Source organism: Mobula hypostoma, chromosome 8, assembly GCF_963921235.1.
Source record: "Mobula hypostoma chromosome 8, sMobHyp1.1, whole genome shotgun sequence".
NCBI lineage: Eukaryota > Metazoa > Chordata > Chondrichthyes > Myliobatiformes > Myliobatidae > Mobula > Mobula hypostoma.
Window position 1 is genome coordinate 3333263 of NC_086104.1, and position 139242 is coordinate 3472504.

Genomic DNA, 139242 nt, shown 5'->3' on the forward strand with positions numbered 1-139242 from the left:
CCCAGAAACCATCCCTGAGGCACACCACTGGTCACCGACCTCCATGCAGAATATGACCCATCTACAATCACACTTTGCCTTCTGTGGGCCAGCCAGTTCTGGATCCACAAAGCAATGTCCCCTTGGATCTCATGCCTCCTTACTTTCTTAATAAGCTTGGCATGGGGTACCTTATCAAATGCCTTGCTGAAATCCATATACACTACATCTACTGCTCTTCCTTCATCAATGTGTTTAGTCACATCCTCAAAAAATTCAATCAGGCTGGTAAGGCACGACCTGCCCTTGACAAAGCCATGCTGACTGTTCCTAATCATATTCATTCAGACAGTCAGTGGGTGCCGTCCCGAATCCGGGGTTGGTGGCTATGCACCTGCATCTTCTTCGATCTTGTGACAGCACCGAGTACAGCCTCTCCTCCAGTTTGTTCTTGCTGGCTGCCTAGCCACTGCCCGCCGCTATCCCCACCAAACTCGAGCCCGAGGCCGTATCGGCCTCCAGCTGTGGCCACTTCTTCGAGCTTGGCCATTCCTTAGGCGGAGGCCTTGGGTAGGTCCAGGCACACGGTGCATTGCCCAAGTTCATCATGTCTCTTCTAACTAAGTGCATAGCATACAATTCGTAGATACGTGGTGAGGTTTTAATCTCTTCCACGGAAGATGGCCGTTGGCTCACAAGGAGCTCATCCACCCTTTGTCGGTCTTGTTTTTTTCAGTCCTGCTGGGTGTCCTCACACCCTCCTCACCAGACTAAGTCCAGTCGGGGACCTGGCCCACATCGCTGACCACTCGACCAAGGCGCCCGTCCTAATCATATTATACCTCTCCAAATGTTAATCCTGCCTCTCAGGGTCTCTTTCAACTTACCAACTGCTGAAGTAAGAAGTTTTCTAAGATGTTGAAGTTTTGTGAGATGTTGGTGAGGCCTAATTATTTTCCTCACATCCATATACCAATCTAAATGTCTCTTAAAAATACCTAATGCCTCTGTCTGTATCACCACTCTAGGCAGTGCATTCCACATCCCATTCCCATTCTGATATGTCTATCCACGGCCTCCTCTACTGTAAAGATGAAGCCACACTCAGGTTGGAGGAACAACACCTTATATTCCGTCTGGGTAGCCTCCAACCTGATGGCATGAACATCAACTTCTCTAACTTCCGCTAATGCCCCACCTCCCCCTCGTACCCCATCCGTTATTTATTTATGTACACACATTCTTTCGCTCACTCCCCTTTTTCTCCCTCTGTCCCTCTGACTATACCCCTTGCCCATCCTCTGGGTTCCCCCCCAACCCCTGTTTTTCTCCCCGGACCTCCTGTCCAATGATCCTCTCATATCCCTTTTGCCAATCACCTGTCCAGCTCTTGGCTCCATCCCTCCCCCTCCTGTCTTCTCCTATCATTTTGGATCTCCCCCTCCCCCTCCCACTTTCAAATCTCTTACTAACTCTCCCTTCCGTTAGTCCTGACGAAGGGTCTCGGCCCGAAAGTCAACTGTACCTCTTCCTAGAGATGCTGCCTGGCCTGCTGCGATCACCAGCAACTTTGATGAGTGTTGCTTGAATTTCCAGCATCTGCAGAATTCCTGTTGTTTCTTGTTGTTTGTCTACAATCGCCAAGATCCTTTTCCATAGTGAATACTGAAGCAAAGTACTCATTAAGAACCTCTGCTATCTTCTCCGGTTCCATACACACTTTTCCACTGTCACACTTGATTGGTCCTATCCTCTCACGTCTTATCCTCCTGCTCTTCACATACTCATAGAATGCCTTGGGATTTTCCTTAATCCTGTCCGCCAAGGCCTTCTCAAGGCCCGTTCTGGCTCTCCTAATTTCTTTCTTGAGCTCCCTTCTGCTAACCTTATAATCTTCTAGCTCTCTATCATTACCTAGTTTTTTGAACTTTTTGTAGTCTCTTCTTTTCTTCATTTGTAGACCATGGTTCCTGTACCCTACCATCCTTTTCCCTGTCTCAATGGAATGTACCTGTGCAGAACTCCACGCAAATATTCCCTGAACATTTGCCACATTTCTTCCAAACATTTCCCTGAGAAAATCTGTTTCCAATTTATGCTTCCAAGTTCCTGCCTGATAGCCTCATATTTCCCCTTACTCAATTAAACACTTTCCTAACTTGTCTGTTCCTATCCCTCTCCAATGCTATGGTAAAGGAGATAAGAGTTGTGATCACGATCTCCAAAATGCTCTCCCACTGAGAGACCTTACACCTGACCAGGTTCATTTCCCAATATCAGATGAAGTACAGCCTCTCCTCTTGTCGGCTTATCTACATATTGTGTCAAGAAACCTTCTTGAGCACACCTAACAGACTCCACTCCAGCTAAACCTTTCACTCCAGAGACATGCCAATCGTTACTTGGGAAATTAAAATCTCCCACCATGACAACCCTGTTATTATTACACCTTTCCAGAATCTGCCTCCCTATGTACTCCTCGATGTCCCTGTTACTATTGGGTGGTCAATAAAAAACATCCAGTAGAGTTACTGACCCCTTCCCATTCCTAACTTCCACCCACAGAGACTCTGTAGATAATCTCTCCATAACTTCCTCCTTTTCTGCAGCCGTGACACTCTCTCTGATAAACAGCGCCATGCCCCCACCTCTTTTGCCTCCCTCCCTGACCTTCCTGAAACATCTAAATGCTGACATTCAAAGTAATCATTCCTGCCCCTGAGCCATCCAAGTCTCTTATAGAATAGTTGCTCCCCTAGTGGGCTCAATCATGAACTGTTCTAAAAAGCCACCTTGTAGATATTCTATAAATTCCCTGTTTTGGAATCCAGCACCAAATTGAGTTTCCTAATCTACGTGCACGTTGAAATATCTCCTGATGATTGTAACATTGCCATTTGGCATGCAGTTTACTACTCTTTGGGGGTCTGTATACAACTCCCATCAGGCTCTTTTTACCCCTGCAGTTCCTTGCTCTAACCACAATGATTTAATACCCCCCAACCCTATCTCACCTCTTTCTAATGATTTGATTTCATTTTTTCATCAATAGAGCAACGCTGCCCCCTCTGCCTTTCTGCCTGTCCTTTCAATAAAATGTGTTTCTTTAGACATTAAGCTTATCCTTTTCAGTGGCTATTTTACAACTTAACGAGCTGTGATCAGTGGTCCCTGAAAGCGGATGTACAGGAAATGGAGGAGATGCTGGTGAAGGGAAGCAGGTGGTCTCCTACCGAAAGGTCAGTTTTATGGCCAAACTCATTACCCAACACTATGTCCATAGGGCCCCTGCTCTATCACTTCGCATCAACCAGCAAAGCTGTAATAATCTCACCTGCTCCAGTGAAGACTGGAGTTTTCAATTTCTCTGATGTCCTCTCCTTCCTACCTATATTCCACAACTTAAAAGTCCCATTTCCAAACTGTGTCTTTCAGAGATTCTACATCTCTTCCTTCTAACTCCCCCTGAAGAATTCCCTGTCCATTCTGAGGGGAGAAATTAGGAGGTGAAGTGAGGTGTCATTTTACCCTGCTTGCTTCAAAATCAGTCTCTCTGTCCACTGAGACTCAGTACTCCAATGATTTAAGCAGTTATTTCATTCTCCCAGTCTCTTTCCCTCTTGCTACAATAACTGTGTCACTATGTATTGTTAGGTAAATCTGCATGTCCAGGTCACTAAGGCTTTCCACTCTTTTGTCAATTTCATATGTGTTCTCAAAGTCAAAGTGGAGTTTATTGTCATATGCACAAGTCCATGTATGCGCAGATGAAATGAAAAATGAATTCTAATTACAATGATGTCATTGCACAATGTAATTTGAGGCAATTAGATGTGTTTTTGAGGGGTGGAGAAGCAATTTATGTTTTTCTTTGAATGATTTCATGGTTTTCTTTGCTTCATGATTATCTGGAAAAGACCAATATCAGAGTTGAAAACTGCAAGCATATTTTCATAATAAAAGGAATTTCTGAACCTTTGATATTACCAACATTCAACAACTGAATCATTAAGAGGAAGTAGCTACTTATAAACATGGTGGTGCCAGACTTTAACTGGAATTATGGACCTGTATACCAAGATTCCTTTGTTCTCCTGCACTCCTCAGTGCCCTACTGTTCACTGTGTAAGACCTAACCTGGATGGTCCTACCAAAGTGCATCAGCTCAGTGCACCTGGTGCAGATGTGTTTATGTAGGAGACGGGTGATCTCCCAGACTTCCCACATGCCTCACACAGAACAAGACACTGGCCCTGGAGCTATTTACCACAACACTACTGTACCCAAATAGATAAGGATGAACAAATATAACAGAAAGAGGAAAAAGCTACCAAATACTTAACCTCGACCAGCCTCCACATTATCTTAAGTTGGTGGGACCGAAAGATCATTTGGAGACATGAGGGCACGTGGTGGTTCCTCTCTGTTCTGGTGGTCAAGGTGAGAATAGAATGTATTCATATCTGGCATTATTTCCAATTGTGGAGACATGTGATGATCATTTTACTTTCACTCACAAATCAGTACAGCGCACAATTCAATTCAATATAAACAGAGCAAAGGGGAATAGTGAGGTTGTGTTCATGAACCATTCAGAAATCTGATGATGGGATGAACATAAACACTCCACACGAAGACGGTTTCCAGATTCCAGATGGATTCAGGTCACTGGAGCTGTGAGCAGCCGAGGGAACTCCTCTGTCACTCAGACAACCTCTTCCATCAGCATATTACAGATCTTCCCTGAAAGTGATGATAATGATGTTGACATCAATTTGGAGAAGCTGTGTGAGTTAGCGCAGTAAAAGAGGAAGTACTCACAGGTTTAGCAATGTCTGAACTGAATCATTGTCAGCCAAGATTTCAAAGTTCAAGGTAAATTGATTGTCAAAGTACAATATGTGTCACCACATTTAGGTGTAGGAGCAGGTGTATCACTTGTCTTGCTTTCAGAGATAAGTGCCAGGAGGGAGATCAATGGTGAAGGATGAGTGGACAATGGAGTCACATAGTGAGCAATCCTTATAAAAAACAGAGATTGTGAGTGTTTTGGAAGGAAAGATGTATTTAGGTAGGACCCCTTTGTAAATGGTAGAAGTTATTGGGAACGGTGAGCTGGATACCGAGGTTTGTGAGGTGGTGGGTAAGGGGAAGAGGAATCCTATCCCTGTATGGCAGTGGGAGAATGGGGTGAGGGCAGATATGCAGGAAATAGAGGAGATGCAGGTGAGGACAACATCGATGAAAGAGGAATATAAACCCTGTTCTTTCAAAAAGGAGTAAATCTGAGGTGTTCAACAATGAGAAATCTCATTCTGAGCACAGATACAGTGGAGTCAGAGGAAATGAGAGAAGGGAATTGTATTTTTACAAGTGACAGGGTGGGTGGAAGCAAAGACAAGATAGCTGTGAGAGTCAGGAGGTTTATAAAAGATATCAGCAAATGGTCAGTATCCAGAGATGGAGACAGAGAAATGGAGGACGGGTACTCCACATACGGCCTCACTAGAATTATATAAAGCTGCAACATAAATTCCTGATCCTTGACCTCAGTTCCTTGACCAATAATGGCAAGCATGTCATATGCCTTCCATTCGAAGCTTCCTGAAATTGGGTGCACAGGTTGCGGCAAAGACAGTATTTTCCAGCATTATCCTGGTTTCCTTTTTAAACAAAGGAACTACATTAGCTACTTGCCAGTTGTCCAGGGCCTCACCAGCGGCTGCAGAGGGCAGAAAGATACTGGTTGAGGTCCCAACAATCGCATCTCTTGCCTCCCTCAAAAACCTATCCTATCATGTCCTGGGGACTTATGGTTCTTTAGGAGACATCTTCATCATGTCAGATTATTCCACACTGATCTCGGTTTCCTCTATGTCTTTTTCCTTGATTAATATTCACTTAACTTACTCACTTAAAACTTCACCAACATCCTCTGACTCCATGAATGTGCTCCCTCTATGCTTGAGTGGTCCTATCTGTTCTTTAGTTGATATATGTATTGAGTGCCTTGGGATTCTCTTTCAACCTGCTTGCCATGACTCTTTATGTCCCCTCCTGGCTTTCCGAATTTCCTTCTTCAATTCGTGTCACAGTTCTTTCAGGCTCTGTTTGAATTTCATTTCCTAAACCCTATGTATGCTTTCATTTTCTCAACTGAATTCAGCATTCAGCACCATAATTCCATCCAGGCTCAACAGGAAGCTCAGAGACCTTGGCCGTGACCCTGCCTTCTGCAGCTGGATCCTGAACTTCCTGTCAGACTGTCGGCAGGTGGTAAGAGTGAGCTCCACCTCCACCCCTCTGACTCTCAACACAGGAGCCCCTCAGGGCTGTGTACTAAGTCCCCTCCTTTACTCCCTGTATACTCATGACTGTGTCACCACACACAGTTCTAATCTGCTAATTAAATTTGCTTACGACGCTATATTGATTGGCCTAATTTTGAACAATAATAATGTGGCCTACAGAGAAGAAGTCACCTCTCTGACACAGTGGTGTCAAGAAAACAACCTCTCCCTCAATGTCGCAAAAACAAAGAAGCTGGTTGTGGACTAATGGAGACAGGCTAACCCCTATTGACATCAATGGATCTTGGGTCAAGAGTTTAAGTTCCTCGGCATCCACATCATCGAGGACCTCATGTTGTCTGTACACCCCAGCTGTGTGGTGAAAAATGCACAACAGTGCCTCTTTCATTTCAGACAGTTGAGGAAGTTTGCTATTGGTCCCCAGATCCTAAGAACTTTCTACGGGGGCACAATTGAGAGCATCTTGACTGGCTGCATCACTGCCTGGTATGGGAACTGTACCTCCCTTAACTGCAGGATACTGCAGAGAGTGGTGCGGACAGCCCAGTGCATCTGTAGTTGTAAACTTCCCATGATTCAGGACATTTATAAAGTCGGGTGTGAACAAAGGGCCTGAAGGATCATTGGGGACCCGAGTCACCCCAAGCACAAGCTATTCCAGTGGCTACCATCTGGGAAATGGTACCACAGCATAAAAGCCAAGACCAATAGGCTTGGGACAGCTTCTTCTACCGGGCCTTCAGACTCATTAACTCACGCTGATTTGAGTGTATTTTTCTATGTTATATTGACTGTTCTATTTATTTTAAATTACTATGATTGCACATTGTACATTTAGATGGCGACATAATGTAAAGATTTTTACTCCTCATGTATGTGAAAGATGTAAGTGATGAAGTCAATTCAATTCAAAATTCACCAGCTCACTCATCATGCAAGGGTTCATGACCTTGCCAACCTTGCTCTTCCTTATGACTGGAATATAGCTGTCCTGTACACAGTGCAATTGGTCTTTAAACCCTCCACATGTCAGATAACGACTCGCCCAAAACAGCTGTTCCTGCTTAATACCATCATAATTTGCCCTTCTCCATTCTAATGCCCTCCCACAAGTTCCAGCTTATCCTTATCTGTAGCTGTTATAAGCCTTAATGAGCTGTGATCAGTAGTCCCTGAGAGCAGATATGCAGGAAATGCTGGGGAAGCAGGTAGTCTCCCTTTGAAAGTCAGTTATATGGCCAAACTCAATCCGAAACACCATGGTCCCTCCTGTATCATTTACCATCAACACCTGCCAAGGTGTAGTAATCTCACCTGCTCCAGTGATGCCTGGGGTTTGCAATTTCTCTAATGTCCCTCTCCTTCCTACCTTATTTCACAACTTAAAAGCTCCATCTCCTAACTGTCTTTCAGAGATTCTACATCTCAGTAAGGGAAGGATTGGAATGGAAGGTTGATGTCAGGGAAAGTACTGAAAGGCAAAATTAAAATAACAGGTCTGATGGGTTGGTTAGTTTGAAGTGTGTATATTTCAGTGCGTGGAGTATTATGAACTTAGAGGTAGTGATGATGAACTTAGAGCATGGATTGGTGCATGGAACTGTGACATTGTGGCCATTACTGAAACTTGGTGGAAAGAGGGGCAGAATTGAATACTTAATGTACTAGATTTTCAAAGTTCTAGAAAAGATCGAGGATGAGGTAAAGGAGTGGGGGATAGGGGAGCTGCACTACTAATCAGGGACCAGACTTGTGGGCTTCAGACACTGAATCCATTTGGGTAGAACTCAGGAATAGGAAGGGTGCAATTACACCGATGGGATTGTGCTCCAGACCCCCTAACAGCCACCTGGATACCGAGGAACCGAAATGTAATCCAATTAAAAAATGTGTACAAATAATATGATTGTTGTCATGGGGATTTCAGCTTTCCTAATATAAAACGGGACCTTCTTAATGCAAGGGATTTAGGTGGGGCAGAATTTGTTAAATGCATCAGGAAAGTTTTGCAAATCAAGATGTGGATGGTCGAATGAGAGGAGGGGCCGTACTGGACCTGGAGTTGGGTAATGAGCCTGGACACGTGACTGATCTTTCAATGGGTGAGCAGTTAGAGAATAGTGACGACAACACCTAAACTTTCAGGATAGTGAAAGATAAGGATGGGTGGTCCATGTGGGGGAGTTTTAAAATGGAGTACGGCAAATTACAAGAGCATTAGGCAGGAACTAAGAAGCATTAATTGGGAATCCTTTTCTTTGGCATGTCCACATCAGACATGTGGAGAGTGTTTAAAGATCAATTGCAGAGAGTACAGGAAAAGTATGCTTCTGTTAGAAGGAAGGATGGGGATAGAAAGATAAGAGAACTTTGGAGTCCAGAGGGGTGTTAAATTTAGTCAAGAAGAAAAAGGAAAAGTATGTAAAGTTTCAGAAGTTAGGATCAAATTAAGCAAATGAAGAGTATAAAGAAGTCAGAAAGGACCTAACCAAGGGAATCAGGAAGATCAAGAGGGACCACGAAAAGTCTTTGGCAAGTAGGGTTAAGGTGAGTCCCATTATATACATATATTTAGAGCAAGAGGATAACTAGGGAAAGGGTGGGACCAGTCAAGGATAAAGGGGAGAACATTTGTTTGGATGCAGAGAATGTGAGTGAGATACTTAATGAGTACTTTGCTTCAGTATTTACCAAGGTAAAGGATATGGAGGACCAGGAAACCAGTGTTGAGTGTATCAATAAGTTAGGCATTTACAAGTCAAGGAGGAGGAAGTGCTGAGCTTCCTGATGAGTATTAATGTGGATAAATCCCCAAGGCCTGATGGGATTTACCCCAGGTTATTGAAGGAGTCAAAAGATGAGATTGCTGTGTCCTTGACCAGTATCTTCATGTCCTCTCCAGCCACAGGACAGGTTCCGGAGGACTGAAGCGCAGCTAATGTTGCACCACTATTTAAGAAGAGAACAAGGGAAAATGTGGGGAACTATAGGCCGGCGAGTCTTACATCAATTGTAGGGAAGTTGATGGAGTTTTTTGAAAAGGTGACAAAAAAGATTGATGAGGGTAGGGCAGTGAATGTTGTCTACATGAATTTTAATAAGGTGTCATGGGATATTAATCCAGAAGATTAAAATGCATGACGTCCGTGGCAAATTGGCTGTTCGGATTCAGAACTGGCTTGTGCATGCAAAACAGAGAGCAGTAGTTGATGGGATCTGGGTTGGGACCGCTGCTGTTTGTGATGTATATAAGTGACCTGGATGAAAGTGTAGATGGGTGGGTTAGTAAGTTTGTGGATGATATCAAGATTGGTGGAGTTGTGGATTGTGTGAAAGTCCGGCAAAGAATACCGTTCAATATAGATCACCTGCCGATATGGGCAGAGAAATGGCAGAAGGAGTTTAACACAGAGATATGTGAGGTGTTGCACCTTAGTAGGGCAAATGCAAAGAGACAGCACGCAGGAGACAGGAAGTATCTGTTTGCCGGTGTGAGGGGATCCTGGAGTGCCCCTATTAACTGTTTGGAGAAAGACATTTATCATTGATGGTTTGTTTGGAAAGGAGAGAGAGACAGTTATTTACCACCGATATGTTGCTTTTTGAAAAGAGAGAGAGAGAGAGAGAGAGAGACGAAGATTAACAGTTGGACTGTCACTTTAAGGCATTGGAAGTAATTTTGGATTTTACTGAGTTTGGAGTTGGCGACAGCACCGAGCAGCTCGTAAGTTGCTATGGTGACTGAAGGTGGTGGATACTCGATGTTATGATTTTCAGCTGGTTGTTGATGTTACTTCCAAGGACTTGTTGCCTGCTTGTCCACTCCTTCACAGACGAAGGAGGGAGGGACTCTTTGAATGACAGGTGATGCTCAGCCTGGTGAAATAAATGGGAGGTCAGATGACACAGACCTCAGGACATATGATCTGGAAACTGAATGAGCATTGTTGTGCCCGCAGGAAAAGTGGGTTTTGGAGGATCGATCAGGCGGATCGATCCTACTTGCTATTCCATCGGTGAAGAAGGGGTTGACTGATGGGGAGTTGTCTATGTGTCCACCCTCGCCTGGGTGATAGCTCCACCACAGAAGACCGGTCCCCCTGGTTAAAGTCACAGTCGGTGACTTGTAAAGGATTTCGGAGGACGACGAAAAGATCGACAGCATCAGCTCACCTGAAGACTCAACTCACTCTCTCTCTCTCTCTCTCTCTCTCTCTCTCTCTCTGCCTCTCTCTCTCTCCATCACTACTCAACTAAATACCATGAACTGAACTGAACTGAACTTTACTCAACATCGTAAGTCTGTATCTTTTTACTCCTAGACTTAAAGAAGCTTGGTTTTTCATACATATATATTCCACACTTACTTTTATATATAATCATTGCTAACCTGTTTGATTTATCTACATTTATATTACTGTATTGCGTAGTTACTAATAAATATTAGTAGTTTATAGCAATTCGAGACTCCAAAGTGGTTTCTATTTCTGCTGGTTCTTTATCCCCGTCATGGGGTACGTGACATTAATTCGGGCCTGCGTCCGCGATATGAACAAATTGGTCGGGAGACTGGTTTGAATTGATTGGGGGGAAATCCCTTTTGATTTGGACTTTTGATTTGGTTGTGTGGAAAAACAGCAGAAATGGATGTTAGAGACTTTCTGAAATCACCAGACCTGGTGACTTTGAAGTTTGCTAAAAAGTATGAGTTACGTGACTTTGCTAAAGAATTGAGAATTGAGGTCAAGAAGGGTGTGAGTAAGGTAGAAATTCAAAGGAAAATAGTTGAATATTATATAGATAAGGGAACATTTGAAGAGGAGGCATTAGATTTGTTCATGGAAGGTGAACCTACTGAAGATGAGCTTCAGCTTCTGTTGGAAATAGTAAACAGGGAGCATGAACTGAAATTAAAACAGCTCGAGAGAGAGGCCAGAGAGGCAGAAAGACAGAGACAGCTTGAGAGGGAGAAATGGCAACGTGAAGGTCAAATGTCAGAAAGGCAGAGACAGTTTAAAAGGGAGAGGTTGCAGCAAAGAGGTTTAGAGTCGGCCTTTGATGATTCTTACAGCTCAGAAGGGCTAGTTTTGTGTGATGAATTTAAAAGTGGTGTCCTGATGAGGTAAGGGCACACCCAGTGGCAGAGGATGCCCCTACTCTGAGGGGGTCTGTTGAGAAGGCAGACGAAGACGTTTTAACCCACGAGGTTGAGTTTACTCCAGAAAGGAGTTGGCCAGAGAATAGCTGGGAGGTTCGAGATGACCTTGAATTGGAAACTGGGACAAGTGATGACAGCCCGGAAGAGGCAGTTGTCCCAATTGAATATGTTCAGGTTGTTGAAGTACCTGTGGACTCACAGGATTCTGAACATGATGTTGAAACTTAGTTAAGGTCTGAGGTGCCTGATTTGGTTGGAAGGGAATGCAGTCCTCTTGTGTCAGATGATCTTGGTTCAGTGAGTAAGGGGTTAACCTTGGTACCAGTGGAATGTGAGGATTCTCAGTCATTTGTGGTAGACCATGTTTTAAAAGCTGGTGAGGTCAATGTTGCTGGAAGTAATGGGAAAAGTGCTGTTCCTGGACTTTTGGATAAAGTGCTGGAAAAGGTTGGATTGGTTGCGTGACCTTTGACCCTGCTTGCAGGACAAAGGCCTGGTGAGACAGGATGCGCTAGTTTGTTGGATTTTGTTTGGACATGTGGAAGTGAGCACCTGCAAGGTCATGCTGTTATTCAGAGTGATATCATGGAGAGGAGGAAAAATTGTTGTGGTTTTGGAGTGGAAATTGCCATGGATACAAGTTGAAGTATAGGTCGTAATGAGATGGGTAGTTTGTTTGGCCTCTTTCATATTCTGATCAGCCTGATGATGGTACTGAGCTTAATAAACAATGGAGGCATGTTGACAGCTCTCCAAGATAAGAGTGTTTCAGCAATTCAGCTAATGAGCAAAGTTGCTATTGAGACCTGCAATAGCAAGACCAGAGGTTTAAATTATGATGTGTCACAGACTTTTCTACCTTTTATATTTCAGCAGGACTTAGAGGGTAGTACAGTTGATAAGGCTAAGGTGTATAAGAAAGGTTTATCTTTATTGAGGAAGGATTTTACAGAGGAACAGAAGCGAGATTCTGAAATGGTGGCTTTAAGGGAGATGACTCTCACAGGAAAGGAAGTTCAGAGAGAGTCAGTGGAATGTTACCTTAAAGATGGGGTGTTGATGAGGAGGTGGAAACCAGCCACAGTGCCAGCAAGTCATGTGGTGGTTTTGAAAGGTTACAGGGCTGAAATTTTAAACATGGCTTACAGTATGCCTTTAGGTGGATACCATTGTGTGAGAAATGAGGAAAATGGGAATGAGGGGGTTCCTCTCTTCTTATTTATTGTTGGAGATTCAATTCAGAAGGCAGTGAAGGGTAATTTGTTGGAACCTGTGTTCAGTTACAGGCCAAAACGACCTTTGACCCTACTCAGAGAACTTTGGAAGGGATATAGTAAGCTTTGTGACTTTGCTAAGGAAAGTTTACAAAATGGTCAAATCAAAATAAGACACTTGTTTACTGGAATTGCAGCTGTGAGAATTATTGAAGTACAAAATGGAATCGTGAAATCTGATAATGGAATGGAAAAACATGTTTTCCCACTGAATCTAGACACACCAAAATGTCAGAATTCCATTGTTTTGAAAAATATTACTGATAAGGTCCACCAGTTGGACCCAAAGCCAAAAAAACAAGTAAAAGGGCTAATTGGTGTTTTGAAATGGGGCACAGGTGCAGTGAATGACATCATTATGAATTTAGTCGAGCTTATGAAATGGTATCTTCACAGAGTGAACTTTGAGAAAAGTAAAATGGTTGAACAAGGAATTAGAAACAAGAAAGAACAAAGAAAGAGAATGGATGACTGGATTGATAGAGTGGGGAAGGCTAAATACCTTATTAAGATTGACTTGTTAAAAGGATACCGGGGTGTTCCTTTAACAGAGAGGGTTAAAGAGATATCAACATTTGTGACACAATCTAGACTGTATGAATAGAATGGTTTACACTTTGGGATGAAGAATGCTCTAGAAACGTTTCAAAGAATAATCCATTCTGTGACTGGAGGGTTAGGAAGCACAGGAGTTCATATCAATGACTTAGTGGTCTGGAATGACACGTGGGAAGAGCATATTGCAGCTGTGGGAAAACGGTTTGACAGACCTTCCAAGGCCACTCTTACGGTGAACCTTGCTAAAAGTGAATCTGGCCATGCCACAGTCCCATGTCTGGGTTATGTGGTGGGCCAAGGCCAACTGGCTCCTGTACAGGCCAAGGTTCAAGCTATTGCTGAAGTTCCTGTTCTAACCGACAAAAAAGCTTTAAGAAGGTTTTTAGGAATGGTTGGGTATTATAGAAAATCCTGTAAGAACTTTGCTGACATCGCCCTCCCTCTAACAAAACTGGGGAAGAGTGAAAGATTTGAATGGAGTGACCTTTGCCAGGAGGCATTTGACCGTCTGGAAACCATCCTGTGTTGTCATCCTGTGCTCAAAGCACCGGATTTTTCAAAGCCATTTTCTATAACGACCGGTGTTAGTGATGAAGCTGCTGGGGCAGTACTGTTACAGAAGGGAGTGGATAACATTGAACATCCAGTAGCTTATTTCTCAAAGAAATTTAATGTACACCCGAAAAATTATTCAACTGTTGAAAAGGAGTTATTGGCACTTATTCTGGCTTTACAACATTTTGAGGCCTATGATCAGAGACCTCAAAACCTTTCTGTTACTCAGAGACCACTTGGGTTTACATGGGTTATAACCCTTTGATGTTTCTAACTAAGATGAAGGATAAGAATAGAAGGTTGTCAAATTGGAGTCCGATATTGCAGGAAGGCGACTTAAAAAAATCAAACACGTGAAAGGTACTAACAATGTTATAGCTGATTAGTTATCCAGATGTTAAGTTGAAAACTGTAACCATTTTTGCTTTGTCATCTGATGTTTTTTCCCTGTATTGTTTAAAACCCTGTGATGGACATTTAAAAAAAAATTGTCTTTGACAATTTTTTTTTCCCTGAGGAAGGGGAGTGTGAGGGGATCCAGGAGTGCCCCTATTAACTGTTTGAAGAGAGACAGAGAGAGACATTTATCATTGATGGTTTGTTTGGAAAGGAGAGAGAGACAGAGTTATTTACCAGAGTTGCTTTTTGAAAAGAGAGAGAGAGAGAGAGAGAGAGAGAGAGACGAAGATTAACGGTTGGACTGTCACTTTAAGGCATTGGAAGTAATTTTGGATTTTACTGAGTTTGGAGTTGGCGACAGCACCGAGCAGCTCGTAAGTTGCTATGGTGACCGAAGGTGGTGGACACTCGATGTTATGATTTTCAGCTGGTTGTTGATGTTACTTCCAAGGACCCGTTGCCTGCTTGTCCACTCCTTCACAGTCAAAGGAAGGAGGGACTCTTTGAATGACAGGTGATGCTCAGCCTGGTGAAATAAATGAGAGGTCAGATGATACAGACCTCAGACACATGATCTGGACACTGAATGAGCATTGTTGTGCCCGCAGGAAAAGTGGGTTTTGGAGGATTGATCAGGCGGATCGATTCCAACTTGCTATTCCATCGGTGAAGAAGGGGTTGATTGATGGGGAGTTGTCTATGTGTCCACCCTCGCCTGGGTGATAGCTCCACCAAAGGAAAACTGGTCCCCCAGTTAAAGTCACAGTCGGTGATTTCAGAGGACGACGAGAAGATCGACTGCATCAGCTCACCTGAAGACTTAGCTCCCTCTCTCTCTCTCTCTCCATCACTACTCAACTAAATACCATGAACAGAACTGAACTGAACTTTACTCAATATCGTAAGACTGTATTTTTTTATCCCTAGACTTAAAGAAGCTTGGTTTTTCATACATATATATTCCACACTTACTTTTATATATAATCATTGCTAACCTGTTTGATTTATCTACATTTATATTACTGTATTGCGTAGTTACTAATAAATATTAGTAGTTTATAGCAATACGAGACTCCAAAGTGGGTTCTATTTCTGCTGGTTCGTTATTCCCGTCACGGGGTACGTGACAGCCAGGGTTGAAATGTCTATTACAAGAGGGTATGCATTGAAGGTGAGATGAGGTAGGTTCAAGGGGGATGTGAGGGGTCAGTTTTTTACTCAGAGAGTGGTGGGTGTCTGGAATACTCTGCCTGATATAGTGGTAGAGGCAAATACATTACAAGATGTTTAGGTAGACACATGGATGTAAAGAAGATAGGGGGATATGGACAGTGTATAGGCAGGAGGGGTTAGTGCTTGCGTCTTGTTGATTTGCTCTGTGGCTGGTTCGGCACAACACGGTGAGCTGAATGGACTGATCCTGTGCTGTACTATTCTATCTTCTAACTTTCCCACTACTGATTTGAGGCTCAGCAGCCTCACTAATTCTTAGAGCCTTTCTTAAAAAGCAGAACAATGAGTAGCTCTCAGCCGTCCCTCATTCTGTTGACAAGACATGGAATGACCACATTTTGCAGGAGAGTTCTGCATCTTCTGAACACCATGGCTGGTCAGCTGGACTGACAGAATCTTGTGCTCAGTCAAGCTAAGAGAAGAAATGAAGATCTGTCAACAACATTGAGTGTTACGTACAAGTTTTATAACAGATATTGGATTCAGACTTTAATTATCTACATTGGAGATACATGACTGCAGATGCTGGAATGTCGAGCAACAAACGATCTGGGAGGAACTCAGTGGGTCGAGCAGCATCTGTGGAGGGTGGAGGGGAGACAGAATTGTTCTTGTTCACAATTGTTGCTTCCCCACCAGTTGTTAGAAGATTGAGGAGATAATGATGAACCAACATGCTGGTGGAACTGGAGTCCTACAGAGACCAAGCTGGGTATGACCATAAGACCATAAGGCATAAGAGCAGGGAAAGGCCATTCAGCCCATCAAGTCTGCTCTGCTATTCAATCATGACTGACTCTTTTTATCCCCTCCTCAGCTCCACTCCCTGGACTCCACTGGACAGGGTGAGTGTGCTGTGGATAGTAGCAGACTGCTGCATAACACTGAGTACAGAGATGCCCTGACATCAGTGTAAATGGCACCTGACAGTCATCCACTCAACCGAGCTTCAGGCCTTTGGTTTGAGGGGAACTGCAGGCTTCAGACTGCAAAATTATACCATGTGGAAATAAGAGCGTGGTCAAGCAAGAGGAAAGCAAATGAGAAAATGGTGGCTTTGTGGTAAAATAGGGAAATAAAAAAAGGGGAAGACAGCTTTGCAGATATATACATAGTGATGACCTTCTGTGCAAGTCATGGACTCACAGTAAAGCACACTGTTATGGGACTGGCCATTCGGCCCATCTTGTCCATTCTGATAATTTTTGCCTATTTACACCAATCACTCTTGCATGCATTGAGCCCCTATCAGCACCTTTCCTATCCATGCACCTGTCCAAATGTCTTAGATGTTGTAATTGCTCCTGCCCCGACCTCCTCCCATGGCATCTCAGTCAAGTACATATACACAACCAAATAAAACAATGTTCCTCTGGACCATGGTGCACCCACAAAACATATATCTCACACAGCACATAAATCAAATTATTACCATCAATATTAGATTAGATTATGAGAACACTCAATCCTCTTTTATTGTCATTTAGAAATGCATACATGCATAAAGAAATGATACAATGTTTCTCCGGAGTGATATCACAGAAAACAGAACAGACCAAAGACTAACACTGACAGAACCACATAATTATAACATATAGTTACAGCAGTGCAAAGCAATACCATAATTTGATGAAGAACAGACCATGGGCACGGTAAAAATAGTCTCAAAGTCCCGAGTCGATCGACTCCCGAGTCCCCGATAGCAGGCGGCAAATGGAAAAACTCCCTGCCATAAACCTCCAGGCACCGACAACTTGCTGATACCTCGGAAGCAGCCAACCACAGCCGACACTGAGTCCATCCGTCCGAAAACTCCGAGCTTCCGATCAGCCTCTCCGATACAGACTCCCGAGCGCCATCCTCTGCCGAGCGCCTTCGACTTTGTTCCGGCCGCTGAAACACACCAAGCTGAAGATTTCGGGGCCTTCAACTCCGGAGATTCTGGTTACCACACAGTAGCAGTGGCAGCGAAGCAGGCATAGAAACATAGAAAATAGGTGCAGGAGTAGGCCATTCGGCCCTTCAAGCCTGCACCGCCATTTATTATGATCATGGCTGATCATCCAACTCAGAACCCTGCACCAGCCTTCCCTCCATACTCCCCGATCCCTTTAGCCACAGGGGCCATATCTAACTCCCTCTTAAATATAGCCAATGAACTGGCCTCAACTGTTTCCTGTGGCAGAGAATTCCATAGACTCACCACTCTCTGTGTGAAGAAGTTTTTCCTAATCTCGGTCCTAAAAGGCTTCCCCTTTATCCTCAAACTGTGACCCCTTGTTCTGGACTTCCCCAACATCGGGAACAATCTTCCTGCATCTAGCCTGTCCAATCCCTTTAGGATTTTATACGTTTCAATCAGATCCCCCCTCGATCTTCTAAATTCCGAGTACAAGCCCAGTTCATCCAGTCTTTCTTCATATGAAAGTCCTGCCATCCCAGGAATTAAATCTGGTGAACCTTCTTTATACTCCCTCTCTGGCAAGGATGTCTTTCCTCAGATTAGGGGACCAAAACTGCACACAATACTCCAGGTGTGGTCTCACCAAGGCCTTGTACAACTGCAGTAGTACCTCCCTGCTCCTGTACTCGAATCCTCTCGCTATAAATGCCAGCATACCATTCGCCTTTTTCACCGCCTGCTGTACCTGCATGCCCACTTTCAATGACTGGTGTATAATGACACCCAGGTCTCGTTGCACCTCCCCTTTTCCTAATCGGCCACCATTCAGATAATAATCTGTTTTCCTATTTTTGCCACCAAAGTGGATAACTTCACATTTATCCACATTAAATTGCATCTGCCATGAATTTGCCCACTCACCCAACCTATTCAATTCACCCTGCATCCTCTTAGCATCCTCCTCACAGCTAACACTACCGCCCAGCTTCGTGTCATCCGCAAACTTGGAGATGCTGCATTTAATTCCCTCATCCAAGTCATTAATATATATTGTAAACAACTGGGGTCCCAGCACTAAGCCTTGCGGTACCCCACTAGTCACTGCCTGCCATTCTGAAAAGGTCCCGTTTATTCCCACTCTTTGCTTCCTGTCTGCTAACCAATTCTCTATCCACATCAATACCTTACCCCCAATACCGTGTGCTTTAAGTTTGCACACTAATCTCCTGTGTGGGACCTTGTCAAAAGCCTTTTGAAAATCCAAATATACCACATCCACTGGTTCTCCCCTATCCACTCTACTAGTTACATCCTCAAAAAATTCTATGAGGTTCGTCAGACATGATTTTCTTTTCACAAATCCATGCTGACTTTGTCCGATGATTTCACCGCTTTCCAAATGTGCTGTTATCACATCTTTGATAACTGACTCCAGCAGTTTCCCCACCACCGACGTTAGGCTAACCAGTCTATAATTCCCTGGTTTCTCTCTCCCTCCTTTTTTAAAAAGTGGGGTTACATTAGCCACCTTCCAATCCTCAGGAACTAGTCCAGAATCTAACGAGTTTTGAAAGATTATCACTAATGCATCCACTATTTCTTGGGCTACTTCCTTAAGCACTCTGGGATGCAGACCATCTGGCCCTGGGGATTTATCTGCCTTTAATCCCTTCAATTTACCCAACACCACTTCCCTACTAACATGTATTTCGCTCAGTTCCTCCATCTCACTGGACCCTCTGTCCCCTACTATTTCTGGAAGATTATTTATGTCCTCCTTAGTGAAGACAGAACCAAAGTAATTATTCAATTGGTCTGCCATGTCCTTGCTCCCCATAATCAATTCACCTGTTTCTGTCTGTAGGGGACCTAGATTTGTCTTTACCAGTCTTTTCCTTTTTACATATCTATAAAAACTTTTACAGTCAGTTTTTATGTTCCCTGCCAGTTTTCTCTCATAATCTTTTTTCCCCTTCCTAATTAAGCCCTTTGTCGTCCTCTGCTGAACTCTGAATTTCTCCCAGTCCTCAGGTGAGCCAGTTTTTCTGGCTAATTTGTATGCTTCTTCTTTGGAATTGATACTATCCCTAATTTCTCTTGTCAGCCACGGGTGCACTACCTTCCTTGATTTATTTCTTTGCCAAACTGGGATGAACAATTGTTGTAGTTCATCCATGCAATCTTTAAATGCTTGCCATTGCATATCCACCGTCAATCCTTTAAGTGTCATTTGTCAGTCTATTTTAGCTAATTCACGACTCATACCTTCAAAGTTACCCCTCTTTAAGTTCAGAACCTTAGTTTCTGAATTAACTATGTCACTCTCCACCTTAATGAAGAATTCCACCATATTATGGTCACTCTTACCCAAGGGGCCTCTCACGACAAGATTGCTAATTAACCCTTCCTCATTGCTCAAAACCCAGTCTGGAATAGCCTGCTCTCTAGTTGGTTCCTCGACATGTTGGTCCAAAAAACCATCCCGCATACATTCCAAGAAATCCTCTTCCTCAGCACCTTTACCAATTTGGTTCACCCAATCTACATGTAGATTGAAGTCACCCATTATAACTGCTGTTCCTTTATTGCACACATTTCTAATTTCCTGTTTAATACCATCTCCGACCTCACTCCTACTGTTAGGTGGCCTGTACACAACTCCCACCAGCGTTTTCTGCCCCTTAGTGTTATGCAGCTCTACCCATATCGATTCCACATCTTCCCGGCTTATGTCCTTCCTTTCTATTGCGTTAATCTCATCTTTAACCAGCAACGCCACCCCACCTCCTTTGCTTTCCTGTCTATCCCTCCTGAATATTGAATAGCCCTGAACGTTGAGCTCCCATCCTTGGTCACCCTGGAGCCATGTCTCTGTGATCCCAACTATATCATAATCATTAATAACAATCCGCACTTTCAATTCATCCACCTTGTTACAAATGCTCCTTGCATTGACACACAAAGCCTTCAGGCGCTCTTTTACAACTCTCTTAGCCCTTATACAATTATGTTGAAAAGTGGCCCTTTTTGATGCTTGCCCTGGATTTGTTGGCCTGCCACTTTTACTTTTCACCTTACTACTTTTTGCTTCTACCCTCACTTTACACCCCTCTGTCTCTCTGCACTGGTTTCCATCCCCCTGTTGTGAACTAACCTCCTCTCGCCTAGCCTCTTTAATTTGATTCCCACCCCCCAACCATTCTAGTTTAAAGTCACCTCAGTAGCCCTCGCTAATCTCCCTGCCAGGATATTGGTCCCCCTAGGATTCAAGTGTAACCCGTCCTTTTTGTACAGGTCACGCCTGCGCCAAGAGGTCCCCATGATCCAAAAACTTGAATCCCTGCCTCCTGCTCCAATCCCTCAGCCACGCATTTATCCTCCACCTCATCGCATTCCTACTCTCACTGTCGCGTGGCACAGGCAGTAATCCCGAGATTACTACCTTTGCAGTCCTTTTTCTCAACTCCCTTCCTAGCTCCCTATATTCTCCTTTCAGGACCTCTTCCCTTTCCCTACCTATGTCATTGGTACCTATATGTACCACAACTTCTGGCTCCTCACCCTCCCACTTCAGGATATCTTGAACACGATCATGAGCATTTCAGAGGTTTTCCAGATGTTCCTCCGTGCTCTCATGTCTGTCTCCATCAAATCAGAATTGTGTATGGTCCCGACTTGAGATAACAGATAGCATCACCGAAGTGGCCATGCGTGCTGCCGTCGTGCCGCCATCTTCTCCCCCCTCCCGGATGTATTGATGTATTATTACATCAATAAAATTTAATTCAAAATGCATGTAGTGCATGGTGTGAGTTTCTGGGAAAAATGAAGAAGCTGCAGGATAGATGTACTCCAAAAACTAAAGAAAAACTCAAATGGCAAAATTGTACAACCATGGTTGACAGGTGAAATAAAAACTAATGTAAAAACAAAAGAGAGAGCAAAAATTACTGGGAAGATTGAGGATTGGGAAGCTTTTAAAAACCTGCAGAATACAACTAAAAATCCTTAAGAGGAAAAAGATGAAGTATGAAAGCAAGCTAGCAAACAATATCAACATGAATTGGAAAAGCTTTTTCAAGTATATAAAATATAAAAGAGAAATGAGAGTGGATATAGGACCGCTAGAAAATGAGGTCAGAGAAATAATAACAGGGGACAAGGAGATGGCAGATGAACTAAATGAGTATTTTGCATCAGTCTTCACTATGGATGACACGAGCAGTGTACCAGATGTTGTAGTGTGTGAAGGAAGAGAAGTGGGTGCAGTTACTGTTACAAATGAGAAGGTGCACAAAAAGCTGAAAGATCTAAAGGTACATACGTCACCTGGACCAGATAAACTGCACCCTAGCGCACTGAGAAAGGTTGTGGTGGAGATTGTGGTGGTATTAGAAATCATTGCACACTGGTGTGGTTCCACTCTTAAGAAAGGGGGAAAAGAGCAGAAAGGAAATTATAGACCAGTTAGCCTGAACTCATTGATTGGGAAGATGTTAGAGTCAATTGTTAAGGGTGAAGTTATGGAGTTCTTACTGACACAGGACAAGATAGGACAAAGAAAGCATGGTTTCCTTAAGGGAAAATCATGCCTGATGAACATGTTAGAATTCTTTGAGAAGACTTCAAGTAGGATGGATAAAGGGGATGCAGTGGATGTTGTATATTTGGACTTACAGAAGGCCTTTGACAAGGTGCCACACATGAGGCTGCACACCAAGTTAAGAGCCCGTGGTATTAGAGGAAAGTTACTGGCATGTTAAGAACGTTGGCTGATTGGTAGGATGCAGTGAGTAGGAATAAAATGAACATCGACTTCTCTAACTTCCGCTAGGCCCCTCCTCCTCCTCATACCCCATCTGTTACTTATTTTTATGCACACATTCTTTCTCTCACTCTCCTTTTTCTCCCTCTGTCCCTCTGGATATACCTCTTGCCCATCCTCTGGGTCCCCCCCCGCCTTGTCTTTCTTCCCGGATCTCCTGTCCCATGATCCTCTCGTATCCCCTTTTGCCAATTACCTGTCCAGCTCTTGGCTCCATCCCTCCCTCTCCTGTCTTCTCCTATCATTTTGGATCTCCCCCTCCCCCTCCAACTTTCAAATCCCTTACTCACTCTTCCTTCAGTTAGTCCTGACGAAGGGTCTCGGCCCGAAACGTCCACTGTACCTCTTCCTAGAGATGCTGCCTGGCCTGCTGCGTTCACCAGCAACTTTGATGTGTGTTGCTTGAATTTCCAGCATCTGCAGAATTCCTGTTGTTTAGGAATAAAATGATCCTTTTCTTGTTGGCTGGCAGTGACTAGTGGTGTTCCGCAGGGGTCGGTGTTGGGACCACTTCTTTTAATGCTGTATATCAATAATTTAAATGACGGAATAGATGGCTTACTTGCCAGGTTTATGTTTTATATGAAGATTGGTGGAGGGCAGGTGCTATTGAGGAAACAGGTAGACTGCAGAAGAACTTAGACAAATTAATACAATGGGTAAGAGAGTGGCAAATAAGATACAATATTAGGAGATGTTAGGTCATGCACTCTGCGCAGGCTATAAATGTGTAGATGATTTTCTAAACGGAGAGAAAATCCAAAAATCTGAGATGCAAAGGAACTTGGGAGTCTTAGTGCAGAACACTCTAAAGGTTAACTTGCAGTTTGAGTCTGTGGAGAGGAAGGCAAATACCATGTTAGCATTCATTTCAAGAGGTCTAGAATACAAGGACAGTGAAGTGATGCTGAGGATTTATAAGGCGCTGGTGAGGCCTCATCTTGAGAATTGTAAATACCTTTGGGGCTCCTCAACTACGGAAATAATCACAGCCAGTGGGATGAGTTACAGAGCAATAGAGGTGTGGTGCAGTTAAAACAGAAAGCAACAAATACTGGACTGAAACTGTTATATTTGAATGCACGCAGCATAAGAAATAAAATGAACAATCTTGAAACTCAGCTACAGACTGGCAAGTGTAACGTTGTGGCCATCTCTGAAACTTGGCTGAAGGATGGTTGCCATTGGAAGTGGATGTCCAAGGATATACAGTGTATCGGAAAGATAGGTTAGTAGGCAGAGGGGATGGTTTGGCCCTGTGTATAAGAAATAATATTAAATCATTAGAAATGGATGACATAGGATCTAAAAGTGCAGAGTCTCTATCGGTTGAGTTAAGAAATGGCAAGGGTAAAAGGAACCTAATGGCAGTTGTATACAGGCCTCCAAACAGCGGCCAGGATGTGGATTACAAATTACAGTAGCAGATAGAAAAGGCGTGTCAGAAAGGCAATGTCATGTTAATTGTTGGGGATTTTATCACGAAAGTGGATTGGGAAAACCAGGTCAGTACTGGACCTCAAGAGAGAGAACTTAATAGAATGTCTAATGGATGGCTTTTTAGAACAGCTTGTTGCTGAGCCCTCTTGGGGATCAGCTGTGCTGGATTGGGTGTTGTGCAATGATCTGCTGGTGATAAGGGAGCTTAAGGTTAAGGAACCCTTATTAAACAGTGATCACAACATGATCGGGTTCACTTTGAAATTTGAGAAGGAGAAACTAAGTTCCAATTTGTCGGTAGGTTTCAGTGGAATAAAGGAAATTACAATGGCATGAGAGGGGAACTGGCCAAGGTTGACTGGAAGAGGACACTAGCAGGAAGAACAGCAGAGGAGCAATGGCTGGAGTTTCAGCGAAGAATGAGGGAAGTGCAAGACAGATATATTCCAAATAAGAAGAAATTTTCAAATGGAACAAGGACACTACTGTGGCTGACAAGTGAAGTCAGAGCCAGAGTAAAATCAAAAGAGAGGACATACAAGGAAGCCAAAGCTAGTGGGAAGATAGAGGATTGGGAAGCTTTTAAAAACTTGCAGAAGGAAACTAAGAAGGTGATTAGGAAGGAAAAGATGGATTATGAAAGGAAGCTGGCGACTAATATCAAAGAAGATACTTAAAGTTTCTTCAAGTAAATAAAGGACCAATACAAAATGATACTGGAGATGTTGTAACGAGAGATGCAGAGATGGCAGAGGAACAGGATGTGTATTTTGCATCAGTCTTCACATTGGAAGACATTTGCAGTAAACCAGACATTCAACAGTGTCAAGGAAGTGAACTATGTGCAGTGAAAAATATGACTGAGAAGGTGCTCAGGAAGCTTAATGATCTGAGAGTGGATAAATCTCCTGGCTGATCCAATTCTTCTGGTCATCCCCACCCCTGTGCCTTCTTCCCATACCCTTTGATGCCCTGGCTAATCAAGAACCTATCTATCTCTGCCATCAATGCCCCCAGTGACTTGGACTCCACAGCCGCTTGTGGCGACCGTTATGAACCCATAGGTTTTGTTTACAGTGGACTGTCACTTTAAAAGAGCACTTCAGTGAGGCAGGACTATGAGGTTGTTCACTGACTAACTTGCAGCTTGTTTACCTTTAAAACAAGGACAGACAGTCACAGTCAGAAGAGAGAGAGAAGAGCGAACCTGGAAAAGAGTAGCAGCTCCAGCTTGTCAAAGCTGGGGATTTGGAACTCTGCTGCACCCACAAGGGCGGGTTGATCATCGATCCAGTGCACATCGAATGTGTGGCTGTCACTCCATATAATCCATAGGAGTGGATTAAGGAATGTCCTGTGGGACCACTCGAAGTTAACCCTTGCCTGGGTATGTTATGTGGTAACCCCTTGAAGGCGACATCCCTGTGACAGCTCACTCTGGTGGTAATTTGTATGTGGATTTGGAACGGCTCGATGGAGGATCTTCAACAACTGATATTTATTAATCACCATTGTGAAACCTGTGGAATTCGACGTAACTGCCTTCTCTCTACATTTACCCTGGATTACAAAAATCTCTCTTTTACCATTTATTCTGTGGATGAACTGAACTTTCCTACTTTACCATCTCAAGACTTTAAGCCTTGTTCCCCCGAGCTCAATAGTTTGGGAGTTATATTTACACAGACAAACACATAACACTGTTAACTTTTGTTTATCTTGTTTAAGTTGCTATATTATAAGTAGATACTAATAAATAGTGGTTTTAACATCAAAACCAGTCTCCAGTGTGAACTCTATTGCTGTTGGTTTGTTTCTAAAATGTTACAGTTCGTAACAAAATTGGGGCCCGCGTCCAGGATATGAACAAATTTGGGGGCTTATTGATTGATTAATTTTCGATTTGATTGGGGAATTCCTTTTTGATTTACTTGTATGTGGAAATCAGCAGTAATGGATATTGAGGTATTTCTGGAAGTGCCAGACCCTGGGAGATTAGGGGACGCCAGAAAAGATGAATTGTTGGCTATTGCAAAAATGCTGAGACTTGTTTTGATAAAACGGTCTATGAGAAAGCCAGAGATTCAGAGGAAGGTAGCTGAGTACTATATTCCTTTGAGGAAATTTGATGCTGAGGTATTAGAACTGTTGCCTGAAAGTAAGCCAGTTGCCCCCTGAGCTCCAGTTATGGCTGGACCAATTAAGGTTCGACCGAGAGAGACTTAGATTAGAAGCTGCGGAAAAAGACAAACAGAGGGAAGAAGGAAAAAAAGGCATTTTGAAGCTGAGGAGGCAGGAGAACAAAGGAGGTTTGACTTAGAGAAGTTAGATAAGCTCGAGCAAAGGGGTCTAGTTTTTGACGCTGCTGAGAAGTTTGTGGCCAGTCGGGAAGTTAAATTGGTCCCTCCATTTAATGAAGCTGAGGTTGATAAATACCTCCAGCATTATGAGAAGGTGCTTTAATTGGTCGGATCAACGCTGTCAAGATGATGATTTTACCTAAGTTTCTATATTTATTTCAAGCATTGCCTATCTTTATTTCGAAATCCTTTTTTGATAATGTTGATTCAAAAATTTCTTCATATATATGGCAGAATAAAAATCCTCGACTAGGTAAAAGATACATAAAAAAGCCCAAAAAGGAGGATGGTTTAGCATTGCTGAACTTTAGGTTTTATTATTGGGCAATTAATATTCGTTACTTAAAATTTTGGACATGGAATTGGGATACAGTTTCAAGTCTACAATGGGTTAATCTTGAATGTAAATCCATTTCAGAGTTTTCATTAGGTTCTATTTTAGGGTCTCCACTTCCTTCTGATTTTTCTAAAGTGAACAAACATGGATAACCCAATAGTTAAATATACTCTTCAAATATGGTTTCAGTTTCGAAAATTTTTTGGATTGAATCAATTTATTTTAACAAGCCCTATTCTACTTAATTTTCTTTTTCAACCCTCTTTTTTGGATCAAGCCTATCTAGTCTGGAAAAATAAAGGTATAATATGTTTTTCTGATTTACTTTTAGATAATTGTTTCATGTCTTTTGAACCACTATCTAATAAATATAATTTACCTAGATCCCATTTCTTTAGATACTTACAGATTAGAAACTTTTTAAATACTGTTCTTACTACCTTTCTGATTTCATACTCATTGGATATAATGGAAAGAATTTTAGACTTAAATCCTTTTCAGAAAGGTTCAATAGCAATTATTTATAATATGATTATGAAAATAAATCCAGATGTATCAAATTCAATCAAGAATGATTGGGAAAGGGAACTTAAGCTTACTTTACCTATTGAGAAATGGGAAAAAATTCTTCAATTAGTTAATTCTTCTTCTATACGCGCTAAACACGCGTTGATACTTAAAGTAGTACACAGAGCTCATATAAATTAGCTCGCTATTACTCTCATATAAATCCTATATGTGACAGATGTCATTCTGAGACAGCTTTGTTAACTCACATGTTTTGGTCATGCCCTTTGCTGAAGAAATACTGGGACGATATCTTTGATATATCAACTGTTTTGAATATTGATTTACAACCCCATCCTATTACTGCTATCTTTGGTTTACCAGTGATAGAACAACATCATCTGACTCCCTCAGCTTGTCGGATGATTGCTTTTGTTACACTAATGGCTAGAAGATCCATACTACTGAATTGGAAAGAGATTAATCCTCCTCCTACATTTCAATGGTATTCGCAAACGATGGCTTGTTTAAACTTAGAAAAAATTAGAAGCGTTATTTATGACCCTTCTATTAAATTTGAAGAGATTTGGAGACCATTTATTCAGTACTTTCATATGATGTAATTTGACCCTTTCCAATTCTACTTTGTTATTCTATATACGGGGAGAGGAGCGGAGTTAACAACACTAATGGTCTTATCTGAGGTATCATAATAACCCATTCTTTTTCTTCTTGTTAGTTTAACATAGAAACATAGAAACATAGAAAATAGGTGCAGGAGTAGGCCATTCGGCCCTTCGAGCCTGCACCGCCATTTATTATGATCATGGCTGATCATCCAACTCAGAACCCAGCCTTCCCTCCATACCCCCTGACCCCTGTAGCCACAAGGGCCATATCTAACTTCCTTTTAAACATAGCTAATGAACTGGCCTCAACAGTTTGCTGTGGCAGAGAATTCCACAGATTCACCACTCTCTGTGTGAAGAAGTTTTTCCTAACCTCGGTCCTAAAAGGCTTCCCCTCTATCCTCAAACTGTGACCCCTCGTTCTAGACCTCCCCAACATCGGGAACAATCTTCCCGCATCTAGCCTGTCCAATCCCTTTAGGATCTTATACGTTTCAATCAGATCCCCCCTCAATCTTCTAAATTCCAACGAGTACAAGCCCAGTTCATCCAGTCTTTCTTCATATGAAAGACCTGCCATCCCAGGAATCAATCTGGTGAACCTTCTTTGTACTCCCTCTATGGCAAAGATGTCTTTCCTCAGATTAGGGGACCAAAACTGCAAGTTTTTCTTTATTTGGTTTAGATTTTTTCTTTTTTTGGAGGAAATTTTTTCCTCTTTTTTCATGATATTTTTCCCATTTTATCATATATTTCCCTATATTAGAGCAGTACTTTCTGAGATTTTGGGAGGCTCATGAATTATTTGTCAATTGAGGTTATATTTGTATTTTTTCAATTATGTAATCCCAATTTCTCTGTATCTATTTTTCTGTAATGTATATGATGCTGAAAATAATAAAAAGATTGAAAAGAGAAGGTGGCTGAGAGTCAAAAGTGGCCGAAAGAAAGCTGGTCTTTTTTGTTACAGAATCTACTCAGGGGTAAGGCTCAACAAGCTGACTCAGCTTTGTCAATTGGAGATGCAGCTAATTACGAGACAGTGAAACAGGCTGTGCTTAAAGCCTATGAATTCGTTCCAGAAGCCTACAGGCAAAGGTTTAGAAATTTGAGGAAATCTGTGAATCAGACTTATGTGGAATTTGTTTGTGACAAGTTTGTGTGTTTTGACCGATGGTGCACATCTAAGAATATGGCTGATGATTTAGACAACTTGAAAGAGTTGGTTTTAATTGAAGAATTTAAAAGATGTGTCCCTGATGACATAAAGACATATTTAGATGAAAATGATGCTGCCACTTTGCAGGAGTCTGCTAAATTAGCAGATGAGTATGCTTTAGCCCACGAGGTTAAGTTTACTCCAAGTAAGAGCTTCCAAAAGAGTAGCAGGGATAACCAGAGTAAACCAGAACTTAAATCTGGGACTAATGACAAAAGTAAGGATGAAGGGAAGCGAGTGAAGGAGAAATATTCTGGTCTTACTTGTTACTATTGTAGAAAAGCTGGTCATGTTATGGCTAATTGTTCCATCCTGAAGAAGAAGAAGGAAAAGGAGGCAGTCCTAAATGCTTGTATTCAGAGTTGTGAAACACCTATAAACCTCCAGGGTTCTGCAAATTCTGATGAGGCTCAGTTAAGTAGTGAGAGGTCTGACCGAGTTAGGAAAGAATTTGATCATTTTATGTCAGATGGGTTTGTGACAGTAAAGAAAGGGTCAACCCTGGTACCAGAGAAAATTGTTCAAGATACTGGCTTCTCGGTCACTTATATTGGATAGTGTTCTAAAGTTTGGTGATGAGACTGACACTAGTGAGGTAAATCTTATTAAAAGCATTGGGAGTGACGTTGTTCTTGTACCTCTGCACAAAGTAACTTTACAGTCAGGGTTGCTTTTTGGACCTGTTAAGATAGGACTATGCTCCAGTTTACCGGTGGAAGATGTTACTTTGCTGTTAGGGAATGACCTGGCAGATGGTAAAGATGCCACTGCAGTGCAGCTGACAACTAAGCCAACCACTGATGACCCACAGATGGATTCTAACATTTACCCCTCCTGCACAGTAACTCAAAGTATGGCTAAGAAGTCAGTCAATGCAGATAGTTCTGTGCAGCATGATTCTGCTACCCATGACAGCCAAAATCGGGATTCAGGTGGTGACGACCTGTGAGAGACTTTGTGATGAGAAAGATCAGGAGGAGGGAGTTTATAACAGAACAGAATTGAGACCCTGAGATTGAAGCTTTAAAAGAACAAACTCTCTCAGATGATGAGATTAAGAAAGTGCCAGTAGGGTATTACATGAAGGATGGAGTATTAATGAGGAAGTGGAGACTACCTGTTGTAGTTGTAGTTCCTAAAGTTTAGAGGAACCGAATTTTAACTTCGGCCCACAGTATGCCCTTAGGTGGCCATCTTGGTGTGAATAAAGCTGTAAACAAGATTATGAAAGAATTTTACTGGCCTAATTAGAGGAAAAATGTTGTGACGTTTTGCAGTGCTTGTCACACTTGTCAAGTTGTGGGTAAACCGAATCAGGTTACTCCAGTGGCCCCACACCAGCCTATACCTGCATTCGGTGAACCTTTTTCTAAAGTTATTGTGGATTGTGTTGGCCCATTGCTGAAGGCTAAAGCTGGCCATCAGTATTTGATAGCTATCATGTGTACTGCATCCAGATTCCCGGAAGCCATACCTCTCAGAAATTTCAAAGCTGAAACTGTGTCAAGCGCTCTCATCAAATGTTTTACTAATTTTACATAGAACCATAGAAACTACAGCACAGAAAGAGGCCTCTTGGCCCTTCTTGGCTGTGCTGAACCATTTTCTGCCTAGTCCCACTGACCTGCACACTGACCATATCCCTCCATACATCTCCCATCCATGTATCTGTCCAATTTATTCTTAAATGTTAAAAAAGAACCCGCATTTACCACCTCATCTGGCAGCTCATTCCATGCCCCCACCACTCTCTGTGTGAAGAAGCCCTCCCTAATGTTCTCTTTAAACTTTTCTCCCCTCACCCTTAACCCATGTCCTCTGGTTTTTTTCTCCCCTTGCCTCAGTGGAAAAAGCCTGCTTGCATTCACTCTATCTATACCCATCATAATTTGATATACCGCTATCAAATCTCCCCTCATTCTTCTATGCTCCAGGGAATAAAGTCCTAACCTATTCAACCTTTCTCTGTAACTGAGTTTCTCAAGTCCCGGCAACAACCTTGTAAACCTTCTCTGGACTCTTTCAACCTTATTTATATCCTTCCTGTAATTTGGTGACCAAAACTGAACACAATACTCCAGATTCGGCCTCACCAATGCCTTATACAACCTCATCATAACATTCCAGCTCTTATACTCAATACTTTGATTAATAAAGGCCAATGTACCAAAAGCTCTCTTTCCGACCCTATCTACCTCTGGTGCCACTTTTAGGGAATTTTGTATCTGTATTCCCAGATCCCTCTGTTCCACTGCACTCCTCAGTTCCTTACCATTAACCCTGTATGTTCTACGTTGGTTTGTCCTTCCAACGTGCAATACCTCACACTTGTCTGTATTAAACTCCATCTGCCATTTTTCAGCCCATTTTTCCAGCTGGTCCAAGTCCCTTTGCAGGCTCCGAAAACCTTCTTCACTGTCTACTATACCTCCAATCTTTGTATCACCAGCAAATTTGCTGATCCAATTTACTACATTATCATCCAGATCATTGATATAGATGACAAATAAGAATGGACCCAGCACTGATCCCTGTGGCACACCACTAGTCACAGGCCTCCACTCGGAGAAGCAATTCTCTACTACCATTCTTTGGCTTCTTCCATTGAGCCAATGTCTAATCCAATTTACCACCTCTCCATGTATACCTAGTGACTGAATTTTCCTAACTAACCTCCCATGCGGGACCTTGTCCAAGGCCTTACTGAAGTCCATGTAGACGATATCCACTGCCTTCCCTTCATCCACTTTCCTGGTAACCTCCTCGAAAAACTCCAATAGATTGGGCAAACATGACCTACCACGCACAAAGCCATGTTGACTCTTCCTAATAAGTCCCTGTCTATCGAAATGCTTGTGGATTCTGTCTCTTAGTGCTCCCTCCAATAACTTACCTACTACCGACGTTAAATTTACCGGCCTATAATTTCCCGGATTACTTTTCGATCCTTTTTTAAACAATGGAACAACATCAGCTGCTCTCCAATCCTCCGGCACCTCACCTGTAGACAGCGACATTTTAAATATTTCTGTCAGGGCTCCTGCAATTTCAACACTAGTCTCCTTCAAGGTCCGAGGGAACACCCTGTCAGGTCCCAGGGATTTATCCACTTTAATTTTCCTCAAGACAGCAAGGACCTCCTCCTTTTCAATCTGTACACTTTCCATGATCTCACTACTTGTTTCCCTTAATTCCATAGACTTCATGCCATTTTCCTTAGTTAATACAGGCGCAAAAATCCTATTTAAGATCTCCCCCATTTCCTTTGGTTCCGCACATAGCCGACCACTCTGATCTTCAAGAGGACCAATTTTATCCCTTACAATCCTTTTGCTCTTAATATACCCGTAAAAACTCTTTGGATTATCCTTCACATTGACTGCCAAGGCAACCTCATGTCTTCTTTTAGCTCTCTTGATTTCTTTCTTAAGTATTTTCTTGCACTTCTTGTACTTCTCAAGCACCTTATTTACTCCCTATTTCCTATACATGTCATACAACTCCCCCTTCTTCTTTATTAGAGCTGCAATATCCCTTGAGAACCAAGGTTCCTTATTCCTATTCACTTTGCCTTTAATCCTGACAGGAACATACAAACTCTGCACTCTCAAAATTTCTCCTTTGAAGGCTTCCCACCTACTGATCACATCCTTGCCAGAGAACAACCTGTCCCAATCGACGCTTTTTAGATCCTTTCTCATTTCCTCAAATTTGGCCTTCTTCCAGTTCAGAACCTCAACCCTAGGACCAGATCTATCCTTGTCCATGATCAAGTTGAAACTAATGGTGTTATGATCACTGGAACCAAAGTGCTCCCTTACACAAACTTCTGTCACTGATTGGGAGTCCCAATCAATATATGGAATATTAAAATCCCCTACCACCACAACTTTATGTTTCCTGCAGGATTATTTCAGCAGGTATTTTGTGAACTGGGAGAGGAGTAAATTACATCATCTGCATACTATCTGGAACTACAAGGGGCTTTAGAAAGATTTCATTCTACCCTCAAAACAATGATTAAGACATACTGTTTTGAAAAGGAAAAAGACTGGGATGAAGGTGTCCATTTGCTTTTGTTCGCAGCAAGAGAATCGGTACAGGAATCACTGGGCTTTAGCCCCTTTCAACTGGTATTTCGTTATAGAGTAAGGGGACCTTTGACCTTGTTAAAGGAACAGTGGATAGATGGGGATGTACATGTTAACTTGTTAGACTATGTTTTGAAGTTCAAAAATAAACTACGCTAAGCCTGTAGTATAGCGAGACAAAACTTAAAGAATTCTCAAAAGAAAACGAGGCACTGGTTTGATAAAAAAGCCTGTCTGAGAAAATTTCAAGTAGGAGATAAGGTTTTAACTCTGTTACCTACAAGTTCAGGCGAGATTTTTAGGTCCTTATGTGATTGAATCTCAGGTTTCTGAGGGGATCCAGGAGTGCCCCTATTAACTGTTTGAAGAGAGAGAGAGAGAGAGAGATGAAGATCAATGGTTGGACTGTGACTTTAAGGCATTAGAAGCAACTTTGGATTTCTACTGAGTTGGGTTTGGAGACAGCACCGAGCATCTCATAAGTTGCTATGGTGACCGAAGGCAGTGTTATTTAATGGACACTCAATGTTATGATTTTTAGCAGGTTGTTGATATTTCTTCAAGGACTTGTTGCCTGCTTGTGCATTTCCTTTATAGACAAAGGAAGGAGGGACTCTTTGAATGATAGGTGATGCTCAGCCTGGTGAAATACATAGGAGGTCAGATGATACAGACCTCAGACACATGATCTGGACACTGAATGAGCATTGTTGTGCCCGCAGAGAAAGTGGGTTTTGGAGCACTGATCAGGCGGATCGATCCAAAGTGCTATTCCAGTGGTGAAGAAGGGGTTGACTGGTGGGGAGTTGTCTATGTGTCCACCCTTGCTGGGGTGATAGCTCCACCACAGGAAAACCGGTCCCCCTGGTTAAAGACACAGTCGGTGAGTTGTAAAGGATTTCGGAGGACGACGAGAAGATCGACGGCATCAGCTCACCTGAAGACTCAACTCTCTCTCTCTCTCCATCACTACTCAACTCAATACCACGAACTGAACTGAACTTTACTCAACATCGTAAGACTGTATCTTTTTACCCCTAGACTTAAAGAAGCTTGGTTTTTCATACATATATATTTCACACTTACTTTTATATATAATCATTGCTAACCTGTGTGATTTATTTACATTGATATTACTGTATTGTGTAGTTACTAACAAATATTAGTAGTTTATAGCAATACTGGACTCCAAAGTGTTTTCTATTTCTGCTGGTTTCTTTATCCCGTCACGGGGTACGTGACAGGTTAATGATGTGAATTTCATAATAAAAACACCTGATTGTAAACAAAAAACACAGCTTTATCATATCAATATGATGAAGCCTTATTATGAGAAAATGACCTTCGGTGAGACACATCCAGCAGCTGTGGTGGCTGTTGACAGCCGCAGTGAGACTGAATACACTGGGAATGAAATAAATGACTCGTCTGAGACTGCTCGTAAGCCAAACATGGTCCCAGCTAGGTTAGTGAACTCGGTTGTTTTACAAAATATTGATAACAAGTTGGCACACCTACAACCAACCACAACAAAGACAACAAATGAAAGAATTAATTTTGAAGTTTAAAAATTTATTTCCTGATGTTCTGAATCGAACCACAGTCACGTCACATGATGTGGATGTTGGGGATGCCAAACCGATTAAGCAACACCCCTATCGTATGAATGTGGAAAAATCCAGACCTCAGTGTGAACTCTATTGCTGTTGGTTTGTTTCTAAAACGTTTCAGTTCGTAACAAAATAAATTCCACAGATTTACCACCCTCTGACTAAAGTAATTTCTCCACATTTCTGTCCTAAATAGAAACATAGAAAACCTAAAGCACAATACAGGCCCTTTCGCTGACAAAACTGTGCCGAACATGTTCTTACCTTAGAAATTACCTAGGGTCACCCATAGCCCTCTATTTTTCTGAGCTCCAAATACCTGTCCAGGAGTCTCTTAAAAGACCCGAGACATTTCTTATATCCTGAAGTCGTGCCCTCTTGTCCTAGAATCCCCTACCATGGGAAATAACTTTCCCATATCTAAACATTTCAGGCCTTTTAACATTTGGAATGTTTCTATGAGATCCCCCCTCATTCTCCTGAACTCCAGGGAATACAGTCCAAGAGCTGCCAGATGTTCCTCATACGGTAACTCTTTCATTCCTGGAATTATTCTCGTGAATCTTCTCTGAACCCTCTCCAATATCAGCATATCCTTTCCAAAAAAAAGGAGCCCAAAACTGCACACAGTACTCCAAGTGTGGTCCCATAAGTAGCTTATAGAGCCTCAGCATCACATCTCTGCTCTTGCATTCTATACAGTATCTCTAAAAGTGAATGCCAACATTGCATTCGCTTTCTTCGCCATAGACTCAACCTGGAGGTTAATAACCTTCAGGGTATCCTGCACAAGGACTCCAAAGTCCCTTTGCATCTCTGCATTTGGAATTCTCTCTCCATCTAAATAATAGTCTGCCTGTTTATTTCTTCCATCAAAGTGCATGACCGTACACTTTCCAACATTGTATTTCATTTACCACTTCTTTACCCATTTCGATAAACTATCTAAGTCTCTCTGTAGGCTCTCTGTTTCCTCAAAACTACCCGCTCCTCCGTCTATCTTTGTATAATTGACAAATTTAGCCACAAATCCATGAATCCCATAGTCCAAATCATTGACATGCATCATAAACAGCAGCGGTCCCAACACCGACCCTTGTGGAACTCCTGTGATAACCAGCAGCCAGCCAGAATAGGACCCTTTTATTCCCACTCTCTGCCTTCTGCCAATCAACCAATGCTCCACCCATACTAGTAACTTCACTGTAATTCCATGGGCTCTTATCTTGCTAAACAGCCTCCTGTGCGGCACCTTGTCAAAGGCCTTCTGAAAATCTAAGTACACCACATCCACTGCATCTCCTTTGTCTACCCTGCTTGTAATTTCCTCAAAAAATGCAGTAGGTTAGTCAGGCAGGATCTTCCTTTCAGAAAACCATGCTGACTTTGGCATATCTTCTCAAGTGCCTCCAGGTACTCCATAATCTCATCCCTAACAATCGATTCCAGCAACTTTCCAACCACTGATGTCAGGCTAACAGGTCTATAGTTTCCTTTCTCCTGCCTCCCACCCTTCTTAAATAACGGAGTAACATTTGCAATTTTCCAGTCATCCGGTACAATATCAGAATCTATTGATTCTTGAAAGATCATTGTTAATACTTCCGCAATCTCTCCAGCTACTTCCTTCAGAACCCGAGGGTGCATTCCATCAGGTCCAGGACATTTATCCATCCTCAGACCATTAAGCTTCCTGAGCACCTTCTCAGTCGTAATTTTCACTGCACATACTTCACTTCCCTGACACTCTTGAATGTCTGGTATACTGCAGATGTCTTCCACTGTGAAGACTGATGCAAAATACGCATTCAGTTCCTCTGCCAGCATAATTTTCTATTGGTCCTATATCTACACTCAATTCTCTTTTACCCTTTATATACTTAAAAAAGCTTTTAGTATCTTCTTTGATATTAGTCACCAGCTTCCTTTCATAATACATCTTTTTAGTTTCCTTCTGCAAGTTGTTAAAAGCTTCCCAATCCTCTATCTTCTCACTAGCTTTGGCTTTCTGGTATACCCTCTCTTCCGCTTTTACTTTGGCTCTGACTGCACATGTCAGCCACAGTAGTGTCCTTCTTCCCTTTGAAAATTTCTTCTTATTTGAAATATATCTGTCTTGCACTTCCCTCATTTTTCGCTGAAACTCCAGCCATTGCTTCTCTGCTGTTCTTCCTGCAAATGTCCCTTCCAGTCAACCTCGGCCAGTTCCTCTCTCATGTCATCATAATTTCCTTTATTCCACTGAAATAACGACACATTCGAATTTAGTTTCTCCTTCTCAAATTTTAAAGTGAACCTGATCACGTTGAGATCACTGTTCAATAAGGGTTCCTTAACCTTAAGCTCTCTTATCAACTCCAGATCATTGCACAACATCCAAACCAGCAGAGATGATCCCCTAGTGGGCTCAACAACAAGCTGTTCTAAAAAGGAATCACTTAGACATTCTACAAATTCTCTCTCTGGCGGTCCAGTATTGGCCTGGTTTTTCCAATCCACTTTCATGTTAAAATCCCCAACGATTATCATGACATTGCCTTTCTGACACGCCTTTTCTATCTCCTGCTGTAATTTGTAATCCACATCCCGGCTGCTGTTTGCAGGCCTGAATAAAATTGCCATTAGGGTCCTTTTACCCTTGCTATTTCTTAACTCAACCCGTAGAGACTCTACACCTTCCGATCCCATGTCATCCCTTTCTAATGAAAGAAGAGAGAGAAATTGCCTTTAAACTCAAGACAGTTTGCTGTTGATGTTTCTGTAGCAGGCAATTTCTTTTTTACGAGTCCGAGTTGCTAGTTTGACGCTCAACCCAGCACGAATGGAAAGCGTGCACGGGAGCCGGCTGGATTCGAACTCGGGACCTTCTGCCCCAAAGTCCTGTGCAGATGCCACTGCGCCACTAGCCCACATCCCTTTCTAATGATTTAATATTATTTCTTATACTCAAGGCCACATCACTCCCTCTGCCTACTAACATCTTTCCGATACACCATATATCCTTGGACATTCACTCCTAATGATAGCCATCCTTTAGCCAAGTTTCAAAGATTACCACAGCGTCATATTTGCCAATCTGTAGCTGAATTTCAAGATCATCCGTTTTATTTCTTCTGCTGCGTGCATTCAAATTAACACTTCCAGTCCTGTATTTGTTGCTTGCTGTTGTAAATCGTCCCACTGGCTGTGATTATGCCTCATCTCCTGCCTGTCCTTCCTATCATCTCTGTTGCACACTACCTTTGATTTATTTCTATTTTCCCCTTCCTCAGCCCTATCACACAGGTTCCCACTCTTTGCCAAATTAGTCTAAACCCTCCCTAACAGCTCTATGAAACTGCATGCTGAGATATTGGACCCCTTTGGGTTCAGGTGCAACCCATCCTTTTCACACAGGTCATACCTCCCCCAAACAAGGCCCCAATGATCCAGGAACACAAAGCCCTTCCCCCTACTCCACTCCCTCAGCCATGTATTAATATGCTATTCTTGCACTCTCTAGCATGTGGCACAGGCAGATATCCTGAGATTACTACTCTGGAGGTCCGGCTTTTCAGCTTCCTACCCTGAATTTTCTCTTCAGGACCTCCTCCCTTCTTCTACCTATGTCATTGGTACCGATGTGTACCAAGGCTTCTGGCTAGTCACCCTCTCCCCTCAGAATACTCCACACCCAATCCCGTGCCCTGGCATCTGGGAGGCTACACACCGTGCAGGTATCTCTATCAGGCTGACAGAACCTCCTGTCTGTTCCACTCACTGTTGAATTCCCTATGACTACCGCATTCCTCATCTTCCTCTTTCCCTTCTGCACCATGGAGCCAGGCTCAGTGCAGAGACCCGATTATCGTTGTTGTCTTCATTCAGGTCACCACATTCCGCTCAAAAGCATCCAAAATGAGATAACGATTACTGAGGGGGATGGCCACAGGGGTGCTCTCTACTATCTGAGCTCTTCCCTTCCCTTCCCTGACAGCCACTCTTCAACTTCAGACAGAATCACTCAACTTCAGTCACACCTTAACCTCAGGCAGAACCACTTTTACAGTGGCCTTTCTGTTTGAGCCTGCCTTCCTTCCTTCCCTGCAAAACAAGTTTTAAGCTCTGCTCGGTTCTTTCCTCTGTGGCAAAAACAGTTGGGTAATAAAAGCAACCTTTCTCGGAAATAAGTCACTCGGACTGTGAAGTCTTATACCATAGGAAAGGCGAGTAAGAGGAACTACACCCTCTCTGCTTCCTCTTTCTGTGCCGAAAATTACTACTGCAAGAAGCAAGTCCAGAGAGCTGAGCACATTGTTACAATAACTTTCTGTACGTCCTGAAAACAGGGTAAACCCAACTCTGTTGAGATGAGAAACAAAAGCCTTCCTGCAGTGATTATTTTCCTGTGTGTATCTGTGGGTAAGTTACAGTGTGTTTCTGTGGGTATGTACCTGTGTGATACTGTGGGTGCGTACCCATGAGTTTCTGTGGGTACGTACCTGTGTGCATCTGTGGGTATGTACCTGTGTGTTTCCGTGGGTATGTACCTGTGTGATACTGTGGGTGCGTACCCATGTGTTTCTGTGGGTGTGTACCGGTGTGTTTCTGTGGGTGTGTACCGGTGTGTTTCTGTGTGTACGTATCTGTGTGTTTCTGTGGGTGTGTATCTGTGTGTTTCTGTGGGTATGTATCTGTGTATTTCTGTGGCTACTGTGGTGAGGGTTGCATACTGTGACGCTCTGGAGGGGATGTGGTCAACAGCCACCTGCATCTCTAATGACCTGTACTGTTTATTGTTCTTGTGTTAAAATGCTTTTGTGGGAATATGGTGGGAAATTTCAGTTCATTTATTGTTACATTTTAGCTTGGGTTATGCAGTTAAAGGTGCTGAGGAAGAGGATTTCTTGGAATGTATGCGGGATGGTTTTTTGAACCAACATGTCGAGGAACCAACTAGAGAGCAGGCTATTCTGGACTGGGTTTTGAGCAATGAGGAAGGGTTAATTAGCAATCTTGTCGTGAGAGGCCCCTTGGGTAAGAGTGACCATAATATGGTGGAATTCTTCAATAAGATGGAGAGTGACATAGTTAATTCAGAAACAAAGGTTCTGAACTTAAAGAGGGGTAACTTTGAAGGTATGAGACGTGAATTAGCTAAGATAGACTGGCAAATGACACTTAAAGGATTGACGGTGGATATGCAATGGCAAGCATTTAAAGATTGCATGGATGAACTACAACAATTGTTCATCCCAGTTTGGCAAAGAAATAAATCAAGGAAGGTAGTGCACCCGTGGCTGACAAGAGAAATTAGGGATAGTATCAATTCCAAAGGAGAAGCATACAAATTAGCCAGAGAAAGTGGCTCACCTGAGGACTGGGAGAAATTCAGAGTTCAGCAGAGGAGGACAAAGGGCTTAATTAGGAAGGGGAAAAAAGATTATGAGAGAAAACTGGCAGGGAAGATAAAAACTGACTGTAAAAGCTTTTATAGATATGTAAAAAGGAAAAGACTGGTAAAGACAAATGTAGGTCCCCTACAGACAGAAACAGGTAAATTGATTATGGGGAGCAAGGACATGGCAGACCAATTGAATAATTACTTTGGTTCTGTCTTCACTAAGGAGGACATACATAATCTTCCGGAAATAGTAGGGGACAGAGGGTCCAGTGAGATGGAGGAACTGAGCGAAATACTTGTTAGTAGGGAAGTGGTGTTAGGTAATTTGAAGGGATTGAAGGCAGATAAATCCCCAGGGCCAGATGGTCTGCATCCCAGAATGCTTAAGGAAGTAGCCCAAGAAATAGTGGATGCATTAGTGATAATTTTTCAAAACTCGTTAGATTCTGGACTAGTTTCTGAGGATTGGAGGCTGGCTAATGTAACCCCACTTTTTAAAAAAGGAGGGAGAGAGAGAGCGGGGAATTATAGACCGGTTAGCCTAACGTCGGTGGTGGGGAAACTGCTGGAGTCAGTTATCAAAGATGTGATAACAGCACATTTGGAAAGCGGTGAAATGATCGGACAAAGTCAGCATGGATTTGTGAAAGGAAAATCATGTCTGACGAATCTCATAGAATTTTTTGAGGATATAACCAGTAGAGTGGATAGGGGAGAACCAGTGGATGTGGTATATTTGGATTTTCAAAAGGCTTTTGACAAGGTCCCACACAGGAGATTAGTGTGCAAACTTAAAGCACACGGTATTGTGGGTAAGGTATTGATGTGGATGGGAAATTGGTTAGCAGTTAGGAAGCAAAAAGTGGGAATAAACGGGACCTTTTCAGAATGGCAGGCGGTGACTAGTGGGGTACCGCAAGGCTCAGTGCTGGGACCCCAGTTGTTTACAATATATATTAATGACTTGGATGAGGGAATTAAATGCAGCATCTCCAAGTTTGCGGATGACACGAAGCTGGGTGGCAGTGTTAGCTGTGAGGTGGATGCTAAGAGGATGTAGGGTGACTTGGATAGGTTGGGTGAGTGGACAAATTCATGGCAGATGCAATTTAATGTGGATAAATGTGAAGTTATCCACTTTGGTGGCAAAAATAGGAAAACAGATTATTATCTGAATGGTGGCCGATTAGGAAAAGGGGAGGTGCAACGAGACCTGGGTGTCATTATACACCAGTCATTGAAAGCGGGCATGCAGGTACAGCAGGCAGTGAAAAAGGCGAATGGTGTGCTGGCATTTATAGCGAGAGGATTTGAGTACAGGAGCAGGGAGGTACTACTGCAGTTGTACAAGGCCTTGGTGAGACCACACCTGGAATATTGTGTGCAGTTTTGGTCCTCTAATCTGAGGAAAGACATCCTTGCCATAGAGGGAGTACAAAGAAGGTTCACCAGATTGATTCCTGGGATGGCAGGACTTTCATATGAAGAAAGACTGGATGAACTGGGCTTGTACTCGTTGGAATTTAGAAGATTGAGGGGGGATCTGATTGAAACGTATAAAATCCTAAAGGGATTGGACAGGCTAGATGCAGGAAGATTGTTCCCGATGTTGGGGAAGTCCAGAACAAGGGGTCACAGTTTGAGGATAAAGGGGAAGCCTTTTAGGACCGAGATTAGGAAAAACTTCTTCACACAGAGAGTGGTGAATCTGTGGAATTCTCTGCCACAGGAAACAGTTGAGGCCAGTTCATTGGCTATATTTAAGAGGGAGTTAGATATGGCCCTTGTGGCTACGGGGATCAGGGGGTATGGAGGGAAGGCTGGGGCGGGGTTCTGAGTTGGATGATCAGCCATGATCATAATAAATGGTGGTGCAGGCTCAAAGGGCCGAATGGCCTACTCCTGCACCTATTTTCTATGTTTCTATGTTACTTGCTTGTGTATTTGTGGGTCACTGTAGCTGTAATCGGGGTGTGTGATGGTCACCTCCCCCGTCGGTGTGAGACTGGTTGGGTTCACTCTGCGGGTCAGTGCCCAGTCCGTTTTGTGTTTATCACAATATAATGTTTGTTGAGTTCAATGAGCTTCGTCGTCTGTCGCTGTGGACTGAATACTCGCCTCATTGGTGTCAGGGGTATTTCTTTTGCTACTTCTTTACACATTCCCCTAAACTCTCTACTCTTTATAAAACTGAACAAAACTTTCAGTATCCTGCTCTATATTATTGGCTAGTTTGCCCTCATATTTCATCTTTTCCTTTCTTATAGCTTTTTAAATTGCCTTTTGTTGGATTTTTAAAAATTCCCAATCATCCAACTTCTCACTCACTTTTGCTACTTATATGCCTTTTCCTTGGCTTTTATGCAGCTCTTAACTTCCTTTGTCAGTGACAGTTGCCTACCCCTGCCATTTAGAACTTCTTCCTCTGTGGGACATATCTACGCTGCGCCTTGTGAACCATTCCCAAACACTCAGCCATCTCTGCTCTGCTGTCGTTCCCACCAGTATCCTCCTCCAATCCACCTAGGCAAGCTGCTCTCTCATGCCTCTGAAATTCCCTTTATTCCATTGCAATACTGACACATCTGACTAATGCTTCTCCTTCAGAATTTCCTGTATGAATTCAATCAAATTGTGATCACTGCCTCCTAAGTGTTCCTTCACTTTATGCTCTCTAATAAAATCTTAATTAAAACACAACACACAATCTAAGATAGCCTTTCCTCGTGTGGGCTCAAGCAGAAGCTGCTCTAAAAATCCGTCTCATAGGTATTCAACAAATTCCCTCTCTTGCGATCTAACATCCACCTAATTTTCCCAATCCCCCTGCATATTGAAGTTCCCCATTACAATTCTGTCATTACCCTTTTCACATGCCCTGTCCAGCTCCCTCTGCAATCTCAACCCCACACCTTGGCTCCTATTTGGAGGCCTATATGCGATCCCCATAATGTTTTTTTTACCATTGCCGTTTCCTAATTCCACCCACAATGATTCAACATTCTCTGACCCTATGTCACCTGTTTCTAAAGATGTAATTTCTCTTACCACCAGATCCACAACACTGGCTATATCTTCCTGCCTGTCTTTTCAATACAAAGCATATCCTTTGATATTAAACCCCCAACAATTACCTTCTTTCAGGCATGACTCATTACAGTGATGTATCTCCAATTGTGTCACGTTCATCCCTTTTATTCAGAATGCTATGTGTGTTTAAATACAGCACCTTCAGTCCTGCATTCTTCACCCTTTTGAGATTTGCCTCTTGGTACAATTTAACCATTTGCACTGTTTACATTTACAGTATACCCAATCATTTATACCTGCTGCAAAGTCCATTGGTTGTGATATTTCAAGGATGGCTGCATACCAAAATGCTCTACTCTCTCTGCACCCATGATTTTGTGGCTCAGCACAGCTCAAACACCATCTATATATATTGGCCTGGTTAATATTTTTACTGCTGTGCTGTGAGGTATTTCATATTAATAAGTTTTCTGTAAAAGTAGTGTGTCCAGCTGGTATAATGCTTTGGTTTTGGCTAAAAGTGAGGGGCAATGTTGGTCAACTTAGGAATGTTGTGTCAGCCAATCAGGATGGTGGGATTCGGAGAGTGTTCTAGAGAGAGCTGGGCAGAGAGAGATTTGTGACGGACACTGGTGGGGATCCTGGTCTTTTGGCGGGAGCTGTGGTAGAGAGAAGGTCGGGAGAGATGCCCAGAAGATTTGATCCAACGGGAGACGCCATTGCAAGGAGTGCTTTGTGGAATGAAAGAGGTCAATATGGGAAGATCTAACTGTGACTGGTGATGAGAATTCAGTGCCGTGAGTAATGGTTATACCCAGTTTTTGGACAATATGAGTTGCAATAGTCATGTGCACATTTAGACTGTTCTAGTTGTAATGAGCCCTTTTATTTTTATATTTTCTTTACTTCCTTTAATAACTGTTTTCTAAATATAGTTAAATATATTTTCTTTATAATTTTATGCTGGTGTATGATTTGTCATTTCGTGGCAACCAGTAACTCTGTATGGGCAGTACTAGCATTTGCTCAGATCAAGGTTTGGTTAATCGAAACATCTCAACTTTCTTGTTTGGTTGAACCCCAAATCATACCAACCCTCAGCAGATATTGTTTATGAAAGGTATCCTTCTGACCGTAGAGTCACTAGGCTATTAGCAGAGTTAGCTATTGAGTCAAGTTTGCATATGAGTCCAGTGAGTGGGTTACCCTTGTGGGGACTTCTTCTGAGTATCTCTTAATGCTATGTGAATGCTTTTTAAGAAGTCAGAGGTATCAAAGGTTTCAAACGTTTTAAAGGTACATTTAATGTCAGAGAAATGTATACGATATACATACTGAAATGTTTGTTCTTCACAACCATCACAAGAATGAACGACAGTTAAATGTTAGAACCCCAAAGTCTCCCCCAGCTCCTCTCCCTCCCGCGCATAAGCAGCAGCAAGCAACAATCCCCTCTCCCCCCACTGGCAAAAAAAAGCATCGACACCCGCTACCGAGCACTCAAGCGTGAACAAAGCAACAGTAAACACACAGACTTGCAGTACTCCAAAGACTACATTTTTCACCTGGCATTCGATATACCACAGGCTCCCTCTCTCCCTAATAAGGGAGAGAGAGATGTCTTCATTTCACAGCGATAGGGGAGACATAACAAACAACTCACTGGTTTATGATGTTAAAAATCCATTGCGTCGCTTTTTTCGAGCTCTGTGCCCATAGATCTCGGATAGATAGCCATAGATCTCACGACTCCCCCAATGGCACACAGATCTCCTGCTGTGACACCGACCTTTGATCTGCCCGTCTCCAGAGCCCCGAGATCCTAGGCCTCCAAAGGCAAGCTGAACTCTTAGGCTGAGCCCTCGGTATGCCAAAAAACGGCCAGTCCTGAAACCCCGAGAGTGGGTCCCATTCCCGCAAAGAACTGTAGTCAGCGTGTAACTCCAGGTCAGGATCTTCAAAAGAACCCTGAAAGGGAAAAATAGAGATATTAAAGATGGAAATAGAACTGTTTCTGAAGATGCAAACAAAAGAGTCACCGTTAGGCACCATTAATCCTCCTAAGCTCTGTACCTTCCACTTAATTGATTAACTGTTTTGTGTATTTAAGTCTGTGTTTAAACTTGTGTCGGGGAAAGTGATTATGGTACTTTATTATGTACACCACAGTGATTAAGGTTTGGTGTGATTTGAAGTGATTATCCACAAATAATGCTTGTGGTCTGAGCGAGTGTATATCTGAAGTCCTAATGAACTGCTACTGAAAGTGCTGGGTTCTGTGAAAGTATTGTGGAAAGTTATGCTGGAGAATGGTGGTTTCATCAATTTGCTGGTAAGGATGTGGTGGTCGTCCTGGCTAGCAGTGATGTAACTGAAGCTGCACTGCCTGGTAAGATCAGGGCACCTGGAGAGGTGGGCCATGGGCAGTCCATATTTTTAGAGAAGGTGGACACATAGTTGAGGTTGAAGACGTTAAAGATGAGTTAAAGTCATGCGTTAGCAGCAGGAACTGCAGTGGGGTAAGCAGGCAGCCCTGGGGGACGCCAGTGCTCTGTGTGATGACATCAGAGATACAGACCAACTGTGATCCCTTCATCAGGAATTCCGAGATCCAGTTACAGACATCCACCATAGATAGATTCTCACAACAGCTTTTGTGAAATTATTATATTGAAAGCAGAACTGAAGTTGATGAAGAACATTCAGACAGAGGAGGTATTATTTTCCAGGTGGGTCAGGACTGTGAGTGGAGGCAATGTCATCGTCAGTGGATCCATTTGGTCTGTGTGCAAAATGGTAGATGTCCAATGTGGTGGGACAACTTTAATACAGTTAATAACCAGTCACTCAAAACACTTCATTATTTCACAATCTGTGCCTCGGAATGGTGTTTATTGAAGCAGGACACATGCAGTTTCTCAGACACTGGGACGATGCTGGTGGCCTTGTAGAGTGCGGGAATGATGCTCTGATCCAGGGAGATGTTGAAGATGTCAGTGAGAACATCTGCTAGATGAGCTGCACAGTCTCTGAGCAGACAGACAGGTATGTTGTCAGGCCCTGCAGCTTTACTGGGATTTTCCTCACATCAGCTGTGGCCAGATAGAATGCCTGCTCCTCGGAGAGAGGGGGTGCCTGTCTCGTCCACATGATGTTTAGTGCGTCAAAGGTTTATACATAGAGGATGTTCTGCCTGTCAGACAGAGAGGAATCACAGTCATTGACATTCAGGTTGTTATAATCTCCTATTGTGAACTAAATGCTCTGTCACAAGTGCTATGTGTCCCTGGTGTTACAGAAATGTTTGTAGATGTTCGGTGTTCAACTGCCATATTATCCTATTCTTACCCTCAATGGCCCACAGACAACAACTCACACAATAAACTGGAATAGTATTTACTCCTTACAATAATGGCCAAGTTTACAGGTCGGAGGGCTTCTCCGATCGATTTCAGCTTTCCAGGAATGTCGCCACTAACAGCTACTCACTGACCATCAGCAACGTGACGGTCACTGAGCCTAAACTTTACATCTGTGGCATTTGGGAGTCAGTCTTTGGAAAGGGAACCCAGCTGAATGTGACCAGTGAGTACTTCATGTTGGTTCTGTTTTCCAGTCATGTCCCTGTATCAATGAGTAATGATGATATTGTATGTTCAGTTTCACAGAAACAGTCGCTACTACAAGTTTATAAAGAGTGGTCCAAACTTAATGTGGATAAAGATTCACTGCCTGACAAACTGAGGGGTACTTAGGGATGGAGAATAAATATCGGCATGGACAGTGACATCACTGTCCCGGGAATGGAGAAAAGCTTTTCAATTTCCTTCCAAACTCCCCATATTGGCTGTTCAGTTCAAGTTCAATTGTCATTCACCCACACACATGAAAACAGCCAAATGAAACAGTGTTCCTCTGGGGCCAAGGTGCAGAACACAGTACCAACAGCACACAGCACATATAGTCATGGTAGCAGAACAACATACAGTCCAATATAGCCCAAGTCCCTGAGTGGCATAACCTGTAGATTGATGGTCCTGGTCCAGCTGGTCTTCCACTGGACCAATCCTTTTTCACAATAATGTTGGTACCAATGTGTACCCACAACTTCTGGTTGTTCAAACTCCCCCTTTAGAATGCAGAGAACATGATTCAAAATGTTGGCATCTGGGAAGCAGCATATTATCTGAGAGTCTTTGATGAGTTTGCTTGGAAATGAAGGTGGAATTATGTCTGAACAGAATGTCAGACAATGGGCTGGTTTATGTCTGTGAAAGGAGGCAAGGAAAAATGGGATGAGTAGTGTGGGCGTGTAGCATTTAGGCAGGGCATGGTCACACGGTCCTGTAGGAAGCAGGTGCTGGACAAAGAGGCTGTGAGATCTGTCCCCACCTGGCGTGAAAGGTTAAACCCTGAGACAACAGTGTTCAACCACAGAGAAAACCAAACCTCTCACTACACCGTGTGTCCTGTACACAGCCTCCTGTGAACTGCTTTTCTGTCCAGGTCCCTCTTTGTGCTACAGATGCAGGGGAGCATGAGGAAAGAAACAGCTGGAGGCCATTCAGCCCCTCATGCTGAATCTGCTGTTCAGCAACATCAAGGCTGATATTTGAACGTGTTGTACTTTACTCATATCTCTAGTTCAACTTCATAGGTGAAGCTATTTTCATGTCTGTGTTGAATCTACTTAGCCAGCAAAACTAAGGGTTCAGGCACATAATTCGCTGAAACTGGCGATACAGATTGATAGGTTGGGGAAGACAGGGTTTGGCCCGTTTGTCATCGTCAGTCAGTGCTTTGAGTGCAGGAGTTGGAAGGCCATGTAACAAGATGCTGGGGAGACCACACTTGGAGTATTTTGCACAGGTTTGCTCATCGTGTAATAAAGATGTCATTATACGGAGTTTGAACAGAAGCCAATCAAACTTTGCTGGTGAAAAGTAAAGATGACTTCACCCAGTTTGGGGAGTGAGCTTTAAAAATCATTGGTTTGTTGCCGGTTTCTGGAAGTTTGAACAGTGGCAAGTCGGAGTTTGGCACATGGTATCTCGTAAGCTCTCTCTTGCTCATTCTTTATCTGTTAGTGTCACTTGGAGTCTTGTGAGCATTTTGGATCCCTTATTTAAGAAAGGATGTGCTGATATTAGAGAGGGCTCAGAGGAGGTTCACGCGAATGATTACAGGAATGAAAGGGTTAACATATGAGCAACAAATGAAGGCTCTGGGCCTGTACTCACTGGAATTTAGAAGAATGATGGGGGGATCTCATTGAAACCCATCCAATGTTGAAAGGCCGAGTTCGACTGGATGCGAAGCGGATGTTTCCTATGGTGAGGCAGTCTAGGACCAGAGGGAACAGTCTTCATTTAGAGGTACGTCTATTTAGAGCAGAGAAGAAGAGGAATTCCTGTAGCCAGAGGATGGTGGATCTGTGGCAATTACTGCCACAGGTGGTTGTGGAGGGCAGGTCACCAGGGCATTTAAGGTGGAGGCCTGGATATCTGAGCTGTCTGTCCCTGGAATGAAAGACTCTGACGTGACCGTAGAGGTGTCTGAAATCATGGGGGAATTAGATAATCGCTTTTGCCATTTGCATAATTTGTTCTTTTTCACACCACTGGGTGTTTGACGTTTTCTTGAACGGGTTCCATGCTGTTTTGTTGTTCAGTGACTGCCTGTGGGAAGATGAATCTCAGAGTTGTATTCTGTGTACACACTTTGATCATAAATGTACTTTGAATCTTTAATATGGTGGGTGGTCAGAGTCCTTTTCGCAGGGGAACTGAGTCTAAAGGAAAAGGTGCAGGTTTAAGATGAGGGGGGAGGATTGAATGGGGACCAGAGGGACATGTTTTCCATAGAGAGGGTGGTGTGTATATGGAACGAGCTGCCAGAGGAAGTGGTAGAGGGGATACAATTACAACAATTAAAACTCATGAGAATAAGAACGTGGACAGTAAACCTTAGAGGGATTATGGGCCCAGCACAGGGAAATAGGACCAGTTCAGATAAATATCTTCGTCAGCAGGGACATGTTGGGCAGAATGGCCCATTTCTGTGTTGTATAAATCCATGACTCTGTGACCCTCAGCCCCCATTTGTTCTTCAGTCCTGTCTCCAACCCGCGGTTCAGCCCATCAGCATGTCAGTGCGATTTGGTCACAACTGTCTATAAGTCCCCAACTAGATTAATACTGACGTGATATCCCCTGGGTCTGGCTGTTTTCTGACCTTCAGTTGTTTACTGCCCACAGGTGTAAATGCAGGTACAGTCCTGATCCAATCACCAGGAGTTGTGAAGGTGCGTGAAGGTGGAACGGTGCTGATACAGTGTGTCCTGGAGAGCAGTAATGTGAATGACATTGTGGATAAATTCACTGTACACTGGTACAACTCACACAATAATCTGACAGATAAAGGAATTGTCCTTTCTCTTTACACTGATGGCGGAGTTTACAGATCACGGGGCTTCTCCGATCGATTTCAGCTTTCCAGGAATGTCACCACTAACAGCTACTCACTGACCATCAGCAACGTGAAGCTCACCGACTCTAAACTTTACATCTGTGCCATTTGGGGGACGGTCTTTGGAAATGGAACCCAGCTGAATGTGACCAGTGAGTACTTCATGTTGGTTCTGTTTTTCAGTCATGTTCCTGTATCAATGAGTAACGTTGATTCTGTATGTTCAGTTTCACAGAAAAGCTATTATTACAAGTTTATAAGCAGCGGCCCAATCTTAATGTGGATAAAGATTCACTGCCTGCCGAGCTGAGGGGTACTTAGGGATGGAGAATAAATATCGGCATGCCCAGTGACAACATCCCGTGAATGGAGTAAAGCTTTTCAGTTTCTTTCCTAACTCTCCACATCGGCTGCTCAGTTCACGTTCCAGTTTAATTGTCATTCACCCACACACATGAATACAACCAAATGAAACAGTGTTCCTCTGGGGCCAAGGCTCAGAACACAGTACCAACAGCACACAGCACATATAGTCATGGTAGCAGAACAACATACAGTCCAATATAGCCCAAGTCCCTGAGTGGCATAGTCTGTAGATTGATGGTCCTGGTCCAGCTTGTCTTCCTCTGGACTGATCCTTTTTCACAACTATCTTGGTACAGATGCAGGGGAGCATGAAAAAAAGCAGCTGGAGGCCATTCAGCCCCTCATGCTGAACCTGTTGTTCTGCAACACCATGGCTGATGTTTGAACACATTGCAATTTTCCCATATCTCTTCTTCAGCTTCATATGTGAAACTATTTTGGTGTCTGTGTTGAATCTACTGTGTGCCTGAGTCTGCAGTTCTCAGAGTTCAGATACATAGTTCCCTGAAACTGGTGATGCAGTTAGATAGGGCTGTGATGATGGCATTTAGCACGTTTGTCTTCATCAATCAGATCTTTTTTCTGCAAGAATTGGAACATATTACAAGATGCTGGAAAGCCCACACGGAGTATTTTGCACAGTTTTGGACATCCTAGAGTAATGGATACACTGTAATTTATACAGTGTTTGAACTGCAGCCAATTGGAGTTAAGTTGATGAGGGAGCTTTACAATCACCCCTTTGTAGCAGTGTTTTTCAGAGATTCCACAGCAGCCAGTTGGCATTTGGACATGGAAAGTAAAAGTAAACACAAGAAAGTCTGCAGATGCTGAAATCCAGAGCAGCACACACAAAATGCTGAAGGAACTCAGCAAGTCAGGCAGCGTCTATGGAAAAGAGTCAACGTTTGGGCTGAGGACTGAAATAGACAGCGAAAGACTCATGAATTAAAAGGATAGATAGAAGGTGATAGGTGAAGCCAGGCTCGTGGGAAAGGTAAATGACTGGGGATAAGGGAGTCTGACAGGAGACGAAAATGGACAATCGGAGAAAGGGAAGGAGGAGGTGATGGGCAGGTGAGAAATAGTAAGAGGCCAGAGTGAGGAGTAGAAGAAAAAGGAAAGGGAGTGATTATTTTTACTGGAAGGGGAAATTGACACTCACACCATCAGGTTGGTGGCAACACACAGATGGTACAGTATATAAGGATTTCTCCTCCACCCTGAGGGGGTTTCAATATGCAGGTCGATTGGGAAAATCAAGTTGGCTCTGGATCCCAGAAGGGGGAATTTTTAGAATGCCCATGAGATGGCTTTTCAGAGCAGCTCATGGTTGAGCCCAATAGGGAATCAGCTGTTCCGTATTGGGTGTTGTGCCATGAGCTGGAATTGATTAGAGAGATTAAGGTAAAAGAACCCTGAGTCATGGTGATCTTCATATGATACAATTCACCTTGCAATTTGAGAAGGAGAAACTAAAATCAAATATACTGTATCAATATTACAGAGGAGTAAAGGGAATTATAGAGGTATGAGAGAGGAGCTGGCCAAAATTGATTGGAAAAGAACTCTGGTAGGACTGACAGCAGAGCAACAATGGCTAGAGTTTCTGGAAGCAATCTGGTAGCTGAAGGATATATAGATCCTGAAGAGGAAGAATATTTTAAAGGCAAGGTGATACAGCTGTAGTTAACAAGAGAAGTCAAAACCAACATAAGAGAAAGCATATAATAGAGCAACAATTGTGGGTGGTTAGAAGATTGGGAAACTTTTAAAAACCAACAGAAGGCAACTTAAAAATTATGAAGGAAAAGATGAAATATGAAGGTAAGCTAGCCAATAATGTTAAAGATTTCTACGGGTACATAAATTGTAAAAGAGAGGTGAGAGTCGATATCGGGCCATTGGAAAATGATGCTGGAGAGGCAATAATTGAGAACAAGGAAATGGCAGACACACTGATTAAATATTTTGCATCAGGCTTCACTGTGAAAGCCTATAGCAATATGCCAGGAGTTTGAGAGTGTCAGGGAGCAACAGCGTGTGAAGTTGCCATTAGCAGGGAGAAGGTTCTTAGGAAACTGAAATGTCTGAAGTAGATAAGGCTCCTGGACCAGACAGTATATGCCACAGGGTTCTAAAAGAGGTGGCTGACGAGACTGTGGAGGCAATAATAATGATCTTTAAATTCGATTGATTCTGGCATGATTCCAGGTGAATAGAAAATTACAAATGTCACTCCACTTTTCAAGAGTGGTAGGGAAGATGTGTTAGAGTCGATTGTTAAGGATGTGGTTTCAGGGAACTTGGAGGCACATGAGGAAGTAGGCCATAGTCCCTATGGCTTCATCAAAGGAAAATCTTGCTTGTTAAACCTGTTGGAATTCTTTGAAGAAATAACAAACAATATAGACAAAGGAGAATTGGTGGATGCTGTGTACCTGAATTTTCAGAAGGCCTTAGACAAAGTACCACACATGAGGTTGTTTAACAAGAGCCCTTGGTATTACAGAGAAGATTCTAGCATGGATAATACAGTGGCTGGTTGGCAGGAGGCAAAGAGTGGAATTAAGGGGGACTTTCCTGGTTGCCTGCCGGTGACTAGTGATATTTCACAGGGGTCAGCATTCGGAACGCTTCTTCTTATGTTGTATGTCAATTAATTGGATGGTGGAATTGATTGCTTTGTGACAAAGTTTGTGGATGATATGAGGATAGGTGGATGGGGAGGTAGTTTTGAGGCACAGAGAGGCTAAAGAAAGGCTTTAACAGATTAGGAGAACAGGCATAGAAGTGGCAGATAGAGTATAGTGTCATTTTGGTAGGAGAAATAAAAGGGTAGACAATTTTCTAAATGAAGATGAAAGTCAGAGTTGCAAAGGGACTTGAGAGTGACCTCATTGAAACCTCTTGAATATTGAAAGGCTTCGACAGAGTGGATGTGGAGAGGGTGTTTCCTGTGGTAGGGGAATCTAAGACCAGAGGATATCGTCTCAAAATAGAGGGGCATTATTTAATAACAAAGATTAGGAGGAATTTCATTAGCCAGAGAGTGGTGAATCTGTGGAATTTGTTGTCACAGGGATCTGTGGAAACTAAGTTATTGGGTATTTTTAAGGAAGAGGTTGATAGTTTCTTGATTAAAACCATAGAAACCATAGAAACTACAGCACAGAAACAGGCCTTTTGGCCCTTCTTGGCTGGGCTGAACCATTTTCTGCCTAGTCCCACTGACCTGCACACAGACCATATCCCTCCATACACCTCCCATCCATGTATCTGTCCAATTTATCCTTAAATGTTATAAAAGAACCCGCATTTACCACCTCATCTGGTAGCTCATTCCATACTCCCACCACTCTCTGTGTGAAGAAGCCCCCCCCAATGTTCCCTTTAAACCTTTCCCCCCTCACCCTAAACCCATGTCCTCTGGTTTTTTTCTCCCCTTGCCTCAGTGGAAAAAGCCTGCTTGCATTCACTCTATCTATACCCATCGTAATTTTATATACCTGTATCAAATCTCCCGTCATTCTTCTACGCTCCAGGGAATAAAGTCCCAACCTATTCAACCTTTCTCTGTAACTAAGTTTCTCAAGTCCCGGCAACATCCTTGTAAACCTTCTCTGCACTCTTTCAACCTTATTTATATCCTTCCTGTAATTTGGTGACCAAAACTGAACACAATACTCCAGATTCGGCCTCACCAATGCCTTATACAACCTCATCATAACATTCCAGCTCTTATACTCAATACTTTGATTAATAAAGGCCAATGTACCAAAAGCTCTCTTTACGACCCTATCTACCTGTGACGCCACTTCTAGGGAATTTTGTATCTGCATTCCCAGATCCCTCTGTTCCACTGCACTCCTCAGTGCCTTACCATTAACCCTGTATGTTCTACCTTGGTTTGTCCTTCCAACGTGCAATACCTCACACTTGTCAGTATTAAACTCCATCTCCCATTTTTTAGCCCATTTTTCCAGCTGGTCCAAGTCCCTCTGCAGGCTCTGAAAACCTTCCTCACTGTCTACTACACCTCCAATCTTTGTATCATCAGCAAACTTGCTGATCCAATTTACCACACTATCATCCAGATCATTGATATAGATGACAAATAACAATGGACCCAGCACTGATCCCTGTGGCACACCACTAGTCACAGGCCTCCACTCGGAGAAGCAATTCTCTACCACCACTCTCTGGCTTCTTCCATCAAGCCAATGTCTAATCCAATTTACCACCTCTCCATGTATACCTAGCGACTGAATTTTCCTAACTAACCTCCCATGCGGGACCTTGTCAAAGGTCATTAGTCAGGACATGTAGGGATACGAGGAGAAGGTAGGAGATTTGGGCTGAGAGGGAATGTGGGTCAGCTATGATGATATGGCAAAGCAGAGTCGATGGGCCAAATGGCCTAATTCTGCACCTAAATCTTACGGTCTTTTGGTCTTATTGAGTAAAATAAAAGTGACTTCATACATATTGAGGAGGGAGCTGTAAAAAATCAGCGCTTTGTAGTCACATTTTTCAGACTTTTAACAAGGTCCAATCAGAGTTTGAAGGTGAAAAGAAAGAGTGACATCACCCACGTCGAGGAGGGCGCTTTACAAAATAAGCACTTTGTAAAACTCTGAAACCCTCCCCCTCCCACTTTCAAATCCCTTACTCACTCTTCCTTCAGTTAGTCCTGACGAAGGGTCTCGGCCTGAAACGTCCACTGCACCTCTTCCTACAGATGCTGCCTGGCCTGCTGCGTTCACCAGCAACTTTTATGTGTGTTGCTTGAATTTCCAGCATCTGCAGAATTCCTGTTGTGTGCAGATGAAAATGTAGATGGGTAGGTTCAAAGTTTGCTGATGATACCAAGATTGGTGGAGTTGTGGATAATGTAGAGGACCGGCAAAAAAGTATAATGTGATATAGATTAGTTGCAAATATGGGCAGATAAATGTCAGACAGAGTTCAACCCAAATAAATGTGAGGTGTTACACCTTGGTAGGCTAAGCCCTTTAACAGTGCTGCCCAGCAGAGGGATTTTGGGGTCCAAGGTCAGAGCTTCATGAAAGTGGCTACACAGCTTGATATGATGTTTCAAGAGGCTAATGGAATATTTTCTTTATTGCAAATTTGGTTTTTTTTTTGGAGTGACAGAGGCTGATGGGAGATCTGATAGAGGTTTACAGGATTATGAGAGACAAAGATACAGTGGACAGGAAGTATCTTTATCCCAGGATAAAAATGCTTAATAGCAGAGGGCATGTATTGAAGATGAGAGAAGGTCAGCTCAAAGGAGATGTGAAGGGTAAACTTTTTATTCAGAGAGCGGAATGCACGGTCTGGTATTGTGGTGGAGGCAAATACATTAGAGGGTTTTAAGACACATTCAGATGAATTATTATTATTATTATTACTTGTCGCCAAACAATTGATACTAGAGTGTACAATCATCACAGCGACATTTGATTTTGCGCTTCGCACTCCCTGGAGTACAAATCGATATTAAATATAATAAAAATTTAAATTGTAAAGGATAAGTAGAAAATAGAAAAGGGAAAGTAAGGTAGTGCCAAAAAAACTAAGAGGCAGGTCCGGATATTTGGAGGGCATGGCCCAGATCCGGGTCAGGATCCGTTCAGCAGTCTAATCGCAGTTGGAAAGAAGCTGTTCCCAAATCTGGCTGTATGAGTCTTCAAGTTCCTGAACCTTCTCCCGGAGGGAAGAGGGACGAAAAGTGTGTTGGCTGGGTGGGTCGTGTCCTTGATTATCCTGGCAGTACTGCTCCAACAGCGTGCGGTGTAAAGTGAGTCCAAGGACGGAAGATTGGTTTGTGTGATGTGCTGCGCCATGTTCACGATCTTCTGCAGCTTCTTCCGGTCTTGGACAGGACAACTTCCATACCAGGTTGTGATGCACCCTATGATAGTAAGCTCGGCAATAATATCAAAAATGATACCAAAAGTTAGTTTAGATAACTAAAAAGTTTAAAAAAGAGGCAAAAGTAGATATTGGACCACTGAGAAATGATGCTGAAGAGATAGTAACTGGAGACAAGGAAATGGTGGATGACCTGAATCAGTATTTTGTATCAGTCTTCACTATGGCAGACACTGGTAGTATACCTGAAATTCGAGAGTATCGGGGGCAGAAGTGAATACACTTGATATTACTAAGTAGATGGTGCCTGGGAAACTGTAAGGGCTGAAGTTACATAAGTCATCCGGACATGATGGACTACAACCTAGGGTTCTTAAAGAAGTAGCTGAAGAGATTATGGAGGCATTAATATTGAATTTTCAAGAATCATAGAATCGGGAATGGTTCTGGAGGACTGGAAAATGCACAGAGGCAGAAGAAAGGAAATTATAGGCCAGTTAGCCCGACCTCAGTGGTTGGGAAGATGTTGGAGTTGATTGTTAAGGATGTGGTGTCAGGGTACTTGGAGGCATGTGATAAAATAGGCCAAGATCAGCATGGTTTCCTTAAGGGAATATCTTGCTTGAGAAATTTCTTGAAATTCTTTGAAAAAATAACAAGCAGGATAGATAAAGGAGAATCAGTGAATGTTGTGCACTTGGATTTTTAAAAGTCTTCCACAAGCTGCTGGACAAGAGGATGCTAAACAAGATAATAGCCCAGGGAGTTACTGGAAAGACAGAAGCATGGACAGAGCATTGGCTGATGGCAGGAGACAGAGTTTGGGAATAAAGGGATCCGTCGCCATCACTTCCAACTGCTGCAGATTGTGATGATGTTAACAAATTGTCACTAGTTTGACACCAGTTTGCTGATCTTGGCCTCCATTCAAACAAAAACATTCCGCAGCAGCACAGTACGTGGGTATGGAGCCAGAGGCGTTCGTAGTGCACTCAGATAGTCAAAAGCTAGTTCCTCCTCTGCGGATGTTTTTAAAGATCAACGGCAGACCCATTCCCTTTGAACCTGACACTGGTGCTATTACTGTCTGCAGTGAAAAGACATGGGTAGATATGTTTGGCCCTGGCTCTTTGAAGACAGTTACACCACCGCATCACAGATTGAAAACCTACATGGGGGAACAGTTACAGCTGCTTGGTTGTGGCGGGGCATTAAAATCAATCACACCAAATACCAGGGTGTATCACTGAGGGAGAAGAAGTGAACTTACTTGGATGTGATTGGCGGCAGCAAGTGCCCATACTGGGTGAGTATCAGTTGAAAACTCTCATGATGGTCGAAAGCTTACTCAAGCGGTATAACTTCTTTTCAGCAATCTGAACGAAGGTAAACTCAAGGATACCCAGATACCTCTTCCAGAATCAGGCACAGCCAAGCCAGAGTTTTTCAACCATCCCCTGCCATACATGCTTTGTCCCAAAGCCGAGGTGGAGCTAACACGCTTACAAGAAAACAGGATCGTTGAACCTGTGAGATTTTCACTCTGAGTAACTCTGATTGTGCCAGTAGTCAAGAATGAATGGAGCGTGTGAATATGGAGATTACAAGGCCACAGTGAATCGAGACCTTCCCACCGAGACAAACCAGATTCTGAAGATAGAAGACATGCGTATGAATATGGAGATTACAAGGCCACAGTGAATCGGGACCTTCCCACCGAGACAAACCAGATTCTGAAGATAGAAGACATGCGTATGAATATGGAGATTACAAGGCCACAGTGAATCGGGACCTTCCCACTGAGACAAACCAGATTCTGAAGATCGAGGGCATCTAAGCCACACTAGCAGGTGGAAAATTCTTCACTAAACTTGACCTCTCACATGCACACTCACAGCTCAAGTTGGAGAACAGTGCAAGACGTCATTACTATTGCAACACTCAAAGGCTTGCTCCAGTATACCAGGCTCTCGTTCACATAGATACATCTCCAGCAATATTCCAACATGCCAGAGAATTTTGCATTAAAGACCTGCCTGATGCTATAGATTATTTGGATGATATTCTGATTCCCAGGTCGACCCCAGAAGAGTAAATGAATGATCTTGATAAAGTCATCTCCCAACTGAAGCAACTTGGTCTATGACTAAAGCACACAAAATGCATCTTTCTGGTAGATCCTGCAGAATACCTTTGATATCCGATCAAAGAAAAGCTTTGCCCCATTCTTGAAGCTCTAGCACCATGGAATATCAATGAACTTCACTCCTTTTCGGGCGTTTAATCATTATGACAGATTTTTGCCTCACATTGCAATATATAATCCCGTTATGAAACATACATTAAGAATTTGGTTTCAGTTTTGTAGATTTTTTGAGTTAAATAATTTTATTCTTTCTATTAATATTTATCTTAATTATTTTTTAAACCATCAATTTTGGATAAGGCCTTTTTAATTTGGAAAACCAAGGGAATAATAACTTTTTCAGATTTGTTTTCAGGGGACTGTTTAATGTCTTTTTCTCAGTTAGTGGATAAATATGATTTATCTAATGTACACTTTTTTTAGATATTTACAAATTAGGAATTTTCTACCTAGTTTGTTACCAAATTACCCTTCCGCTTATCCAATGAATATGACAGATGTTCTCTTTCAGTTTAAACCATTTCAAAAAGGGTTGTTAGCTATAATCTATAAACGGTTATTGAATTCATGAATGATAATTAATGATAAAATTGAACGCACTTGGGTGTCGGAACTTCAAGAGTCATTTTCAGATAATCAATGGAGTAAAATTTTTCATTCGGTTAACAACTCTTCTATTAGTGCCCGTCATTCCTTGATACAGTTCAATGTGGAGATCATGGAGGCATCAGCAATGATCTTTCAAGATTCACTACATTCCAGAATGGTTCATAAAACAGGAAAATTACAAATGTCACGTCACTGTTCAAGAAAGGAAAGAGGCAGAAAAAAGGAAAATATAGGCCAGCTAGTCTGACGACAGTAGTTTGGAAAACGTTGGAGTTGATCGTGAAGATGAGGTCTCAAGGTAACTAGAAGCGCATGATAATATAGGCCATAGTCAGCATTGTTTCCTCAAGGGTTATTTCTTCAGTGGTTTGAACGGGGCACGACTGCGAAAGTGCGTGAACGTCAGCCAGTGAAAACAGCAAGAAGAGTTCAAAAGGTGATGGTTATTTCTTCAGCACTTTGAACGGGGCACAACTGCACAAGCGCGTGGACGTCAACCCGTGAGAACAGTGAGAAGAGTTTAAAAAGAAGATAGATTTATACAGCAGGCGTCAGAGAAGCAGGTAACAGAGTAGAGGGAGAAAGAGTAGGAAGGCTTTGGCTCAATGGGGCTTCAGTGATAACGGGTCGAGGTGAGATAGGTTATCTGTGAGAATATAGACAGAAAGTATGTGTGTGAAGCCGGTTTTCTGTGCTTGGTGTTAGATGCGTAAGGTCCGGGAGAGCCCCAGCTTCCCAGTGGCCACATCTGCACCAGGTGCATTGAGCTGCAGCTCCTTAGAGACCGTGTTAGGGACTGGAGGTGCAGTTCGATGACCTTTGTCTGGTCAGGGAGAGTGAGGAGGTGATAGAGAGGAGCTATAGGCAGGCAGTCACTCCGGGGCCTGGGGAGACAGATAACTGGGTAACAGTCAGGAGAGGGAAGGGCAAGAAGCAGATACTAGAGAGTACCCCTGTGGCCGTCCCCCTTAACAATAAGTACTTTTGTTTGAGTACTGTTGGGGGAGCCGGCCTAGCTGGGGGAAGTAACAGTGGTCACACCTCTGGCACAGAGTCTGGCCCTATGGCTCAGAAGGGTAGGGAAAGGAAGGAAAGGAAGAGGATGGCAGCAGTGATAGGGGGGTCTATAGTTACAGGGTCAGACAGGTGATTCTGTGGACGTAGGAAAGAAACGCGGTTGGTAATTTGCCTCCCAAGTGCCAGGATCTGGGATGTTTCTGATCGTGTCCACAATATCTTGAAGTGGGAAGGAGAACAGTCAGACGTTGTGGTACATATTGGTACTAACGACATAGGTAGGAAAAGGGAGGAGGTCCTGAAAACTGACTATAGGGAGTTAGGAAGGAAATTGAGAAGCAGGACCTCAAATGTAGTCATCTCGGGCTTACTGCCTGTGCCAGGTGACAGTGAGTATGAGGATAAATGCGTGGCTGAGGGATTGGAGCAGGGGGCAGGGATTCAGATTTCTAGATCATTGGGACCTCTTTTGGGACATGTGTGACCTGCACAAAAAGGACAGGTTGCACTTGAATCCCAGGGGGACCAATATCCTGGCAGGGTGGTTTGCTAAGGCTATTGGGAAGAGTTTAAACTGGAATTGCTGGGGGGTGGGAACCAAACTGATGTGATGGAGGAAAGGGAGATTGGCTCACAAATACAGAAAGCTTCAGACAGTGTGAAAGGGAGGATAAGCAGATGATAGAGAAGGGACGTGCTCAAACCGATGGTTTGAGATCTGTTTATTTTAATGCGAGGAGTATTATGAACAAAGCAGATGAGCTTAGAGCGTGGATCAGTATTTGGAGCTATGATGTTGTGGCCATTACAGAGACTTGGATGTTACAGGGGCAGGAATGGCTACTTCAACTGCCAGGCTTTAGATGTTTCAGAAAGGACAGGGAGGGAGGCAAAAGAGATGGGGGCGTGGCACTGTTGATCAGAGATAGTGTCACAGCTGCAGAAAAGGAGGAGGTCATGGAGGGGTTGACTACAGAGTCTCTACGGGTGGATATTAGGAGTAGGAATAGGAACTGGGTGTTTTTTATGGACCACCCAATAGTAACAGGGGAGCAGATAGAGAGACAGATTCTGCAAAGGTGTAATAATAACAGGGTTGTTGTGGTGGGAGATTTTAATTTCCCAAATATTGATTGGTATCTTCCTAGAGTGAGGGGTTTAAAGGGGTGAAGTTTATTAGGTGTGTTCAGGAAGGTTTCCTGACACAATATGTAGATAAGCCTACAAGAGGAGAGGCTGTACTTCATCTGGTATTGGGAAATGAACCTGGTCAGGTGTCAGGTCTCGCAGTGGGAGAGCATTTTGGAGGCAGAGATCACAATTCCATCTCTTTTACCATAGCATTGGCGAGGGATAGGAACAGATAAATTAGGGAAATGTTTAATTGGAGTAAGGGGAAATATGAGGCTATCAGACAGGAACTTGGAAGCATAAATTGGAAACAGATGTCCTCAGGGAAATGTACGGAAGAAATGTGGCAAATCTTCAGAGGATATTTGCATGGGGTTCTGCATAGATACATTCCAATGAGACAGGGAAAGGATAAAGGATGGTAGGGTACAGGAACCATGGTGTACAAAGGCAGTTGTAGATCTAGTCAAGAAGAAAAGAAGAGTTTATGAAAGACTCAAAAAACTATGTAATAATAGAGATCTAAAAGATTGTAAGGCTAGCAAGAAGGAGTTTAAGAATGAAATTAGGGGCGCCAGAAGAGGCCATGAGAGGCTTTGGCGGACAGGTTTAAGGAAAACTCCAAGGCATTCTGCAAGTATGTGAAGAGCAAGAGGACAAGATGATGTGAGAGAATAGGACCAGTCAAGTGTGACAGTGGAAAAGTGTGTATGGACCCTGAGGAAATAGCAGAGGTACTTAATGAATACTTTGCTTCAGTATTCACTACGGAAAGGGATCTTGGCGAATGTAGGGATGACTTGCAGCAGACTGAAATGTTTGAGCATGTAGATATTAAGGAAGAGGATGTGCTGGAGCTTTTGGAAAGCATCAAGTTGGATAAGTCACCAGGACTGGACGAGACGTACCCCAGGCTACTGTTGGATTCAAGGGATGAGATTGCTGAGTAATGGTCTTTGCATCATCAATGGGGACAGGAGAGGTTCTGAGGATTGGAGGATTACAGCTGTTGTTCCCTTATTCAAGAAAGGGAGTAGAGATAGCCCAGGAAATTATAGGCCAGTGAGTCTTACTTCAGTGGTTGGTAATTGATGGAGAAGATCCTGAGAGGCAGGATTTATGAACATTTGGAGAGGTATAATATGATTAGAAATAGTCAGCATGGTTTTGTCAAGGGCAGGTCATGCCTTATGAGGCTGACTGAATTTTTTGAGGATGTGACTAAACACATTGATGAAGTTATAGCCAAAGGTGTAGTGTGTATGGATTTCAGCAAGGCATTTGATAAGGTACCCCATGTAAGGCTTATTGAGAAAGTAAGGAGGCATGGGATCCGAGGGGACATTGCTTTGTGGATCCAGACCTTGCTTGCCCACAGAAGGAAAGGAGTGGTTGTGGACGGGTCATATTCTGCATGGAGGTCGGTGACCAGTGGTAAGCCTCAGGGATCTGTTCTGCAACCCTGCCCCCACTATTCTTTGTGATTTTTATAAATGACCCGGATGAGGAAGTGGAGGGATGGGTTAGTAAATTTGCTGATGACACGAAGGTTGAGGGTGTTGTGGATAGTGTGGAGGGCTGTCAGAGGTTACAGTGGGACATCGATAGGATGCAAAACTGGACTGAGAAGTGGCAGATGGAGTTCAACCCAGATAAGTGTGAGGTGGTTCATTTTGGTAGGTCAAATATGATGGTCAAATATGTAGGTCAAATATAGCATTAATGGTAAGACTGTTGGCAGTGTGGAGGATCAGACAGATCTTGGAGTCTAAGTCCATAGGACACTCAAAGCTGCTGCGCAGGTTGACTCTGTGGTTAAGAAAGCATACAATGCATTGGTCTTCATCAACCGTGGGATTGAGTTTAAGAGCCGAGGGGTAATGTTCAAGCTAAATAGGACCCTGGGTCAGACCCCACTTGGAGTACTGTGCTCAATTCTGGTCGCCTCACTATGGAAGGACGTGGAAACCATAGAAAGGGTGCAGAGGAGATTTACAAGAATGTTGCCTGGATTGGGGAGCATACCTTATGAGAATAGGTTGAATGAACTCAGCCTTTTCTCCTTGGAGTGATGGAGATGAGAGGTGACCTGATAGAGGTGTACAAGATAAGAGGTGTCCTGATAGAGGTGTACAAGATAATGAGAGGCACTCATCGTGTGGATAGTCAGAGGCTTTTCCCCAGGGCTAAAATGGCTGGCACGAGAGGGCACAGTTTTAAGGTGCTGGGGAGTAGGTACAGAGGAGATGTCAGAGTAAGCTTTTTATGCAGAGAGTGGTGAGTGCGTGGAATGGGCTGCCGGCAGCGGTGGTGGACGTAGGTACAATAGGGACTTTTAAGAGACTCCTGGATAGGTATATGGAGCTTAGGAAAATAGAAGGCTATGGGTAAGCCTAGGTAGTTCTAAGGTAAGGACATGTTCAGTGCAGCGTTGTGGGCTGAAGGGCTTGTATGGTGCTGCAGGTTTTGTATGCTTCTACAAATTTATTGGATTTCTTTGATGGAATATCAATCAGGAGAGACAAAGGAGAATTGGTTGATGTTGTGCCCTTGGATTCTCAGAAGTCTTTTGACAAGGTGCCACACATCAGGCTGCTAACAAGCTGCGAGACCACAGTATTACAGGAAAGATTCTGGCATGGACAAAGCAGTGACTGATTGGAAAGAGGCAAAGAGTGGGAATAAAGTGAGCCTTTTCTGGTCGGCTTCCAGCGACTCGTGATGTTCTACAGTGGTCTGCGTTGGGTCTGATTCTTCTTACATTATATGTCAGTGATTTGGATCATAGGTGGAGAGGCAGGTCGTTTTGAGGAGGTAGAGACGCTACAAAAGGACTTTGACAGAATAGGAGAGTGGGCAAAGAAATGGCAGATGGAATATAATGTCGGGAAGTGTATGGTCATGCACTTTGGTGCAACAAATTAAAAAAATGACTATTTTCTAAATGGAGAGAAAATACAAAAAAATCTCAAGTGCAAAGGGAGTTAGGAATCCTTCTGCAGGATTCCCTGAAGCTTCATATGCAGGTTGAGTATGTGGTGAGGATGGCAAATGCAATATTAGCAATCATTTCAACAGGACTAGAATATAAAAGCAAGGATGTAATGTTGAAACTTTGTAAAGCACTGGTGAAGCTTTACTTGAAGTATTGTGAGCAGGTTTCAACCCTTTACCTTTGAAAGGATGTGCTGAAACCAGAGAGGGTTCAAAGGAGATTCAGAAAACGATTTCAGGATTGAATGGCTTGTCATATGAAGAGTGTTTGATGGCTCTAGGAATGAAGCCTGGCCTCACTGTCAACTGATGATCGGCCTTGATAGAGTGGATATGGAGAGGATGTTTCCTGTGGTGGGAGAGTCATGGACCAGAGGACACAATCTCAAAATAGAGAGGCATCCCTTTAGAACGGAGATGAGGAGGAATTTCTTTAGCCAGGGAGCAGAGAATCTGTGGATTTCATTGGCACAGGCAGCTGTAGAGGTGTAGAGGCCAGGTCTTTATGTACATTTAAGGAAGAGGTTGATAGATTCTTGATTGGTCAGGGCATGAAGAGATATGGGGAGAAGGATAGAGATTGGGGCTGAGAGGGCAATTAGATCAGTTATGATGAAATGGAAGAGCAGACTTGATGGGCCAAATGGTCTAATTCTGCCCCTATATCTTAAGGTCTTCTGGTCTTATGAACATAGAACTGGTCTTCCGATCTTATCCTTGCAAGTGGAACAAATGCCCTACCTACCCCGACACGTCCTCCCTCACTACCATTCAGGGCCCCAGAGAGTCTTTCCAGGGAGCTGACAATTCTTGACCGTCAGGGGCTTTCAGAAGTGCTGAGAGACCTTGCCAGCTTTGACAAGGGTGCAGTGGAGATTTGGCTCCTACCCTCGGCTTTCAGAGGAATTCTGTAGACAGGGCCTGTTCTCTCCAATTCCGTGTCTCAGTAACAGTGTTCGAAACCAGGTCCCCCACACAGCACCTTCATCCACCCACCTCCCTCAAGCAGGGTGTGAAGTGACAATCTTCTCCCTTACAGGTGCAGACAAACCTGTCCTTATCCAGTCCCCGAGCATACAGCGTGTCACTGAACTCTGTAAACTCGGGAACAGCTGGAACATAATATTAATATCAGAAGCAATAAAGTGTTTGAGACTTTCACAAGAGGTCATGTAACAAAAGATGTCTGCTTCAAGCTGGGGTTGAAGTGACGATATTCTCCCTTACAGGTGCAGACGTTCCTGTCCTTATCCAGTCCCCGAGCGTACAGCGTGTCACTGAGGGTCACACGGCGTGGTTATGGTGTACCATGAGCAAAGCCAGGCTGGAAGACACCGACGTCCACTGGTATCGGAAACTACCTGGGCAGGACATGGAGTGGGTTTTAAAACACAGGGCAGGAGGCAGCCCAGAGTGGGGACGGGGTTTCACTGAGAGGTTCCAGTCCTACAGAGACACGTCCAACAGCAGCTTCACCCTGACAGTCACAGACGTGGTGCACAGTGATTCTGCCGTCTATTACTGCAGAGTGTGGGGAGACATCGATGGGAACGGCACCCAGCTCATCGTAACCAGTGAGTACAAGTTCTATTTATTCAGCAGTGTGTTCCTGCATTGGGAGTTATTCCACCACCACTCACTTCCCGTGGCTGGGCACATTGTACTGAAGAACACACAGTGTAATACTGGAGCCCCATCACTGGGACACGATCCAGAGCACTGTGGCCCCTAACTCATGGGTGGGGAGCACAACATGGTGACTGATCGTCTGCTCTGTGTGTCCAGTTGGATATTTGAAAATAAATGTCAATGTGGAGTGTGTTATCACAGGAGAGAAAAGGAGAAACTGTTCAGTGTTCAGAGTCATAGATCAGACTCTCTTAAATCTAAAACACCTCCCTCAATAGTGCCTATAAATGCAGAATTCAAAACATAAAATGATAAAACTCAGTTGACACCTTTAAACACAAGCACAAACCCTTACCTACCACCCCACCAGCCTCCAGATTCAGCACATTATCCTCCTCAACTTTCGCCACCTTCAACAGGACCCCACCACTAAGCACATCTTTCCTTCTCCACCCCCTCCGCTTTCCGCAGGGATCGGTCCCTCCGCGAGTCCCTTATCCGCACGTCCATCCCCACTGATCTCCCACCCGGCACTTATCCCTGTAAGCGTAAGTACTACACCTGTCCCTACACCTCATCTCTTGCAACCATTCAGGGCCCCAAACAGTCCTTCCAGGTGAGGCAACACTTCACTTGTGAGTCTGTTGGGGTCATCTATTGCATCCGGTGCTCCCGGTGCGGCCTCCTCTACATCGGTGAAACATGACGCAGATTGGGGGACTGCTTCATCGAGCACCTCCACTCCGTCCGCCACAACAGACAGGATCTCCCAGTAGCCACCCACTTCAACTCTGCTTCCCATTCCCATTCAGATATGTCCATACATGGCCTCCTCTACTGCCATGATGAGGCTAAACTCAGATTGGAGGAGCAACACCTCATATACCGTCTGGGTAGTCTCCAGCCCCTTGGTATGAACATAGAATTCTCCAACTTCCGGTAATTCCCTCCCCCTCCCTTCCTCTATCCCTATTTCACTCTACCCCCTCCCCCAGCTCCCTCATGGTTCCGCCTCCTTCTTCTACCACCCATTGTTTTCAGGGCTATGATGTCAATGCTTCCCCTCCCCCACCCCTTTGTCTTTCAAATTACTGGTCTGTCAACTGAAGCTACAAGGATTCTTCAAGTCCTTCCCCATCTTTCATTCTTCAGTCCTGACGAAGGGTTCCGGCCCGAAACGTCGAGTCATCATTTCTAGCTGATGCTGCCCGACCTGCTGAGTTCATCTAGCGTACTGAAAGTGTTGCTTTGATCACAGCATCTGCATATTATTTTATGTGTGAGATGTGGGACATTTGAGAGACTTTGAACTTTTTACTGTGCCATGGACTGTTCTTCATCAAGTTATGGTATTGTTGCACTGTTATATGTTATAATTATGTGGTTTTGTTAGTTTTTCCAGTCTTGGTCTGTCCTGTGTTTTGTGATACCACACTGGAGGAAATATTGTATCATTTCTTAATGCATGCATTACTAAATGACAATAAAAGGGCTTATATGGAAGGCAGGGTTTGATGGTCAGCACAACATTGTGGGCCGAAGGGCCTGTAATGTGCTGTACTATTCTATGTTATGTTCTATGTTCTATCACTCCCCAGACAAAGCACTAGAAGAATGCAAATCATAGTCATGGTCGACTTCAATGCAAAAGTTGGTGAGGGAAGAGGAGACCATATTTTTGGAGACCAGGGATTGGAAGAAAGAAATGAAAGAGGAGAAAAGCTTATATCATGCTGTAAAACAAACAATCAGATAATCACCAACACTTGGTTTAAACAACATCCAAGAAAGTAAACAACATCCACAGTAAGATTAAAGAACTAATGGGGAAATTACCTTGCTCAGCAAGTGGATGCATCAAGGCAAAAGATGACAGCTTAGTTATGAACAAAGAAGAAATCCTAATCAGTTGGACAGAATATATAAAAGGACTTTTTGAAGACCAAAGAGGAGAAAAACTGAATATAAAGAAGAATTTTGAAGGACCTAGCATTCTAAAATCAGAAATTCGAGCAGCCATAAATAAAACAAAACATAACAGAGCAACTGGTCCAGACAACATTGCGTTTGAAATGATACTGGCCTTAGAAGATTTTGGAATAGAGAAAATAACAGAAATAGCAAATGAAATCTATGATCATGGGGAGATACCTGATGATTTAAGTAAATCAGTGTTCATCACAGTTCCTAAGAAAGAGGGAGCAACAGAAAGTGAGTTACATCGTACAATAAGCCTGATGAGCCAGAGTAATCATGATGAGAGCAAGACGCTGTATAAAACCAGAAATCAGTAAAGAACAATGCAGCTTTGTGGAAAACACTGGAACCAGATATGCAATTTTCATGCTACGGAAGATCACTGAACGAGTCATCCAGGTACAAAAAGACATCTACCTATGTTTCATCGACTATACAAAAGCTTTTGACACTGTAAGGCAGCAAGATCTTCTGGATATGTTTCAAGATCTTGACATAGATGGGAAAGATATATGTTTCTTAAGAAACTTATACTGGGACCAGACAGCATCCATCAGAATAGAAGGAGAAGTGAGTGAGTATGTGAATATCATGAGAGGAGTCAGGCAAGGTTGTGTCTTTTCGCCAGACTTATTCAACCTGTATAGTGAAAATATCTTGAGAGGTATCAAAGACATCAAAGGATTCACAATTGGAGGCCATAATATAAATAACATCAGATATGCTGATGACATCATACTAATAGATGACTTAGAAACAAAACATCTGGAACTACTCACTATAGTGGCAGCAGAAAGTGATCGCAGAGGCCTCTCAATCAACACTAGGAAGGCAGAAAGCATGGTCATCTCCAGAAAGACAAACATCCCACAATGGGTGATCAAGATCAGAAATACAAACATCAAACAAGTCAACAAGTTCATATATCTTGGCAACCTAATAACAAGTAATGGCAGGTGCGACACATATCAAATACAGAATAGCAATGGCGAAAGAAGCTTTCCAAAAAACAAAGACCATATTAACAGACAGAAAGATGAGCACGTACACTAAAAACAGAATACTGCAGTGCTACATTTATTCTATCCTGACTTATGGAAGTGAATGCTGGACCATTTCTCCAGCAATGGAAAAGAGACTAGAAGCAGCTGAATTATGGTTCTACGGGAGAATGTTAAAAATATCATGGACCACACACACATCAAATGAAAAAGTTCTCAGAAGAGCCCAAGCAGTTAGATCACTCATACCAACAATAAGAGAAAGACAACTCAGATTCCTAGGACACATCATACAGAAAGTTGAACTAGAAAAACTCATACTCTCTGGAAAGATCGAGGGGAGCAAACCTAGAGGAACACTTCGGCTTATGTACAGCAAAAGCCTAGCCAGGTGGTTACACATCAAGGAAATGGAAGTCATCCACAGAACGAAGGATAGATCTATATAGAAAACCATGGTCACCAACGTCTGCATTGGATATGGTTCCTCAGCAGACAGACAGAAGAGTGAGCTGAAAGATGGCAGATGGAGTTTAATGCTGATAAATGTGAGGTGCTACATTTTGGAAGGACTATTCAAAATAGGACGTACATGGTGAATGGTAGGGCATTGAAGAATGCAGTAGAACAGAGGGATCTAGGAATAATGGTGCATAGTTCCCTGAAGGTGGAATCTCATGTGGATAGAGTGGTGAATAAAGCTTTTGGTATGCTGGCCCCTATAGATCAGAGCATTGACTATAGAAGTTGGGATGTAATGCTGAAATTGTATAAGGCATTGATGAGGCCAAATTTGGAGTATTGTGTACAGTTTTGGTCACCAAATTATCGGAAAGATGTCAATAAAATAGAGGGAGTACAGAAAAGATTTACTAGAATGTTATCTGGGTTTCATCACCTAAGTTACAGAGAAAGGTTGAACAAGTTGGGTCTTTATTCTTTGGAACGTAGAAGGTTGAGGGGGGACTTGATAGAGGTATTTAAAATTATGAAGGGGATAGACAGAGTTGACATGGATAGGCTTTTTCCATTGAGAGTGGGGGAGATTCAAACAAGAGGACATGAGTTGAGAGTTAAAGGGCAAAAGTTTAGGGGTAACATGAGGGGGAACTTCTTTACTCAGAGAGTGGTAGCTGTGTGGAACGAGCTTCCAGCAGAAGTGGTTGAGGCAGGTTCGATGTTGTCATTTAAAGTTAAATTGGACAGCTATATGGACAGGAAAAGAATGGAGGGTTATGGGCTGAGTGCAGGTCGGTGGGACTAGGTGAGAGTAAGAGTTCGGCATGGACTAGAAGGGCCGAGATGGCCTGTTTCCGTGCTGTAATAGTTATATGGTTATATGGTTATATAGGAACAGAAGAAGGCCATTTGCCCCCATCAAGTCTGCTCCGCCATTCAATCATGGGCTGATCCAATTCTTCCAGTCATCCCCACTTCCCTGCTTTCGCCCCATACCCTTTGATGCTCTAGCTATGCATGAACCTATCTATATCTACTTGGCCTCCCCAGCTGCTCGTGGCAACGAGTTCCATAGATTTGCCACCTCTGACTAAAGTAATTTCTCTGTATTTCAGTTCTAAGTGGATGTCCATCAATCCTGAACCCGTGCCCTCTTGTCATAGAATCCCCTACCATGGGAAATAACTTTGCCGTATCTAATCTGTTCAGGCCTTTTAACATTCAGAATGTTTCTATAAGATCTCCCCTCAATCTACTGATCTCCAGGCAATACAACCCAAGAGCTGCCAGACATTCCTCATATGGTAACTCTTTCATTCCTGGAATCATTCTTGTGAATCTTCACTGAACTCTCTCCAATGTCAGTAAATCCTTTCTAAAATAAGGAGACCAAATCTGCACACAATACTCCAAGTGTGGTCTCACGAGTGCCTTATAGAGCCTCAACATCACATCCCTGCTCTTATATTCTATACCTCTAGAAATGAATGCCAACGTTACATTCGCCTTCTTCACAACCGACTCAACCTGGAGATTTATCTTTAGGGTATCTTGCACAAGAACTCCCAAGTCCCTTTGCATCTCTGCATTTTGAATTCTCTCCATATCTAAATAATAGTCTGCCTGTTTATTTCTTCCACCAAAGTGCATGACCACACAATTTTCCACTTTGTATTTCATTTGCCACTTCTTTGCCCATTCCCAAACTATCTAAGTCTCTCTGCAGGCTCTCTGTTTCCTCAACACTACTCACACCTCCACCTATCTTTGCATCATCGGCAAAGTTAGCCACAAGTCCATTAATACAGTAGTCCAAATCATTGACATACATCGTAAAAATCAGCAGTTCCAACACCGACCCCTGTGGAACTCCACTGGTAACTGGCAGCAAGCCAGAATAGGATCACTTTATTCACACTTCCTGTTTTCTGCCGACCAGCAAATGCTCCACCCATGCTAGTAACTTCCCTGTAACTCCATGGGCTCTTATCTTGCTAAGCAGCCTCATCTGTGGCACCTTGTTAAAGGCCTTCTGAGAATCCAAATACACCACGTCTACTGCATCATTTTTGTCTACCCTACTTGTAATTTCCTCAAAGAATTGCAGTAGGTTTGTCAGGCAAGATATTCCTTTCAGGAAACCACGCTGGCTTTGGCCTAAATGTCACGTGGCTCCCGGTTTTCTGTAATCTCATCCCCAGCAATTGATTCCAACAACTTCCCAACTACCGATGTCAGGTTAACACGTCTGTAGTTTCCTTTCTGCTGCCTCCCACCCTTCTTAAATCACGGAGTAACATTTGCAATTTTCTGGTCATCCGGTACAATGCCAGAACCTATCAGTTTTTGAAAGATCATCGTTAATGCCTCCACAATCTCTCCAGCTACTTCCTTCAGAATCCGAGGGTGCATTCCATTAGGTCCAGGAGATTTATCCACCCTCAGAACATTAAGCTTCCCGAACACCTTCTCAGTCGTAAATTTCATTGCACATTCTTCACTTCCCTGACACTCTAGAATTTTCAGTGTACTGCAAATGTCTTCCACTGTGCAGACCGATGCAAAATACACATTCAGTTCCTCTGCCATCTCTGCATCTCTCATTACGATATCTGCAGCATCATTTTGTATTGCTCCTATATCTACCCTCAACTCTCTTTTACCCTTTATATACTTAAAAAAGCTTTTCATATCTTCTTCGATATTAGTCGCCAGCTTCCTCTCATAATTCATCTTTTCCTTCCTAATGACCTTCTTAATTTCCTTATGCAAGTTTTTAAAAGCTCCCCAATTCTCTATCTTCCCACTAGCTCTGGTTTCTTTGTATGCCATCTCTTTTGCTTTTACTCTGGCTCTGACTTCACTTGTCAGCCACAGTAGTGTCCATCTTCCCTTTGAAAATTTCTTTTTATTTGGAATGTAATAATAATTATTATTATTTAATTTTTCTCAGCTCAAGCTGGTAAAACCTGAGGTACGGGCATATCCAAGCAAGGTAATTTCTCAATTGCAAGGAACTATCAGACTATTCTAGTGGTATTTAATAGAACATAGAACATAGAAATTTACAGCACATTACAGGCCATTCAGCCCACTATATTGTGCCGACCATGTAACCTACTCTAGAGACTGCCTAGAATTTCCCTAGCGCATTGCCCTCTATTTTTCTAAGCTCCATGTAGAGGCTCTTAAAAGACCCTATAGTCTCCACACACCCACCACTCTCTGTGTGAAACACTTACCCCTGACATCCCCTCACTACCTATTTCCAAGCACCTTAAAACTGTGCCCCCTTGTGATAGCCATGTCAGCCCTGGGAAAAAAGCCTCTGGCTCTCCACATGATCAATGTCTCTCATCATCTTATACACTTCAATCAGGTCACCTCTCATTCTCCATCGCTCCAAGGAGAAAAGGCCAAGTACACTCAAACTGTTCCCATAAGGTATGCCTTCCAATCCAAGGCAACATCCTTGTAAATCTCCTCTGCACTCTCTCTATAGTATCCACATCCTTCCTGTAGTGAGGCGACCAGAACTGAACACAGTACTCCAAGTGGGGTCTGACCAAGGTCTTATATACCTGAAACATTACCTCATGGCTCTTGAACTCATTCCCATGGTTGATGAATGTCAACACACCATACCTCTTCTTAGCAACACTGTCAACCTGCTTTGAGTATTTTATGGACGTGGACCCCAAGATCTTTCAGATCCTCCACACTAACCATTTATATTATATTCTGTTTTCAAATTGGACCTATCAAAATGATTAACTTCACACTAATCTGGGTTAAAGTCCAACTGCCACATTTTAGCCCAATTCTGCATCCTATTGCTGTCCCTCTGACAACTCTCCAGGTATCCACAGCACCCCCAATCTTTGTGTCATCAGCAAACTTACTAACCCAACCTTCTACTCCTTTATCCAGGTCATTTATAAATATCACAAAGAGGAGGGGTCCCAGCGCAGATCTCTGCAGACACCACTGGTCACTGACTTCCATGTAGAGTGCGAATCACCTACAACCACCCTTTGCCTTCTGTGGCCAAGCCAATTCAGGATGCACAAAGCAAGGTCTCCTTGGATCCCATGCCTCCTTACTTCCTGAAGGACCCTTGCATGGCAAACTTTATCAGATACCTTCTGAAATTCATATACACCACATCCACTTCATCACTTTCACAACCTTCATCAATGTGTTTTGTTACATCCTCAAAGAATTTAATCAGACCCGTAAGGCATGACCTGCCCTTGACCAAGCCATGCTGACTATCCCTAATCAGACTATCTCTCTCCAAATACTCATGAATCCTGCCTCTCAGGATCTTCTCCAATAACTTGCCCACCACTGAATTCAGACTCACTGGTCTGTAATTTCCTGTGTTATCACCACTCTCTTTCTTGAACAAAGGAACAACATTTGCAACCCTCCAATCCTCCGGTAGTTTTCTTGAACCTATTGATGATACAAAGATCATCACAAGAGGCCCAGCAATCTCCTCCTTCACTTCCCACAGTAACCTGTGGTATATCTCATCCGGTTCCAGTGACTAATCTAACTTAATGCTTTTCAAAAGCTCCAGCACATCCTCTTTCTTAATGTCTATACATTCACGCATTTCAGTCTGCTGTAGGCCATCTTTACCATTACCAAGGTCTTTTTCCCTGGTGAACACTGAAACAAAGTATTCATCAGTACCTCCACTATCTCCTCTGACTCCATGCAAACATTTCCACTATCGCACCTGATTGGTCCTATTCTCACATGTCTCATCCTCTCGCTCTTCACATACCTGTAGAATGCCTTGGGGTTTTCCTTAATCCTGCTCACCAAGGCCTTCTCAAGGTCCCGTCTGGCTCTCCTAGTTTCATTCTTAAGCTCCTTCCTAGCAACCATGTAATTTTCTGGAGCTGTAACTGTACCTTGCTTCTTGAACCTTTCATAAGCTTATCTTTTCTTCTTAACTAGAATTTCTTCATACTTTGTACACCATGATTCTTTAACTCCACCATCCTTTCACTGCCTCAATGGAACATACCTATTTCAGAATTCCACGCAAATGTCTGCCGTGCATTTCCCTGAGAACATCTGCTCCCAAGTTCCTGCCTAATAGCATCAGATTTCCCCCTACTGCAATTAAGTGTTTACCCAAATTGTCTGCTCCTGTCCTTCTCTGGCACTGTAGTGAAGGAGATAGAGTTGTGGTCACTACCTCCAAAATGCTCTCCCACCGAGAGATCTGACAGCTGACCAGGTTAATTTCCCAATACCAGATCAAGTACAGCCTCTCCTCTTATTGGCTTATCTACATATTGCGTCAGGAAACCTTTCTAAACACACTTAATAAACTTCACCTCATCTTAACCCCTTGCACTAAGGAGATGCCAACCGATATTAGGAAAGTTAAAATCTCCCATCTGCTTCCCTATCTGTTCATCCATATCCCTGTTACTATTGGGGTCTATAAAAACACCCAGTAGAGTTATATTGACCCTTTCCTGTTTCTGATTTCCACTCACACTGACTCAGTAGACCATCCCTCCATGACTTCCTCCTTTTCTGCAGCCGTGATACTATCTCTAATTAGCAATGCACCACCCCCACCTCTTTTGCCTCCCTCTCTGTTCTTTTTGAAACATCTAGCCCGGCACACTCAGCAACCATTCCTGCACCAGAGACATCCAAGTCTCTGTAATGGCCACAATGTCATATGTCCATGCATTGATCCACACTCTAAGTTCATCCACCTTGTTTATGATACTCCTTGCATTAAACAGATACTTCTCAAACCATCAGTCTGAGTCCATCTTCGCTCTAATATCAGCCTATCCTTGTTGTAGTTTCTGAAAGAAGAGAAGTGGGCGCAGTTACTATTACAAGAGAGAAGGTGCTCAAAAAGCTGAAAGACCTAGAAATACATAAGTCACCCGGACAAAATGAACTCCATCCTAGAGTTCTGAAAGAGTTAGCATTAGAGATTGTGGTGGCATTGAAATGATCTTTCAAAAATCATTGGTGCCAGAGGACCAGAAAATTGCAAATGTCACTCCACTCTTTAAGAAAGCAGGAAGGCAACAGAAAGGAAATTATAGACCAGTTAGCCTGACCTCAGTGGTTGGGAAGATGTTAGAGTCAATTGTTAAGGATGAGGTGATGGAGTACTTGGTGACACAGGACATGATAGTACAAAGTCAGCATGGTTTCCTTCTGGGAAAACTTGTCTGATGAACCTACTGGAATTCTTTGAGGAGATTACAAATAGGAGAGATAAAGGGGATGCAGTGGATGTTGCATATTTGGACTTTCAAAAGGTCTTTGTCAAGCTGCCACACATGAGGCTGCTCACCAAGTTAAGAACCCATAATATTACAGGAAAGTTACTAACATGGTTAGGGCATTGGCTGATTGGTAGGAGGCAACGAGTAGACATAAAAGGATCCTTGTCTGGTTGACTGCCAGAGACTAGTGGTGTTCCGCAGGGGTCAGTGCTGGGACCACTTCTTTTTATACTGTACATATATAAATGATTTAGATGATTGAACAGTTGGCTTTGTTGCCAAGTTTGTAGATGATATGAAGATTGGTGGAGGGGCAGGTAGTATTGAGGAAACAGGTAGGATGCAGAAGGACCTAGACAGATTCGGAGAATGGGCAAGAAAATGGCAATTGAAATACAATGTTGGAAAATGCATGGTCATGCACTTCGTTAGGAGAAAAAAATGTGTGGACTATTTTCTAAATGGAGAGAAAATCCAGGAATCTGAGAGGCAGAGGGACTTGCGAGTCCTTGTGCAGAATACCCTGAAGGTTAACTTGCAGGTAGAGTCAATGGTGAGGAAAGAAAATGCCATATTAGCATTCATTTGAAGAGGTTTAGAATACAAGAGCAGGGATGTGATGCTGAGGCTTTTCAAGGCACTGGTGAGGCCTCACCTTGAGTATTGTGAATAATTTTGGGCCTCTCATTTTAGAAGAGATGTGCTGGTATTCAAGAGGGTCCAGAGGAGTTTCGCAAGGATGATTCCAGGAATGAAAGGGTTATCATACGAGAAATATTTGATGGCTTTGGGTCTGTACTCGCTGGAATTCAGTAGGATGGGGGAGGATATCATTGAAACCTTTTGAATGTTGGAAGTTCTAGACAGAGTAGATGTGTAAAGGATGTTTCCCATGCTGGGGGAGTCTAGGACAAGAGGGCACAGCTTCAGGAGAGTGGGGCGCCCTTTCAAAACAGAGATGCAAAGAAATTCCTTTCCCCAAATGGTGGTGAATTTGTGGAATTTGTTGCCACATGCCACAGCTGTGGAGACCAGGTCATTGAGTGTATTTAAGGCAGAGATTGATATGTTATTGATTGGACATGGTATCAAAGGTTACAGGAAGAAGGCCGGGTACTGGGGTTGAGGAGGAGACTAAAAAAGGATATCAATCATAATTTAATGGTGGAGCAGACTCGATGGGCCAGATGGCCTAATTCTGCTCCTTTGTCTGCTGGTCCCTGTAAGCTGCCTCTACTTGTGCTCCAACTTCCCCATCCTCTGTCTCTTCACTTTGGTTCCTATCCCCCTACAAATCTAATTTAAACCCTCCCCAATAGCATTAACGAACCTCCCCAACAAGATATTGGTTCCCCTCGGATTCAAGTGCAACCCATCCTTTTTGTACAGGTCACACCTGCCCCAGAAGAGGGCCCAATGATCCAGAAATCGTAATCCCTTCCCTCTGCTCCAATCCTTCAGCCACACATTTATCCTCCACCTCATTCTATTCCTATACTCACTGCCACGTGGCACAGGCAGTAATGCCGAAAATACTACCTTTGAGGTCCTGCTTCTCAGCTTCCTTCCTAACTCCCTGTAGTCTGCTTTCAGGTCCTCCTCCCTTTTTCTACCAATGTCCTTGGTACCAATATGTACCACGACCTCTGGCTGCTCACCGTCCCATTTAAGGATATTGTAGACGCACTCAGAAACATCACAACCCCAGCACCTGGGAGGCAAACTACCACCCTTGTTACTTTTTCATATCCACAGAATCGCCTATCTGTCCCCCTAACTACAAAGTCCCCTATTAACACTGCCATCCTCTACCATTCCCTACCCTTCTGAGCCACAGGGCCAGACTCAGTGCCATAGGTACGCCCACTGTTGCTTCCCCCAGGTAGGTCATCTCCCTCAGCTGCACTCAAAATGGAGTACTTATTGTTAAGGAGGACAGCCACAGGGGTGCTCTCTACCACCTGATACCCTCCCTTCTCTCTCCTGATGGTCAGCCACTTATTGTCTTCTGTGGCCCTGGGTGACTACCTGCCTGTAGCTCATGTCTATCACCTCCTTACTCTCCCTAACAAGCTGAAGGTCATCGAGCTGCAGCTCCAGTTCCCTGACTTGTTCTCTGAGGAGCTGCAGCTCGATGCACCTGGCACAGATTTGGCCAACAATATTGTGCTTTCTGAAGCTTTATGTAAGTACAGCTGTGTAGCCCTAATTGTTTAATGCTATTGGGTCATGCCTTTCGGATGATACCAGTTGTAGATATTACTATTGGGACAATGTATACCCTGTTCATGTCCATAGACTTTCAATTTCCACTTTTAATTCAGCATATTTCTGGAGTTTTTCATTTACTGATTTCTGTACATTAGTGTGAGTAGAATGGTTATATCTATTTATAAGTGTTCTTGCTTGTTTATTCTGTAGTATTATATCCAGACAGTCATTATGGTCCGAATTGTCCTTCCTGCAATGTTATTATTCTTAGAGCTGGACACTGTGCAAAGGTGCTTTACTGAAAGCTCTGGAGAAGAGAACTCTGGCTGGTGATGGATTTAGAAGTTTATCCTGTATTATTATATCCAGACAGTTATTAACAGTATCGCAGCTGCCCAGTGGAGGTTGGTTGTAGGGGATTCGTAGCCCGTTCTTTAGTTAGAGCCTTCAGCATTTTGGGCATCGAGGGAGAGAGGAAGAGGAGAGCCATCCGCAGTACCACCGATGCAGCAGAGAGGGCCTCAGGATGGCTGTGGCTCAAAAGAGGGGAGCCATGGAGTCATAAGTAGCTAGCCATCTGGACACAAGCTGGGGTCTGATCAGACCCGGCTGGGTCACCTGGAGGAGGTTGTATGATGTTGAAAGACCCGAAACACCCGATGATTCCAGGAACATCACTGAAGATGTGTCCAGAAGCATCAATGGATGTATGTACACAGCAACATAGAACATAGAATAGTACAGCACAGTACAGGCCCTTTGGCCCACAATGATGTGCCGACCCTCAAACCCTGCCTCCCATATAAGCCCCCACCTTAGATTCCTCCATATACCTGTCTAGTAGTCTCTTGAACTTCACTAGTGTATCTGCCTCCACCACTGACTCAGGCAGTGCATTCCACACACCAACCACTCTTTGAATAAACAACCTTCCTCTAATATCCCCCTTGAATTTCCCACCCCTTACCTTAAAGCCATGTCCTCTTGTATTGAGTGGTGCCCTGGGGAAGAGGCACTGGCTATCCACTCTATCTATTCCTCTTATTATCTTGTACACCTCTATCATGTCTCCTCTCATCTTCCTTCTCTCCAAAGAGTAAAGCCCTAGCTCCCTTAATCTCTGATCATAATGCATACTCTCTAAACCAGGCAGCATCCTGGTAAATCTCCGCTGTACCCTTTCCAATGCTTCCACATCTATTCCTATAGTGACGTGACCAGAACTGGACACAGTACTCCAAGTGTGGCCGAACCAGAGTTTTATAGAGCTGCATCATTACATCGCGATTCTTAAACACCTCCAACCTTTGTGTCATCTGTAAACTTGTCAACCCACCCTTCTAACCCCACATCCAGGTCGTTCATAAAAATCACGAAAAGTAGAGGTCACAGAACAGATTCTTGTGGGACACCACTAGTCACAATCCTCCAATCTGAATGTACTCCCTCCACCATGACCCTCTGCCTTCTGCAGGCAAGCCAATTCTGAATCCACCTGGCCAAACTTCCCTGGATCCCATGCCTTCTGACTTTCTGAATAAGCCTACCATGTGGAACCTTGTCAAATGCCTTACTAAAATCCATATGGATCACATCCACTGCACTACCATCATCTATATGACTGGTCACCTCCTCAAAGAACTCTATCAAGCTTGTTAGACATGATCTGCCCTTCCCAAAGCCATGCTGACTGTCCCTGATCAGACCATGATTCTCTAAATGCCCAGAGATCCTATCTCTAAGAATCTTCTCCAACAGCTTTCCCACCACAGACGTAAGGCTCACTGGTGTGTAATTAACCGGACTATCCCTACTACCTTTTTTGAACAAGGGGACAACATTTGCCTCCCTCCAATCCTCCGGTACCATTCCCGTGGACAACGAGGACATAAAGATCCTAGACAGAGGCTCAGCAATCTCTTCCCTCACCTCGTGGAGCAGCCTGGGGAATATTCCGTCAGGCCCCGGGGACTTATTCGTCCTAATGTATTTTAACAACTCCAACACCTCCTCTCCCTTAATATCAACATGCTCCAGAACATCAACCTCACTCATATTGTCCTCACCAGCATCAAGTTCCCTCTCATTGGTGAATACCGAAGAGAAGTATTCATTGAGGACCTCATTATGTATTGCCCAATCTGGAATGTTATTATTACAGGAGGACACTGTGTAAAGCTGCCTGACTATAAGCCCTGGAGAAGAGAAGTCTGGCTGGTGATGGATTTTGATGAACCAATTCTCCATCCTCATTCAAGCCATGGATATTGATAATTCTACCACTCAATGAACAGAAATGTGGAAGTTGTTTCGAGACCACTTCCATGGGATTTTAGATAACTTTTTCCCATTGAGTCAGGGAAAGGATGGGAGAGTGAAGGAACCATGGTTGACAAGAGAAGTGGAATGTCTAGTCAAGAAGAAGAAGGAAGTTCACTTAAGGTTTTGGAAGTAAAAAATCAGACAGAGCTCTTGAGTCCCAGGAAGAAATTTAATAGACACGGGCTACATGGAGGTAGTCACCACCAGATTGCAGGAGGCGGGTAACTGGGAGACTGTGAGAAGGAGGGAAAATACACAACCAGTGCAGATACACCTGTGGCCATTCCCCTCAATAACGGGAATGACCTACCAGGATAGACCCAGAGTGACCGGGTCTCTGGCACGGAGTCTGGTGCTGTGGCTCAGAAGAGCAGAGAGGTGAAGACAGCTGCAGGGTTGGTAGGGGACTCCTTCGTCAGAGGAACAGAGACAAGGCTCTATGAGTGCAAAAGAGACACCCAGGTGGTATATTGCCTCCCTGGTGCGAGGACCAGGGATGTCTTGGATCAGGTCCATGGCATTCCAAGGATGAGGGGGAGCAGCCAGGAGTCTTGATGCATATTGGCAACAATGATATAGGTAGACCACATGAGGAGGTCCTACAGAGAGATTTTAGGGAGCCAGGTAGAAAGCAGAGAAACAAGACATCCAGGGAAGTAATCACTGGATTGTTGCCTTGCTACATGCCAGTGAGGTGAAGGACAGAATGATTTTGCAGGATAATGCATGGCTGAGGAATTGGTTCAGGGGGCAGGGCTTCAGATTTATGGATCACTGGGATCTCTTCTGGGGAAAGTATGATCTGTACAAAAAGGATAGGTTACAGCTGAACTTGAGGGGATCCAATAAACCTGTGGGCAGGTTGGCTAGAGTTGCTCAGGTGGAATTAAAGTTACAGTTTGCGAGGAAGGAGTTTAAGAATGGAATTAGGAGAGCCGGAAGGGACCTTGAGAAGGCCTTGGCGAGCAGGATTAAGGAAAACCCCAAGGCATTCTACAGGTATGTGAAGAGCAAGGGGATGAGCCGTGTGAGAAAAGGACCAATCAGGAGCCATAGTGGAAATGTGTGCATGGAGCTGGAGGAGGTAGCGGAGGTACTTAATGAATACTTTGCTTCAGTATTCATGAGCATTAAGTTAGATAAGTCACTGGGACCGGATGAGATGTATCCCAGGCTACTATGGGAAGTGAGGGAGGAGATTGCTCAGCCTCTTGTGATGATCTTTGCATCATCAATAGGGACAGGAGAAGTACCAGAGGTTTGGAGGGTTACAAATGTTGTTCCCTTGTTCAAGAAAGGGAGTAGAGATAACTCAGGATATTATAGATCAGTGAGTCTGACTTCAGTGGTGGGCAATTGCAGGAGACAATCCTGAGAGGCAGGATTTATGAGCATTTGAAGAGACATAATCTGATTAGGGATAGTCAGCGTAGCTTTGTCAAGGGCAGGTTGTTCCTTACAAGCCTGACTGAATTATTTGAGGGTGTAACAAAACACAATGATGAAGATAAAGCAGTGTATATGGATTTCAGTAAGGCATTTGATAAGAGTCCCCATGCAAGGCTCCTTCAGAAAATAAGGAGATATGGGATCCAAGAAGACCTTGCTTTGTGGATCCGGAATTGGCTTGCTCACAGAATGCAAAACGTGGTTGTAAATGGTTCATATTCTGCATGGAGGTCAGTGACCAGTGATGTTCCACAGGGAACTGTTCTGGGACCCCTCCTCTTTGTCATCTTTATAAATGACCTGCATTAGAAAGTAGAAGGGTGGGGTTCATGTCTGCTGATGACACAATGTTGGGATGTTGTGGATAGTCTTGAGTGTTGTCGGAGGGACAGCGATAGGATGCAGAACTGGGCTGAGAAGTGGCAGATGGACTTTAACCCAGATAACTGTGAAGTGGTTCATCTTCGTAGGTCCAATTTGAAGACAGAATATAATATAAATGGTACGACTCCTGGGCCTGTCTTTTAAGAGCCTCTTAGATAGGTACATGGAGCTTAGAAATATAGAGGGCTATGGGCTATGGAAATTCTAAGCAGTCTCTAGAGTAGGCTACATGGTCGGCACAACATTGTGGGCCGAAGGGCCTGTAATGTGTTGTAAATTTCGATGTTCTATGTTCTATGAGGTAGCTGGTTTACAGACAGAGGCCATGTGTAGTGAGGAGAGGTTGTAGATAGGGCAAAATTGCAGTCAACAAGATGAGCTGCAATGTAAAAGGCAGAGAAAATCAAAACGTGTGAATACAGGATGGAAGGTGTTATATTTGAACGTGTGCAGTATATGGAAGAACAGAAAAACTTGTAATGCAGTTACAGATGGGTACGTATGATGTGTAGGCATGACTGAATCATGGCTGAAAGAAGATTATAGTTTGGAGCTCAATGTCCAAGGATATACATTGTATTCAAAGGACAGGAGGGCATTTGTTGAATGCCTATGAGATGTCTTTTTAGAGCAGCTTGTACATGACAGTACTCAGGGAAAGGCTATCTTAGATTGGGTGTTGATTAATAACACAGATCTTATTAGGCAGCTTAATGTAAAGGAATATTCAGGAGGCAGTGATCACAATATGATTGAATTTGAGAGGAAGAAGCATAAGTCATATGTATCTATATTGCAATGGAATAAAGGGAATTCCTGGTATACTGACATTGGAGAGAGTTCAGAGAAGATTCATGAGAATGATTCCAGGAATGAAAGGGTTACTGTACGAGGAACATCTGGCAGCTCTTGGGCTGTATTCCCTGGAGTTCAGGAGAATGAGGGGGGATCTCATAGAAACATTCCGAATGTTAAAAGGCTTGAACAGATTGGATATGACAACAGACATCAAAGTTGCTGGTGAACTCAGCAGGCCAGGCAGCATCTCTAGGAAGAGGTACAGTCGACGTTTTGGGCCGAGACCCTTTGTCAAGACTAATGGAAAGAAGAGCTAGTAAGAGATTTGAAAGTGGGAGGGGGAGGAGGAGATCCAAAATGATAGGAGAAGACAGGAGGGGGGAGGGATGGAGCCAAGAGCTGGACAGGTGATTGGCAAAGGGGATATGAGAGGATCATGCGACAGGAGGTCCGGGGAGAAAGACAAGGGGGGGGGGAACCCAGAGGATGGGCAAGGGGTATAGTCAGAGGGACAGAGGTAGAAAAAGGAAAGAGAGAGAAAGAATGTGTGTATATAAACAAATATCGGATGGGGTACAAGGGGGAGGTGAGGCATTAGCAGAAGTTAGAGAAGTCAATGTTCATGCCATCAGGTTGAACTGATCTTTTCCACGGATGCTGCCCAACCTGCTGAGTTCCTCCAGCGTGTTGTGAGTGTTGCTTTGACCCCAGCATCTACAGAGTATTTTGTGTTTGTAAAGACATTGCCCTGAAGGCAATGGCAAATCACTTCTGTAGAAAACTTTTCCAAGAACAATGATGATCATAGATCATGATAGCCCACGTCATACGACATGGCATATTGTGATGATGATGATCAGATTCCAGTGTGTGCAGTCTCAATCTGTCACCACCTCTACCTACTCCTCTCCCCATCTGTCCTTTCCATCGTTCTTCATTTCTCTCTTCCCTTCTCCGATCTCCACCTCTTCTTCTCTTCCACCTGGTTCCATCTGGTTCCGGCTGATTCCAGTGTGTGCAGTCTCAATCTGTCACCACCTCTACCTATCCCTCTCCCCACCTGTCCTTTCCAACTCTCCTTGTCTCTCTCTCTACCCTTCTCCGATCTCCACCTCTCCTTCTCCTCCACCTGTTCCTCACTTTCCTTCTCATCAGGTTCCAGCTATCCCTACCAGCCACTGTCTCACATTCACCCCCTCCCCTCCCTTCTACAGACCAGCATCTCCCCTCGATATTGACAGAGCTGTGCAGGATCATGATCCTTCTGCCTCCATGGATGCTGGCTGGCCTGCCGTGATCTCCCGTGTCTCCTAGTCAATGAGTGAGAACAGAGAACAAAAGAATACAGAGAATAGTGAGAGAGTCAAGGACCAGAGGGCACAGTCTCAAAACAGAGGGACGTCCATTTAGGACAGAGATGTAGAGGAATTTCTTTAGCCAGAAGGTGGTGAATCTGTGGAATTCATTGCTACTGACAGCTGTGGAGGACAAGTCATTGGGCATATTTAAAACTGAGGTCGATTGGCTCTTAATTAACCAGGGTGTGAAAGGTTATGGGGAGAAGGCTGGAGAAAGGGGCTGAGGGGGGATAATAAATCAGCCATGATGGAATGGCAGAGTAGACTCAATGGGCTGAATGGCCTAATTCTGCTCCTATGTCTTATGGTCTAAAAAGAATTTCTGAGCTGTGAAAGCCAGAGGAGGACATGCCTGTCAGATTAGACTGGCCATGTCCTCCACTCCCAGAGAGAAAAAGCCAGACTAAAAGGTAAAGTAAAGCAAAAAGCTGAGCCAATACCACAGATGAATGACAGAGACAGACTGCGAAATCAGGTTACACTAAGCTGTGGAATTCACAAATGTAGGTCCCCTGCAGACAGAAACAGGTGAATTGATTATGGGGAGCAAGGACATGGCAGACCAATTGAATAATTACTTTGGTTCTGTCTTCACTAAGGAGGACATAAATAATCTTCCAGAAATAGTAAGGGACAGAGGGTCCAGTGAGATGGAGGAACTGAGTGAAATACATGTTAGTAGGGAAGTGGTGTTAGGTAAATTGAAGGGATTGAAGGCAGATAAATCCCCAGGGCCAGATGGTCTGCATCCTAGAGTGCTTAAGGAGGTAGCCCAAGAAATAGTGGATGCATTAGTGATAATTTTTCAAAACTCGTTAGATTCTGGACTAGTTCCTGAGGATTGGAGGGTGGCTAATGTAACCCCACTTTTTAAAAAAGGAGGGAGAGAGAAACCGGGGAATTATAGACCGGATAGCCTAACGTCGGTGGTGGGGAAACTGCTGGAGTCAGTTATCAAGGATGTGATAACAGCACATTTGGAAAGCGGTGAAATGTTCGGACAAAGTCAGCATGGATTTGTGAAAGGAAAATCATGTCTGACGAATCTCATAGAATTTTTTGAGGATGTAACTAGTAGAGTGGATAGGGGAGAACCAGTGGATGTGGTATATTTGGATTTTCAAAAGGCTTTTGACAAGGTCCCACACAGGAGATTAGTGTGCAAACTTAAAGCACACGGTATTGGGGGTAAGGTATTGGTGTGGGTGGAGAATTGGTTAGCAGACAGGAAGCAAAGAGTGGGAATAAACGGGACCTTTTCAGAATGGCAGGCGGTGACTAGTGGGGTACCGCAAGGCTCAGTGCTGGAACCCCAGTTGTTTACAATATATATTAATGACTTGGATGAGGGAATTAAATGCAGCATCTCCAAGTTTGCGGATGACACGAAGCTGGGTGGCAGTGTTAGCTGTGAGGAGGATGCTAAGAGGATGCAGGGTGACTTGGATAGGTTGGGTGAGTGGGCAAACTCATGGCAGATGCAATTTAATGTGGATAAATGTGAAGTTATCCACTTTGGTGGCAAATATAGGAAAACAGATTATTATCTGAATGGTGGCCGATTAGGAAAAGAGGAGGTGCAACGAGACCTGGGTGTCATTATACACCAGTCATTGAAAGTGGGATTGCAGGTACAGCAGGCGGTGAAAAAGGCGAACGGTATGCTGGCATTTATAGCGAGAGGATTCGAGTACAGGAGCAGGGAGGTACTACTGCAGTTGTACAAGGCCTTGGTGAGACCACACCTGGAGTATTGTGTGCAGTTTTGGTCCCCTAATCTGAGGAGAGACATCTTTGCCATAGAGGGAGTACAAAGAAGGTTCACCAGATTGATTCCTGGGATGGCAGGTCTTTCATATGAAGAAAGACTGGATGAACTGGGCTTGTACTGGTTGGAATTTAGAAGATTGAGGGGGGATCTGATTGAAACGTATAAGATCCTAAAGGGATTGGACAGGCTAGATGCGGGAAGATTGTTCCTGATGTTGGGGAGATCCAGAACAAGGGGTCACAGTTTGAGGATAGAGGGGAAGCCTTTTAGGACCGAGATTAGGAAAAACTTCTTCACACAGAGAGTGGTGAATCTGTGGAATTCTCTGCCACAGCAAACTGTTGAGGCCAGTTCATTGGCTATGTTTAAGAGGGAGTTAGATATGGCCCTTGTGGCTACAGGGGTCAGGGGGTATGGAGGGAAGGCTGGGGCGGGGTTCTGAGTTGGATGATCAGCCATGATCATAATAAATGGCGGTGCAGGCTCGAAGGGCCGAATGGCCTACTCCTGCACCTATTTTCTATGTTTCTAATTCAATAGCGAGTCCCGAATTCTGCAATGTGCCCAATGGAAAGATGAGGTGTTGTTACTGAAGATTGCTCTGATCTACATTATAACAGTGCAGGGGGCTACAGACCGAGCTCCCAGTCACGGCTTCTGGTTTTTATTTCAATACTCACACATTCTTCTCTACGTTGTCACTCTTGAACTGATTCCACTCACTAACTGACCACGTAACAGTCACCGACACCCCCTCTCCCTCATCCTCACGGCAGCTTCACCAGTCCTCATTGCTTCCTTCCCAGTCGTCAGTCTTCGACCTCAAATGTGTCTCTGCTCACAGACCTGCTGAGTATGGCCAACATTTTCTGTTTTCATCCTGCTGTGGACTCTTTCTTCAACCCAGTACCGTAATCAAAACAGAAACCATTCTGAGCAACACACACAAAATGCTGGAGGATCTCAGCAGGCCAGGCGGCATCTACGGAAATGAATAAACAGTCGACGATTCAGCCTGAGACCCTTCGTCAGGACTATAGTCATTTCCACAGATACAGTCTGACCTGCTGAGATCCTCCAGCACGTTGTGTGTGTTACTCTGGATCTCCAGCATCTGCAGCATCTTCTGTGTTTCTGAGCTCTGTAATGGGTGAAGATTACAGACGAACAAAGGACAAAGAATCGAGAATGTACTCAAGCCGCCAGGTAAAGTGCAGCATCCCCACTGATTGCAAGGAAGCCACTGACAGATGACTGGTCAAAGTGGAGACAGAGAGACAGTTAGAACCTTCAGTCCATGCAGAGGAAATGTACAAACGTCTGTGTAAACAGAGGAAGAAACACACAACCTGAACTGACCATTTTCCCCTCCCCATCAGTGGCAGAGTGTCAGCAGTCACCTCACAACCCACAATGTCACAGTGAGTAGAACAGCGGCCTCACAGTTCCAGTGTCCTGGCTTGAACCGTAACCTTCAATGCAGTCAGTGTAGTGTTTGCATGCTCTCCCTGTGGTTACAATGGTTTCCTCTCACTGTCCAAAAACATGCTGGTTGACTGGTTAGTGAGTTGTCAAACCCCGGGCAACTAGATAGGAACATGGAGATGATAAATGGGATTAATCTAGGTTTAGAGCGAAGAGGTGAACAATGGAAGCTGCGACCCACTGGGTCTGTTTCCATGACGTCCTGTGTATTCCCATTCTTCCCCACTTCCTTATTTTGGCCTCTTCCCCCTTCCTTTCCAGTCCTGATGAAGGTTCTCTGTCCGAAACATCAGCTGCCTGCCTACTGAGTTCCTCCAGCACTTTGTGTGTGTTTTGCTCTGGATTTCCAGCACCTGTAGATTCTCTTGTGTTTATGATTTGCTGCTCCACTGCGAAGTCTCAACGAGGGATCCCTACCCAGAAGAAGCTTAGGTCTTGTGTTGGACGGGAGTTCAGTAAGACCCTCTCTCACTGCTTCCCCTCTGAGGCCCTCTGACTCCCAGGCTGAATTCTCCCAGACTGTGACCACAGTGACGTAATCTTTCCTGGGAGCTTGTCTTTGCATCTTACTTCACCCCGCTCCCCCACCCATCTGGCTTCACCCTCTAGCTTGACCATTTTCATCTTCTTCACCCCCACCTTCTTGTTCTGGCTTCTTCCTTGTTCTTTTCCAGTTCTGATAGAGTTTCAGCCAGAAATATTGACTGTTTAATACTCTCTGTAGACACTGTCTGACCTACTGAGATTCCACTGCATTTTGTGTCAGTTGCTCAATGATTTCACTTGTGTTCCTAAACCTGGAGTTACAAGTTATCCTGATCCTGAAATTGTTAAATATTAAATGTTGAATATTATTTTAATCAGCTCCATATATTTCCCATATAAGGTCTTCAGTATCTGGCGTCCAACAGTCAACAAAGTGTATATGCATGTGAACATCCAGTTCCATTGTGCCTTGTATGTGACACTGATAATCAAAGTTCAAACTAAATTTATTATCAAAGTCACCAAATTCAACCAAGTTGCAGACATTCACAGCTAATTCAAGAAACACAATAGAATCTATGAACGACCACACACAATATTGCGGCTAAACAACCAACGTGCAAAAGACACAACCTATACAAATACACCAGAAATAAAATGACAAGGGAATAAACAATAAATATTGAGAACATGAGATGAAGAGTCCTTGAAAGTAAGTCCATGGGTTCAATGGTGGTGCAAGTGAAGTTGAGTGAAGTTAACTCTATGGTTCAAGAGCCTGACGGTTGAGGGGTAATAACTGTTCCTGAACCTAGTGCCGTGATTCCTGAGGCTCCTCTACCTCCCTCCTGATGTGAGAAGACAGCAGTGAGATGGGAGCAAGGTTGGATGCTGGGGGAACAATAGCAACTGTGCTCTGAATAGCTGTATCAGATCACTTTGTAGAGATCTCTTTTCACTTTGACACGAGTTTTTTTTCTGTTGATTGGTGTCAAAAAAAGCCAAATTAAATTTTCATGATTCAATGTTGTGAAACAATGAAACAGGAAAACTTCGAAGTGTGGTGAATACTTTTTCTATGAAATGTAAATATATAGATTGACCTCTCTGCCCACCGCCATCACCTGTCGACTAGCGCTCGATGCTCACGAAGTGACACTGTGGTGTCTGGGTCCAGTCCTTGCCCCAACACCCAACTCTCGCGAGGTGAATCTGGGACTTGGAGGTCCAGTCCTCACATATACAGGCACATATATAATATCAGTAAAAACACAACCAGAACCCTCAGACCATTTTAAATCTTCTGTCACCACATTTGCGCTACGCTGCCTCTGGCAGAGTGCGATGGCTTGGACACCACTCCTCCGGCGGCAAATGACCCCGCAGCCTGAGGCCCAAGTCCATTGAATGCCACTAAAATATCTGCAGTTGGCCACAGCAGAGTTTGTCTTCTGCCAAAAGAAACCCTGGCAGGGCAGCTCCAACTCCGATTTAAGGGTGGCAAAGCGAACCCTAGGAATTATAGACTAGTCAGACCAATATCAGTGAAACGTTACCAGACAGAATCCTAAGAGAAAACTCATACATTTCTGAATAGATGGGGTTTGATCAGAAGTAGCTGCATAGCTTTGTGCATGAGAAATCATGTCTTACGAACTTGAATGAGCTTTTTGATGAGGTGACCAAGAAAGATGATAAAGCCAGAGCAGTTATGGACTTCAACAAGCTTTTGATAAAGTTCCAAATGGTAGGCTGCTCTGGAAGGTTGGATCACATGGAATCCAGAGAGACCTATCTCCAACAAGATTCCACCACTGAATGCATATTTACCTCCGCACTCTTCCTGATACCCTGGTCCACTTGTCTCTGCCCACCTGCCACTGCACTTTGTTTGCCAACTCAAAATACTCTGCAGATGCTGGGGTCAAAGCAACACGCACAACACACTGAGGAAGTCAGCAGATTGGGCAGCATCCATGGAAACGAACAGTCAATGTTTTGGGCCAAGACCCCTCGTCAGGACTTTGCCACTTTCTTGTGCAACTACAGAGCTGCAACTCCTGTCCCTTTACAATGATTCAGGGACTCAAACAGTCACCCCAGGTAAGGCAGTGATTCCCGGGGACACTTTCATCGCGTGAATATGCTTGGTATTCACAATGTGGCCTTTTCCACCATGGAGAAACCAAACACTGACTGGATAATCGTTTGGCAGAGGACCTGCACTTGGTCGACAGGGGTGACTCCCCCTCCCATTCTCACCTCCCCAGCTTCCAGTTGTGTGCTATCTTCATTCCCCATCTCACTCCCACTCTGACCTCTCGGTGTTGTCCTCCTGAAGAGAAAGATTAGCTTTATTTGTCACAATTTGTTTCTATTTTTCCTACCAAGAGAATGATCTCACATTTGTCCACATGATATTCCAACTGTCTTCACCTTGCACGTTCACTCCGTGTGTCTCCATCCCCGTACGTCTCTGCATCCTCCTCACCAATCACATTGCCAGCACCTCTGCATCCCCGACAGGCTTGGATACACTTGGTCCCCTCATTGATACAGAGTGTTAGAGCTGGGGCACAGCCCTGATCCCAGTCACTACTGACAGTCTTCCAGACAATCACCCTCTCTTCCCAGTCCTTGTTCTCTGTCCAGTGATCAATCCCAAATCTGATCAATGTAATTTCCCAAATCCCACCTGCTCTGAAGTTATTGAAGGGTTTCTGAATCTCCAGTGGACGATATTCACTGAAACATAGAAACATAGAAACATAGAAAATAGGTGCAGGAGTAGGCCATTCGGCCCTTTGAGCCTGCACCGCCATTTATTATGATCATGGCTGATCATCCAACTCAGAACCCCGCCCCAGCCTTCCCTCCATACCCCCTGATCCCCGTAGCCACAAGGGCCATATCTAACTCCCTCTTAAATATAGCCAATGAACTGGCCTCAACTGTTTCCTGTGGCAGAGAATTCCACAGATTCACCACTCTCTGTGTGAAGAAGTTTTTCCTAATCTCGGTCCTAAAAGGCTTCCCCTTTATCCTCAAACTGTGACCCCTCGTTCTGGACTTCCCCAACATCGGGAACAATCTTCCCGCATCTAGCCTGTCCAATCCCTTTAGGATTTTATACGTTTCAATCAGATCCCCCCTCAATCTTCTAAATTCCAACGAGTACAAGCCCGGTTCATCCAGTCTTTCTTCATATGAAAGTCCTGCCATCCCAGGAATCAATCTGGTGAACCTTCTTTGTACTCCCTCTATGGCAAGGATGTCTTTCCTCAGATTAGGGGACCAAAACTACACACAATACTCCAGGTGTGGTCTCACCAAGGCCTTGTACAACTGCAGTAGTACCTCCCTGCTCCTGTACTCGAATCCTTTTGCTATAAATGTCAGCATACCATTCGCCTTTTTCGCCGCCTGCTGTACCTGCATGCCCACTTTCAATGACTGGTGTATAATGACACCCAGGTCTCGTTGCACCTCCCCTTTTCTTAATCGGCCACCATTCAGATAATAATCTGTTTTCCTATTTTTGCCACCAAAGTGGATAACTTCACATTTAACCACATTAAATTGCATCTGCCATGAATTTGCCCACTCACCCAACCTATCCAAGTCACCCTGCATCCTCTTAGCATCCTCCTCACAGCTAACACTGCCACCCAGCTTCGTGTCATCCGCAAACTTGGAGATGCTGCATTTAATTCCCTCATCCAAGTCATTAATATATATTGTAAACAACTGGGGTCCCAGCACTGAGCCTTGCGGTACCCCACTAGTCACTGCCTGCCATTCTGAAAAGGTCCCGTTTATTCCCACTCTTTGCTTCCTGTCTGCTAACCAATTCTCTATCCACATCAATACCTTAACCCCAATACCATGTGCTTTAAGTTTGCACACCAATCTCCTGTGTGGGACCTTGTCAAAAGCCTTTTGAAAATCCAAATATACCACATCCACTGGTTCTCCCCTATCCACTCTACTAGTTACATCCTCAAAAATTCTATGAGATTCGTCAGACATGATTTTCCTTTCACAAATCCATGCTGACTTTGTCCGATCATTTCACCGCTTTCCAAGTGTGCTGTTATCACATCTTTGATAACTGACTCCAGCAGTTTCCCCACCACCGACGTTAGGCTAACCGGTCTATAATTCCCCGCTTTCTCTCTCCCTCCTTTTTTAAAAAGTGGGGTTACATTAGCCACCCTCCAATCCTCAGGAACCAGTCCAGAATCTAAGGAGTTTTGAAAAATTATCACTAATGCATCCACTATTTCTTGGGCTACTTCCTTAAGCACTCTGGGATGCAGACCATCTGGCCTTGGGGATTTATCTGCCTTTAATCCCTTCACTTTACCTAACACCACTTCCCTACTAATATGTATTTCGCTCAGTTCCTCCATCTCACTGGACCCTCTGTCCCTTACTATTTCCGGAAGATTATTTATGTCCTCCTTAGTGAAGACAGAACCAAAGTAATTATTCAATTGGTCTGCCATGTCCTTGCTCCCCATAATCAATTCACCTGTTTCTGTCTGCAGGGGACCTACATTTACCCTCATCATTTCAGATATGTGCAAACTCAAAAAACATATGTCACCCATATTTCCCTTTCGTAGGTCCACACTGCCTGGGGAAAGCAGCAACAGGTGTTGTTCATTTGCGCAAATGACACATTTATTTAATTGTGTTTTTTCATGGAAATTAACAGGAAATTTGATGAAGATAAGGCTATGAATGTTGTTGACGTGGTCTTTGACAAGGCATTTGACAAGCTCCTGCAAGGGATTTTGGTCAAGAAGGTTCTGTGTTTGGCATTGCAGATGAAGTTGTAAATTGGATAAGACTTCGGCTTTGTGGAAGAAGTCAGAGTGGCAGATGATGATTGGAGGCCTGTGACTTGTGGAGGTCCACAGGGATCCGTCCTGGTTTTGTCATTGACATCAATGATCTGAATGATAATGTGGAAAATAGAATGAGCAAATTTTCAGATTGAATTGAATTGAAATTATTTCTTACATTCTTCACACACATGAGCAATAAAAATCTTTACAATACATCTCCATCTAAATATGCAATGTGCAATCATAGTAATTTAGAATAAATAGAACAGTCAATGTATTACAGAGTACACTCAAATCAGTGTAAGTTCATCCGTCTGATGGTCTGGTGGAAGAAGCTGCTCGGAGCCTGTTGGTCCTGGCTTTTATGCTGCGGTACTGTTTCCCAGATGGTAGCAGCTGGAATAGATTATGGTTGGGATGGCTTGGGTCCCCCAGTGATCCTGCGGGCCCTTTTTACACACCTGTCCTTATAGATGTCCTGAATCATGGGCTGTCCGCACCACTCTCTGCAGAGTCCTGTGATTAATGGAGGTACAGTTCCCATACCAGGCAGTGATGCAGCCAGTCAGGATGCTCTCAGTTGTGCCCCGGTACCAAACTTCCTCAACCGTCTGAGGTGAAAGAGGTGCTGTTGTGCTCTTTTCACCATATAGCTGGTCTGTACTGACCATGTGAGGTCCTCAGTGATATAGATGCCGAGGAACATGAAGCTGTTTGCCCTCTCAACCCCAGATCCATTGATGTCAATCGGGGTTAGCCCATCTCCATTCCTCCTGTAGTCCACAACCAGCTCATTTGTATTTGCGACATCCAACAGCCCACTCATTTTTGCTCTATTATGTGTACCCTCTTTGACTTTTATGTTGGCTTTGACTTCCCTTGTTAGCCACACCTGTGCCATCGTGCCTTTAGATGTACAGCCCAAAGAGGAAATGCTTGAAACCTCAGTGAGCAAAACACTTCTGAATTGTCTTTCTGCTTATTTCTTGGTAAAAATCACTGCTTTTTAAATGTTCATCAGAACATACAGTGAATGAATGAGTCGTAGGCCAAATCAAAGGTGGAGATGAATCAACATCGATTGAAAATCTGCCATAACAACAATCTCTTACTCACTGTCAGCAAGGCCAAGGAGCTGATTCTGGTCATGATTACCCATTATGGTTATTATTCCATTGTGGAGTTATTGAGTATGCCCACGAGAAGATGAATCTCAGGGTTGTATATGGTGACAAATATGTACTTTGATAATAAATTTATTCTGTTTGTGTTAAATCAGGTGAGTAAGCATTGCGCTGGGCTCCTGCATTGTTACAGGGGTGATGTATGCTGAGGGACAACAGATTTATCGTCTGGACCCATTACAACCTGCAGCACTCATAATGAACTTCTCCAAATTCAGATAATTTAGTCTTTTTTCCTGTTTGAACCAGGTCAGGTCTAGTATTGTGTCACCATTCTTCTCTCTCTTGTCTTTCCTTTGTATATTTTGGGTATCTGCACCTGACCAGTAGACCAGACTGTATAACACCAACAGATTTTGCAACATTAACAACATGTCACACAAGGTAGCTTCACTCTCCATTGCCACACACAAAAAAGCTGGGGAACTCAGCAAGAATCTATGAAAATGATTAAACGCAAGATACGCTGTGGATGCTGGAATTCAGAGCAACACATACAAAATGATGGAGGAACTCAGCAGGTCAGACAGTGTCTATGGAGAGGAATAAACAGTCAACCTATTGGGCTAAGACCCTTCTTCAGGACTGGAAAGGAAGGGGAAAACGACAGTATAAAAAGCTGGGGTGTGGGGGGGAGGAGGACAAGCTGGAAGGTAAAAGACGATACCAGGTGGGTGGGGGAGGGGGGAATCAGGTAAGAAGCTGGGAGGTGATGGGTGGAAAATTAATCAATGGCGCGTCATTTCACTCGATTACATTCATTCCCTGTCTCCCAGCCTTCTCTGCTATTTAGACTATCTCCTTTTCACGTTCATGTCCTGGGGAATCTGGGTGGCCTTGTACACCAAGATCAAACCCAGCAGGGAGGTACAACTGGTGATTCAGAAAGGAACCCCTTGTCCATTATTGTGGGGCAGATTTGAGTACAAGAGTAACGATGCCTTATTGTAATTATGGTCTCCAGTGAGACGGCAACAAGGAACCGGAAGTCTCTGAGGGTCGTGCTTTATTCAGTCACCCTCTGGGTCAGTTGGTACAAGCAAGTGGAACAGTATCATTCCTTCAGGGATTGGGTAAATACTTGGAAAGGACTTTTCACAGGACTCTGGGGAATGAGGGGACTGGGATCAGTGAACACCTTTTTCAAAGAGCTGGCACAGAAGGATGGGCCGAGTGGATTCCTTCTACACTGACAGTGAGCTTCCCAGATGTTTACCCACTGATGTGATTTCCTTTCCATTCCTCAAACAGAGATGTCCCGAACCCCATCATACCTGGCCTGGCTCATTCTGGCTGTCGTGCTGGGAGTTCTCGCTGTCACTGGAGGCATTTTCCTCATCAGACGCAGAGCGTTTAGAAACCACCCGTCCCGTACGTGTGACTAAATGGTTCATTCTGATCCGATTGTTGTGTGGAGTTATTAAAATGTGAAGGTCAGGGACTGATTGTGAAAGAGCCCGTCGTTGTGTTGTGACAACAATGTGGGACTCATGGCTCAGAGACGGCTGTTACTGATAATTTATACTCTATTTCACAGACCCACCCACAGAAACTGATCACCGGAGCCCAGGGGCAGATTATGAAAATGTTTCCATGGCCAGGGATGTCCCGGTGAGTTCTGATGCTTTTCTCAGATGAGTAGAATTGTGTGGGGATCGCTCTGGTTTGTTTTTGGCTTCTTACATCAGGGATATTCCCCAGTGACATTGTGGTTCATCGAATATTTCTGCAATGTCTGAATGATTTGCAAATGTATGTGGTGTAACTGTTCCTGGATATTGACCACAGACCGTACAGCTGTACAGCACAGGAACAGGCCCTTCTGCCCATCATGTCTGTGCCAACCCGAATACTACATGAAACTAATGCCAAACAACACACACAAAATGCTGGGGGAACTCTGCAGGTCAGGCAGCATCTATGGAAAGAAAGGGGCTTCAGACCAAAACCCTTCATCAGGCCTTGAAAGATGGGTGCAGAAGCCAGAATGAGAAGCTGTGGGGATGATGGGTAGGAATACAAGCTAGAAGGTGATAGGTGGAGCCAGATGAGTGGCGGCAGAGCTGAAGAAAGAAGCTGGGTGGTGATAGGTGGCAAGGTAGAGGGCTGAAAAACAAAGAATCTGATAGGAAAGGAGAGTAGACTATTTGACAAAAGCAAGGAAGAGGGCAACATGGAGAGGTGATAGGCGGGTGAGGAGAAGAGAATAGCTGAGAGGGGAGCCAGAATAAGGGAAGCAGTGGCTGACTGGCAGGAAGCAAAGAGTGGGAATAAATGGGAGCCTTTTCTGGTTTGCTGCCAGTGACTATTTGTGTGTCACATTGGTCTGTGTTGGGTCCAAAAGTTTGAACATTATGTTAACAATAAGATGATGGAATTGATGGATTTGTTGAAATGTTTGCAGACAATATGAAGATAACTGGAGGGGCAGTTAGTTCTGAGGGTGTAGAGAGGATGCAGAAGGTCTTAGATTAGGAGAATGGGCAAAGAAATGGCAGATGAAATACAGTGTCAGGAATTGTATGGTCATACACTTTGGTAGATGAAATGAAAGGGTTGACAATTTTCTAAATGGAGAGAAAATACAAAAGAGCAGGAGATTGCACAGAGAGGAAAATTGAATCAGCAATGATGAAATGGCAGAGCAGACTCGATCAGCCAAATGACCAAATTGTGCTGCTATGTCTTGTGATCTTATGGACAGGGAGGAAGGGGGAGGGGAAGATACCGGCAGTTAAAGAAATCGATGTTCATGGCATCAGACTGGAGGCCACCCATTGGAATCTCCAGTATGAGAGTGGCCTCACTGCTGAAGTAAAGCAGGCCATCGACCTGTCAGAGTCTGTGCTTTACAACTGCAGCTCAAACTACGGTTCTCCATGTGCGGTGGGTTCGTGTTCTTGGACGCGCAGTGCAGCCTGGCATTTTGATATCTCCAGGAGAGGACTGGAAGACGTGCGCCATCGTGATGTGGCCCAATGGATGACCTGGTCAGTGTTGCTGACGTGTTGCGGGAGACTGAGAGAAACAGAGAGACAGCAGGCGGTGTGCGTTGCTGTTGGAGGAAGACCCTGCACACTCTGTCGGTCACTGACTCTATGGGCTCAGAGAACTGACGCAGCAGATTGTAACATCGAAACAGCGAGTGGTCTCCTCTCTCATTTGTTACTTGAGCGATATCCCTCTCAGCCTTGCTCGTGAGAGAGAGTCTGTCTGAGTTGTGTGAAGATAACTTGCCCTTCACATCTCCCTTAAACTGTCCCATTCTCACCTTAAAGCCAGTGTTGACAATGTTTAGACTGATGTAATGATTCAGTTGTGTTCTGTTGTAGGGTTCAGGAGGTCACCAGGTCGATTCAAACAACACCTACATGGTAAGGAAGGTCACCTCTGGAACATTGAAGCTTTTCCCACAGCATGAGCTGTCAGGCTGTTGTTCACACCATTTCTGTATTCTCTACTAGGCTCTACAATGTCCCACTCAGTCCATCTACGGTCATCTCCAAGGTACGTTGCAACATCTTTGGACAGGCCGGCTAAACCATATCAACTGCTGTGGAAGTGGTGAGACTGGAGAAGTCTTTAGACAGGAACAGCCAGTGAGCAATGAGCCCTGTGTGGTGATGGGTCAGCGGCAGCTCAGTCTGATCACCAATTGGACCAGGGTGTGAATTCACACCTTTTACTGAATCAGGTCGCTCAGCCGTGCACACACATCCTCACAGTCCTGGTAAAGCTGAGTATCTAAAAGACCCAGTGCTGTTCATCACCTCCATTGGTTTCAAGGCTGAGCAAGTGTTGTCCCTGATTTTTCCAGCAGGATCTGTTAAATGAGTTGTTAGAATTTGGAAGCTGATGATCAAGGCAAAACTCCCACTCAAACTCCCCGTCCTCTTCTGGACCCATCAGTAACTCCTCATGATGACGTCAGGGAAAGGACATCCATCCCTGAGCAAGTTCACAGTGTCATCTGAACCAGATCTACTGGCGAGATGAGGCAGGGTTCAATGTTCCCAGCCATTTTCACAATTGGATTGCAGTGCTCTCAGTTTAGACAGTGGAGGAGTTCATCTTCAAGTTCAAGTTTCTTGTCACAGACAAACACACTCAGGGTATAGTCACCATGAAGATCAGCTCACTGCACCAGCACAGTCCATTACAAACACGACAAATCTAAATTAATGTAAAATTAAATTAACATAAATTATAGGCAATTAACAGATAACAGTCCATCTAATATTACTGAGAACCCTACATCTGTAACCTTGTGTTCCTGTACACTGGAGATCCCACACCAGAACATGGTACAACTAGGTGTGATCTCACTGATCCCCTTGTGTTCCTGTGTACTGGAGATCTCACACCAGAACATGGTACAACTAGGTGTGATCACATTATCCCCTTGTGTTCCTATACACTGGAGATCCCACACCAGAACATGGTACAACTAGGTGTGATCTCACTGATCCCCTTGTGTTCCTGTGTACTGGAGATCATACACCAAAACGTTATACAACTAGGTGTGATCTCACTGATACCCTTGTGTTCCTGTACACTGGACATCCCACACCAAAACACAGTACCACTAGGTGTGAAACCATTAAAGAGCTGCCAATGTTAGTAGAGTTTGTTCTGTGGATGGAAAGAAATCACTTATTCTAGCTGGGAATCCAAAACATGGGATTACAATGTCATTGGAGGCCAGCTGTCCCAGGGACACTGGTGTTGGTGTGCAACCCTCTCCCAACACAAATGGGAATTCCTGATCGGAGCCATAAGACTATAAGATTTTGGAGAAGAATGAGACCACTTGGCCCATCGTGTGTGCTCTGTTATTTCATCATGGCTGATCCATTTCCCCCCGAGCCCCAATTTCCTGCCTTCTCCCCGTGTGGCATCATGCCCTGACTAAACAGAAATCTATCAACTTCTACGTTGTATATACCCAGCAATATGGCCTCAACAGCTGTCTTTGGCAACAAATTCCACAGATTCATCACACTCTGGCTACAAGGATTTCCGTTCTAAGTTGTCACCCCTCTATTCTGAGGTTGTGTCCTCTGGTCGTAGAATCCCCCACCATAGGAAACAGCCTCTCTCCATCCACTCTGTCAAGGCCTTTCAGTTTCTGATCGGTTTCTCTGAGGTCACTCCTTATTTCTCTAAATTCCAGTGAGTTCAGGCCAAGAGCCATCAGATGCTCTCATATGATAAGCCTTTCAGTTCTGAAATCATTTGAAGCCTCTCTTGGGCCCTCTCCAATGTCAGCACATCCTTTTTTCAATAAGAGTCCCAAACCTGCTCGCAATACTCCGTGAGGCTTCGCCAGTGTTTTATAAATCCTCAGCATTCCATTCATGCTTTGATATTCCAGTCTTCTCGAAATGACTGCTAACATCGTATTTCTGTTCCTCACCACAAACTCAACCTGAAAATTAAGCTTTAGGGAATCCTGCACAAGGACTCCAAAGTCCATTTGTACACCAGAATTTGGTATTTTCTCTCCATGAAGTAAATAGTCCACACTTCCATTCTTTTCTACCAAGGAGCATGGACATACATTTCCCAACAATGTATTCCATCTGCCACTTCTTTGCTCATTCTACTAATCTGTCTGAATGCTCTGTGGCTTCTCTGCTTCCTCAACAATATCTGCCCCTCCACCTATCTTCATATTGTCCACATACTTGGCCACAAAGCCATCAATTCTGTCATCCAAATCTTTCACACTTCACGTAACACATTGTTTGTCATATATATTAATGATCTGGATGATGGAGTGATAAATTGGATTAGTAAGTATGTAGATGATACTAAGATAGGTGGAGTTGTGGATAATGAAGTAGGTTTTCAAAACTTGCAGAGAGATTTAGTCCAGTTAGAAGAGTGGGCTGAAAGATGGCAGATGGAGTTTAATGCTGATAAATGTGAGGTGCTACATTTTGGTAGGACATTCATGGTAAGTGGTAGGGCATTGAAGAATGCAGTAGAACAGAGGGATCTAGGAATAATGGTGCATAGTTCCCTGAAGGTGGAATCTCATGTGGATAGGGTGGTGAAGAAGGCTTTCGGTACGCTGGCCTTTATAAATCAGAGCATTGAGTATAGAAGTTGGGATATAATGTTGAAATTGCACAAGGCATTGGTAAGGCCAAATTTGGAGTATTGTGTACAGTTCTGATCACCGAATTATAGAAAAGATGTCAAGAAAATAGAGAGAGTACAGAGAAGATTTACTAGAATGTTACCTGGGTTTCATCTTCTAAATTACAGAGAAAGGTTGAACAAATTGGGTCTTTATTCTTTGGAGCATAAAAGGTTGAGGGGGGACTTGATAGAGGTATTTAAAATTATGAGGGGGATAGATAGAGTTGACGTGGATAGGCTTTTTGCATTGAGAGTGGGGGAGATTCAAACAAGAGGACATGAGTTGAGAGTTAAAGGGCAAAAGTTTAGGGGTAACATGAGGGGGAACTTCTTTACTCAGAGAGGGGTAGCTGTGTGGAACGAGCTTCCAGCAGAAGTGGTTCAGGCAGGTTCAATGTTGTCATTTAAAGTTAAATTGGATAGATATATGGACAGGAAAGGAATGGAGGGTTATAGGCTGAGTGCAGGTCAGTGGAACTAGGTAAGAGTAAGAGTTCAGCACGGACTAGAAGGGCCGAGATGGCCTGTTTCCGTGCTGTAATTTTTATATGGTTATATGTTACATGGTAACAGGACACCACTAGTCACCAGCAGCTAACCAGAAAAGATTGTTACAAGAATCAGTCCTTGTAATAATGATCGGTGAGGTACAGAGAATCTGTATTTACCAACAAGTAACTTTTATTGTTTCAACTCAAAGTACGTGGGTTCACAAACTATTTATCTGTGTGCACCCTACTAGAATCCTTGACCCTACATGTACAGTCAATGAAGAGAAAAGGTATTACAGGCATTCCTCGTAGTCCTGATTTCCATGTGTCTGTGAAGTCCTCTGGCTGCTGGAAAGTTATTTCCCCAGCATATTTGCAGCTCCTGAGTCCTGTACTGTTCCTCATCAATCGAACAGTTGGATCTCCATCCCATTGGCTCAAGGTCACCTGACCTACCTGGGTCACCTTCTTACTGGTTATTGTACAGGAGCAACAACCAACATTGTTTCATGGTTCTGCCCACCCCAGCCTTGTGTATTTGAGCCTTTCAACTCTGACTGGTTTAAACCAATTCAATGAGACAACCCAGGCAAAGTCTAATGGAATTACAGATCGCTTCTTTGGTAGGACTGGCATTTTCAAAATAAGTAGCTACTCCTCCAAGAACTGTCTCAGGTGTACTAGAAGTTCCTTGTGTCCACATTCAATTGCTCTTATTAGATTGTCCCAGAGCAAAAATCAGTTCAGAGTCCACAAAATGGGGGGAAACAACAATTCGATCAGACTGTTTCTTCTGACCAACAAGGTTGTCTCCTGCCAGTCAGCCAATGCTCTATCCATGTTAATATCTTCCCTGTAAAATCATGGGCTCTTAACTTGTTAAGCAGCCTCATGTGTGGCACCTTGTCAATTGTCTTAAAATCAATGTGCACAATATCCACAATTTTTTGTCTATCCTGTTTGTCATTTCTTCAAAGAATTCTAACAGGCAAGATCTCTCCATGCTGATCAAGGCCTATTTTATCATGTGCCTTCAACTACCCATAACCACATCCTTAGCAATCGACTCCAGCTTCTTCCCAACCACTGAGGACAGACTAACTGGCCTATAGTTTCCTTTCTTCTGCCTCTCTCCCATCTTGAAGAGAGGAGTGACATTTGCAATTTTCCAGTCCTCCAGTACCATGCTATAATCAAGTGACTCTTTAAAAATCATTACTAATGCCTCTACAGTCTGTTCAGTCACCTCCTTTAGAACCCTAGGATGTAGACCGCCAGGTCCAGTTGATTTATCTACCTTCAGACCTTTCAGTTTCCCAAGGACCTTCTCCCTGGATTTGGCCACCATTTCCTTGTCTCCCATTACTATCTCTCCTGCATTGTTTTCCAATGGTCCGATATCTACTCGTGTCTCTCTTTTACACTTTATATATCTGAAGAAATGTTTGGTATCCTTTTTAATATTATTGACTAGCTTACCTTCATTTCCCACCTGTTCCTCCTTCATGACTTTTTTATTTGTCTTCTGTTGGTTTTCAAATGCTTCACATCAAAATATGCTCTGCCTTTGGCTTATATGTTGGCTTTGACTTCGCTTATTAGCCATGGCTGTGTCATCCTGTCTTTAGATATTTCTTCCTCCTTCAGAAGTACAGTATCTATCCCGCACCTTTTCGAATTGCTCAGAGAAACCCCAGCCAATGCTTCTCTGCTGTTATCCCTGTTCATGTTCCCTTCCAATCAATTTTGTCCAACTCCTCTCTCAAGCCTCTAATTCCCTTTGCCCCACTGTAATACTGATACATCTGACTTTAGCTTCTCCTTCTCAAAGTGCAGGGTGAATTTGATCATATTATGATCTTTGGGCTGTAGGGGTCCCTTTTGACATTACACCCTTAACATGCATTTCTATCGCCCATTGTGATTTATGGACCACATCATTGCTACTGTGTTAGGGTATTTTTTTCCCTTGCAGTTTCTTAGCTCGACCCACAGTAATCCTACACTTTCTCTGACTAGGCCAACTCTTTCTCATGATTTGATTTGATTTTTTATCAGCAAAACCACCGAACCCCTCTGCCTACCCGCCTGTCATTTTGATACAATGTTTACAGCTCGAGCAAACCTGTCTGCAAAGATATTAGAAACATAGAAACATAGAAAACCTGCAGCGCAATACAGGCCCTTCGGCCCACAATGTTGTGCCAAACATACCCCTACCTTAGAAATTACTAAGCTTACCTATAGCCCTTTAGTTTACTAAGCTCCATGTACCTATCTAAAGGTCTCTTAAAAGACCCTATCGTATCCACCTCCACCGCCGTTGCCAGCAGCCCATTCCACTCACTCACCACTTTTTGAGTAAAAAACTTACCCCTGACATCTCCTCTGTACCTACTCCCCAGCACCTTAAACCTGTGCCCTCTTGTGGCAGCCATTTCAGCCCTGGGAAAAAGCCTCTGACTATCCACATGATCAATGCCTCTCATCATCTTATACACCTCTATCAGGTCACCTCTCATCCTCCGTCGCTCCAAGGAGAAAAGACTGAGTTCACTCAACCTATTCTCATAAGGCATGCTCCCCAATCCAGGCAACATCCTTGTAAATCTCCTCTGCACCCTTTCTATGGCTTCCACATCCTTCCTGTAGTGAGGCGACCAGAAATGAGCACAATACTCCAAGTGGGGTCTGACCAGGGTCCTATGTAGCTGCAACATTACATCTCGGCTCCTAAACTCAATCCCACGGCTGATGAAGGCCAATGCACCGTATGCCTTCTTAACCACAGAGACAACCTGAACAGCTGCTTTGAGCATTCTACTGACATGGACTCCAAGATCCCTCTGATCCTCCACACTGCCAAGAGTCTTACCATTAATACTATATTCTGCTGTTATATTTGACCTACCAAAATGAACAATTTCATACTTAACAAGAAGCAACACACATAAAAGTTGCTGGTGAACGCAGCAGGCCAGGCAGCATCTCTAGGAAGAGGTGCAGTCGATGTTTCAGGCTGAGACCCTTCATCAGGACTAACTGAAGGAAGAGTGAGTAAGGGATTTGAAAGTTGGAGGAGGAGGGGGAGATCCAAAATGTTAGGAGGAGACAGGAGGGGAGGGATGGAGCCAAGAGCTGGACAGGTGATAGGCAAAAGGGATACGAGAGGATCATGGGACAGGAGGTCCGGGAAGAAAGACAAGGGGTGGGGGGGACCCAGAGGATGGGCAAGGGGTATATTCAGAGGAACAAAGGGAGAAAAAGGAGAGTGAGAGAAAGAATGTGTGTATAAAAATAAGTGACAGATGGGGTACTATAATAATAAGTAACAGATGGGGTACTATAAAAATAAGTAACAGATGGGGTACTATAAAAATACTTCACACTTATCTGGGTTGAACTCCATCTGCCACTTCTCAGCCCAGTTTTGCATCCTATCAATGTCCCGCTGTAACCTTTGACAGCCCTCCACACTATCCACAACACCCCCGACCTTTGTGTCATCAGCAAATTTACTAACCCATCCCTCCACTTTCTCATCCAGGTTATTTATAAAAATCACGAAGAGTAGGGCTCCCAGAACAGATCCCTGAGGCACACCCCTGGTCACCGACCCCCATGCAGAATATGACCCGTCTACAACCACTCTTTGCCTTCTGTGGGCAAGGATATTGATCCCTATTGGGTTCCAGTGTAACCTGTCATTGGAAGAGATCCCAATGATCTGAATCCCTGCCCCCTGAACCAGTTCCTCAGTCACTCATTCTTCTGCCAAATCATCCTATTCTTACCCTCACTGGCTTGTGGCAGAGACAGCAATCCAGAGATTACTATCCTGGAGGTAATGTTTTCAGCTTTCTACCTAGCTCCCTAAAAGATCTCTTCAGGGACTCCTCAGCTTGTCTACCTTTGTCATTGGTGCCAACATGAGCCAAGACTTCTGGCTGCTCCCACTCCCCGTTTAGAACACCGTGGATCCAATTTGAGACATCTCTGACCCTATCACCTGGGAGGCAACAAACCATCTGGGTGTCTCTATCACATCCACAGAATCTCATAGCTATTCCTCTGACTATGAAATCTCTGATCACCAATGCAGTCCCCTTCACCTCTCTTCTCTTCCGAGCCACAGCAGCAGACTCAATGCCAGGGCCGCGGTCACTGCAGCTCTCCTCCACTAGACTGTCCCCTTTGACAGTATCCAAAGTGGATCAGGAAACCATTTGGACCAACAGAGGACACTTACGTTGGTGACCCAAGTTCAAAGACTTGGGAAAAGCACCTGGGCCAGCGGAAGTCACTCAGCCCTGAGACACAAGCTCCCAAGGGTCAGAGACTTAGGGAAATGGCACTGCTGACTTAATTCTGAGACAGGAGTCCTCTGGGTCAGAGGCTCAGGGAAACCATTCAGGCAGTGTCTGTCACTGAGTTTAACTCTCCCATTCTTCACACATCTCGTTGTTTGTGTTTCAGCCGACAATAAACCACCGTCTCGCAGCTGAACCACAGCGGGAATCGGTCTGTATGACCTCGGCTGGGGGAGGAACCCCGGATGGATTTCTGCACAGACACGCTTATCAGATGTGGAAAAGTTTAAGGCCCAGACATTCTACTCATTTGACGTGTGAGACAAGAATTTTACCAGAGACAACATTTGGGATGTTTCTATCACGGGAAACCGACCATGGTGGGAGGTTGATATCGAAGGGGTGAAATGTGATCAGAGCCCAGTTGTTGGAACATAGAACAGTACAGCACTGGACTGGCCATTCCGCCCACAAAGCTGTGCTGATCTTGGTGACAATTTGTACTAAATGTCCTCCTCCTGTGTATCATCCATATCCCTCCGTTCCCTTCAATGTCATTTCGAACATCGGACACAGAACAATACTGCACTGGAACAGACCCTTTGGACTTGCTGTGTTGAAATAATTAAAATTCATAATGAAATGCCCAGTGAAACTAATCATTTCTGCCCACCCAATGTCCATATCCCTCCACTTCCTGCCAATTCATGTCTCTATCCAGGGACCTCTTGAACGTCTCTGTCATATTTGTCTGCACCACCACCCCGGCAGTGAATTCCAGACTCTCCCCCTCTCTGTTTCAGAAACTTGCCCCTCGTATCTCCTTTGAAATTACCCTCTGTCACTTTCAATGCCTGCCCTCTGGGACGAGACATTTCACCGGTGGGGAAAAGACACTGGTATCTATCTGTGCCCCACATAATATTATCTATATTAATATATTTGGGCACCACAGTTGGGTAGCGGTCAGCGCGATGTTATTTCAGCTCGTGACGTCAGAGTTCAGAGTTCAATCCCAGCATCCTCTCTGAGGATTTTGTACGTCCACCCTGTGGAATGTGTGGGTTTTCCCTGGGTGCCTCGTTTTCCCCCCGCAGTCCAAAGACATATCAGAGAGGTTAATTGGTAATTGGAAATTGTTCTGTGATTGGGTTTGGGTTAAATCAGGTCTGTTGGTGGTTGCTGGTCTAGAAGGGCCGACTCCCACTGTATCTGTAAATAAACAAACAAACCTCGAACAGTTCTCCCTTCAGCCTCCGTCACTCCAGAGGAAACAACCCTCGTCTGTCCAACATCTTCCTTCAGAACGTGGCCTCTAATCCAGGCAGCATCCTGGTGAAACTCTTCTTCACCCTCTCCAAAGTCCCCACATCCTTCCTGTAATGGGGCAACCAGAACTCAATGCAACACCCCAAATGTGACCTAACCAGAGTTTTATAGAGCTGCAACATGAAATTCTGACTCTTGAACACAAACCCTTGCCTAATAAAGGCAAGCATGACATTTGCCAATCTAAAAGACAAATGGTATGTGACCTATTAAAAAACTATCTAAAAGTCTCTCAAACTCCACCAAAACGCCTGCTTCCACAGTCGCCCCTCCTAAACCCTGTCCACATACCTACTGTGTATTTCACTGTACATAAATAAATACATTGCCCTTCGCATCACATTATGGTTCTGGAAGACCGGGAAATTGCAAATGTAACTTCCCTCTTCAAGCAGGGAGAGAGGCAGAATCAAGACCATAAGACCATAAGACAAAGGAGCAGAAGTCGGCCATTCGGCCCATCGAGTCTGCTCCGCCATTTTATCATAAGCTGATCCATTCTCCCATTTAGTGCCACTCCCCCGCCTTCTCACCATAACCTTTGATGCCCTGGCTACTCAGATATCTATCAATCTCTGCCTTAAATACACCCAATGACTTGACCTCCACTGCCACCCATGGCAACAAATTCCACAGATTCACCACCCTCTAGCTAAAAAAATTTCTTCGCATCTCAATAGACAATAATAGACAATAGACAATAGGTGCAGGTGCAGGGCTGAATGGAGTAGGCCATTTGGCCCTTCGAGCCAGCACCACCATTCACTGTGATCATGGCTGATCATCCACAATCAGAACCCTTTTCCTGCCTTCTCTCCATATCCCTTCACTCCGCTATCTTTAAGAGCTCTAACTAACTCTTTCTTGAAAGAATCCAGTGAATTGGCCTCCACTGCCTTCTGAGGCAGAGCATTCCACAGAACCACAGCCCTCTGGGTGAAAAAGTTTTTCCTCAACTTCGGTCTAAATTGTCTACCCCTTATTCTTAAACTGTAACCTCTGGTTCTGGACTCCCCCAACATCGGGAACATGCTTCCTGCCTCTAGCGTGTCCAATCCCTTAGTAATCTTATATGTTTCAATCAGATCCTCTCTCATCATTCTAAATTCCAGAGTATACAACCCCAGTTGCTCCAATCTTTCAACATATGACAGTCCCGCCATCCCGGGAATTAACCTCGTGAACCTACGCTGCACTCCCTCAATAGCAAGAATGTCCTTCCCCAAATCTGGAGACCAAAACTGTACACAATCTCTGTTCTGAATGGGCGCCATTCAATCCTTAAGTTATGCCCTGTTGTACTAGACTCCCCCCACCATGGGAAACAACTTTGCCACATCCACTCTGTCCATGCCTTTCAACATTTGAAATGTGTCTATGAGATCCCCCCTCATTCTTCTAAACTCCAAAGAGTACAGTCCAAAGCAGTCCAACGTTCCTCATATGTTAACTCTCTCATTCCTGGAATCATTCTAGTGAATCTTCTCTGAACCCTCTCCAATGTCAGAACATCCTATCTTATATAAGGAGCCCAAAACTTCACACAGTACTCCAAGTGAGGTCTTACCAGTGCCTTATAGAGCCTCAACATCACATCCCTGCTCCTATACTCTATTCCTCTAGAAATGAATGCCAACATTGCATTCGCCTTCTTCACTACTGACTCATCCTGGAGGTTAACCTTAAGGGTATCCTGCACGAGGACTCCCAAGTTCCGTTGCATCTCAGAACTTTGAATTCTCTCCCCATTTAAATAATAGTCTGCCCGTTTCTTTCTTCTACCAAAGTGCATGACCATACACTTTCCAACATTGTATTCATTTGCCACTTCTTTGCCCATTCTTCCAATCTATCCAAGTCTCTCTGCAGACTCTCTGTTTCCTCAGCACTACCGGCCCCTCCACCCATCTTCGTATCATCAGCAAACTTAGCCACAAAGCCATCTATTCCATAATCCAAATCGTTAATGTACAATGTAAAAAGAAGCTGCCCCAACACGGACCCCTGTGGAACACCACTGGTAACCAGCAGCCAACCAGAATGGGATCCCTTTATTCCCACTCTCTGTTTCCTGCCAATCAGCCAACGCTCTATCCACATATGTAACTTTCCCGTAATTCCATGGGCTCTTATCTTGTTTAGCAGCCTCATGTGCGGCACCTTGTCAAAGGCCTTCTGAAAATCCAAATAACAACATCCACTGCATCTCCCTTGTCTAGCCTACTTGTAATTTCCTCAAAACATTACAATAGGTTTGTCAGTCAGGATTTTCCTTTCAGGAAACCATGCTGAGTTCTGCCTATCTTGTCATATGTCTCCAGGTACTCCGTAACCTCATCCTTGACAATCGACTCCAACAACTTCCCAACCATCGATGTCAAGCTAACAGGTCCATAATTTCTTTTTTGCTTCCTTGCCCCCTTCTTATAATCAAAGAAATCATAGGGCAGTCTGTGACAGGATTCTGAATTAGATAGAGAGAGAGAGGTATTTAACACCAACATGCTGTTTTGAAAAGAGAGAGAGGAAGAAAGAGAGAGAGAGAGAGAGAGAAAGACTAACTTTTGGACTGTCACTTTAAGGCACGGGGAGTAACTTTTGGATTTCTGCTGAGTTGGAGCCGAGTAGCTCGTAAGTTGCTCTGGTGTCCGAGGGCGGCGTTATTTGATGGACAATTGATGTTATGATTTTTCGGTAGCATGTTTATACTTCTCAAGGACATTTGCCTGCTCGTACATTTCTTATACAGAGAAGGGAAGGAGAGGGTATTTGAATGACAGCTGGTGTCCAGTACGGTGAGATAAATAGGTCAGATGATATAGACCTCAGACACATGCTTTGGACACTGAATGAGCTTTGTTGTGCCCGCAGAACAAGTGGGTTTTGGGAGGATCGATCAGGCAGATAGATCAGTCGTTCTTGCAGTGAGAAAAGGGAATGACTGGTGGGGATTTGTCCATGTGTCCACCCTTGCCTGGGTTGATAACTCCACCACAGAAAACCGGTCCCCTTTGTCACAGTCGGTGACTTTTAAAGGATTTCAGAGGACAACGAGAAGATCGACGGGGTCAGCTCACCTGATAACTCAAATCTTTCCCTCTCTCTCTCTCTCCATCACTACTCAACTCAATACCAGAAACTGAACTGAACTTTACTCATTATCGTAAGACTGTACCTTTTTACCCCTAGACTTAAAGGAGCTTGGTTTTCATAAATATTTCCACACTTACTGATATACTTACTTATATATAATCATTGCTTACCTGTTTGATTTATCTACATTGATATTACTGTATTGGGTAGTTACTAATAAATATTATTAGTTAATAGCAGTACTGGACTCCAAAGTGTTTTCTATTTCTGCTGGTTCTTTATTCCCGTTACGGGGTATGTGACAAAATTGTGGCCTGCGTCCGTCATATGAACAAATTGGTCGGGAGGCTTGCTTGAATTGATTGGGAAAAATCCCTTTGGATTTAGTTGTGTGCAAAAACAGCAGAAATGGATGTTAGGGACTTTCCGAGATCGCAAGACCCGGGGACTTTGAAGATAACTAAAAAGGATAATGTGCAGGACATTGCTAAAGAAATGAGAATTGAGGTAAAGAAGGTTATGAATAAGGTAGAAATCCAGAGAAAAATAGTTGAATATTATATTTCGACGAAGCAATTTACTGAGGATGTGTTAAAAATGTTCGTGGAAGGTAAACCTACTGAGGATGAGCTTCAGCTTCAGTTGGAAAAATTAAGAATGGAGCATGAATTGAAATTAAAACAGCTCAAGAGAGAGGCTAGAGAGGCAGAAAGACAAAGACAGAGACGGTTGAAAAGGGAGATGTGGCAGCTGAGAGGTTTAGTGTCAGACACTGATGATTTTTACAGCTCGGAAGGGCTTGTTTTGTGTGATGAATTTAAACGTTGTGCTCCTGATGATGTGAGGGCACACCCAGATGCAGAGGATGCCGCTACCCTGTTGGGGTCTGCTAAGAAAGCAGACAAAGAGGTTTTAACCCACGAGCTTGAGTTTACTCTGGATGAGAGTTACCTAGAGAATAACTGGGAGGTTTGAATTTGAAACTGGGACAAGTGGTGACAGCCCAGAAGGGGCAGCTATCCCGATTGCCAGTGTTCAGGTTGTTGAAGAACCTGCGAATTCACAGGGGTCTGAACCTTGTGTTTAAGCACAGTTGAAGTCTGAAGTGTCTGACTTGGTTGAAAAGAAATGCAGGTTTTTTGTGTCAGATGATCTTGGTTCAGTGAATAAGGAGTTAACCTTCGTACCAGTGGAAGGTGAGGATTCTCAGTCACTTGTATTAGACAGTGTGCTAAAAGTTAGTGATGAGGTGAAAAATTCTGAGGTTTGTGTCAATGAAAATAATGGGAAGAGTGCTGCTCCTGGACTTTTGAATAAAGTACTTGAAAGGGTTGGATTGGTTGCACGATCTTTGACGCTGCTTGCAGGACAAAGGCCTGCTGAGGAAAGATGTGCTACTCTGTTGAATTTTGTTTGGACATTTGGGAGTACACGCCTGCAAGGTTATAATGTTGTGGAGAAGAAGGAGATTTGTTATGGTTTTGGGGTGGAAGTTGTTATGGAAGCAAGTCAAATTGAAGGTCAGAATCAGATGGAGGGATTGTTTGGTCTCTTCCACAATGTATACATGGTTCTCATAAGCCTGAAAATGGTGCTAAGTTTAGTAAACAATGGAGGAATGTTGACACCTCTCCAAGATAAGGTTGATCTAGTTGTTCAACTGATGAACAAAGCTGTGGTTGAGGCCTATGATAGCAAAACCAGAGGTTTAAATTATAATGATGTGTCACAGACTTTTCTACCTTCCAGTTTTCCGCAGGACTTAGCGGGTAGTAAAGCTGATGAGAGTAAGGTGTATGAGGAAGGTTTGTCCTTATGGAGGAAGGAATTTATAGAGGAACAGAAGCGAGATTCTGAAATAGTGGCTTTAAAGGAGATAGCTCTCACAGGAGAGGAAGTTCAGAGAGAGTCAGTGAGATATTACCTTAAAAATGGGATGTTAATGAGGAAGTGGAGACCAGTCACTGTGAGTGCAAGTGAGGATTGGGTTATTGAACATCAAGTGGTGGTTCCAAAAGTATACAGGGCTGAGATTTTAAACATGGCTCAAAGTATGCCTTTAGGTGGACATCATGGAGTGAGAAAGACGGTGAACAGGATTATGAAGGAATTTTACCAGCCTAGTTTAAGAAAGAATGTTGTGAATTTTTATAGGATGTGAATTGTCATACCTGTCTAGTTGAGGGGAAATCTAATCAAGTTATTCAGGTAACACCACTTAAACTGATACCTGCTTTTGGTGAACCTTTTTCTAGGGTCATAGTGGATTGTGCAGGCCCATTGCCAAAGACTGCAGCTGGTTATCAGTATGTGTTAACAATTGTGTGTGCTGTGTCTAGGCCCCCTGAAGCAGTGCCTCTCAGAAACATCAAGGTCAAGACTGTGATGAAGTCATTCAGTAAATTTTTCACATTGGTAGGTCTGCACAAAGAAATTCAGTTTGACCAGGGTGGTAAGTTTACTTTGAGAACATTCCAGGGGATTGTTAGAGAGTTGGAAGCTAAGCACATGGTGTCATCTGCATATCACACAGAGTCCAAGGGAGCCTTGGAATGGTTCAACTCCACTCTAAAGACCATGATTAAAACATATTGTGTGAAAATTGGAGAAACTGGGATGAGGGGGTTCCCCTACTCCTATTTATTGTTGAAGCGTCCAACCTCATTAAAAACTGTCTCTTTTCCCTTGAAATAGCCTTCCACAAATCATACCTGGTTTTCTGGTACAGACCTGGGTTGCCAACCTTGAATGCCACAGATCGAGCCTTCAGCAGACGATGTACCTCCTGGTTCCTCCACAGCTATTGGTTTGGGAATGTATAGCAAGACTTTGTAGGCACACAATGATCCACATAGGTTTTAATGAAGTCGGTAACAACTGCAACATACTCATCCAGGTTCGAAGATGAATCTCTGATACAGTTCTGTGATTCAAAGCAGTCCTGTAGGTGCTCCTGTGCTTCCCTTGTCCATATCTTCTTGGTCCTCACTGCTGGTGCTGCAGATACAATCTCTGCCTATACTCAGGGAGTAGAAGTACAGCCAGGTGATCAGACTTCCCGAAGTGAGGGCGTGGAATAGCACGGTAGGTATTCTTGATGGTGGTGTAGCAATGGTCCAGTGTGTTGTTTCCTCTGGTATTGCAAGTGATCTGTTGATGGTAATTGCTTAGTGATTTTTCCAGACTGGCCTGGTTAACATCTCCCAAAACAATGGTGAAGGCGTTAGGATACACTGTTTCGTGCATGTTGATCCCATTGCTCAGATCATCTAAAGTCTGATTGACATTGGCCTGAGGTGGGATTTAACCACCACATGTACAAACAAAGCTGTTCTTCCCGATGCGGAATCACTTGGCCTACAGTATATATTTTGGAGGCATTAGTAATGATCTTCCAAAAATCATTGGACTCTGGCATGGTGCCAGGGGACTGGAAAACTGGAAATGTCAATCTACTCTTCAAGAAAGAAGGAAGACAGCAGAAAGGAAATTATAGCTCAGTTAGCCTGACCTCAGTGGTTGGGAAGATGTTGGAATCAATGGCCCACCCCTGAGCTCCCACAGTGTAATGCACAACCTGGACTGACACTGGGTCCTGCACGTTACCTGAAGGGAAGGGAACGTGTTCAAACAGCACGTCAGCTCAGAATCAGAGTCGGGAGTGGAACTGAAACTAGTTGTTACAAGTTGGAACAAGCTGAGATGGAACTTGCCTTTTCTCAGGAATGGCCCAAGCTCGAGGATAACTTGTCTTCACTCCAGCTTTGTGTTCTGAGGGGAATGATGTGCAGACTCTGCCACAGCTGTGGTAGGAGGTGCTTCATGCGGATGTGGATGGGTAGTTTCTGAAGTGGGGTCACTCCTTCTACACAAATACGTGGCGTGTGCTCCTCGAGAACAGACTCACGGCTCTCAGTGCTGTCATCAATATTCCTTCTCTACTTTGTGCAGATTGCAGTGGGTCGGTGGGTCAAAAGCTTTCTTCACCACCCTGTCTACCTGTGACCCCACTTTCAGGGAATACACACCCCCGTTGTTGGAGGTTTAATTAACGTTCTGCCCCAGTTCTCATTTTGCAACAATAACTCCACTTTTGATATGACATGTGGGTCTCAGACACTCTGCAAACTCCAGGAATGCCTGACGTTCGATCAAGTCCTCACTGTAGTGACACGTGAGGTTCAGACACTCTGATGACTCCAGAAATGCCTGTCTCCCTAACCCTGGGATCCCTGGCGGCCACTGCATTCCTGTGTCCTTGTACCAGAACCTCGCTGTAGAATACAGTCCCTTCTCTACAGCCGTGTCCTGGTTTGAGAGAGGCAAGTGTGTTCCAAATCCTGGTCTTTCAGAGAGACAAATGTCACCTCCTGACATTCCCACCTGGCATGGAACTTCAGGCAATGAATCTATGCTGAAACCTTGCATTGCTTCCTGTCAGGCTGCACATTCAGACACAAGCACAGGATCACAAAGAGTTTCAGAACGGTTAAATAATCCTCGGAATTTTATTAACTAAAGAGACAAAACAAACAGTAGAAATTACAAAGTCTTGGATAACTCAGCCACAACTTCACTGGGCAAAGATCAGAACAATGAAGCCAATGAGAGGTTAGCATTGCCCTTTAAATACACACTAGCGCATGACAGAATCTGTGCCCAGACTAATAACAAGTTTTTAAGTGACTATCCTGATAAGAGACAAAAGTCCAAGCATACTTAATTGGACACCTGCAGAGTCTCGGAAAATTAACTGGAAATATTCAATCACACTTGCAACGTCAATGTTAAGCAGAGAAAACCTAAAATTAACCCATAAAAGCCTGAAATGCACTTTTTAATATATATATTATTTCTGTTCTTTGCATGATTTTTAATCTATTCAATATACGTATACTGTAATTTATTTATTTATTTATAATTATTATTTTATTTCACTTTTCTCTTCTATATTATGTATTGCTTTGAACTGCTGCTGCTAAGTTAACAAATTTCATCTCACATGCCGGTGATAATAAACCTAATTCTGGTTTGTTTTCAGGCACCGAGAATACAATATACCTTGTTCAAAGTTCACAGTAAACTTATTATCAAAGTACAGATACAAGACCATATACAACCCTGAGATTCATTTACTTGTGGGCATACTCAATAAATCCATAATAGAATAATAACCATAATAGAATCAATGAAAGACCACACCAACTTGGGTGTTCAACCAGTGTACAAAAGACAACAAACTGTAAATGCAAAAAGAAAAAAAGAAATAATAATAATAAATAAGTAAGCAATAAATATCAAGAATGTGAGATGAAAACTCCTTGAAATTGAGTCCATAGTTTGTGGGATCATTTCAATGATGTGTTGAGTGAAGTTATCCCCTCTGGTTCAGGAGCCTGATGGTTGTGGGGTAATAACTGTTCCTGAACCTGGTGGTGTGAGTCCTGAGGCTCCTGTACCTTCTCCTGATGGTTGAGGGGTAATAACTGTTCCTGAACCTGGTGGTGTGAGTCCTGAGGCTCCTGTACCTTCTCCTGATGGTTGAGGGGTAATAACTGTTCCTGAACCTGGTGGTGTGAGTCCTGAGGCTCCTGTACCTTCTCCTGATGGTTGAGGGGTAATAACTGTTCCTGAACCTGGTGGTGTGAGTCCTGAGGCTCCTGTACCTCCTTCCTGATGGTTGAGGGGTAATAACTGTTCCTGAACCTGGTGGTGTGGGTCCGGAGGCTCCTGTACCTTCTCCTGATGGTTGAGGGGTAATAACTGTTCCTGAACCTGGTGGTGTGAGTCCTGAAGCTCCTGTACCTCCTTCCTGATGGTAGTATCGAGAAGAGAGCATGTCTTAGATATGGGAGTCCCTGATGATAGATGCTGCTTCCCTGTGATAATGCTGATAGTCTTGTTATAAGACCATTAGACTATAAAACACAAGAGCAGAGTTAGGCCATTCAGCCCATTGAGTCTGCTCTGCCATTCTATCATGTCTATTTATTATCTCGCTATTATTATCTCTCTCTATCCTATTCTCCTGCCTTCTCCCCGTAACCTTTGACAACCCAATTAATGAAGGACCTATCAAAACTCCACTTTAATTATACTGAATGGCTTGGTCTCCACAGCCATCTGTGGTAATGAATTTTACAGATTCATCACTCTCTAGCTAAAGAAATTCCTCCTCATCTCTGTCCTAAAGGGACGTCCCTCTATTATAGAGATAGAGTAACATAGATTAAGACTAGTTGGAACAAGATTAGTTACATAATTACGGGCATAGAACAAGATTATTTTCCCATCCCCTATCCTGGAAGCCCAGGTACGATGAAACGGCCATTGTCTATGTCACATAGTTGTGTGTTCCTGAAGGGAAGGGACAGATTGTCTGATCAATCCATACTGATGTCAGTGTTCAGTCCCTCCAACCCTACTCATCACATTATCCCAGCAGCTGGGTCGTTGGCTCAATTCCCTCTCTCATTGTGTTTTGAAATGATTTCATCCAAAAGATATAAAAGTCATAGAGACCTACATGAAAGAAATAGGCCCTTCAGCCCATCTAGTCTGTGCCAAGCAATCAATCTGCCTGGTCCCACCAATTTGCTCCTGGACCACAGCCCTCGACACCCCCCCCATCCAACAGATACAACCAGAGTACCATCGTTGCTGAAATCACAGTGAACCAGTATGTTGGGGGCCTCTTTGTTGAGCACCTTTGCTCAATTCTCAAAAAGTAGGATTTCCTGGTGGCCAACCATTTTAATTCTAATCCCCATTTCATTCCAACATGTCGGCCCATGGCTTCCTCTTCTGTCACGATGAGACCACTCTCATATGAACTCTTCATACGTCATCTGGGTGGCCTCCAACCTGATGGCATGAATATTGATATTTCCCCCTCCCCCTTCCCTCTTCTTCAATTCCTCATGCTGACCCACCCCAGCACTGCCTTATTTCTTCTCTTCTCCTCATCTGTCTATCACCCTCTCCTGGTGCCCTTCCTCCTTCCCTTTCTCCCTCCCTTTCTCCCTTTCTCCATGGTCCATCTCCTGTCGTATTAGGTTCCTTCTCCGGCCTTTTGCCTTTTCCACCTATAAACTCCTGTCTTCCTACTCCACTGCCCCCTCTCCACTAACCTATCACCTTTCAGATTGTCCTCCTTCCCCTCCCCCCACCTTCCACCTTGAGATAAGGCCAATCAACGTAGTATCACCTGCAAATTTACTGAGCAGATTAGAGCTGTGGGTGGCGACACTGTCATGGCTATACAGACAGTAAAGGAGGGGACTTAGGACATAGCCCTGAGGGGCTCCTATGTTGAGAGTCAGAGGGGCAGAGTTTAGGGACCCCACTCTCACCACCTCCCGCTGATCTGACAAAAACTCCAGGAACCAGCTGCAGAAGGTAGGGTGAAGGCCAAGGTCTCTGAGCTTCCTGCTGAGACGGGAGGGAATTATGGTGTTGAATACCGAACTGCAGTCCAAGACCAGCATTCTCACATAAGCATCCTTCTTCTCCAGATGTGAAAGAATGATGTGCTATTGCATTGTCTGTCGATCGGTTGTGTCAGTAGGCAAATTGTAGGGGGTCCAGTATGGGTGGTAGCATGCTGCAGATGTCGTCCTTGACCAGCCTTTCAAGGTGAGGGTGACAGGACGCCCATTGTTCAAACATGTTACCTTGGTCTTTTCAGGTACAGGAACAATGGTGGATGTTTTGAGCCTGAGGATAATCTACACCGGGAGTGATGGGCCAAAGGGCCTGTTTCTTGATTCTATGACACACAATTCCCAACAGCAACAACTGCATTTTTACTAATCTGTGGGCAGACAGGGATACAGGGAACAGCAGAGAATTGAGGACACAGCCCAGTCTGTCCATCACCCAAACCAACCTTAGACACAAGAGATTCTGCTGATGCTGGAAATCTAGAGTAAAACACACAAAATGCTGATGGAACTCAGCAAAACAACATTGGCTTTGTAGGAGAATCTAGGGAATGGTAAGAGATGGCTGCCTGTCTGACTGGAGGTCTGTGACTAGTGGTGTGCCACAGGGATCACTGCTGGATCCTTTGTTGTCATCAATATTAACGATCTGGTTGATAATGCAGTTAACTGGATCATCAAATTTGCAGATGAGACCAAGACTGGAGGTGTGCTGGACAGTGAAGAAGACTAACATAGCTTGCAGGAGGATCGGCATGAGCTGGAAAAATGGGCTGAAAAATGGCAGATGGAATTTAATGCAGACAAATGTGAGGTGTTAGACTTTGGAAGGGCCAGTCAGGGTGGGTCTTACACAGAGAATGATCGGGCATTGAGGAATGTGGTAGAACAAAGGGATCTGGGAATACAAAGAAGTGGCAAATGAAATACAATGTTGGAAAGTGTATGGCCATGCACTTTGGTGAAAGAAATAAATGGGCAGACTATTATTTAGATGGGAGAGAATTCAAAATGCAGAGATTAGATTAGATTAGATTATGAGGACACGCAGTCCTCTTTTATTGTCATTTAGTAATGCATGCATTAAGAAAAGATACAATATACATCCGGTGTGATAGCACAGAAACACAGGACAGACCAAGACTGAAAAACTAACAAAACCACATTATTATAACATATAGTTACAACAGTGCAACAATAGCATAACTTGATGAAGAACAGTTCATGGCACAGTAAAAAAGTTCAAAGTCTCTCGAAAGTCCTACATCTCACGCAGACGGGAGAAGGAAGAAAACTCTCCCTGCCATGCCCAACTACAGTTCGACTCTGAGTCGTCCGAAAACTTCGAGCTCTGATCAGCCCTCCGATACCGAGTACCAAGTGCCATCTCTGCCGAACGCTTCAACCTCAGCCTCGGTCGCCAGCATCAGGCAAAGCCGGGGATTTTGGGGACTTCCCTCCGGAGATTCTCGATCGCACTGTAACAACGGCAGCGAAACCAGGCATTTCAGAAATTTCTCCCGATGTTCCTCTGTGCTTTCACGTCTGTCTTCATCAAATCAGAATTGTCCACGGCCCCTATTTAACAGATACGATATCATTTCACTGAAGAGCTGTGCGCGCTGCGTCGCGCTGCCATTTTCTCCTCCCACCCGATGAAAAGGGACTTGGGAGTCCTTGTGCAGGATACCTTAAAGGTTAGCATCAGGGTTGAGATGGTGGTGAAGAAGGCAAATGCAATTTTGGCATTCAATTCTAGACGTATAGAATGTAAGAACATGGATGTGATGTTGAGGGTCTCTAAGGCACTCATGAGACCACACTTGGAATATGTTGTGTAGTTTTGGGCTCCTTATTTTAGAAAGGATATACTGACATTGGAGAGGGTTCAGAGAAGATTCACAAGAAGGATTCCAGGAAAGAAAGGGTTACCATATGAGGAACGTCTGGCAGCTCTTGGGCTGAATTTCCTGGAGTTCAGGAGAATGGCGGGAGGATCTCTTAGAAACATTCCGTATGTTAAAAGGTCTGAACGAATTATATATAGCAAAGTTATTTCCCATGGTAGGGGAGTCTGGGACAAGAGGGCATGACTTCAGAATTGAAGGGCGTCCATTTAGAACAGAAATTACTTTAGTCAGAGGGTAGTAAATCTGTAGAATTTGTTGCCATGAGCAGCTGTGGAGGCCAAGTCATTGGGTGTATTTAAGGCAGAGATAGATAGATTCTTGATTAGCCAGGGCATCAAAGGGTATGGGGAGAAGACAGAGGAGTGGGGATGACTGGAAGAATTGGTCAGCCCATGATTGAATGGCAGAGCAGACTCAGTGGGTTGAATGGCCTACTTCTGCTCCTATATCTTAAGGTCTTACGGCCTTATGGAATACAGGTCCTTAGTTCATTGAAAGTGGTGTCTCGGGTCAGGGAGATTGGTTCATAAAGAAATTTTTTGGCACATTGTCCTTCATGAGTAGAGGAGATTGGATGTTTTTTTTGAAGTTGTACAAGACGTTGTGAGGCCTAATTTGTAGTAATGTGTGCAGTTCTGGTCAGCCATCTACAGGAAAGATGTAAACAAGTTTGAAAGAGTACAGAGAAAGTTTACAAGTCTGTTGTCAGGTCTGGAGGACCTGAGTCATAAGGAAAGATTGAATAGGTTTGGACTGTATTCTTTGGAACATGTAAGATTGAGAGGAGATTTGATAGATGTATACAATTATAAGCAGTGTAAATAGGGTAAATGCAAACAGGCTTTTTCCACTGAGGTTGGGTGGAATTACAATTAGAGGTCATGGGTAATGGGTGAAAGGTGAAAAGTTTAAGGGGAATATGAGGGGAACCTTCTTCACTCAGAGGGTTGTGAGAGTGTGGAATGAGCTGCCACCACAAACATTATATGGGAGCTCAATTTTAACACTTAAGAGAAGTTTGGATATTTTCACGGACAGTAGGGGTATGGATGGCGGGGTCTGGGTAGAGCTCAATGGGATTTTAATTGTTCAGCACGTGGTAGAAGGCCCAAAGAACCTGCTTCCAGGCTGCTGTTTTTTGACTCTATGAATCTAAGGCTATCAGTGTGGTTTTCCAACAGTCCAGTGTTTTTATGGTTACCAGCTTTTACATTTAAACCCGGCTCTTAAAGAAAGGAGGAAGGCAGCAGAAAGCAAATCATAGACCAGTTAGCCTGACCTTAGTGGTTGGGAAGATGCTGGAGTCAGTTATTAAGGATGAGGTTATGGAATACTTGGCGACACAGGACAAGATAGTACAAAGTCAGCATGGTTTACTTAAGGGAAAATCTTGCCTGATGAACCTGTTGGAATTCTTTGTGGACATTACCAGCAGGATAGCTAAAGGAGGTGAAGGGGATGAACTAAATATGTATTTTTCATCAGTCTCCATTGTGGAAGACACTAGCTGTATAGTGGAAGTTCCAGATGTCATGGGGCATGAAGTGTGTGAAGTTACCATTATCAGAGAGAAAGTTCTTGAGGAAACTGAAGGGTCTGAAGGTAGATAAGTCACCTGGACCAGATGGTGTACACTCCAAGGTTCTAGAGCAGGTGGCTAGAGAGATTGTGAAGGCATTAAAAATGATTTCGAGAAACAATTGCAAATGTCACTCCATTCTTCAAGAAGGGAGAGAGGCAAAAGAAAGAAAATTATAGGCCAGTTAGTCTGACCTCAGTGGTTCAGAGGATGTTGGAGCCAATTATTAAGGATGAGGTCCCAGAACACTTGGAGTCACGTGATAAAATAGCCTGCAGTTAGCATGGTTTCCTCAAGGGAAAATCTGTTGAAGAAATAACAAGCAGGATAGACAAAGGAGAATCCGTTGATGTTGTGTGCTTGGAATTTCAGAAGACCTTTGACAAGGTGTCACACATGAGGCTGCTTAACAAGCTATGAGCTCATGGTATTGCAGGAAAGTTAGTAACATGGTTAGAGCATTGGCTGATTGGTAGGAGGAGCGATTGAAAATAAAAAGATCCTATCCTGGTTGGCGCCCAGTGACTGTTGGTGTTCCACAGGGGTCGGCGTTGGGACCACTTCTTTTTATGCTGTCTATAAATGACTTAGATGTTGGAATGGATGGCTTTGCTGCCAAGTTTGCAGATGATACGACGATTGGTGGAGGGGCAGGTAGGGTTGAGGAAACAGGTAGGATGCAGAAGGACTTAGACAGATTAGGAGAATGGGCAAGAAAGTGGCAAATGAAATACAGTGTTGGAAAATGCATGGTCATGTACTTTGGTAGTAGAAATAAATGTGCAGACTATTTTCTAAACGGAGAGAAAATCCAAAAATCTGAGATGCAGAGGGACTTGGGAATCATTGTGCACAACACCTTAAAGGTTAAGAGTCCGTGGTGAGGAAGGCAATTGCAATGTTAGCATTCATTTCAAGAGCTCTAGAATACAAGAGCAGGGATTGATGCTGAGGCTTTATAGGGCACTTGTGAGGCCTCACCTTGAGTATTGTGAACAGATTTGGATTCCTCATCTGAGAAAAGATGTGCTGGTATTGGAGAGGGTCCAGAGGCAGTTCACAAGGATGACTGCGAAATGAAAGGTATCATATGAGGAATGTTTAATAGCTCTGGGTCTGTACTCGTTGGAATTTAGAAGGATGAGAGGGGAATCTCACTTGAAACCTGAAAGGCCTAGACAGAGTAGATGTGGAAAGGATAGTTCTCATAATGGATAAGTCTAGAAGAGGGCACAGCCTCAGGATAGAGGGGCGTCCATTTAAAACAGAGGTACGGAGAAATTTCTTTAATCAGAGGGTGGTAAGTTGGTGGAATTTATTACCACAGGCAGCTGTGGAGGCCAGTTTGTTGGGTGTATTTAAGGCAGAGATTGTTAGGTTTTTAATTGGACATGGCATCGAAGGTTATGGGGAGAAGGCCGGGGAGTGGGGCTGAGGAGGAGAAAAAAAGGATCGGCCATGAACGAATAGCGGATCGGACTCGATGGGCCAAATGGCCTAATTCTGCTCCTATGTCCATGGCTTTATGGCCTTTAAACACTGAGAACTACGGTGAAATACTTTGTTTGTATTAATAATCACTGTGCGAGATGTGCTGGGTCACCATGCTTCCCAGTATAGCATGTACACCCCTCACCAACCCTCAGTTCTTGTAACTGTGGGAGGAAAGCAGAACACCCAGAGGAAGCCTAATCGGTCACAGAGAGAATTGACAAACTTGTTACAGACAGTGGCTGGAAGTATCTGCGAGATTTTCCAGGGATCATAATTCCCGTGTTCCTGGATCTCTGGACTAACCTCTGGATACCAGTCCAGTAACAACCACAATGTTACTGCAGCTGAAAGTGGTGCAGAATAAGGATGAATGAGTCTTACAAACACCTGGGACAGAGATGAGGGTAATTACAGTGGAGGGAGATCCTCCAGGATATTCTGGGAGTGAGAGGAATCTACTGGGATAGTGTGAGACCAGATAACCACATTCTCCACCTAACAAGATGAATGTGCCATGGATATTGGCAGTCTGGCCCAGAGCACTGAATATGGTGATGCCCTGACATCAGTGTAAGTGGCCCCTGACCATTCTCCATTCAACAGAGCTTCTGGGTTTTGGTTTAAGGGGAACTGCAGGCTGTAGATTACAAGAACTTACCGTGAGGAAGGAAGAGAGTGGTTGGTAAACACTTGCAGACATGGTGCACTGGGGGAACAGAAGGGGGTTTGTGAGATGGTAAATGCAGAGATGTGGTCAAGCAAGAGGGAAGCAAGTGAGAACATGTTGACTCCACACGTTGGTTTGTGGTAAAATTGGGAAATAGAAAGAAGGGCAAGAGAGCTTTGCAGATATACAGTCAGGAACATACTGATGACCTTCTGTGTGATCATGGACTCACAGTAAAGCACAGTGTTACAGGACTGGCCATTCAGCCCATCTTGTACATCCTGACCACGTTGTCAATTTACGCCAATCAAATTTGTATGCATTGGGTCCCTATCCCTCAGTGCCTTTCCTATCCAAACACCTGTCGAAATATATTAAATGTTGTAATTGTAGCTGACCCGACCACATCCTGTGGCAGCTCATTCAAATTCAAGTTTACTGTCATCTGACTGTACACGTATACAACCAAATGAAACAATGTTCCTCTTGACCATGGTGCACCCACAAAACATTTATCACATAGCACATAAACCAAATATTACCATCAATATGTTAATAAAATATCATTCTGTATGCATGTAGAGCACAGCACAGGTAAACAGTAAACAGTACACTGTCCTGGTGATGAGACCTCAGTGGTGACAGGGTATTCATTAGTCTCATGGCCTGAGGGAAGAAGCTGTTACCCAGTCTGACAGTCCCAGTCCCGATGCTCCTGTCCCTCCTTCCTGACCGTAGTGGGTCAAAGAGACTGTGGGATGGGTGGTGGGGATCCTCAACAATGCTTCAGGCTCTTCGTCTGCGACACGCCCGGTAAATAGTGGGGATGGTAATCTCAATGATCCTCATCATTCTCTGTGTGGAAAACCTCAGATCTTCTTTAAATCTCCCCACTCCAGGACAACATGTACATGGAGCAGACATTTAGGAAGGCATTGGCCTTTATTGCAAGCAATCTGAGTACGAGAGACCTTCCCACGATACACAGCCATGGTGAGAGCAGACCTGTGGGGTCCTGACATGACAAAGGAGATGGTTGCTATGGAGACAGTGCAGTGAAGTTTCACAGAACTGGTTCCCCGGACGGTGGCTCTGTGAGGAGAGGAGGAGTTGAACATTCTGATTAAAATGATTCACTTTATTTGTCACATGTAAATTGAAACACAGTGAAAGGGCATACAAGAATAAGATATACCAGTTAGTTGAGTGGAGGCCTAGCAATATCCTGGCAGTCAATGTCAGTAAAACCAAAGAGCTTATTGTAGACTTCAGAAAGGGTAAGATGACCGAATATACACTAGTCCTCAAAGGGGGATCAGAAGTGGAGAGAGTGAGCAATTTCAAGTTCCTGGGTATTAAAATATCGAAGGACCTAAACTGGTTGCAACATATTGTTGCAGTTATAATGAAGGGAAGACAGTGGTTGTACTTCATTAGAGTTTGAGGAGGTTTGTTTTGTCACCTAAAACATTCAAACTTCTACCTATGTACCGTGGAGAGCATTCTGACTAGCTGCCTCACCGTCTGGTAAGGCGAGAGGCTACATCATAAGATGAAGCAACACACATCAAAGTTGCTGGTGAACGCAGCAGGCCAGGCAGCATCTATAGGAAGAGGCGCAGTCGACGTTTCAGGCCGAGACCCTTCGTCAGGACTCATAAGATGAAAGTAAGTTTGGAAACTAGTAATGTTACTGACGGGCACTAGCCTCCATAGCATCCAAGACACCTACAAGAAACAGTGCCTCTGGAAGGCGGCATCATCATTAAAAATTTCCCCCACCCAGGACATGCCCTTTTCTCATTGTTACCCTTGGGAAGGAGGTACAGCAACCTGAAGACACACACTCAATAATTCAGGAACAGGTCCTTCCTGTCTGCTATCCAATTTCTGAAAGGACACTGAACCCATGAACACTACCTCACTATTTTTTTGTATTTCTGTTGTTTTGCTTTACTGATTTTAACTTAACATTTAGTAGACGTATTCAATATCATGTCCTATTATACAGATTTATTAACACATACTTACTGTAATTTGGTTTTTCTCTATGTATTGCATTGTACTGTTGGCGTAAAGTGAACAAATGAATTCCAATCTTGCAGCCGGCATTGCACCAATGGCTATGCTTACGTGCTGCCCTCTGGGATTGTCATGAGGCCTGTGATGGTCAGGGTCGACCATGGATGTTGCATCCTAACTGTCTACATTGTTGGCGTAGTGCCAACGATACACAAGCCAGGTCAGTACAATATGGACAGCGAGCTGCTGCCCGTGCATCAGTCTCCACATCTCCACACAGTATGTCCAAGTTGTATAGAATGCCCTGGGATTCCCTTTAATCCTCCTTGTCAAAGACTTTTCAGGGCCCTTCCTGGCTCTCCTGATCCCTTCTTGAATTCTTCTCCAGATTCCTTATAATTCTTAAGGGCTCTGTTTGATATTAGCTCCTTAAACTTACAAATGCTTCCTTTCTCTGACTAAATTCACCATCTCTCTCAACATCCAAGGTTCTCTTCTTTTGCTAACCTTGTCCTTCCTCCTGACTGGAATGTCCCTGTCCTGTACTCTGTGCAGTTGGTCATTAAACACCCTCCACATGTCAGATGTTGACTTGCCCAGAAACAGCTGTTCCCAATGAACTCTCCCTAGCTCCTGACGAATGCTCTTGTAATGTGCCCTTCTGCAGTTTAATAGTCTCCCACAAGGTCCATACTAGCACTTACACCTGCTCACCCACTGAGAGGTCACCTGGCCAGACCCATTACCCAACACCAGGTCCTGTACAGCCCCTCCTCTCCTGCAGACAGCTAATAAATTCTTCCCCATGCACAACCTTTTGCAGAAAGGAGATCCCAGTCCAAATTTGGGGAATTTGAAGTCTCCCAAGACAACAACCATGATGTTTTAAAACATTTCTGTAATCCATCTGTACACGTGTTCCTTCATGTCTGTTGGGGATGTGGATCTGTAGTATGATCCCATCACAGTGATTGGATTTTTCACATTTTTCATCTCTACACATACAGACTCAGTGGGTAAGCCCTCCATTCTGTCCCCTGTGAGTGTAGCTGTGATATTGTGACTACTGTGCCAGGAGTGCAGGCAGGTCCTGGGCCTCTTTAAAGCAGGCAGTCTGACAAGGTAGTTTAAAGTTACTACAAATGTTATTAACAAACAGAAGTTTTGTTTAAAAATGCAAATAGAGGGGCAAGGCAGATTTCAAATAAAATACAGCTCCTGAGTTATCATCAGACCCTGTAGACTAGACAATGGCCCACGCATGTGTGGGGCAAAAGCTTTTAAGGCCACCTGAGGAGGAAGGTCCCACACTATTTTCCCTCCTGCCATGGTCCGGTCCGTGAAGTCCGCATTCCGGTTCACGGTCTGGTCTGTGAACTCAGGACTCCGAGTCTTCCAGCTGTCCCTTGTTTGAGTTAATCATAGGCACCTGATTCCCATCTTGGGGTTGGAATATAAGTAGCCTTGGGAGTGAGTGTGGGCTGCTGGTTTGTCTTGTCAAGATCCCCTAGGAGCAACCTGCTGATGGAAGGCTAGTGAAACCATTTGTGATCTCCAGGTCTGGTTGGAGAACCACTGCTTCATGGAGCCTTGTTGCCTCTCGTTGGAGCTGTCTTTGCAGTATGGATTTGGCTGTTTCCCAGGCCAACTGAGTGGCTGCCAGCCACTCTGAGCTAGGTAGGGATCCGGCTGTTTCTGTAGCCAGCTGAGGTTGCTGGCTGAACTGAGATTTGGAGCTACACTGGAGCAGAGATGGAACTATCTGTTGTTCTTTGGTGTTTGTCTCTTCTTGTCCTTGCCTCTGTGGGGTAAGTCAGGCTGTTTGCTGTTGCCCTGTGGGGGGATCTGACTTGTCTTGTCCTTGCCTCTATTGAGTAAGTCTGGCTGTTCTGCCATTACCTGATAGAGAGACCTGTCCCACCTTGGTGTGGAGATCAAATTGAGTCCTGGCTTGTCATAGGATAAGTCCTGGCTCTATGTCTATGTTCTGTCCTGTTTCATGTTAGTGTTGTGTTAAAGATGAGTCCTGGCTTGTTGAAGGATAAGTCCCGGCTCTATGTTGATGTTCAGTTCCCAGTCTGACTTTCAGCTCCAGTCTTTGAGTTATCAGCCTCTGCATTTCAAGAAAAGGATCCCGCAGCCCAGCTCGGAGAGCCCCAGCCTCGAGGATCCCGCAGCCCAATCTCAAGACCCAAGACACCAGCCTCAAGCTATGTCATGTCCTTGCCTGGTTCTGGGGTCCGAGCCCGAGGCAAGACCCAGGTTCTAAGTCCTTGTCCAGTCTCGGGCTCGGAGTCAAAGCCTCGCCTCCTGGTCCCGCTTTCCCTAGCCCAAGTCTGCGTTCTTGTCCCTGCTCCTGGTCTGAATCCTGTCACATCCCTACTCTAGTCAAGTCCTGTTCCTTGTAATTCAGTGCCTGTGTCTAGCATTTGGGTCCATCCTCAGCCATCCCCTTGTGACACCACCTGCCAGAAACAACAGGCACAATTCATTTGCAATGCTGACTGTTAATCTTGTGATGAAGCCCTCCCTATAGGTACTATGAAGGCCCCTCTGCAGCCCCACGCTCTCCAGTTTGGTGATGGGTGACACCCTCGCAGACATCCCACCTCTCCTGGAAAATCTGGGAGTCTCCCGCATATTGATAGTGGCTCCCTGATGCTGGAAATTATATACAATATCTCAGAAACCAATATTTTTGAGAGGGAGAGCGAGTATCCTGACTGGTCTCTTTGTGCTAAGTAGACCTATCTGTTTTCTGTGGGTGGGTTTCACAGTCGACCTCAAAAATAATGACAGTATTGCTCGCTGCACTGTTTGCAACAGTGACTTTTCTATTGCCCATGGTGGGTTAAAATGTAAAAGACATGTTGAGGTGAGTTTAACAGGTGTCATTTGTTCATTAGCATACCTAATGTTACTTAAACTAGCTGGCTAGCTGCTAAGGAGCTACTCTATTGATGTCTTGCGTGATGACGCCAAACTCCCTGTAGACTTGCTTAAAGCTGTAATAGAATAAAAAAAATTACTCCATGATAATGTAATATAATATAAGTGCATATTTTAATATTGCATTTTCTGCATATACCCAACTCGGTTTGCAGATTAGACAAAATCACTAAACACTGCGCAGCCAAGGTTTAAAGAGAAAATTTCAACTGTTCTTGTTTCAGTCGAAGCAAGCAGCTGAAGAAGGGAGTCGAAGAAATCAGGCAGAAAAAGTCATTTTTTTTTTAAACTCTGCTCGGGGAGAAGGGTCTGCACTGCGCAGGTGTGTGACATAGCGTGCCAAGGTTTAAAAGCAGACCACCATATACAGCGGCCATCGTTGTAGCGGCCATCATCGGAGTGGACTGAGTCAGAGTGGGACGGCTTTGGCTCAACAGGCTTCAGCGAGAACAGGCAGAGGCCAGGGTAGGTTCTGGTAAGTTTTTTATTCAGATTGTCTAGTGTAGAGAGAATGCCAGGCAGGATGTTGGAATGCTCCTCTTGCAGGATGTGGAAAGTCAGGGAGCCCTCCGGTGTCCTTGACAACGACACCTGCAAGAAGTACATCCAGCTGCAGCTCCTGACAAACCGCGTTAGGGAACTGGAGCAGGAGCTGGATGACCTGCGGATCATTCGGGAGAATGAGGAGATTATAGATAGTAGCTGCAGGGAGGTAGTTATGCCAAACGAGCAGAGGACAGGAAATTGGGTCACTGTCAGGCGAGGGAAGAGAAAAGGGCAGGCAGAGCAGGGTTCCCCTGTGGCCATTCCCCTCAACAACAAGTATACCGCATTGGATACTGTTGGGGGGGATGACTTACCTGGGACAAGCTGCAGTAGCCGGATTACTGGCACTGAGTCTGGCTCTGCAGTGCAAAAGGGAGGGTGGAAAAAGAGGAGAGCAGTAGTGATAGGGGACTCGATAGTTAGAGGTGCAGATAGGAGGTTCTGTGGTCGTGACAGAGAATCCAGGATGGTTTGTTGCCTCCCGGGTGCCAGGGTCAAGGATGTCTCTGATCGATTGCATGACATTATGAAGTGGGAGGGTGACCAGCCAGATGTCGTGGTGCACATCGGTACCAATGACATAGCAAGGAAGAGTGAGGAGGTCCTGGACAGTGAGTATAGAGAGCTTGGTAGGAAGTTGAAAAGCAGGACCTCAAGGGTGGTAATCTCAGGATTGCTACCTGTGCTAGGTGCCAGTGAGGGTAGGAATAGGATGCTCTGGAGGATGAACAAGTGGCTGAGGAACTGGTGTAGGGGGCAGGGTTTCAGATTTCAGGATCATTGGGACCTCTTCTGGGGCAGGTGGGACCTGTACAAGAGAGACGGGTTACACTTGAACTACAGGGGGACCAATATCCTTTCAGGGAGGTTTGTTAATGCTGTTGGGGAGGCTTTAAACTAGATTTGCAGGGGGATGGGAACCAGGGTGCCAGAGCTGACAGCGTGGCTGGGGTGAAAATAAATGATGTTAAAAGTTCAAGCAAATCCGCTAATAGAAAGGTTGTGAGTGGTGGTAAAAGTCTTCTGAGGTGTATATATTTAAATGCTAGGAGTATTGCGGGGAAGGCGGATGAGTTGAGGGCGGGGATTGACATGTGGAATTATGATGTTATAGCAATTAGTGAGACTTGGCTACAGGAGGGGCAGGACTGGCAGCTTAATATTCCAGAGTTCCGATGTTTCAGATGTGATCGAGGCAGAGGAATGAAAGGTGGGGGAGTAGCATTGCTTGTTAGGGAAAATATTACAGCAGTGCTCAGGCAGGACAGATTAGAGGGCTTGTCTACTGAGTCCTTATGGGTGGGGCTGAGAAACAGGAAAGGTATGGCCATATTAGTGGGATTGTTTACAGACCACCCAATAGTCAACGAGAATTGGAAGAGCAAATCTGCAGAGAGATAGCAGGCAACTGCAGGAAACATAAAGTTGTGGTGGTAGGGGATTTTAATTTTCCATATATTGATTGGGACTCCCATACTGTTAGGAGTCTAAATGGTTTAGAGTTTGTAAAATGTGTTCAGGAAAGTTTTCTAAATCAATATATAGAGGGACCAACTAGAGGGGATGCAATATTGGATCTCCTGTTAGGAAACGAGTTAGGACAACTGACAGAAGTCTGTGTAGGGGAGCACTTTGGTTCCAGTGATCATAACACCATTAGTTTCAGCTTGATCATGGACAAGGATAGATCTGGTCCTAGGGTTGAGGTTCTTAACTGGAAGAAGACCAAATTTGAAGAAATGAGAAAGGATCTAAAAAGTATGGATTGGGACAGGTTGTTCTCTGGCAAGGATGTGATTGGTAGGTGGGAAGTCTTCAAAGGAGAAATTTTGAGAGTGCAGAGCTTGTACGTTCCTGTCAGGATTAAAGGCAAACTGAATAGGAATAAGGAACCTTGGTTCTCAAGAGATATTGCAACTCTGATAAAGAAGAAGAGGGAGTTGTATGACATGTATAGGAAGCAGGGAGTAAATAAGGTGCTTGAGGAGTATAAGAAGTGCAAGAAAATACTTAAGAAAGAAATCAGGAGGGCTAAAAGAAGACATGAGGTTGCCTTGGCAGTCAAAGTGAAGGATAATCCAAAGAGCTTTTACAGGTATATTAAGAGCAAAAGGATTGTAAGGGATAAAATTGGTCCTCTTGAAGATCAGAGTGGTGGGCTATGTGCGGAACCAAAGGAAATGGGGGAGATCTTAAATAGGTTTTTTGCATCTGTATTTACTAAGGAAACTGGCATGAAGTCCATGGAATTAAGGGAAACAAGTAGTGAGATCATGGAAACTGTACAGATCGAAAAGGAGGAGGTCCTTGCTGTCTTGAGGAAAATTAAAGTGGATATATCCCCGGGACCTGACAGAGTGTTCCCTCGGACCTTGAAGGAGACTAGTGTTGAAATTGCAGGGGCCCTGGCAGAAATATTTAAAATGTCGCTGTCAACAGGTGAGGTGCCAGAGGATTGGAGAGTGGCTCATATTGTTCTGCTGTTTAAAAAAGGATCGAAAAGTAATCCGGGAAATTATAGGCCAGTAAGTTTAATGTCGGTAGTAGGTAAATTATTGGAGGGAGTACTAAGAGACAGAATCCACAAGCATTTGGATAGACAGGGACTTATTAGGAAGAGTCAACATGGCTTTATGCGTGGTAGGTCATGTTTGCCCAATCTATTGGAGTTTTTCGAGGAGGTTACCAGGAAAGTGGATGAAGGGAAGGCAGTGGATATTGTCTACATGGACTTCAGTAAGGCCTTTGACAAGGTCCCGCATGGGAGGTTATTTAGGAAAATTCAGTCACTAGGTATACATGGAGAGGTGGTAAATTGGATTAGACATTGGCTCGATGGAAGAAGCCAAAGAGTGGTAGTAGAGAATTGCTTCTGAGTGGAGGCCTGTGACTAGTGGTGTGCCACAGGGATCAGTGCTGGGTCCATTGTTATTTGTCATCTATATCAATGATCTGAATGATAATGTGGTAAATTGGAGCAGCAAATTTGCTGATGATACAAAGATTGGAGGTGTAGTAGACAGTGAGGAGGGTTTTCAGAGCCTGCAGAGGGACTTGGACCAGCTGGACAAATGGGCTGAAAAATGGCAGATGGAGTTTAATACTGACAAGTGTGAGGTATTGCACGTTGGAAGGACAAACCAAGGTAGAACATACAGGGTTAATGGTAAGGCACTGAGGAGTGCAGTAGAACAGAGGGATCTGGGAATACAGATACCAAATTCCCTAAAAGTGGCGACACAGGTAGATAGGGTCGTAAAGAGAGCTTTTGGTACATTGGTCTTTATTAATCAAAGTATTGAGTATAAGAGCTGGAATGTTATGATGAGGTTGTATAAGGCATTGGTGAGGCCAAATCTGGAGTATTGTGTTCAGTTTTGGTCACCAAATTACAGGAAGGATATAAATAAGGTTGAAAGAGTGCAGAGAAGGTTTACAAGGATGTTGCTGGGACTTGGGAAACTCAGTTACAGAGAAAGGTTGAATAGGTTAGGACTTAATTCCCTGGAGCGTAGAAGAATGAGGGGAGATTTGATGGAGGTATGTAAAATTATGATGGGTATAGATAGAGTGAATGCAAGCAGGCTTTTTCCACTGTGGCAAGGGGAGGAAAAAAAACCAGAGGGCATGGGTTAAGGGTGAGGGGGGAAAAGTTTAAAGGGAACATTGGGGGGGGGGGCTTCTTCACACAGTGGTGGGAGTATGGAATGAGCTGCCAGACGAGGTGGTGAATGCAGGTTCTTTTTTAACATTTAAGAATAAATTGGACAGATGCATGGATGGGAGGTGTATGGAGGGATATGGTCCGTGTGCAGGTCAGTGGGACTAGGCAGAAAATGGTTCGGCACAGCCAAGAAGGGCCAAAAGGCCTGTTTCTGTGCTGTAGTTTCTATGGTTTGTACGGTTAAAGTATTACATACACCCTTGGAGGTCGGCTGGAGCGGGGAGGTGGGGGAAAAGGGGTTGCAGGGGGGTTGGTGTGCTACCTCCCTGAAATGAGCTTTTGCAGGGTGGGATGTCTGCCCTTGGTAAGTTGAATAGGTTGGAATGGTTGCCAGTGTGATCTGTGCTGATCTCCAGAGACAGTGAGGGGATGGGATGCCACTGGGAGCCTTCACCACCTCCCTCCTCTTCAGACCCTGAAATGTCCTACTTCTTCTGCCCAGAACTCTGTTTTCCTATTGATCTAGCACTGCCGTATGTTCTTCTAGCCTACAGGGAGCTAACAGACCCACCACACTGAGTGTCTCCTCTCAGTTGGTCTCTGGTTAGGGGTCAGAGAGGCGATTCTGTGGATGCAGGAAAGAAACACGGATGGTAGTTTGCCTCCCAGGTGCCAGCATCCGGGATGTTTCAGATCACGTCCATAATATCCTGAAGTGGGAAGGAGAACAGCCAGAGGCTCTGGTACAGATTGGTACCAATGTCATTGGCAGGAAAAGGGAGGAGGTCCTGAAAGCAGACTACAGGGAGTTAGGAAGGAAGTTGAGAAGCAGGACCACAAGGGTAGTCATCTCAGGATTACTGCCTGTGCCACGTGACAGTGAGTATAGGAATGCGATGAGGTGGAGGATAAATGTGTGGCTGAGGGATTGGAGCAGAAGGCAGGGATTCAGATTTCTGGATCATTGGGACCTCTTTTGGGGCAGGCGTGACCTGTACAAAAAGGATGGGTTGCACGTGAATCTGAGCGGGACCAATATCCTGGAAGGGAGGTTTGCTAAAGTTATTGGGGGAGTTTAAACTAGAATTGCTGGGGGGTGGGAACCAAACTGAAGAGACTGGGGAAGAGGTGGTTGGCTCACAAATAGAGAAAGCTTGTAGGCAGTGTGAGAGGGAGGATAGGCAAGTGATAGAGAAGGGATGCGCTCAGATCAATAGTTTGATATGTGTCTATTTTAATGCAAGGAGTGTTGTGAACAAAGCGGATGAGGATAGAGTGTAGATCAGTACTTGGAGCTAGGATGTTGTGGCCATTACAGAGACTTGGATGGCTCAGGGACAGGAATGGTTACTTTGAGTGCCAGGCTTTAGATGTTTCAGAAAGGACAGGGAGGCAAAAGAGGTGTGGAGGTGTGGCACTGTTGATCAGAGATAGTGTCATGGCAGCAGAAAAGGAGGAAGACGTGGTGGAATTGTGTATGGAGTCTCTATGGGTGGAAGTTAGGAACAGGGAGGGGTCAAGAACTCTACTGGGTGTTTTTTATAGGCCACCCAATAGTAACAGGGACATCAAGGAGCAGATAGTGAGACAGAATCTGGAAAGGTGTAATAATAACAGGGTTGTTGTGGGAGATTTTAATTTTGCAAATATCGATTGGCATGTCCCTAGAGTGAGGGGTTTAGATGGGGTGCAGTCTGTTAGGTATGTTCAGGAAGGTTTCCTGACACAATATGTAGATAAGCCTAGAAGAGGAAAGACAGCATTTGATCTGGTATTGGGAAATTAACATGGTCAGATATTAGATCTCTCAGTGGGAAAGCATTTTGAAGATGGGGATCACAATTCTATCTCCTTTACCATAGCATTGGAGAGAGATAGAAACAGACAAGTTAGGAAAGCATTTAATTGGAGTAAGGGGAATTATGAGGATATCAGGCAGGAACTTGGAAGCATAAACTGGGAACAGATGTTCTCAGGGAAATGTACGGAAGAAATGTGGCAAATGTTCAGGGGATATTTGCGTGGGGTTCTTACTACGTTCCAGTAAGACAGGGAAAGGATGATAAGGTACAGAAACTATGGTGTACAGAGGCTGTTGTAAATCTAGTCAAGAAGGAAAGAAGACCTTATAAAAGGTTCAAGAAACTAGGTAATGATAGAGATCTAGAAGATTATATGGCCAGCAAGAACAGCTTAAGAATGAAATTAGGAGAGCCAGAAGGGGCCATGAGAAGGCCTTGGAGAGCAAGATTAAGGGAACCCCAAGGAACTCTACAAGTATGTGAAGAGCAAGAGGATAAGACGTGAGAGAATAGGACAAATCCAGTGTGACAGTGGAAAAGTGTGTATGGAACTGGAGGAAATAGCAGAGGTACTTAATGATTACTTTGCTTCAGTATTCACTATGGAAAAGGATCTTGGTGATTGTAGGGATGACTTACAGCGGACGGAAAAGCTTGAGCACGTAGATATTAAGAAAGAGGATGTGCTGGACCTTTTGGAAAGCATCAAATTGAATAAGTCACTGGGACCGGATGGGATGTACCCCAGGCTACTGTGGGAAGTGAGCGAAGAGATTGCTGAGCCGCTGGTGATGATCTTTGCATCATCAATGGGGATGGGAGAGGTTCCGGAGGATCGGAGGGTTGCAGACGTTGTTCCATTATTCTTGAAAGGGAGTAGAGATAGCCCAGGAAATTATAGACCAGTGAGTCTTACCTCAGTGGTTGGTAAGTTGATGGAGAACATCCTGAGAGGCAGGATTTATGAACATTTGGAGAGACATAATATGATTAGGAATAGTCAGCATGGCTTTGTCAAATGCAGTTCGTGCCTTACGAGCCTGATTGAATGTTTTGAGGATGTAGCTAAACACATTGATGAAGGTAGAGCAGTAGATGTAGTGTATATGAATTTCAGCAAAACATTTGATAACGTACCCCATGCAAGGTTTATTGAGAAAGTAAGGAGGCATGGGATCCAAGGGGTCATTGCTTTGTGATCCAGAACTGGCTTGCCCACAGAAGGCAAAGAGTGGTGCTAGATGGGTGATATTCTGCATGGAGGTCAGTAACCAGTTGTGTGCCTCAGGGATCTGTTCTGGAACCTCTGCTCTTTGTGATCTTAATAAATGACCTGAATGAAGAAGTGGAAGGATTGGGGTGTTGTGGATAGTGTGGAGGGCTGTCAGAGGTTACAATGGCTGGGTTGAGAGGTGGCAGATGGAGTTCAACCCAGATGATAAGTGTGAGGTGATTCATTTTGGTAGGTCAAATATGATGACAGAATATAGTATCAGTGGTAAGACTCTTGGCAGTGTGGAGGATTAGAGCGAGCTTGCGGTCCGAGTCCATAGGACACTCAAAGCTGTTATGCAGGTTGACACTGTGGTTAAGAAAGCATACAGTGCATTGGCCTTCATCAATAATGGGAATGAGTTTAGGTGCCGAGGGGTAATGTTGCAGTTATATCGGACCCTGGTCAGACCCCACTTGGAGTACTGTGCTCAGTTCTGGTCACCTCACCATAGGAAGGATGTGGAAACCATAGAAAGGATACAGAAGAGATTTACAAGGATGTTGCCTGGATTGGGGAGCATGCCTTATGAGAATAGGTTGAGTGAACTCGTCCTGTTTTCCTTGGAGCGATGGAGGATAGAGGTGTACAAGATTATGAGAGGCATTGAACATTTAGATAGTCAGAAGCTTTTTCCCCAGGGCTGAAATGGCTATCACGAGAGGGTGCAGTTTTAGGGTGCTTGAAAGTAGGTACAGAGGAGATGTCAGGGGTAAGTTTTTTACCCAGAGAGTGGTGAGTGTGTGGAATGGGCTGCCGGCGACGGTGGTGGAGGCGGATACAATAGGGTCTTTTAAGACACCGGGTCGCAAAGCATGTGCTATCGGGCCGTGAGGAAACGATATGATTTGGCGATGAGTCAGCTGCACCTTTCCTCATTCCCTGTCACGCCCACTGAGCTTGAACGCGCGCGAGGTCATTACCCGCGCGTCATCTATGTCAGCGCGGGAAGGAGATCAACTCCTCGAGCTTGCAAATGACGGCGGGCTGAAAAGTTTTTGACAGAACATCTCTGCCGGCATTCTGGATCAAAGTCGAGGCTCAATATCCTGAGATAGCCACGGAAGCTCTGAAAACGTTGCTTCCATTTCCAACATATCTCTGCAATGAATGTAACGAAAACTAAATTGCGGAATAGACTGGACATAAGGAACCCCCTTCGAGTATCGCTGTCTCCCATCACCCCTCGACGGGAACGAATTATTGCAGGAAAACAAGCCCAGGGCTCCCACTGATTCAGCGATATTGGTGTGTTGCAATGATTTTATATGTTCATATGGGGAAAATATGTGCTGTGTGTTTAATATCCAAACGTTACTTAACATGTTATGATGCTATTGACTTATAAGTGACTTATCACTATATTCATGCAGGGAAAATATGCGCTGTGTTTTTAATATTAAGTTCATTAGATAAACCCTTTTAGAAAGGAAATTGAGTGTATTAGCCACTTATAAGTGACTTATAGTTCTTATCACTTATATTTCCGTCTGGCCAAAAACTTCGAGCCTCCGACCAGCCCCTCCGATACAGCCTCCCAAGCACCATCCTCTGCCGAGCGCCTTCGACCTCGCCCTGGCCGCTGAAACAAGCAAAGCCGAGGATTCGGGGACTTCTGCTCCGGAGATTCCGGTTACCACACAGTAGCAGCGGCAGCGAAGTGGGCATTTCAGATGTTTTTCAGATGTTTTCCAGATTCTGTTTCCCCCCCCCCCCCACTCCCGAACAGAATCGCCAAAAACAATTTGTAGAAAAAAAATCGGCACGTACACGCATGTGCAGAGGTGCCCACGCAAGGTTTCAACTCGTGTCTCTGGGCACACGGCCAGAGATCTTCCGACTCCCACAACACACTGATCTCCTGCTGGAACACCAACTTTCAATCTGCCCATCTCCAGAACCACAAGATGTCAGAACTCGAAAGGCAAGCTAAGATCTCAGGGTGCATCCATGGCTTGTCAAATAACGGCCAGTCATAAAATCCTGAGATCGGGTCCCATTCCTGCAAAGAACCAAAGTCAGCATGTAACTCCAGGTCAGGGTCTTCAAAAGAACCTTGAAAGGGAAAAATAAAGATATTAAAGATGGAAATGGAGCTGTTTCTAAAGATATAAGCAAAGGAGTCACCATTTAGCCCCATCATAACTAAGCTGCCCTCTCCTCAGAGCTTGCCTGATTTAACTTCCGGATTATTTACCATCCCGGTCATCAGAATGCAGCCACAGATACCCTGTCAAGGCAGCACTCAGGACCTATATCTTCTGAAGGTTTGGCCATGGATCACCTTCCTGAGGCTTATGGTGCCCCCTTGGCCAAGAGAAACATAGAAACATAGAAAACATACAGCACAATACAGGCCCTTCGGCCCACAAAGTTGTGCTGAACATGTCCTTACCTGAGAAATTACCTAGGGTTACCCGTAGCCCTTTATTTTTCTGAGCTCCATGTACCTATCCGAAAGTCTCTTAAAAGACCCTATCATATCCTCTTCCACCACCGTTGCCCGCAGCCCATTCCACGCACTCACCACTCTCTGCGTAAAATACTTCCCTGACATCTCCTCTGTACCGACTCCCCAGCACCTTAAACCTGTGCTCTCTTGTGGCAGCCATTTCATCCCTGGGAAAAGCCTCTGACTATGCACATGATCACTGCCTCTCATCATCTTATACACCTCTATCAGGTCACCTCTCATCCTCCGTCGCTCCAAGGAGAAAAGGTTGAGTTCACTCAAGCTGTTTTCATAAGGCATGCTCCCCAATCCAGGCAACATCCTTGTAAATCTCCTCTGTACCCTTTCTGTGGTCTTCACATCCTTCCTGTAGTGAGGCGACTAGAAATAACCTGATTAATCAGAAAACTATCAATTTTCTCTTTGTATACACCCACAATCCACAGATTCCCTACCCTCCGGCTAAAAAAAAAATCCTCCTTACCTCTGTTGTGAAAAGTCACCCCTCATTTTTGAGGCTGTGCCCTCTAGTTCTGGATACCCCCACCACAGTAGACATCCTCTCCACATCCATCCTATCTAGTTATTTCAAGATTCAGATGGTTTCAATGAGATACCTCTGCATTCTTCTAAATTCCAGTATGTACAGGCCCAAAACTGCCAAACGCTCCTTGCATGTTAACTCCTTCATTCCTGCAATCATCCTTTTGAACCCCCTCTGGACTCTCTCCAACGACAACACATCCTTTCTGAGATATGGGGCCCAAAACTGTTGACAATACTCCAAGTGTGGCCTAACTAATGTCTTAGTCGGGGGCTCATCATTATCTCTGTGCTTTTGGTATTCTATTCCACTTGAAATAAATGCCAAAATTGCACTTGCTTTCTTTACCACAGACTCAACCTGTAACTTAACCTTGGCTCTTCTGAAGTTTGAATTTTCTCCCCATTTAGATAATAGTCTGCACTATTGTTCCTTTTACCAAAATGCATTATCGTACATTTCCGTTTGCCACATTTTTGCCCATTCTTCCCACTTGACTAAGTCCTGATGCAGTCACATTGCTTCCTCAGCACTACCTACCCCTCCACCTATCTTCAAATCATCTGTAAGCTTTGTCACAAAGCATCAATTCCATTATCCAAATCACTGACAAACAATGTGAAAAGCAGTGGTCCCAATACTGACCCCTGAGGAACACCACTAGTCACTGACAACCAACCAGAAAAGGCCCCCTTTATTCCCACTCACTGCTTCCTTCCTGTCAGCCATTCTCTATGTGTGCCAGTATCTTTCCTGTAATGCCATGGGATTTTATCTTGTTAAGTAGCCCCATGTGTGGCACCTTATCAAATGCCTTCTGAAAATCCAAGTAAATAACATCCACTGCCTCTCCTTTGTCCACCCCGATGGTTCCTTCCTTAAAGAACTGTAACAGATTTGTCAGGTATGATTTCCATTCAAGTCAAGTCACTTTTTATTGTCATTTCGACCATAACTGCTGGTACAGTACACAGTAAAAATGAGACAATGTTTTTCAGGACCATGGTGCTACATGAACAATACAAAAACTACACTGAACTACGTAAAACACCACAAAACTACACTAGACTACAGACCTACCCAGGACTGCAAAAAGTGCACAAAACAGTGCAGGCATTACAATAAATAATAAACAAGACAATAGGCACAGTAGAGGGCAGTAGGTTGGTGTCAGTCCAGGCTCTGGGTATTGAGGAGTCTGATGGCTTGGGGGAAGAAACTGTTACATAGTCTGGTCGTGAGAGCCAGAATACTTTGGTGCCTTTTGCCAGATGGCAGGAGGGAGAAGAGTTTGTATGAGGGGTACATGGGGTCCTTCATAATGCTGTTTGCTTTACGATGCAGCATGTGGTGTAAATGTCTGTAATGGTGGGAAGTGAGACCCCGATGATCTTCTCAGCTGACCTCACTATCCGCTGCAGGGTCTTGCGATCTGAGATGGTGCAATTCCCGAACCAGGCAGTGATGCAGCTGCTCAGGATGCTCTCAATACAACCTCTGTAGAATGTGGTGAGGATGGGGGGGTGGGAGATGGACTTTTCTCAGCCTTCGCAGAAAGTAGAGATGCTGCTGGGCTTTCTTTGCTATGGAGCTGGTGTTGAGGGACCAGGTGAGATTCTCCGCCAGGTGAACACCAAGAAATTTGGTGCTCTTAACAATCTCTACGGAGGAGTCGTTGATGTTCAGCGGAGAGTGGTCGCTCCGTATCCTCCTGAAGTCAACAATCATCTCTTTTGTTCACATTCAGAGACAGGTTGTTGGCTCCGCACCAGTCCGTTAGCCGCTGCACCTCCTCTCTGTATGCTGACTCATCGTTCTTGCTGATGAGACCCACCACGGTCGTGTCATCGGCGAACGTGATGATGTGGTTCGAGCTGCGTGTTGCAGCACAGTCGTGGGTCAGCAGAGTGAACAGCAGTGGACTGAGCACACAGCCCTGGGGGGCACCCATGCTCAGTGTGGTGGTGTTGGAGGTTCACAGAAACCATGCTGACTTTGACTTATTTTATCATTAGTCTCCATGTACCCTGACACTTCATCCTTAATAATGGGCTCCAACATTTTCTCAACCACTGAGGTTAGGCTAACTGGCCTATAATTTCCTTTCTTTGTCTCCCTCCCTTCTTAGCGAGTGGAGTGACATTTGCAAACTTCCATTTCTCCGGGGCCATACCAGAATCAAGTGATTCTTGAAAGATCATGACCAATGCACCCATTTTCTCTTCAGCAACCCCTCTCAGGTCTCTAGAATGGTCCATCTGGTCCAGGTGATTTACCCACCTTAACATCTTTGAGTTTGCCTTGCACTTTTCCTTTTGAATTAGCAATGACACTCACGGACCTCTGGCACACTGCTAGTGTATTTCATAGTGATGACTGATGCAAAGTACCCATTAAGTTCATCTGTCATTTCTTTATCCCCCCCATTACTATGTCTCCAGCATCATTTTCCAGTGGTCCAATATCAA

At 44.1% G+C, this 139242-nt stretch overlaps 1 protein-coding gene across 1 annotated transcript; it reads left to right on the forward strand.

Annotated features, from left to right (window-relative positions):
• Positions 1-34115: 34115 nt before the first annotated feature.
• LOC134350665 (uncharacterized) lies at positions 34116-108631 on the forward strand. The gene is made up of 9 exons (XM_063056170.1): positions 34116-34243; positions 46229-46386; positions 49059-49421; positions 64642-64986; positions 94312-94431; positions 94598-94671; positions 96393-96434; positions 96525-96567; positions 104175-108631. Exons 1-9 carry the CDS (start codon positions 34116-34118, stop codon positions 104201-104203), a joined length of 1302 nt encoding a protein of 433 aa, XP_062912240.1. The 3' UTR covers positions 104204-108631.
• The last annotated feature ends 30611 nt before the right edge of the window (positions 108632-139242 follow it).

What these genes read in the sequence shown, in the direction of transcription:
- LOC134350665 (XM_063056170.1), top strand. Translation starts at nt 34,116, where the DNA reads ATGACCTTCGGTGAGACACATCCAGCAGCTGTGGTGGCTGTTGACAGC. An exon ending in CACCCAGCTCATCGTAACCA is followed by an intron (nt 64,987 to 94,311) that starts GTGAGTACAAGT and finishes TTCCTCAAACAG; the next exon opens with AGATGTCCCGAACCCCATCA. An exon ending in GTTTAGAAACCACCCGTCCC is followed by an intron (nt 94,432 to 94,597) that starts GTACGTGTGACT and finishes TCTATTTCACAG; the next exon opens with ACCCACCCACAGAAACTGAT.